Source organism: Micromys minutus (assembly GCF_963924665.1).
Source record: "Micromys minutus genome assembly, chromosome: 3".
Taxonomy (NCBI): domain Eukaryota; kingdom Metazoa; phylum Chordata; class Mammalia; order Rodentia; family Muridae; genus Micromys; species Micromys minutus.
This window is the reverse complement of record NC_137972.1, coordinates 26,077,586-26,221,764: the sequence shown is the minus strand read 5'-3', so window position 1 is coordinate 26,221,764 and position 144,179 is coordinate 26,077,586. Positions and strand designations below refer to the sequence as shown.

General features: G+C 40.9%; 3 protein-coding genes across 6 annotated transcripts in view; 1 reads left to right on the top strand and 2 right to left on the bottom strand.

Annotated features, from left to right (window-relative positions):
* Window positions 1-6,561, bottom strand: part of B4GALNT3 (beta-1,4-N-acetyl-galactosaminyltransferase 3) — an 88,125-nt gene extending 81,564 nt beyond the window's left edge. Inside the window, exon 1 of the mRNA XM_080915042.1 lies at window positions 6,276-6,561. Coding sequence (XP_080771168.1) covers window positions 6,276-6,444 — 169 coding nt within the window. The 5' untranslated portion in view covers window positions 6,445-6,561. The remainder of the gene's footprint in view (window positions 1-6,275) is intronic.
* Window positions 6,562-34,709: 28,148 nt separating this feature from the next.
* Window positions 34,710-60,189, bottom strand: CCDC77 (coiled-coil domain containing 77; the record flags this gene model as incomplete). Of its 3 annotated transcripts, none has more annotated exons than XM_080914879.1 (11): window positions 34,710-34,856; window positions 36,329-36,481; window positions 36,567-36,692; window positions 38,563-38,779; window positions 42,180-42,328; window positions 45,474-45,565; window positions 46,689-46,752; window positions 49,372-49,468; window positions 55,452-55,594; window positions 56,699-56,936; window positions 60,152-60,189. In XM_080914879.1, 11 exons carry the CDS (start codon window positions 60,187-60,189, stop codon window positions 34,710-34,712), a joined length of 1,464 nt encoding a protein of 487 aa, XP_080771005.1. The 3 variants fall into 3 exon arrangements, with proteins under 3 accessions (XP_080771005.1, XP_080771006.1, XP_080771007.1); XM_080914880.1 differs by having other exon boundaries at window positions 56,699-56,882; XM_080914881.1 differs by lacking the exons at window positions 45,474-45,565; window positions 46,689-46,752.
* Window positions 60,190-67,656: 7,467 nt separating this feature from the next.
* On the top strand, window positions 67,657-134,261 carry KDM5A (lysine demethylase 5A). 2 transcript variants are annotated; one of them, XM_080914224.1, is made up of 29 exons: window positions 67,657-68,003; window positions 69,569-69,646; window positions 71,741-71,863; window positions 76,665-76,835; window positions 82,608-82,742; window positions 83,418-83,523; window positions 85,214-85,305; window positions 87,032-87,190; window positions 88,907-89,026; window positions 89,525-89,683; window positions 90,793-90,974; window positions 94,030-94,192; window positions 98,339-98,458; window positions 100,739-100,933; window positions 101,943-102,124; window positions 102,662-102,786; window positions 103,413-103,563; window positions 105,122-105,236; window positions 108,799-109,154; window positions 111,582-111,720; window positions 115,007-115,186; window positions 115,866-116,027; window positions 119,511-120,062; window positions 120,430-120,573; window positions 120,917-121,076; window positions 122,463-122,683; window positions 124,799-125,209; window positions 130,496-130,577; window positions 131,040-131,160. In XM_080914224.1, the coding sequence occupies exons 1-28, from the start codon at window positions 67,839-67,841 to the stop codon at window positions 130,535-130,537; spliced, it is 4,908 nt and encodes a 1,635-aa protein (XP_080770350.1). In that variant the 5' UTR covers window positions 67,657-67,838; the 3' UTR covers window positions 130,538-130,577; window positions 131,040-131,160. The 2 variants fall into 2 exon arrangements, with proteins under 2 accessions (XP_080770350.1, XP_080770349.1); XM_080914223.1 differs by lacking the exon at window positions 130,496-130,577 and having other exon boundaries at window positions 131,040-134,261.
* The last annotated feature ends 9,918 nt before the right edge of the window (window positions 134,262-144,179 follow it).

Below are 144,179 nucleotides of genomic sequence, written 5' to 3'. Positions count from 1 at the left end.
GCTTAAATGTATAGTTGGCCTGGTTTAGATCTCGTCGTCTTGGGATATAGGAAAAAAGTGAGTGGAAAGTTTCCTAAGGGGGGAGGCTTTGAGACTGGTGGGAATGGGTAGACTGTGCAGCAACTCCAAGAACAGCCGCCAGGCCCCCTTCCAAAGCAAACTCCATGGTGGCTGCTCTGCTCTGCTCCATAAAGCTCAGCACAGCACTAGAGGGCCAGGCCAGATTCTGTGGCCTGGAAAATTACTGCAGTGCACCTTCCAGCCTCCAATGAACCAGCGCAGAGGCAGTTACTTCAGAAGACCTTGTGCTGGGAAGTAGGAGATTCACAGCCTGAGCAACGCCGAGGACGGAGTATCCAAGTACCGGCAGCTCCGGTGCCACCACACTTAGATCAAGGATCCCTGGGTGGGGAACAGAGGAATTTCTTGCCAAGATCCCCACTGGCACCTTCGGAACAGGCACAGCAGAGGCCAGGTCGGGGGCAGACACAAATAAGGACCAAACACCAACACTCACAAACAGCACAACTCTTTAACTTTTTTTTTTAACTATGTGTGTATGTCTATGTGTATGTGCATAGCGAATTCAGGTTCCCTCCGAGGCTCTGATCCCCTGAAGTTAACCACTGGGCCTTGTGAGTTACCCAACAAGGGCTAGGTGCTGAACCATCTCTCCAGCTCCAGGCTGCTTAACTGTTATCTTTGACATTCATATTCGAAGACAATGGAAATTATGTAAATGATAGTACACAGAACAAAAATCCCTGGGTTTTATTCTTGAGTTGGTCACTGATAAATTAGTAGTCACTGACAAATTACTGTCTGCTAATAGAAATCACCAGGTGCTTTGAAATCTAGAACTGCCCAATGGCTACCAGAGGTATTTTTAAAAGATAGTGTATTACTCTCTTATGCGAATTGGTGTTTTGACTGCATAGATGTCTGTATGAGAATGTCAATCCCCTGGAACTGGAGTTAGAGTGTGAACTTCCATGTGGTTGCTGGGAATCAAACCTGGGTCCTCTGGAAGAGCAGTCAGTGCTCTTAACCACTGGGCCATCTCTCCAGAATTGGTTACCAAAGGTGTTTAAGCAAGTACCTTGGATGTGTCCAGAACTGAGTACTAATTTGAAGGCGCCCACAGCAGCCAGGTGACAGAACAATGTCAAAGTACAGAGAAACAAGCAGGGCACAAGAAAAAGAGCCCGTGTGTCCGACAGCAGGAGCTGTGCCATGTTGAACTCTCCTCTGCTGTAAGGTTCCTCAAGCCATACTACCTCTGCTCTGCCCACACATCTGCCCCATTTATGTTCCCCTGCCACAAATGCTACGGCTCTGCCCTAGGTTACCAGTGCTAAGGAAGTTGTATCCTTTCAAGTAAAATGGCTGTGGTGATATAATCTGCCTGACATCAGTGGGTATCCCTCCCCTTAGTCCCTCCCCTTAGTGCACTCAAGCCAATCACAAGGACCAGCTAGAAATGTGAGGCAGATCTAAGAGGCAGCAAAAGACAATTAACTTCCTAGATGCGAGAGCACTTTGGTGTTCAGCAAGTAAGCCTGGTACTTGGATAGGAACATGCCAGGCCAAGCTCCAAAAGGAAGTCAGTATATACTGTGGACACTCTCTCTCTGTGCTTGCTTTGTACCAAATGTCATCTTTTGGCTCCAACTTGACCCCAACTGTAAGTTCGTTCTATAGCAAGGACCCTAGGAACCATCTGAGTACAAGCTCTGTCTTCTGGCAAAACCTTACCTGATTAAGCATGAATAAATGGGTATAACATGTTTTTTGTTTGTCGGTTGGTTGGTTTTTGTTTTGTTTGGTTGTTTTCAAGACAGGGTTTCTCCATGTAGCCCTGGCTATCCTGAAATTTGCTCTGTAGACCAGGCTGACCTCAAACTCACCAAGATCCACCTGCCTCCCAAGTGCTGGGGTTAAAGACATGCAACACCACACCACACTATAAATACAGCTTGTTAAATCCTACCTGGATGGAGAACCCTTAGCAGTCTGGGCTTCTGGTCATTCAGTACACAGTGGTTATTAACACACTGAAATACTTCGGCGAATGTCTGAATGCAGCAGTCACCACGGGTCCTCTGAGCACCACTGCCACTATTATGATGACCCTGAGAGCTGGGATGTAGCTCAGTCTTTCACAGTTGAGCTTCATCCTTTAGGACCTACATACCCCCCCCCCCCCGTCTTACCACACTCAGCTGCTCTGCATCCCCAAATTCTAACCTTTCCTGGACTCCTGGTCTTTGCTGCCTGAGTGTAGCCTTTTTTCTGCCCTCCATCAGAGCCTTTTCCCTGTTTCAGTTTGTCTTAAGGCAGGGTCTCATGTAGCACAGGCTGGTCTTGAAAAGGGTTAGAATATTACCGTTACCCTTGAACTTCTGATCCTCTCTCTCCAGCTCAGAGTGCTATGACAGGCATGCACCACATCCAGCTTTATATGGTCCTGAGGATCAAACCCAGAGCTCCGGGCACACTAAGCAAAGCATACTACCAACTGAGCTACATTCCCCAGCCTCAGTTCATCAAGTTTTAACTATGTGTGTCTGCATCAAGGTAAGTGCACCATGTGTGTGCCATGCTGGTAGAGGCCAAAAGAGGGCGCTAGATCCTGTGTACTGGGATAAAAAAATCATTGTGAGTTCCCATGTTGATATCAGGAACCAAACCTAGGTCCTCTGCAAGAGCAGCAAGGCTTGTAACTACTGAGTCATCTCTCCAGCCTCAATTCATCAGAATATTACCAACTCCTCACCATCTCCCCAAATGTCTCCACTTCTATGAAATTACTTGAAAGCTGCATCCCATTTTCAGAAATATCACAGCAACATCTTCTTTCCACTTTTGAAAAATGTTTTGCAATGTGGTTGTTTTCATATAAGCACCTTGTTCTACTCCTAGACAAAAAGCTATAGAAAAAAACACTGTGTGTGTGTGTGTGTGTGTGTGTGTGGAGTGTGGTGTGTATGCTCACTATATGTGTTATGTTAACGACACAGGCTGTAGTCATCAGAGAGGAGGGAGCCTCAACTGAGAAAATGCCTCCATGAGATTAGGCTAAGGGCGTTTTCTTAGTGATTGCTGTGGAAGCATAAGCCAAATAAACCCCTCCCCAATTAACTATGATGTTTCATCACAGCAATGGTGATCCTAACTAAGACACCATATCTTGGACATCATATCTAAATGACTTAGCATAGCCAGGCAATGGTGGCACACACTTTTAATCCCAACACTCAAGAGACCAAGGCAGATGAATCTCAGTGAATTCAAGGCCAGCCTGTTCTACGGAGCTAGTTCCAGGGCTACATGGAGAAACCCCCATCTGGAAAAATAAATAATAAACAAATTGATTAATAAAATGACCTAGTGCAGTGCTTTGCTGGAGCTACGTTATTAAACAGACAACTGAGTGAATGGCTGTAATTCTTTTCAGCCGAGGGACCCTTTTCTGTTTGTTAATGATTATAGTTGTTGTCCTTTAAAGTGATCCCAGTTGTGGTTGTATCTTTTCTTGCATATGGAGTCCAAATTGCACACCATCCATATCTTAAACTGCTAGGTTATTTCATGAAGATGGAGCAGGAAGTATACTCCCCTGTCATTACTTGGCCACCCTAGAGTTTGTGACTGCCATTCTGTAGACACGTTTGCAGTGCTAAACCAATAGACCCTCACATGGGAACAAGCAAATGACAGGTTCTGGGCAATGGAAGCCAGCCCCACAGATGACAGGAAGGCGGGTGGCGGACTGAGTTGGCAGAGATTACTAGAAAGTGGCAGGGTGGCTCACTGGGAAACGGGGCCAGGCTGGGGTTCTGGTTACTGTGGTCAAGTCCTGGGTGCAGTCCTGGGAGGAGCAGCTTTACTGCTCCGGTTGCTGTTGGTATGCAGGGTGTGGAAGAGGGAATGATACAATCCCCTTCCCACCTCTCCAGACCTAGTTCTGCCCTCCCTCCTCTGAGAAATAGCATGGAGACAGCACAGGAGGGAAATTGTGAGGCAAAACATCTGAGCTTCTTAATGACAATAAATAAATAAATAAATAAATAAATAAATAAATAAATAAATAAATAGTGAAGCCAGGTGACCGTGGCACAGGCACTCGGGAGACAGAAGCAGGCAGATATCTCATCTCATGGCCAGCATGGGATCTGCAGAGTCCCAGGACAGCCAGAGATAAACAGGAAAACCTTGTCTTGATAGAAAAGGCAAAACAAACAAACAAAGAAAAAGAAAAAACAGCCACACTCTAAATCTCACCCCATAAGGAAGTCAAGGCAGGATCAGGACACATTTCACAGTGGGTTGACCTCAGGGTCCTAGGAATTTACCAAGAGGAAACTGTGATCTTCAGTGATCTAGGCTCTTGTTAGAAACCACAAGCAAAACTAGGCATGATGGTGTGTCTTTAATCCCAGCACTTGGGAGGCAAAGGCAGGTGGATCTCTTAATTCGAGGACAGCCTGGTCTACAGGGTAAGTTTCAGGACAGGCAGGGGTACAGAGAAACCCTGTCTTGAAAATCCAGAGAGACAGACTGACAGACAGCTATCACAAGGAAGACAGGCTATGTGGTATACCCCGTAATCCGCCTTCATTCAGGAGACTGAGGAAGGACAATTTTGAAATCAAACCCAGCCTGCAAGTTGCTGCAGCCTGGGACAGAGTGAGAGGCTGTCTCAAAAAGAAAGAAACCGCAAGGAACACAAAGTCAATTTTGGAATAAGGCGCCGGGAACACATTTTTGGAGAAGGGTAAGTTTGGAAAAGGAAATAATTTTTTAAATAAAATCTTAAAAGCCTGCAAGTCTGGTATGAAGAAGACAGCAGGATCCAGAGACTGGAAGCCAGAGTGCAGCTTAGTATGACCATCTGGACCTTAGTATGGCCGCCTGGACCTGGTCTCGGGAGAGAAAGCGCACCTGCGGCAGAGGACAGGCAAAGAGGAGCAAAGGCAGCCACTCACTTCAGGATCACAAAGCAACTGCTTTCCTGTCTAATTTACGTAGACTATCCCACTAACCATTCTGGCAAAGGGTGTTCCAAGGAGGAGATGACCACACGCCTCCCACCTTTACACACTCCAAGAAAGTTCAGGCACCTGCAACAAAACCTGAGGAGGGGCTCTCTCTCCTTTGAGATGTTTGAGATGTGGCGGAGGCCATACAGTCTCCATATCCCAACTGAGAGGGACCCTGGAGATCCTCTTGATCTCTAGTTACAGCCAGTAGCTTGATCCCTTGTGACAGCCAGTCTCCTAGCTCACAGCCAGAATTATGTCCACAGCCACACAGAGGTAGGGCTTTTTGTGGCATACATCTCCAAACCGATCCTGCTTAGTTACTGATTAGGACAAAAATTTCTTCTGGGCCACAAAAGACAAACCACCACATGCAACTAAGGGAAAAGCTGTTGACCAAAGTATCTCCCAAGAGCGTAGTCTTTTGAGTTTTCTTAAAATAGGAAAGTGAAACCCAGTAAGAAGATGAAGTAGAACTTCCCCCTCAAGGCTGGAGAAGGGCACCTGACCCTTTGGGAAACTTCTCCACTTCTTTCTGGCTACTAGACAACTTTTAATTTTATTAGGCCTATCAAAGGTATGTTGAAAATCACTGCGGATAATCATATCCATTAAGAAGGGAAAGGCCATTTCCTCCCGTTTTCTTCAACAGATACTTGAGTGGTTTGATAAAATAAAAATACAAGTAGGAATATACTCATGGCAGGGTCGCCATGGGCGGAGTCTGGGGAATTGGTTTTATTCGCGAGTTTTGCAGGGAGTGTGAAAACCGTGGAGAAGGCAGTCTGGAGCAGCAGAGAAACTCGCATTCAGGAGGTGGGACGCTTGGAAAAAGAGGCACGCGCAAGGCGGAAAGGCCAGGCGTCCCTCTCTCGGAGATGCTATTTGAAAAGGAACCCCTGAAAGCTCAGCAGGAGGAGAAACAAGAGAGCCAACCACATCAGCAAGCCCAGGGCAAAGTTGAGGCGGCGCCGACCGCACCGTGCGGCCGAGTGCGCCCAGCCCTGGAGCCCGCGCTCGCAAACGGCGCGTTACTCTGTCCGCGAGGCTGTGGGTTCCGCACGGTGGAAGGCGCCCCAAACCTCCACCAGCGCTCCAGATGTCCCGAGAGCGTCTCGACAAGCCGGGGTCCCCGGGAAAGCGCGGGGCGGCGCCGGCACCTGGAATCTGCTCGGAGAAGCGGGTTCCCTCCCGGAGCTCCCGCCCACCTCCTCGCCCCCCGGAGCTACTTACTGTGGTTCAGGGGGTTCCCGCCGGCCTGGGCCGACGCCACCAGCTCCAGATACAGAGTCCAGAGTCCCACCGATACCACGGCGAGCAGCAGCAGCAGCCGGAAGCGCCTCTTCAACAGCTTGATCGGGCGCAGGAGCAGCATCAGCAACGCGGCGCGGGGACTCCCCATAGCGCTTCGCCCGGCCGGCCGCCCCAGCTAGGGCTACCCACCCGTGGCCCCGGCCGGTCGCTCAGCGCGGCGCACAGCCAGACTCCCGGGGTCGCTCTCCAGCCGGCCGGCCGCTCATGCTCGGCACGCTGGGGTGATTCTCAGCTGCGCGGGTGCCTCGCAGGTCTTTCTCCGGCCGCGGAGCCGGGCTCCTCCTCCCCAAGTGTCCACTCCACGCCTCTCCTCGTCGCAGGCCCGCCACCTCCCTCCCTCTCTTCTTTCTCACTCCTGCACTCTGCCCAGGAGGCTCTCCAAGCTGCCCGCCGGCCCTTGCGCTCGCTGGCTGCCGCTAGGGCGCTTTCTCTCAGCTCGGAGCATTACCTTACACCCTACCTGTCCCGCCCATGCCTTGGCCCCGCCCCAAGGCGCAGGTGGGCCCCGCCCCCTTGAGATGGAGGGGAGGGGAGAGGTGGGGCCAGAGAGCTGGTCCCTGACGCAGTCACCCGCTTGGGGTTATATGGGACGGTGTGTGGGGTGTGTGATGAGGGATGTGGGAATGAAAGAAGATGCGAGTTAAGACGTGGACTCTGTGACCCAAGGAAACCCAGTCACTGTCAAGATATTTGAAAGCGTTCCTCAGAAGCTTGCTGCCGGGCTGAGTCAGATTTTTTGAACTGACCTCCATGACTTTGGCCTCAGGGCCTTTCTCTACCTACAAAGACCCTAGTTACAAAGGACACCTAATTTGCTAACCACACCTGGAAGGCACCAGGGGAGTCTTTACTAGGAGTTTCCCTAATTTTAGGTGGTTTTGGTAAAAGAGTGGTTGGAGAATTAAAAAAAAAAAAGTAGAGGGGCAACTCAGTAGGAGCCCAAATTCTGGTCATGCAGGAGGCCCTGGGTTCCACCCCAGAGCCATAAAAGAAATAAGGAAATGAGAAAGAGCTCTGGTGGAGTTGTAGAGATGACCCGTCTGTTAAGAGTGTGTGGAGCAGGGCTGGAAAGATGGCTCAGAGGTTAAGCCTCTTCCAGAGGTCCTGAGTTCAATTCCCAGCAACCACATGGTGACTCACAAGCGTCTGTAACGGGATCTGATGCCCTCTTATGGTGTGTCTGAAGACAGCTACAGTGTACTCATAAATAAATCTCGGAAAAAGAGTGCATGATGTTCTTCAACAGGACCTGAGTTGGGTTCCCAAACCCATTAACTCCAACATTCTCTTCTAGCTTCTGCTACAGCCCCCACTCCCATGAATATACCCACACAAAGACGCACACACATACACATGAAAAATAATTTTTTTTAAAAAGAAGAAAAACAATGTGGAGAGGCACCTCTTCCTTAAGCCGCCTGTACCACAGTTGGATACACACTACTGCCTTCTGAGTGCCTTCTTTTCTCCGAGTCTCAGGCTTAAGCCTTTATTAAAATATGTTTTAAAGGGGCTGGAGAGATGGCTAAGAGTACCGGCTGCTCTCCCAGAAGATTCAGGTTCATTTCCCAGCACGCTCACTGCAGCTCACAGTTCTCTAACTCCAACTCTAGAGGATCCAAAACTCCCATACAGGCAAAACACCAACACACTAAAAATAACACTTTAAAATTACCTTTAAAACACAAACAGACAGGAGAAAAGTCATTGAGGGTTGAAAGGGTGCTCCAGATATCCTGCATTCCGACTTTAGGCGGAGAAAGCAGTATTATCTGATTTAAATGAGATAGCGAAAACTCCAGAAGGGCAGAGTGAATTGTCAGTGGTCACCCAGCAGGTGGGGGTTCAGTTTTCCCCGCTCTCAGAAGAATGTGAAGAGAGCTGGGCATGGTGGCACACACCTATGTGTGTCCAAGGGGTAAAAAGCAAGGAGGACCTGAATTTCAGTCAGCTACATAATTGAATCTGAGGCCAGCCTAAGACACATAAAAATGTAACCCTTCCTTTTCTCCCACAAAAAAAGAAAGAAAGAAAAATGAAAAAAAGAAAAAAAAACAGAGGAAGAAGAGGAAAAGTGGACAGACCATTGTGTTCCAGGCCATATTAAAATCAAGCACAAGTCACGCACATGCTATAGGAGAACTAAGTCTATTTCCCTCAATAGTTCTTCAGCGGGTGAATGCAGAGGTTAGTTCTCAGAAGTATCTGTGTGGTCTTCTAAAGCCACACACATTAGGGTAATTATGTTTCTTTTCCAAAGTCCCGGGCAGGAGGGCAGCATGTTCAAAGTTGGCCTGAATCTGGAGGGAAGAGACTGGAACCCCTGTTAAGTCTCTCTCCTTTATTAGTAGCAACACTGTGGAGTGTTAGGCGGAGTCGCGTGTAGCATTTCAGTCCTGGAAATGGGCGGAGCCAGTTCTCGACTATACTCCCCCTCCCCCCCCCCCCCCGCACCCCCAAAGCTGTCAATCATTCCAACCCCAAATGCCCGGAGCGCCTGTACGTGGGAACTGGGAGAGATAGGGAACAGAGAGCATGTGGTCTCACTGAGGAGAAAAGATATTTCCTAGAAAAAGAAAGCAGACACTTGGACGGTCACATTTCTAGCCCAAGCAGTACTTTGCCAAGAAATTCAGGAGAATGGAATCAGCTGCATCACTCAGCCTTGCGCCCACCTGGCTCACTTTTGCTCGGTCGGCTTGGCTTTCTTGAGCTCGCATCTTGAGTTTGCTGAACACAAGCGATACCACTGAAACGCACTCCAGCCTCGGATTCCCTTCTTATAACTCCTTGCTAAAGATGGAGGTATAAGTGGAAGAGGCCAGGAAATTCTCGTGGTCCCCTGCTCCTGACTTCTGTCTACTTTCCTCCTGCATATGCCTCCATGATGCCCTGCTTGCCCTTTAAAAAAAAATTTTTTTTTTATTGCAGTGTTAGAGATTGAACCCAAGGCCTTATGCATGCTGGGCAAATGCTCTAATTCATGTACCCTAACCCCTACATTCCTTTTTTGGCTTCCGATGTTTATCACAAATCTTGGCACTCGAATTTCTTTCCTGATCAACTGAACTCCAGAGCTAAGTATATGGATTGGAATATTCGTGTGGACCCATATATGTAGGCTAATATGTTGAATATATTGTTTTGTTGTTGTTTCTGAGATAGAGTTTCTCTGTGAAGCCCTGGCTGTCCTGAAACTCACTCTGTAGACCAGGCTGGCCTTGAACTCACAGAGTTCTCCACTTCCTGAGTGCCGGGAGTAAAGACATGAGTCACCATGGCCTCACTAAATATAATTTCTCGTGTCTTTCTGTTGTTGTGTCAACTTAACTGGATACTCACTAATTCTGATGTCTTTCAGTGACTTTTAACCTTCTGAGCCTACCATAGCAGGAGTCACTATACCGAGGCTGCACATGAAAGAAACAATAATTTAGACCCTATTACCATGACACCAGTTGGAAAAGCTTTCTCTGGGGTTTTAGCTTGGCAAGGATCTTAGCATCAAGACAAGCTATGCCACATAAAAGGCGTTTTCTGATTATAGAACCTTTGAAAGAAAGGTCAAAGCAAGCTTTTTAAAAAGTCAGCCAGGGTCAGCACAGAGACAAAAGGAATCTAGGGGTAGAGGTTGCAGAAGGTAAGAGTGATCTGGGGTCTATTTCAGTGGCAGGGAGTGTGTTTATCATACACAACGCCTTGGTTTTGATTCCCAATGCAAGTGAGTGCACACACAGGTATACAACCCCCAACACTCCTGAAAAAAGCCCTTAAGAGAAGAAGAGGAAAAAGAAGGTGATGGAAAACATATTACATGAAAACAGAAGGAAACCAAGGGAGGGAGGTGGTCAGTACCAGAGGGGTAAGAAGTGATAAAAAGCCTGTGTGGGAGAGGGCTGAACAAGAACAAACATAATGAAGTGTCAGTGTGCACATGTGTGTGTGTGTGCAAGTGCACACATACTCATGTAAAATTTTTTATAACATGTATTTATTTATTATGTAGACAGCAGTTTGCCTGCATGTGTGCCTGCAGGCCAGAAGAGGGCACCAGATCTCATTACAGATGTTTCTGAGCCACCCTGTTGTTGCTGGGAATTAAACCCACGACGTCTGGAAGAGCAGCCAATGTTCTTAACCTCTGGGCCATTTCTCCAGCCCTAAAACAGTTCTTTTAAAAAGGAAGCAATGCTCTATGCAGAACAATTCTTTTAAAATATATACATATATATATATATCTTTTAGATGTATTTTACTTTATGTATATGTGAGTTTTGCCTACATGTATGTATACCATGTGTGTACTTCAGAATTCAGAAGAAGGCAACCTAGAATTACAGACAGTTTGTTAGCCATCGTGTAGATGCTGGGAATTGAACTGAGGTCCCCTGGAAGACAACCAGTACTCGTAACCACAGAGCCATCTCTCCAGCCCCTGAAGAACAATTGCTATTCTACTCCATAGAGAAACACTAAGCACCAGAAGAGGTGGTAGGAGAATCAAAGTTTTAAAGTTGAGCGGGTCATAGTAGCACATGCCTTTAATCCCAGCACTTGGGAGGCAGAGCCTGGCAGATCTCTGTGAGTCCAAGGCTAGCCTGGTCTACTGAGTGAGTTCCAAGACAGCCAGCACTACATAGAAAAACCATGCCTCAAAAAACAAAACAGAAAAAAAAAAACAAAAAACAAAAAAAAAATGGAAATTTAAAGTCATCCTAGGCTACAGAGTGAATTTGAAGCCATCCTGGGCTATGTAACAAGAGCCTGTCTCAGGCACCCATCACCAAAATCAATCAATCAACCAACCAAGTAAGTGAGTGAATGCTTTGCTATTCATTTTGGCAAAGCTTTATTTTTTTTTTCTCTCACCTCATACAAGTCATTTATTTATACAGAAGCAGTAGGTTTCACTGAAACATTTTGTAGATAAAAAGAAATGGGCATGAAGATATTAAATATTAAATGTTGTATAGGCAACCCATGAGTCTTAAGCAAGATGATTTTTTTTTCAGTACTAGAAATGAGGATCAAACCAGGGCGCTGAGCTATATTTTCTCCTCCACATGTATCATACATGATGACTCTACACATGTATCATACATGAGACTCTAACTCAGGAGGTCTAATTTCAGGTCCTGTGCACATGTCTTTTTTATAGTTCTGGGGACAGAACCCAGGGCCTTGCAAATGCTTTACACTAAGCCTGAGCTGTATCTGAGCCCTGAGATCCAGTGTCCTTTCTCCCCTTGGCACACGCTGCTTTCCTGGAAGTTCCCCTGGAGAAACAAATTCACCCTGGAAACTCTGAGCTCTCCTACAGCACATCTGAACTCATTCAGACACATTCTGCTTCTCTGCCTTCCTTTCCCCAGCCTCATCAGTACCACCTGTCAATTCTTTAGTGAGGACATCTTTATTTCTATCCGTATATTCCTGAGTCCTTTATGTACAAATAATTCTACAGTTTGCTTCTCTGGGGTTGTTCCTAGGAGCAGTCAGAAACCCTTACTGAACTGATTGCTCTTGTTGCTGCTTGCAGTAGGGTCTCAGTGTGTCACCCAAGTTGGGCTCACCGCTGAATCCTCCTGCCCGGCCTCCCCTAGCTGGCACTACAGGTGCACATCAGGGCACCAGGACTGAGCCCTCCTTCTTGGCCACTTCTCTTCCTTTCCAGTGTGGTCAGGCTCTTCCATGTGGATGATGAAGTAAACAGCTCAGCTGGAACCCTGTGTCGGTGGCCTTACTTACAGTTTGTCTGTTTGTCCTGCTAGTCAGGAACAGTGATGACTATTTACCATTTCCATGGAAGATTAACAGGTCTAATGGTGTGGAACTGTGTTACCAGATAGGAAGGAGGCTAAAACAGAAGTATCTCGAGTTCAAGGCCTGTCTGGGCTACAGACTGAGTTTAAAGGCAGTCTCGGTAAACTTAGCAATACTCTAACTCTTTTTTTTTTTTTTTAATGAAGAGAAGAACTGAAGATAGAAGACTTGCCTAGCATGTATTGGCCAAAGGACCCACAATTCAATCCCCAATGCTAAAAATAAAGTTCAATATTAAGCCATAAAGAGTAAAAGGACGTTTGAGCATGATGGCAGCTTAGCCTCTTATCCTAGCTCTCTAGAGGCAGAGACAAGCAGATCTCTGTGAGTTCAAAGCCAACCTAGTCTACTTAGTGAGTTCCAAGCCAAGACTCTGTCTCAAAGACAAACAACAAACACAAAAACAATAAGTCCATACTAAAAAAGAACAAAAGAAAGGGAGAAAGGATGATAATATTGTGCTTGGGTTAAAATAAAGTGTATGGATGGGTTAGGGAAACTCCTCAGAAATCCACATACTGAGAGATCATGACTTTATCATAAACCCTGCCCCAGTTTTTGGCACAGTATTCAGGGAATGGTAAGGGGGTCTCCCCCAGAGCAGAAGTATGTGCTTTGAAATTTTCATTGGGCAACCCATTGCTGGAACACACTTCCCCTTTCAGTTCAAAGTGAGGCTGTACCTTACCCATTATTTTTCAGATGAGATTTCATGTAGCCAGGCTGCCCCCAAACTCCCTGTCTACACCAGGATGACCTTGACCATTTGATCCTTCTGTCTTCACCTCTCAAGTACTAAGGTTACAGGCGTGTAAATACACTGTGCCCAGTTTATGCTCTGTGTTTTGAAATGGGGCTCTCTATGTAACAGGTTGGCTCAAGATCTGCCTGCCTCACCCACTGGCCGGCTTGTTTTGTGTATCACGGATCAATAGTCACTGAGTCATATCTTAGCTCCTGCCTCCAAATCATTACAACCTCTCTTTCTGCCTTCTATCAGTGTACAAGATCCCCCAGGGATTCACCAGACATTTATGTGTGTGTGTGTGTGTGTGTGTGAGTTTGTGTGTATGAAAGTCTGTGTATATACGAGTGTGTGTGAGTGTGTTGAATGTGTGTGTGTGTGTGTGTGTGTGTGTGTAAATATAGTTTTATTTGCTCAGGCTTATCAACAGAATAATATCAATTATTTTCCTCCACTAAGGTGTGCTTTGCTGCTAGGAAGCCCATAGGCTACAGGTAAAAAGCACTCTTCTTCCTCCTTCTCTGGTCCTCTCCCTCCTGTTCCTTTTCCTGCTCCCCCTATCACTTTTGAGGGCTAGACAATGAAACCAAGTTTTTAGGTCATGCACAGCAGGCAACTCTACCCCTGAGCTATACTCCCAAGCTTCAAAAAAGTCATTTTGATTTCTCTTTATTTACTTTTTATTACAGTTAAAAGTTTATCTTATCACCTAGTGCAGGAAAAAACAAATAATAACAAACTCCTGGTTTCTCTTTAGTTGTTGCTGAAACAAAAGTCAAATGTGCTTCCTGGGGAGCTCTACTTCCTGTGATGCCTGGTGTGAGCACTTATCCCCGAATGTTTGAAACCTTGGGTTTCATCCTGGTGTATGTGTGCAGGCTGGGGGGGGGGGGAGGTGGGGGGTTTCTAAACCCTATTTGAAAGACATTGTTACCTTCCTCCAAAAAGACATTCTCCTGTTTGCAGTTCTGTGATCTGATACAAGAGATAATAATGAGGAATCCTGAAGCTGAAAACTAAGATGTGGGAAGTTGTTACATTAAACAGAATCTAGCTGGTTCCCAGTTCATGTCTACCAGCTCTGTGGTTCACCATTTCTCTCGGCAGTCACCAGAGTACTTAGCACTTTCTTCTTGTCCTACAAGGATGTATTTCACAGGTGTGGTTCTTATAAATTTGCATGATCGCCCTTGAGCGCTCGCGCACTTGCGCGCGCACACACACACACACACACACACACACACACACACACACACTGCTCCTTTGATGAAGCTGCACAGACCAAGCACCCAGAAGCAGCTCTTCTGCACACTTCAGCTCTCTGGCACCACCTTCTGCATCTCTGAGGATGTTCCCAGCATTTTCAGAATAGGTTGTTGGGTGCTGGGCCTCGGGTGTTCCCTGTTCCTATTCTTTTTGAGTTTTTGTTTCTCTTCTCTTCTTCCTCCCCCACCCCCACCCCCAAGACAGGAGACGAGGAGGTTTTTGTTTGTTTGGTTTTGTTTTTTTTTTTTGTTTTGTTTTTGTTTTTGGGTTTTGTTTTTTTGTTTTTTGTTTTTTTTTTTTTTTTGGGTTTTTTGGGGGTTTTTTTGTTTGTTTGGTTTTTTTTTTTTTTTTTTTTTTTTTTTTTTTTTTTTTTTTTTTTTTTTTGGTAGCTTTAGCTGCCTTGGAACTTGCTCTATAAACCAGGCTGGTCTCACAATCTACAGAGATCTGCCTGTCTCTGCCTCCTGAGTGCTGCTGGGATCAAGGCCTGGGCCACCACTGCCATTTACTCCTTTATCTTGAAGAAGAAAAACCAAAACAAAACGCTTCAAGGGTCTTCACATATACTAGGCAAATATTCTGTCTCTAATCTAAGCTTTTAGACCTGAGCACATCTTTTGTTTATTCTGGTATTGTTTTGAGACAAGATCACTTTCTTAACCCTAGTTGGCCTGGAACTCACTGTATAACTATCTGGATTAATGCCCATTGATCTTCCTGCCTCGACTTCCCAAATGTTGGGGTTATGAGCATGGGCCACCTGCTGGCTTCTGACTGTGTTTTCTTTTCTACTTCCTGTGATCTGCACGACTCTGTAGCATCTAGCTGAGAAACCATTTTATATATACATATATACATATATATAGACACACACACTCACACATATATACCATATATATGATACACACACACACACATATATATATCACTCCATAGATCAGTCTCGAACTCAGAGATCTGCCTGTTTCTGATGTGATTAAAGACCTGTGCCAACTCCACCTGGCATCGATAAACACTGTAATAATGGAAACTACACTACACTTAATCTGTATCACCTAAGTCCCTGTCTCCTCCACTGTCCACCCACCTAAGGGTGTCTTCCCCTGGTAAAGCAGAAATGGTCCAGACTGAAACTGTAGCTTGGTGGCTGAGCACTTGCCTAACTAAGGTTCAAAGCTCTGGACTCAAACTTCAGAATGCACAAAGAGAGAGAGAGAGCACAACTATGCCCCGTTCCTGCTTCTCTTTTCCTGCTTGCACAATTGCGCCCACTCCTCTGCCAGGGTTACTGTAGGCACCTCGAACAAATGGCTCCCTAAGGCTACATTAACCTACCTTCTGCTTTGCGGGGCAAGAACAATGGTCCTAAAACCCAGTACATGCGTCGAGTGCCTCAGAACAGCACGGGCGCTGGAGCCCTGGACAGACTTTCTGAAAACCTTCTTTGTCTAGGTTCACTGGTTCAGGCTGTAAACCCAGTAAGAGAGCCCAGTAGTGCCACTTAACACGCAATCACTGCGGCATCTCAGCGGCGGGTCTCGATTTCCAGACAGCGATGCTGGGCACTGATGCAAGTCGGAGTGGCTGGTATAGGGTTTCTCAGCCATGTTATCTAAGGACCGGCTGCTTGGGATTTGATCAGGGCTGGTTTGGGAGAGAAGCAGACTCCGGCTTCTCCCCAGAACAGACTGCTCTTTGAGTTCTGCAGGCACTGGAACTTGGGATGGAAGAAGGAAAACAAAAATCCCCACTGTATGTGGTTTTCTGGAATTTAGTTTGGCCCTGGAGAGGAAAAATTAGAGGACACCGCTCTCCGCCTCCCTACGCCCTCTGCAGGCAGCGAATCCCACTAAAGTCTTGTCAGGATAGACAAGAAAATGGTGAGACAGAATTTCCCACCCTGTCAGAGGCAGAGGCTGTGACTTCATTCCTAGGGAAACAGCAAGATGCTGAGTGAAAAAGTCAGGTTTGACAAGGTTTGTGGCGTTGTTCTGAAGTACAGGGATGGAATTCATGGCCTCTTACGTACCAGGCAAGAGCTCTATCACTGAGCCACACCCCAGTCCTGAAAGGCCAATGTAAAGTCAGTTTGCAAGTCCCAATGGGAACAGGACATTGTCATCTAGCTAAGGTATGAAGAAAGGAGGTGGCTTTTTCTCCCATTTTATTCGCTGTCTATATACTGCATACATACACAGTGTGTTTATTGGCAAGGCGTGGGCTCAATGGCAGAAGAGGGTATTCAGTACTGTTGACTCCATGTTGAGAAAATGGAGGTCTGACTTCATCCTAACACCTATTACCCCAGAGCAGTGCTTCTCAACCTAGTGCTGCGACCCTTTAATAAAGTTCCTCCTGTTGTGGTGACAACACCCCTCCAACCACAAATTTATTTTTGCTGCTACTTTATAACTGTCTATTTGCTACTGTTATGAATTATAACACAAATAATTTTGGAGATAGAGGTTTGTCTAGGTGGTGACTACGCACAGGCTGAGAACAGGGCAGGGGAATGAGTGATCCGTATTCTGGCCTTTGTATTGTCACCCCTGTCTTTAAAAACGGAAGCAGAATCGTCCTATGCATCCCTAGCTCTTAACACTTACTATATAGTCTATACTGGCTTCAAACTTACAGAAATTCTCCTGCCTTGGTCTCCCCATCACAGGGATTTTAGGTCTGTGCCTCTGTTGCTGGCTACTACTTCAGAGGATGTAAAGTGATCTCAGAAATTACAGGTCAGTTCCTGCATTACCCTTCTCACGTGGGTTGCCTGCCTGTTTGCTCTGCAGTTTCAGGATATTGTCCTAGATGGTTTCAAACCCACTATGTAACTGAGGCTGGACTGGTACTCTGACCCTGCTGCCTCTACCTCCTATGTACTGGGATTACAGGTGTGTGCCACCATGTCCAGCTGACATGAGATGCCACCATAATGTACTTACTACCTTGCCACACATCCCAAACAGTAGGACCAGCAATAGACTGGAATCTCCTAAACAGTGGGCCTGACCAAACTTTTTTCTTTGTAGGTTGATTACTTCAGAAATAGGCTATAATGACAGAAAGATGACTAGCTCATTTGTGTGTGTGTGTGTGTGTGTGTGTGTGTGTGTGTGTTGGTTCAGTGGATAGAAGCACTTGCCTCTAAAACCTGATGAGTTGATTTTAATCTGCAGAACCCACAGTCCATAGAACCAACTCCCGAAATTTGTTCTCTGGGTGCACATATGCACCTGTATATCTATTCTCTCTCGTATATCACACAGAAACGAGGAAGAGAAGAAAAATAAAAACATTTGTTTTTAAATCAAAGTTACGATGGCTCAGCAGCATTTGCTGGTCTTACAGAGGACCCGAGTTCAGTTCCCAGAACCCACGTGGTGGCTCACAATCACCCATAAGTACAGGTCCGGCTCTCTTCCAACCTCTGAAGACATCAGACATACATGGAATATACACACATGCAGGCAAACACACACATAAAGATTACAAATTTTTATAATGTCCATGGTTAAAATGCTCAGGAATATTAACACCAGAAAAGGAATGAGAAGCAAGGAGCTGGGCAGCAGGAGAGATGCTGAGCTGGACCGGGGAGCAGTCCAGGATGCAGGCAGAGCCAGAGTTCACACCCGTATCCAGATGGTGTTGCTCGAAACAGTCTCAAGGAGCCAGGGCTTGGGAGGCAAGAACTGGGGAATAGGTGATTCGAACCTGCATTGGAGAACACCAGGGTGTCTGCCTTTGGCCGAAACACAGAATTTCACAGATGAGAACAAAATGTGCCCCAGGAAACAAGAAGAGTCTGTCTAACAAAAGGAGAGTTTCACTCGGTTGTTTTTCAAGGGAAGGAGTTTATTGCTTTGACATAAACCAAGGAGAGTGTGGTTGTTAGAGCAGAGAATGGAGCTCTTTCCCGCAGAAGCTATCAGGAGCTGGGCTGGGAAGTAACACAACAGATGCTGGGCTAGAGGGGCCAACATGCTAATCTAAGTAAAAGTGCTCCAGACAGATCAGTCTAGACTGATCACGGAGCCTGAAGCCAAATGAAATCTTATAAAAACGCTTATGTGATCATACAGACTCATTCAGATGCTGGGTCCCACATTTAATATTTAATTGTCTCTCTAAATGTCAAGGCGGGGTTGCCAATTAAAAGGCTCTGAGACAATCAGCACAGTCATATTAAAGCTGAGGTAATTTAAGATTCCCACTTCTATTGCTGAATGCTGAGTGATTGGAGGATGTGACCGTGAGGAGCCCAGAGTGATACCGAACCTCACAAAGCCAACACAAGAGTGACACACAGCATTGGGACACGATCAGGGCAGCCAATCACGGCAGAAGGAAGTCACAGACCCAAGGATCCTGGGCAAAATGTATATGGGACCACTGTCTCGTTTACTACAACTAAATGTCAGTGTATAATTACCTAAGACATAAGAGACAAATGAGCTGAATTCTCAAGCATAATAGAATAGATACTGAGCCAAAAAAAAAAAAAGACATATTTAGTCATCAACAGGAAATTCCTGAACTACAATGACCTAGTATCTAGTTTTTTTTTTTTAAATACTTATTTATTTATTATATATAAGTGCACTGTAGCTGTCTTCAGGCACACCAGAAGAGGGCATCAGATCTCATTACAGATGGTTGTGAGCCACCATGTGGTTGCTGGGATTTGAACTCAGGATCTGTGGAAGAGCAGCCAGTGTTCTTAACCGCTGAGCCATCTCTCCAGCCCTAGTATCTAGTTTTAATTTGGTCTATTAATATGTAAATAAAATACAACTGTGTATGTGTGTGTGTGTGTGTGTGTGTGTGTGTGTGCGCATGTATGTGGGCACTCTCGTGCATGAATGTAGGGTGTCTGTTTTGCTGGAGATGAGCTCAGAGCCTCTCAGATGCTAGACAAGTGCCGTACCCCGAGCTAGACCCCAGCCCCAGCAGCACTTTTTTCCAGTGCTGTGGATTGAATTCAATCCTTAGGCAAAGGAGTATCTGGCACACTTTAAGAGCAATCGAGGAAGGGAGGGAGAGAGAGAGAGATCAGAGAGACTGTGCCAGCCAGACAAGATGCCAAGAAGGTGAGCTCATGGAGAGAATCATAATACCACTGGAAGATCAAGGACCCTGAAGGCCACTGAGGCACGGCCTCTGTGATTCTCAGACCAGTCTCCTCCATCTGCTCTTGCTGGTCATCCCAAGGCACAAGCATACCATCTCCAAAGTGAGGAATGGCCTGTCCACAACTGCGTGGCTGTGCCATGATGTCACTCAGATATCAGGTGATTAAGTAATGGCTCCTCAAGTCCAGAGTGCTCTCACAGTTGCTGTGTGTGGGGCTAATTTGAAACTAAGCCACCAGCCCAGTCAAAAAGCTGAAATTCTCAGTTTTTGTCTGTAAAACATTGTTTTCATATGGAGATTTAATACTCTTTTAAAAACATTTTCTTGGGTCTCCTTTCAAATGGCAGCCAACTCCTCCCTCCAGTTCTGCCCTTTTTCCTGCCCCGCCCCAATCTGACCTCCTCTGGACTCATCTTGGCTCTATGCCCTCCTTACTCAGGAAGTCAGTGGGCCAGATAAAGCCAACTTCAAGTTGCTGCGATCACGAGCACAGACAGACTTTACAGGTTACCAGTCCAACTCCATCAGTCCTGTTACTGGTGGGGTGTGTGACTGGCACAAGCATGGCTCTGATTCTTCTTCACAAAATGGGGGGAGGGGAGAGGGGAGGGAGAAAGGGGAAAGGAGGGGAGGGAGAGGGGAGAGAGAAAGGGGAAAGGAGGGGAGTGGGAGGGAGAGGAAGAAAGGGGAAAGGAGGGGAGTGGGAGGGAGAGGAAGAAAGGGGAAAGGAGGGGAGGGGGAGGGAGAGGAAGAAAGGGGAAAGGAGGAGAGGGGGAGGGAGAGGAAGAAAGGAGAAAGGAGGGGAGGGGGAGGGAGAGGAAGAAAGGGGAAAGGAGGGGAGGGGGAGGGAGAGGAAGAAAGGGGAAAGGAGGGGAGGGGGAGGGAGAGGAAGAAAGGGGAAGGAAGGGGAAGGAAAGGGAAGGGGGAGGGGAAGAGAGAGGGAAAGGGGGAAAAGAGAGGAAGAGGAGGGAGGGGGAGAGGGAGGGAAAGGGGGAGAGGGAGGGAAAGGGGGAGAGGGAGAGGAAGGGGAAGGGATGGGGAGAGAGAGAGAGAAAGAGAGGGGAAGGAAGTGGGGAGGAAGAGGAAGAAGGAGGAGAAGGGAGGGGGAAAGGGAGGGGAGGGAGGGGGAGAGGGTTTTATTAGGGTCAGAAGAGATCAGAGAAGGACCTCTCCCTCTTCCTCTATTACCATGTAGCTTAGGCTGGATTCAAAGTCAGTTCCTTTGTTCCTCAAGCTCCTACGTACTGGAATTGAGGCATGATTCATCATACCTAGCCAGACCATATATGGCTCCAAGATAAAGGAGGACAAAATTAGAACATTTATGATCTGCCTAGGGGAGAGAGCAATGGTCCAAGCACCATGGGCAATACTAAAATAGGTCCTACTACTGCCCACTCTGATAATCAAACACCGTTCTTTTCCACCAAAGCATATGTAACTTACCCTACATGGTAGTACATATTTGTAATCTCAGTACTCCTGAGGTGTAAGCAAGAGGAAGGAGATCCGGGCCAGCCTAGGCTACATAAGATCCCATCTTTAAAAAAAAACAGAGGTACAGAGATGTTCCAGTGCTTGAGAGTGCTCACTCCTCTGTTAGAGGACCAGAGTTCAATTCTCAGCACCCATATCAGGTGCCTCACAATTACTTGTAACTTTTTTCTGTGATAACTCCAGCTTGTTTCAAGTTGACACGAAACTAGCCAGTACAATTGACCCCTTGTCAACTTGACTATTAAGCCTCAACCCTTACTCTCTTATTCATCCCCAAGAAATAAATAACCTTAAGAGTCCCACAGTCTTTACAAAATTTTACATATTAAAATTGCAATCCCTTTAAACTATTCAGTCTCTTTTAAAATTCAAAGTCATTTTACAATTCAAAGTCTCAACTATGGGCTCCACTTCTTCCTTCAAGAGGGAAAAATATCAGGGTACAGTCACAATCAAAAGCAAAATCAAACTCTAATTATCCAATGTCTGGGATTCACTTACAAACTTCTGGACTCCTCCAAGGGTTTGGTCCAGCTCTGCTCTTTGTAGCACACAGCTTGTCTTCTAGACTCCAGATGCCTGTACTTCACTGCCACTGCTGTTCTTGGTGGTCATCTCATGGTACTGGCATCTCCAAAACAATGCTGTCCTGGGGCATTAACTGCAACTGATACTGCACCTTCACCAATGGCATTCCATGGCTTCTCACAGTGCTGAACCTCAGCAGCTCTCCATGACCCTTTCATTCCTTCAAAACCAGCACCACCTGGGTGACTCTTAAACATTACCAAGTCCAGCTACAGCACAAGGTACAACCTTGGCTATCTCTAGAACACATCTTCTTTATACTCTCAGAAAACATTTCCCAGGGCTGGAGAGATGGTTCAGTGGTTAAGAGCACCGACTGCTCTTCCAGAGGTTCAGAGTTCAATTCCCAGCAACCATATGGTGGCTCACAACCATCTGTAATGCAATCTGACACCCTCTTCTGGTGTGTCTGAAGAAAGCTACAGTGTACTCATAAAAATTAAACAAATAAATCTTTAAAAAAAAAAGAAAGAAAGAAAACATTTCCCAGAAGATTTCACCTAAATGATGCTGGTCTCTTCTTAATTGCCACTAATTCCTTAGCTCCAGCTGACCAGCATCAATAGTCCCAGTAAGGTTCTGCTTTAGTAGTTTTGGTATCTTGTAAATCACAGCTGATTCTTCAGTCCCAGCTAACCAAAACCACAGAATCTTCACAATCAAAACAGCAACAGCCCTGATAAGAGTCTTTAATCTTCCCTCTGAAATTTTACAAGCCAGACCTCCATCTTCTGTACTTCTCAACATTATCTTCCAAGCTCCTACAGAACATCCCACAAAGCTCTTAATATCCCAATAGCTCTTTTAGCTCAAAGTTCCAAAGTCCTTCCACAGTCCTCCCCAAAACATGATCAGGTTGTCACAGGAATACCCACTCCCGGTACCAATTTGTCTTAGGGTTTCTATTCCTGTACAAACATCATGACCAAGAAGCCAGCTGGGGAGAAAAGGGTTTATTTAGCTTATACTTCCACATGCTGTTCATCACCAGAGGAAGTCAGGACTGGAATCCAAGCAGGTCAGGAAGCAGGAGCTGATGCAGAGGCCATGGAGGGATGTTACTTACTGGCTTGCTTCCCCTGGCTTGCTCATCCTGCTTTCTTATATCCCAGGTCCACCAGCCCAGGGATGGCACCACCCACAATGGGCTGGGTCCTCCTCCCTTGATCACTAGTTGAGAAAATGCCTTAAAGCTGAATCTCATGGAGGCATTTTCTCAACTGAGGCTTCTTTCTCTGTGATAACTCCAGCTTGTGTCAAGTTGACACAAAACCAGTCAGTATAATACTCAACCTTCTCCACCTTTGGAAGGAAGTTTGGGTTCAGTGTCTGTGCTGGTCTAGGTTGCTGATATCATTGTACTAGCAACCTTACGAATCCTGGTTCATCCCATTTATAGAAAATGAGGTTACCCCACCAGTCAGCACTATAATAGCATTTCCAGTTGGCCCCAACATCTGGACACATTATAAAGTCACAATCGATCTGGTTAGACTTTTGGGAATTTTTTTTTCTCATGTTAAAAAAGTTAAGGCAGGACATTACTACATGTTAGCTAAATGTTCTACTACCAATTTGCTGTCCCATATCATCTTTAGGAACTAAGACTAAAGAGTCAAATGTAGAATTCTGATTTCCTACTTGGGAATTACCTGTCTGCATCACCTGCATTTGTATCCCTGGTCCAAACAATTTGACCAGTCACAGGATTCACAGATGTTCGAGAACAAGCTGAAAGTGAATAGAACAACACAGACAAACAACACATAGTCAGTTCACCCCACCAAGGGTACAGAACAAGATTCAGTCAGCTCTTGTCAGTACTTACAATCAACATAGATTAAGACAATCAAACATAGAGACATTGCCCTTGCCACAGGCACAGAAAACAAGTAAACAGGCTGCCCTGCCAGCAAACACTGACACAGAATCAAACAGACAACTCCCCAGTTCCCACTGGCCAGAGTCAAGACTTAAAGATGCTCTCGAGCAAACCAAAACCAAGAACAAGAAAAAGACAGACAATCAGACAAGTTTGGTACCTGATCTTGAGGCCTGTTAAGGCCTCCTGTGTCCTCCGATCACCAGTGTCTCATGTCCCTTCAAGGAGTCTCATTTCTTCCTGGCCGATGCACCAAATGTAAGACCCAAATTGAGTCTTATCTGTTTGAGGCTCCCATGAATGAGACGAGAGATTGGGGATCGATGCAAAAACAAGAGGTTTATTAGTCCAGTGCACTGGGGTGGCCTACATCTAGAGGAGAGGTGACCCCAAAAGGCCATTACAAGCAGTTTTTATACTCTTTAGGGATACAGGTTACATCAGCAAGATTATAATTTAAATTCAATAGCTAAGCATTTGAATCTATTGGCTACCAAGCATGTGACAGGCCATGGGACCAGAGGGTCAAGTGACTAGCAGTCAGTACATTCTGCAGTTTTCTAAGAATGTTTCTGCTCCTCCCAAGAACTGTGAGTGGAGAATGGAACTTGGCCTAGCCTTGACCTGAGGTGGGTGTAAGGCTGGTGGGTCCTTCACTGGTTTGCTCAATCTACTTTTTTATACAACCTAGAACCATCTGCTCAGGAGTGGCAGCACCCAAGTTGGGTTGGGCTCTACCACTGAACCATTAATCAAGAAAATGCCCACAGACTTGCCTTCAGGCCAATATGATGGAGATATTTTTCTCAGTTGAGATTCCTCTTCTTCAAGGTTTGTATCAAGTTGACATAAACCAAACACCCTCTTAACATTGTGCCAACAGTCTTTGGAGTCACCATATATGGGGACTCCTTGTCATAAAAGCTGGATTTCATGGAGGCATTTCTCCAACTGAGACTCCTTTCTCTATGATTAACTCCAGCTTGAGTCAAGTTGACACAAAACCAGCAAGTACAGACACCTTCTTACCTAAAAGTTTTTCTTTTTTGCTCTTTCATGACAGTCTAGGTTGCCAAGGTTAGCCTTGAATTCATGGGTTCAAACAATATGGCCTTGGTCTCACAAGTGTTTAAGGGACTATAAGTGTGCAGTACCATGCCTAGCCTGTATTTATTTCTCTCAGTAAGCAAACGTAAGTAAAATGAAACCTTTCCAGCTGAATTGTCTTTAAACGGGACACTGAGATGTTTAAGTAAAGGAATCTTCTGTGGAGCTTGATGGTCTGAGTTTGAGGCCCGGAACTCACTTAGAGGAGAGAGATACTCAATCTTGGAAATTTATCCTCTGACTTCTATACAGGAACACTGGAGAAATGTAACAAACAATTTAAAAGGCTCACACACACACACACACACACACACACACACATCATAAACCTTTCTTAATTTAATTAAATGGAGTTCATACAATTTCTTGTCTGTCACATTGTCTGCTCTACTTGTACTTCCCCTCCCTCACTCTGGTTTTCCAGGCCTGCACCTGTGCAGTCCCTCTTCTAACATTCAGCCTCTGTCTGACTGTGAATTTGCTTTAAGATTCAACTTACACAGAACACCTTACATCATCTGCAGATTGTGCCAGGCTCACCCACAGTATTTTTCTCCTTATTTGAATTTTTCCTATGTTTACATTCCCACCAAACTTTGGAGTATAACCACTATGACTGTGTGCGTGTGTGTCTATGTATCTGTATGTGTATCTGTATGTATGTCTGTATCTGTGTGTGTGCATGTGTGTGTGTTTTGGTGTGTGTGTCTGTGTCTGTGTGTTCCTGAATGCATGCCTGAGGCTGTTAGGCTTCTTCTTTTGATGATTTCCACATTATTTTGAAACAAACTCACTGCATACATCCGGTTTTTCTGAAAGACCAGGATAAATCCTGACCCCCTAACAGGTAAAATAGAAGACCCCTAGCAGGTAGAGTACAGCCAAATATGTTCAGTGACTTTGTTCCAGGAACTAACTGACCACAAAAGTTATAGCCGGTTCAGCAATTCTATTCTAGGAACTGGCTGACCATAACGAGTTAGATTAAAATCTTGTGAACAATCTTAAGAAACAGTGAGTTTCCCCTTGTGATTTTCCTTGGGACTTTCCACTGGTATTTTTGGTATTTTCCAATAACGTCTTTCCTGCCCCCTTACCTCTTTGAATTGTGGTTTCTTCCTTTAAATACCCTTTTTCCTAGCTACTCAGGGTCGGACTCCTCTACCCCTGCATGGGATATGAGTCTCGACCCCAGCGCGCTGGTTCCTATCAATAAACTTTGTGTGATTGCAGTAAGGATGGTCTCTCATGAGTACTTGGAGGGTCGTGTTATCCTGAGACTTGAGTGATGATCTCCCTGCTCTGGGGGGTCTTTCAGTTCTGGACCTCACAGTGTAGACCAAGATGGCCTTGAATTCACAGAGATCTACCTGCCATCTTCCTCCCAAATGTTGATGTAACAGGCTTTGTAGAAATGAAGGTATTCTAAATAGACACATGTCTCTTGATCTATCAAACTATTAAAAGAATAGGACCCAAATAAATGGAAATGTCCCTAGGAATCTCAGGTTGAAAGAAGGAAAGGACATTATCTCAAGAAGGGGCTTGTCTCTCAGAGAGAGAGCTCTCACAACTTCTAACAACTTGTCGGCTCACCTTATAGGAGGAGACTGAAGCCCAGACTATAATAGGTCAGCAGTGGGTGGGACCACAGTTTGGATGGGTCTGCCTTAATGTAAATGTCCTTGGCCATCTATTTATAAACTGTGACCTCACTTCAGGATCCCTAAGATGGACTTGGGAAGCTCGATGGATCTTTATCCTTCTCCTTAGGATGGTCACATGCTGGAATAAACCTCCTGTTACATGGGGATTGGTTGGGGTGTCATGGAAAGACAAAGAAGCATGACATCCGCAGACACAGATTGTCCCCTCATCAGAACAAAGAAGAGCAGTGGTCTGTCCAAGGGAGTAAGGACTCTGTGCCCAGGTGCAGCAAGCTTGGGGTTTTAGAGGATAGAAAAGGGAACTTTTGAGGTGGAAGATTCCACACGCATCTAAACATTGTACTTTCCTGTGGGAGGTTGATATGCTGACCTTTCCCCATCCTAACATCCTGAAGAAGCCGCTATCTGCATCTTAACTTTCTTGTCGGGAAGTTTTCGGGTCATTAGCCCTTCATCTCCTTCCTGCTTTTCACTTTTACTTTGGCCTTTTAAGTTGGCTTATTGAGCTTGGGGTCCAGATTATGATCTCCAAGTTCAGTAACTTCAGGATGAAAGGTGTGTATCATCACAACCAACAAGATTGCTCAATGACTCTGGAGGTGCCATCGTAGGGAGACTGGCTTGCCAGATAACCCCTGGGGACTCGCTTCTCTCTGCTCTGTCTGGATCTAGGATTACAGATTGTTGCTACCATGCTTGGCTTTCACATGTTGCTAGGAATCTCAACATGGGTCTTCATGCTTAGACTGTGGAATCTTTACCCAGTGAGCTATCTTTCCCAGGTCCACGGAGCATAAACACAATCTAGTTTCAGTACCCCCTTTCCACAATAACTTAAATAGAAAATGCTGGTATGCTTCTAAGACTTCTAAAAATGTTTTATTGGCACATTCTAACTACACATAAAACACATTCACATTACGTAGTTTGATCATATTCATTCTTCATTACCCTTGTGATGAGGTTTCCCATGCCTTCCTCTTCCTAATTCGATTCCCCATCTACTTTCACTGTGAGTGTGTGTGCATGTGTGTGTGTGTGTGTGTGTGTGTGCGTGTGTAAAGTTCATTTGAGTTGTTTACTGAAGCGCAGATGAGTTTGTTTATAGGATGTCTGTGTGTGCACATGTGCTCCCTTACCAGTGGAAACTGGAAGAAAAGAACTCAATTCAAAACAAAAGATCTTTTATTTCTTTGCTCTGGTTTATTCGACTTTGTTTTGTTTTTATGGTGACTAGTGTATTTTGTGCACATATGCTTAGAATTGTAATGGCCTCTTGATAGATTGCTCTTTTAATCTGCATGAAGTGACTTTTATCTCCCCAAAGTAGTTTTGCTTTCAAGTTTTTTGGGTTTTGTTTTGTCAGCTATTAGATTAGGGATGCTGCTTGTTTCCTAGGTTGATTTGCTTGAGATACCCTTGTCAGCCTTTTATCATGAGACAGTATCTGCCTTTGATGGTGAGATGTACTTATGTCTCTTAGAAACAGTAAATAGACAGATCCTGCTTTACGTCCAGTTTGCTAGTTTGTGTCTTATGGTTGGAGACCATTGTGTTCAGCAGTATTACGGAAAGGTGTGTATTAATTATTGTAATTTTGTAGTGACTGGTGTTTTCCAAATCTGTATTTGTTTAGCTATCATTGTATTTTCTAAAGACTCTTAGATAGGTCAATCATTCACTTCCTTTCAAAGAACCCTGCAGTATCCACACAGGTCTGCTTTAGTGGCCATCGATCCCTTACTCTGCTTTTATTATAGGATGTTCTTCTTTTTCCATCAGTCAGGCCCCTAAGTTGGCAGTACTGGTGACAGCGTTCCAAACAGAAGGACTCTGACCCGGTAAACAGAAGCCTAAACTCAACATTCCTCAGGAATCTTACAAGGAAGGTTTCTGTTTACCAGGAAAACCACTACCTCCCTTATCCAGCCCGAACTACCTAATTAACCCTAACAGCTGGCGTCAGCTCGAGGCCCCCCCACCCTGCTATCATATAAACTCTGCTTGCTTTCCTGTCAAAGTGCTGTCCTCTATTCTTGGAGACAGATTGCAGTTTACTCTCCCAGTAAAGTTTTCTATCTATCCATTGAGCGGCCCAGTGTAGGGGTTTCACTGAACCCTCCCTTACAATACTAATATGGGTGGGCAATTATTGTCTTAACAAACCTGAATGTAGCCAGGCCATGGAGAGGTATACTTTTAATCCCAGTACTCAGGAGGCAGAGACAAGTGAATCTCTATGAGTTCAAGGCCAACCTGGTCTACAAAGTGAGTTCCAGGACAGCCAGGGATACACAAAGAAACCCTGTCTTGAAAAACAAAAATATAAAAAATAATATATATATAATATATATATATTTCCATGTTCTGGCTTTTATTTAAAGTTTCTGCCAATAAATGAGCTTTTATTCTTTTATTCATGTAGGGTTGTCTTTACATGTGGCTTGGTATTTCTTTCTTTGTTCTGTATACTTAGTGTTTTAATTATAATTTTAATTATGATACAATGGGGGAGAGTCTAATTTCATTTTTATTTCTTTCTCTTCTTCTTCTTCTTTTCTCCTCCTCCCCCTGCTTCTTCTTCTGTTTTTTTTAAGACATTTTCTCTGTGTAGCTGTGGCTATCCTAGAACTTACACTGTAGATCAGACTGGCCTTGAACTCACAGAGATCTGCCTGCCTCTCCTGAGATCTGAGACTAAAGGAATGCACAACCACTGCTTGACTAGAGAGTTTCTTTTTTTGTCCTGTCTATTTGGTATTATATATGCTCTTTTTACTTCAAAGGGCCTCTTTCCCCCTGTATTTTTAAATGTCTTTGCTATAATTATATTGAAAACATCCTCTATGCCTTTGACATGGAGTTCTTCTATGCACATAATTCATTAATTTTTCTCTTTTCATTGTGTCCAAAGACCTTGCATGTTTATGTTTTTAGACAATTATCATTCTTGACTAAATGTACCAGTTCATTGTGGAAACTTTGACCTTAGGATCTGATATTCTTTCCTGCCAGTGTTAATTGGTGAGACTTTCAGGGAGGTTTTTTTGTTTGTTTTGTTTTGTTTTTGGTTGTTGAATTTTTACTTGTTGGGAGTCAGGCCCTGATAGAAGGACAAAGAGAATGCTTTTGTGTCTTTGCCCCAGCGGTGGTCTGGGGCTGGAGCCAGGGCCTCAAAGAAGTTAAGGTTTAAAGTCCTAGCAAGCTGGCTTTTCCCCTGAAGAGACTGGAGTTATCAGGTCCAAGGCTGCTGCATTCTCCAATGCAGCATTGCTCAGATTAGCCTCCTGGACGTTGCTCAGTCCTCCTTTTCCATGAAAAGCATATGTAAAATGCTATGATTCCTAATAAATGTGCTTAGCAAGCTGGTGCCTGACCCTAAACTTTCCTATCTTTGTTTTCTAGTCTCCTGGTTGGTTCTTCCTCGAAGGAACCTGTCACTGAAGAACAGCTTGCTGGTTCACATTATTTATTTTAAAAATACTTGTTTATTTTTTGATATATGTATTTGCATGTGTCCACACTCACATGGTGAGGGGTCCTAGAGAGATGACTCTGGTTAGGAACACACACTGTTTTTGCACATGGTCCACATTTAATTCCTAGCATCTACACCATGCAGCTGGCAACTGCCTGTAACTCCAGCTTCAGGGGATCCGACACTCCTCTGACCTCCTCCTACACAGACAGACAGACAGACTGATACACATAATTAAAATGAAAAGATAATGATTTATAAGAAAGAAAATACATGGACTAGAGAGATGGCTCAGTGGTTAAGAGCACTGACTGCTCTTCCAGAGGTTCTGAGTTTACTTCCCAGCAACCACATGGTGGCTCACAACCATCTGTAATGAGATCTGATGCCCTCTCCTGGTGTGTCTGAAGACAGTAACAGTGTACTCATATAATAAATAAATACATCTTCAGCACACGTGTGAAAGTTGTAGGATAACTTGCAGGTGCCGGTTCTCTCCTTTATTTACCATGTAGGTCCCAAGATAAATTCAGGCCATCGTGTTTGGCAGCAGACACCCACCGCTCACTTGCCCTACGTATTACAGTGGTGTGAGTATGACGGGGAGGGGGGGTGGGCATGTGCCACAAAACACACATGGACTCAGAGGACAAGGTTCAGGAATGGGCTCTAGAGACTGAGCCCGGGTTGTCAGGCTTTCACGAACAGTACTGCTACCTGCTGAGCCCTCTTGACACCAGCTTACTCAGTGTTTCCAGCATTGGTTCAGTTGGGTTTTCAGTATTTCTACATCTTTATATAACCACATTTGTACATCCTACATTGACTCATGTTGTTTAGGGGTTTGTATTTCCTAATGTATTTTGAAATTCATTCAAGTTTATTTATACTGTAATTTTTTAGAATATATGTGTGTGTGTGTGTGTGTGTGTATGTGTAGGTGTACATACATATATACACAAACACACATACACTTGACAGGATGTCTCTGGCCCAGATTTCTGTGGCTCAGGTTGGCCTTGAATCCACAATTATATAGCCTGCCTCTGTCTCCCAAGTGCTGGGACTAAAGGTGTGCGCTACCACTGCTGTTTCTTTGAATATATTTATAATCATTCTTTTTTTTTATAGTACAGAATAGAGTTTATTCAGGTCATGGGGGAGTTAAGAGGGTAGTAGAGGCAGAGAGAGAGGAGAGTAGAGAGGTAGAGCGGGCCATATAATCATTCTTTTGAATTCTTTGTCTGGATTTTCCTATCATTCATTCTCATTGGGGTCCATTACTCTGGGGTTGGTAGATTTCAGAGAGGGAACATCCTGGGTTTCATGTTACTTGTGCTTCTGTGTAAGGACTTACACACCAAGAGTTACTTTTCTGGTTGATTTCTGAGATCATCTTTCAGTGTTAGCGTCTGTAATGTTGAGGAATGGACACGTTAAAGCAGGGTTGAAGTGCTCTTGTCCCGATAGATCCATTTCAGGGCAACAGGCTTGCTCTACAGACCCTCAGCCCTCCCCTGCCAATAGAATGATATCGCCATCCAGGGCTGAGCTACTACAGAAATAGAGAACAGTGCAGCTATCTCCTTTCTGCTCCAATGCTCACAGGGAGCACTGAATGCACTACTCAGTTCTCATGGGGATTCCTGTTTCTTTTCTTCTGCTGCTGTGATAAAACACTAATAAAAGCAACCTGGTAGACGAAAAATGTATTTTACCATAAACTCCAGGTAACAGTTCTTCATTGAGGGAAGTTAACACAGAAACTTGAAGGCAGGCCTACTTGCTATCCATATGGCATTCTTCCCAACCAAGGAACTCATTCAACAGTCCGAGAAGTGTGGCGGGAACCATGGAAGGGACCGCTTTCAGGCTCCTAGGCAGCTATGAGCTTTTTCTGTAGTTCAGGACCAACTTAACTAGGGATGAAACCACCCACAGTGGGCTGGGCCTGCCTAGATCAGCTAACAATCCAGACAACCGCACCCCACCCCACCAGTCACACCCAAGGTCAATAGGACCTAGTCAGTTCATAACTTGTGGCGCTCGAGACAATCTAGGCCAGTGGTTTCTTTCTATACCTGTGGATTGTAATTCCTACAGGGACCACATATCAGATATCCTGCAGATCAGATATTCACATTACAATTCATAACAGTATCACACTTACAGTTATGAAGTAGCAATGAACTCATTTTATGGTGGGGGGGTCACTACAACACAAGGAACTGTACTAAAAGGATGCAGCATTGGGAAGGTCGAGAACCACTGCTCTAGACTGTCAGGTCAACAATTAAAGGCACCAAGACAGCGACTGTGGGGATGACTCAGCTGTTAAGAACACTTGCTGCTCAGCCAGGAGGGTCAGAGTTCAGATCCCAGCACCCATGTCACAGCTCACAAATGCCTGTAACTCCAGCTCCAAGGAATCCGACATCCTCCTCTGGCCTCTACAGATTCATGCACACACACATGCACATACACTCACATAAGCACAGACACACAAATAAAGAAAGAGAATCTTGGGCTGGAGAGATGGCTCAGTGGTTAAGAGCACTGACTGCTCTTCTAGAGGCCCTGAGTTCAAATCCCATCAACCACATGATGGCTCACAACCATCTGTAATGGAATCTGATGTCCTCTTCTGGTGTGTCTGAAGACAGCAACAGTGTACTTATAATAAATAAATCTTTAAAAAAAAAAAGAAGTGGGTAACTTCAGGGACACCAAAAATGTTGGGGGAGTATGAGGGAATTTTGCTTCAGGTAGACTGAAGAGGCAGGTAAAGAGTCTTATCACACAGGTGGATCTCTGTAAGGTTCAGGCCAGCCTGGTCTACAGAGTTCCAGGACAGCCAGGGCTACAAAGAAAAACCTTGCCTCAAAAACAACAACAAAACAAAGCAAAAGGCCAAACCAGCCTGCTAAAATGGTGTTGGGTAGTGACCAAAAGAGGGAGAGAGCTGGGTGGAAATACAGGCTGTGAAAAATGACTGGCCTCTCACTCCTTCCTGCTGCTGGGAGGCGCTGAGTCTTCCTCTGGTTACATTGCCGGCGCCGTCTACTCTGTGGACCACAGATCTGTTCAAGCCCCTGTTAATCCCTCAGGGCTCTGTCCCATGTCCCTCTGCAAATGTCCTGCATGCTCTTGGAGTCTGGGTCAGAGTTCTGCAGTTTGGCAGCTTCCTGAATGCTGTGTGGACTGGATCCGAGGTTTTGGAGTATGCTATTTGTCAGCGTGAAGCATTTTACTGACGTGTGGTTCACAGAGGGTCTCAGGCTGCTCAACCGTTACAGCAGACACGTGTGAGAAGGGTGTCTTGTGGCTGCAGTTATCATGGAAAGGGTCCAACGTTCCCTTTCCAACTGTTTAGTGTCTGTTGCCCTTCTGATGGTTTTCATCTCTCCTCAGAGTATTCCTTAGAAGCTCTGGCCCACCATCACAGATTATGACATTTTGGTGGCTTGTTTTTATTTATTTTTGTTGTTCATTTAAACTTATTTTAACATGTGTGTATTTGGGGACCTGGAGGAGGGTGATGCCACACTATGTGTCGTCACTTGTGGAGTCACTTCTCTCTTTCCGTGTGGGTTCTGGAGCTATCTCGCCACCTGGAACCTGCTACACAGACTAGACAGGCCTCTAAGCTGTGATCATGTGACCATCCTGTTTCTGCTTCTTGAGCACTGGGATCAGGGATGTGAGCCACCACGCTCTGCTTAATTATACGTTTGAAGGAGTGAATGGTATTAAGCTATGGGAATCCAGCTGAAACCAAACCATATATCATAGGCTAATGGTAACAGAACATCCACTATATATACTCCAGGCAGCACACTAGATATTGAAAATGATGTAAGCCCACAGCCAAACAGTGGATGGGGCTCAGGGATTCTTAAGGAAGGATTGCCGGTCCCCAAGGGGGACAGGGACTCCACAGGAAGACCAACAGAGTCAACTAACCTGGACCCTTAGGGCTCTCAGAGTCTTGAGCCACCAACCAAGCTTGACAGACAGCCTGAGATCCCCAAGCCTACACAGGACTAAGTCCCTCAAGTTCTCCTCCGGCCTCCACACGCACTCACCACCTCCACTCTAGTTTATAAACTCATGTAAGAAACACTTTTCAAAAATAAAGTGAACGGAGATAAATGTTATACAAGGCATAAGCATGAGACCTTGTAAAACAGAGATGTTTTAAACTACATATTTTATTGAAAATACTTAATTTGAATACTTAAAAAATATTGATAAAATGTTAAACTTTTTCACATAAGTTATCATTTTGGTTTTGCCCACTGTACATAAAGTAGTACTTTTTTTTGATGGCCAAGTTTACTTAAGAGCAAGGGCCATGCTGCCCCCTGGTGGTCAGTCACTTGGAACATAGCTAAATCTGTATATTTATAATCTGAGTAGGAATGCACTTCAGTGAATGACTTTGGTCCTCCAGGAAACACGTTCCCCCACTGACGCTTAGCCAAGCTCAGAAAAACAGCTTTTCCTAAGTTTTTATATTCTTTTCTGTTTGTTTGTTTCTTGTTTTCATTTTTAGACATGGTCTTACGTAGCTCAGGCTAGCCTGGAACTCACCATATAGCCAAGGGTGAACGTGAACTTCTTTCTCCAGTGGTGACGACAGGGAGCCACCAAACCTGGCTTTAGGTGGGGCTAGCGATAGAACCAGGGCTTTCTGTATGCTGGACAAGCACATCACCAGACTGAGTTACAAAAGCCCTTCCATATATAAAAGACAAGTGGGAAGTCTCCAAGTAACTCAGGCTACAGTTCCAATGCCCGGCAAGGCTGACAGGACAGTGGATGACAGCTGCAGGGCAGCTTTCCCAGGGCCGGATCTTCCACTGTTTTCTGTTTCTGTTTTTTTCCCTTTCCTCTCTGGTTTTGATGTTTTATTTTTTGGTTTTCTGGAGACAGGGTCTTAAGTAGCCGTGGATGGTCTAGAAGTCACTATTATAGACCAGGCTGGCCATGAATCAGAGCTCTACCTGCTTCTACCATGAATTTGCAGCAATCCTCCTGCCTCAGTTTCCTAAGTGCTGGGATTATTAAAGCTGATGTCACTACACTGGACAACTCCATGTCCACTTTCTGGGAACAAGTGACCTGGCCTCAGGTTTCCAGAAACCAGCCCTGAAAGGAGACATCAGCACAGTCTGAGCTCATTTTCCAGACCGAACACTTTGGACTTGAGGTTCTTCAGTTCTCCTTGTATCTTATGAGCTCTTCTGTTGCTATCACGGACTTCGCGAAGAATGGCCAGGTCCTGATTTCCACAGGTGTTCATGGTTGCCTAGAGATTGAGAAAGGAGAAAGAATTATGGTATTAGCTTATGAGAGAAATAAGTCACAAAGAGCAGCTGTGCTGGCTGGCTCCTTTTTACATAAACACAGTACTGGAATTCTTCAGTGACTCATTTTTAAATGAGGACATTTAACTGGTCAAAGCATTTGGTAGAAGTAGACAAGATCAAGAGTTCCAGGTTATCCTTGGCTACCTATGCAGACTGAAACAGCCTGGGTGACAAGAAACCATCTCAATAAACAAACAAATATTTAAAAATATATAAAACAAAACAGACAGAGATGCTTTAGGATTGAGGCTATTAATTAGCTAACAATGGGTGAAAAGGCCATGACAGCATTAGTGAGGTCATTCAGCAAATTAAAGGCACTTGCCACCAAGCTTGGAAATGTAAATTGGGTCCCCAGGAGCCACATGGTGAACCAGTGAACTGAAAAGAGTGTATTGACCTCCACACAACTGTGTCATACAGACCTACACACAGAAATACATGAATGTTAACAAAACATTTTTTAAAATCAAGACCAATAATAGCACTTTTGGTAAATTTGCCAAAAGTGACAGAAAGGGTCATCTTTTCCCATTTGTTCAGAACACAGTGTTAAGTCAGACTTACGGTGACTGTTAATCTCTACCAAAGCTCTCAAGGCAGCCTATATACTAAAAGGTGTCTAGGAAAACTTCATTACTCAGTCATTTTTCCACTTTACAAGTAGACAATTCTTGGGGCCAGAGAGATGATTCGATGGTTAAGAGCACAGACTGCTCTTCTAGAGGACATGGGTTCAATTCCCAGCACCCACATGGCAGCTCACAGTTGTCTGTAACTCCAGTTCCAGGGGATCTCACATCCTCACACAGACATATATGCAAACAAATAAGATAAAAATGAATAAAGTCATTACAACACCCCACCCCCCCACACACACACAGAGAGAGAGAGAGAGAGAGAGAGAGAGAGAGAGAGAGAGAGAGAGAGAGAGAGTGTGAAGGGCTATGCCAGCTCATCCCTGGGGTCTCCTGTCTTCTTTTCAGCCCTAGGCTACTGTAGATAGATCTGTGCTCTGCTTTCAAGTGGATGCCAGAACCTGAACTCAGGTCACAATGTTCGCACAACCAGCAACTTTTACTCACTGAGCCACCTGCCTAGTCCCCATTTCCTGGACACAACTAATTCTTTTAATCTAGTTGACTTAGAAAAGGTGATAATTTGTAAGTTTATGTCTGTTTTTGTTTTTCCAACAAAGTATTATCATTGTTCAGAGAGGATTCAAGACACTAATCTGTTGTTTTTCAAGTAAGGAGAAAGCACAGCTTGTTGGCTTTTATAATGCTGGAGATCAAGCTGGTACCTTGTCTTTTTTATACATTACACCCACTCTACTGGAATCTACATCACAGCCTTGGCCATCCTTCTAAGGAACCACCCTGACCATCGCCTAACTCAGGAGCAAAGGTACCTTATAGAGCATTTGCTCCAGGTCTCTCAGCTTCTGTCGGAGAACCTTAATGTCTGTCTTGAAGCCTTCTACTTCCAGGATTCGTCGATTCTCTAAGGCCTGATAGCGTTTTGTCATTATCTGTAAGCGCTTGCCCATCTTGTTGGAACGATCCTAAAAATGGATGACGAAGAGTTTAAGAAGAGGAGACTCTGCAGTCTGCGTGTTCTTCTCAGCCCAAGCATGGAACCCCACACACCTTGAAGATCTCTCTCCTAGCTCCTTCTTCCTCCCGAATTCGAGCAAGTTCCTCTTCTAGGGAAATGCACTGTTCTTGGTACATGTTGGACAGCTTTTTCTCTTGTATTAGCTTATCCTTAAGAGACTGTAGGCCAAAGGGATGAAAAGTTTGAATGTTCAGCCCTATAATTAAATTTGTAATTCAAAATAGCACTGTGGTAAGGAAGGGAGCTAGAGATTTTCAGAGCAAATCTGTAGAGACCCAGAGTCCTGCTATATCTACACTCAACTGTCTATCCTTCCTCTCATGTGTATATAAGTAGATATTCTTTAAGATAAAACAGTCAAGGTGTCCTAGTAGGATTACTATTACTGTGATGAAACACCATGCCCAAAGTAACTTGGGAAGGAAAGGGTTTACTTGGCTTATATGTCCACATCCTAGTCTATCTATGAAGGAAGTCAGAATAGGACATTATGTGTTTTAGCTCTTTAAAAAGAAGAAACATCAAAATGTATTACAAATGTTCTATGAAACAGCCAAAAAAAAAAAGCAATCCTTCAAAACCTTAAACCAGGAGGGAGGGCAGCAAGATAGCTCAGCAAGTAAGGTACTGGCCCCAAAGCCTGGCACCCTGCTCACATGGTGGAAGGACAGAACTGACCCCTGTACGTTGTGACCTCTGCATCTCTATATTGTGGCACTGTATGTTCATGCACCACTCCCCCTGCTCTGTACCCTCCCCACATAAATGCAATTAAAAAAAAAAAATCCATATACACAAGTGTACCTCCTGCAGTCCAGCTACTCTGGAGGATTACTGGAGCCCAGGAGCTTAAGCCCTGCCTAGGAAACATCGAGCCTTCAAAATAATAAGCTGGTGTGGTATCAAATGCTCAGAATACCAGTGCTCAGGAGGTAGGGGCAAGAAGATCAGAAGTTCAAAGCCATCCTCAGCTACACAGTGAGCTGGAAACTGGCCTGGGCTTCCTGTAACCCAGTTTTAATTTTACATCAGATTATGCTACTTCCTTATACAACCAAGACATAATCCTCAGAGCTTTGTTTATAATCCTCACAGGGCCTGCAGGGCCATCTACAACTGGCTTCTGCCGGCTCCCCAGGGGCTCGAATGTCAGTTCCTTCTTGTGTTCTACTCTGTGGCACCAGGATTAAACACAAGGATCAAGGCCTTGTGTTCCTTGATCTCTACCAATGAGCTACACTGCCAGCCCCCAATCCCTCCTTGTTATTTTATAGCAATGAGAGCATATTTCCTGTCCCTCAGACATGCTCAAGGGACTTCTTTCTCCCTCTACCAGAAACGCCCTCCCTGCCCCTAATCTATATTATGGGCCTTAGCAAAAGCACCACACTTAAGAAGAGGTTCCTAGGTCTCTTTCTGAAGCAGAGTTCCAACAAGTAATACAATCCTTACATAAGTCTCTTATTAACATAAAATTAGATAATTTTCCTTGTTCACTAAAATATAAACACAATGAAAAAAAAAAGACTGTCTAATTTGCACAGTGCGATACCCAGAGTCTAGTCTGTAAGTTGAATCAGGAAATGAATGAATGAATGACGTATATTTTTGTCTTCTTTCTGAGAGAGAGTTTTACTCCAGAGTGTGGTCTTGAATTCTGTCTCGCTTAGTATTTCAAATTCCCAATTACCATCACGATCATAACCATTCTTGGTATGTATTTTATGATATTATCGCTATTTAGCTTCATGAACTGAATGAATCTAATATGACAGTTTATAGGCTCTTTGAAATTCTCCGAGTCTCTGACGGACTCTCAAACTCAACATGTGGCCAGGAGGAACTTGGACTTCCAGTCACCTGTCTCCAATCTCACAAACGCTGGGATCATAGGCATGAGTCGTCACTCCTGCAGTGCTGAGGATCCAGGCCAGGGCCTCAGTATGCAAGCACTCTATCCACTGAGCCTCACCTTAACCCCAAGGAATTCCAAGGTTCTCAACTGTTCCAGGAAAGGAATGACATTACCTTAATATATTCATTTTGAGATTGATGATTCTCATGAAAAACGGGGACGTTTCCAGCTTTATCTTCTTTCTTCTTACACTGCACTCTATATTGCTTAATCTTTGATATCAGGTGATCTTTTTCAAGCATCCATAACTTCTCCTTATTTTGGTTTTCAAATTTTAGTTGTAGGAAGTCTTTGGTGCTTTCATAGAGCAGTTCTTGGGTATGATGGAGACTGAAAGAAAGAACAGCTGTAAGCATGTGTATGCTGAGTCTCTATGTTCACACTGCACAGCTGAATCTATGTTCACACTGCACAGCTGAGTCTCTATGTTCACACTGCACAGCTGAGTCTCTATGCTCACACTGCACAGCTGAGTCTCTATGCTCACACTGCACAGCTGAGTCTCTATGCTCACACTGCACAGCTGAGTCTCTATGCTCACACTGCACAGCTGAGTCTCTATGTTCACACTGCACAGCTGAGTCTATGCTCACACTGCACAGCTGAGTCTCTATGTTCACACTGCACAGCTGAGTCTATGTTCACACTGTACAGCTGAGTCTATGCTCACACTGCACAGGTGAGTCTCCATGTTCACACTGCACAGCTGAGTCTATGTTCACACTGCACAGCTGAGTCTCTATGCTCACACTGCACAGCTGAGTCTCTATGCTCACACTGCACAGCTGAGTCTCTATGCTCACACTGCACAGCTGAGTCTCTATGCTCACACTGCACAACTGAGTCTCTATGTTCACACTGCACAGCTGAGTCTCTATGCTCACACTGCACAGCTGAGTCTCTATGCTCACACTGCACAGCTGAGTCACAGGCTCTTCCAGAAGAGAGCTACAATTTTTTAAAAAATTGTACTTTTTTTTTTGAGATAGGGTTTCTCTGTGTAGCCCTGGATATCCTTGAACCAGCTTTTAGATCAGGCTGAGCTTGAACTCAGACATCTGCCTGCCTCTGCCTCCCAAGTTCTGGATTAAAGGCATGCACCACTACCACCTGGTAAAAGCTGTACAACATGAACTCTGAAATACCAGCAGTTTTAAAAACACACAGTAGATCACTGGCAGTCTTTCATGCTTCGTTAAGTGAAGTGTCTTGTATCTATCATGGTCCCCGGTTTACATTCATCTTTACAGACACTTTCCTGAGTGTTAATTTGAGAATTCAGGTTAATAAGATGGTTATTTACATACTGGAAAACTAATATAATATAGAAAATTTAAAAAATTTGGGATGGAGAGATGGCTCAGCCATTATTTCAGTACTACTGAAAGTAATACTGCTCTGACCTCTTGTGGGCACTATGGGCAATTGCACTCATAAATACAGACTCAGATATACATATAGTTAAAAACTGAAATAAATAAAACCATGCTATGAGCTGAGAATACAGCCTTGTGGTATAGTGCTTGCTTTGTATGTGTGAAGCCCCTCATTTAATACCCAATACTCTCCCAAATATAAACAGCCAGGCCTGGTGGTGTGGGCCTTTAATCCCAGCACTTGGATGGCATCTCTAGGAGTTCAAGGCCATTCAAAGCTAAATAGTAAGACCCTGTCTCAAAAATACCCCCAAACCAAAAATGAATAAATGGGTAAAATTAGGGCCGGGAATGAAATACAATTGGTGCAGTGTTGCTCAACATATACAAGGTCCTGAGTTCAATCATCAGCACGTCATAAATGGGCTGTAGAGGAGTCTTCCTCAAGCCTGGCACTTGGAAGGCCGAGACAGCAGTCTAAGATGTTCAAGGTTACATAGGGATTTTGAGATCAGTCTGGCTAGAGACCCTGTCTCAAAAATAAATAAATTTGGGGCTGGAGAGATGGTCAATGGTTAAAGCCATTTGCTGTTCTTCTAGAGGACTCAGGTTCAATTCTCAGCATCCAAATGGAAGCTCACAACCATCTGTAACTCCAGTCCCATGGAATCTGACATTCTCTTATGGCCTCCTTAGACACCAGGCATGCAAAGTGGTGTACAGACAAACATGCAGCCGAAAAGTGCATACACACACAAAAAAAATATTTTTTAAAAAAGCTCAGATGGTAAAGTGCTTGTTGTGTAACAATGAAGACCTGAATTTTCCTTCAGAACCCAAATAAAAAACCCATTAACTTCAGCGCAGGAGAGATGAAGACAAGGAAACCCCAGGTTCCTGGCCAGTAGCTGAGCTTAACCACCGTTCCATGTCACTGAGACACCTAGTCTCAAAAGACAAGAAACGGCACCCAAGCGTGATGTTTGGCTTCCATACAACATACACATGTATCCCTACACAGTTACACACACACACACACACACACACACACACACACACACACACACACACACACACACACACACACACACACACCAGGAGATCAGCATGGTGACAGGTGCCCACAATCCCAGTACTTGGGAAGGCAGAAGCAGGAGGATCCTTGTGTTTTCAAGGCCAACCTCCACTAAAGAGAGAGTCTCTAGGCCAGGCAGAGCTACACAGTGAGAACCTGTCTGAAAAGTAAAAATAAAATAAAAATGAATTAAGCATGTGTAACAGGGAAAAGAGATGGTTAGGAACTACTTAACAAGAATCATCAAGCCAGGTGAGGCAGAGGCAGAGGCAGAGGGGCAGAGGGGCAGAGGGGCAGAGGGGCAGAGGCGCAGAGGCAGAGGCAGAGGCAGAGGCAGAGGCAGAGGCAGAGGCAGAGGCAGAGGCAGAGGCAGAGGCAGAGGCAGAGGCAGAGGCAGAGCCAGGCGGATCTCTGAGTTCCAGACTATGGTCTACAGAGCAAATTCTAGGACAGTCAAGGCTACAGAGGGAAACTATCTCAAAAAACCAAAAAAGGAACAAAGAAACAAACCAACCCCAAACCATGTCTGTGGCTGCTCTACACACAGGGAAGGACGGAGGTCGAATGGAGAAACACTAGGGAACAAGAACATAGGAATGCTGCATGGTGGGAGGGCCATTACAAAGATACACAGAAACTATGGAAACCTGGATTTGGTCTGAGTCTTCAGCTCAAGGCTTGCAGTGCCTAGTGACGTCCTTGCTAAAAACAACTGTTCCTTAAATCATTAGTCTGACCAAGACACAAACTAAAGCAACACAGGAGAGGCTGAGGCTGTAGGTGCCAAGATTTGAAGTGGGTTCTTGCACAAAAGCAGTGAGTGCTCTTAACCCCTGAGCCATCTCTCCATCCCCATAACCATTAATTTTTATTATTTATTCCTGATGAACCCAGGGCTCAGTACACACTAGGATAGGCCACCACTACTCAACTCACTCTGAAAACCAGGTTGGCATTGAACTCACAGAGACCCACCAGCCTCTGCCTCCCCAGTGCTAGGATTAAAAGCATGTGCCACCATCAACTGGCTAAGATTTTTCTTTTTTAACATGTAACTGTGTGAGTTTATCTGCATAATGTACTTGCTAAACACCTCTGGAGGTCAGAGGTGCCAGGTCCCCCAGGAACTGGAGTTACAGACGGTGTGAGCCACCTGACATGCATGCTGGGGACGGAACCCAGGTCCTCTATATGAGTGGTGCTTACAACAGCCGAGCCATCTCTTAAGTCATTCAGAAAAACGGGATCCCTGTTAGAACGGTATTTCTTGAGTCCTCACCTCTTGGTTAGCTCTTTGATTTTCTCTTGATTTCTCTGGTGCTGAACTTGGATCTCCTCGATTCGGATCCGTCTGTCCTCCATCAGCCCTTCGACTTGTTCTCTAGAAAGCTTTGTCTGCTCTCCCAGCTGTGCCTGAAGTGCTTCTACCTACACAGGCCGAGAGGAGTGAGTTATCTACCCATCCCTGTGTCTATGACTTCGAATCTCTGAAAGTGAGCCCTTTCTAGACACAAAGGAAAACTGGGATGGGGTTGGGGGACCAAAAAAGACAAATCTCAATTCTGATCTACTTGTGTATGTATGCTGTATTCTGTTCATACCTGCATGTACACATGTGAATGAAAGTAAAGTGTCTCCTCCAATCACTCTCTACCATATTTCTTAAAACATGGTTTCTTACTGAACCTAGAGCTCACCAATTGCCCAAGCTGAATGGCTCAGTAAGCTGCAGGGATCTGACTGAACTCCCCAAGTACTGGGGTTATAGACATGTGTTGCCAGCCCAGATCTCTTTTCCTTTCTTTCTTTCTTCCTTCCTTTCTTTCTACTATGTCTATTTATATAATTTGTATGTGTGTGAATGTTTTGCCTACATATACATTTGCCTCATGTATGCTTGATGCCTGCATTGAGGTCAGAAGAGGGCATCAGAGTTACAGGAGGTTGTCAGTTGCCATGTGGGTGCTGGGAATTGAACCTGGGTCTTGTGCAAGAGCAGCCAGTGTTCCTAACTGCCGAGCCATTACTCCAGTCCCCACCTCAGACTTACTGTGGATGCTAGGGATCTGAGCTCAGGCCCTCATGCTTCCTGACATGCTCTTCGGCAGCTGAGCCATCTCACTAACTCCTAATTCTCTTTCTTTACTGCCTTATGAATGGCATTAGGCTATAGAAGCACAGTCACTCGCTCATCTATCACACATACAGTAAAAGCTGAGGCCTACTCCTCCCCACTGCATTATTCTTACTGTTCAATGTCTCCTTCTGGACTTAGAGGAATCTCTTCCTTTAAGATTCCCTAGTTAGCTGGGCAGTAGTGGCACAGACCTCTAATCCCAGCACTTGGGAGGCAGAGGCAGGTGGATCTCTGTAAGTTTGAGGTCATCCTGGTCTACAGAATGAGTTCCAGAACAGCCAGGGTCACAGAGAGAAGCCCCGTCTCAAAACAAGACAAGATGTCCTAGTCACACAGACACACAGTGACAAAATGGGTGTGATGTAATTTCCTTCATGGGGTCTGGCTGTCATGACTTGAGAATTGGCCAAAGGCAGAAATAATCTTTAAATTAACAGACCGCTTCCCCAGTAGGGACAGGAACTGTCCAAATGACATACAATGACTGTACTGGCTGGTTCTGTGTTAACTTGACACAAGCTGGAGTTATCACAGAGAAAGGAGCCTTAGTTGAGGAAGTGTCTCCATGAGATCCAGTTGTAAGGCATTTTCTCAACAAGTGATCAAGGGAGGAGAGCCCAGCCCATTGTGGGTGGTGCCATCCCTAGGCTGGTAGACCTGGGTTCTATAAGAAAGCAGGCTGAGCAAGCCAGGGGAAGCAAGCTAGTAAGTAACATCCCTCCATGGCCTCTGTATCAGCTCCTGCTTCCTGACCTACTTGAGTTTCAGTCCTGACTTCCTTTGGTGATGAACAGCAATGTGGACGTGTAAGCTGAATAAATCTTTTCTTCTCCAACTTGTTTCTTGGTCATGATGTTTGTGCAGGAATAGAAACCCTGACTAAGACAATGACCTAGTAGTGATAATGGTTTATTATTTTCCTAAGTTTTAGAACACATGTACTACATAAATGAACATAACCCCAATGCTGATTTGTCAAACAGATAAATGTCCCTGTTATACAAAGTCCTCTATAGTCCTCAGGCCAGTCACAAAGTAAGTTCCAGCCAGGCCCGGTAGCCTTAGCACTCAGGAGGATCTCTGAGTTTCAGAGAAGCCTGGTCTACATAGCAAGTTCCTGACCAGCTAGAGCTACATTATGAGATCTTGTTGCAAAACAAAACACAAAACAAATGGAAATTCTTACTTTAGAATGGTTTTGTTAGATAGGACTTAGCACATGAACTAAAAAGTTAGTCAAAAGCATTCTAGAATGTTCAAATAGAAAATAATGATTTTTAAAGTGTAAGTGCTAAGAGGTTATTCTCTCCTGAGAAATCCACATCTACTCCAGGGCATGCATTAAACTCTTGCCTCCTTCCAAATATACAACCATATTTGATATGCCCAGATAATCATGCATGCACGCATGTGCACTCACACCCCCCCACACACACAGGTAACAACAACAAAAAAATCCCTGCACTGAACAAAATTCCATTCCCTGTATAGTTCTAGATCTGTACAGTAATGGGCTGCCTGCAGCATTGCAGTGGGCAGCTGAACTATAGTTATGCTGTCTTGTGAAGAATACTTTAAGCAATAAAACCATCTCGGGAACACTGGTCTCTGCTCACTCAGAACAATCATAAAATCATAAATTCCTAGTGTAAACAGCTATACACCCTATGAATGTGCCTAAGACCTAAAGGTTACGAGAGCCGCATGACCACTCACTGCTCTCTCTGCTTCTGTAAAGAACACTTTCATGCTGCAGATGTGCACACTTTCTGTATACATACACAACTGCTTTAAAAACTCCAACAAATTGGAGGCAGTGAATAAAGCTTCCATATGACTTAGTCAGGCATCTCATGAGTCGTACTCCATAACAGCAGAAACCCTTACTCTCATCTCATATCTCTTAGAGGGGTAAAGATATGTAGAGATAGGGTTTTGCTAGGTAGCCACACTTGGTCTGCTGTCCTTACAAAGAGCCCAGCAGGCCTCAGATTTATGTCAATCTTCCTCTCAGACTCCTCAGTGCTGGGATTACAGTAGTGTGCTGCTATGAGGGGCTTTCTCTCCTACAGTAATGTTCATATTTAAATCTGTATTAAAACAGTTTCTAAACCACGTGTGGTGGCATATGTCTTTAATCCCCAAGGCAGGTGGATCTCAGAGTTTGAGGCCAGCCTAGTTTACACAGTGAGCTCCAGGTCTGTCTCAAAACAAAACAACAACAACAACAAAAAAAAACACCCCAAAAACATCTCTAACTTTGCTAGGGAAAAAAAGTGCTTAAATATTAAAAAATAATCTTAATTTCCTTGGCCCTATGACACCTGAATGCAATGCAGGTGCAAAGAGATAGCTTCATATAACAGCAAAGGTACATTACACACTGCTCAACGTGTGGAGAGAAACTGCCTTGGTCTGTCGAGATTAATGTGTCACCTGCAGGAGGAGTGTCTGTATGTTCCTCTGGTAATGCTCAGAAATGTCTTCCTTGTCCTTTATTCTTACTCGTCTTTTGCTTACTGCAGGATCTAAAATAGAAAACACAAGTTCATCAAAAACTCTGCTCAGCTCTTTCTGCTTCTGCTACTCCAGCACCAGCACTGACCCTGCAGGACTTTAGTTTCCTTTACCTGCAAGAGAAGGAAAAAGAACACACTAGTGACCTACAGCACTTGATTCCCAGACAGAAGTCTCTGATGGGAATCTGCAACACATCACCTGGGTAATCATATCCATCTTTTGGCAGAATGTTCCTCTGGAGTTGCGAATATTTTCTCAGAAAAAAACTCAAATTTAAACACTCTTTAAAAATTAAAACTCAAATTTAAAAAGGAAAGGTAACAAATAATAAAAATGGAATGAGTCTAGGAAGGGAGGGCATGAAGGAGGAGCAGTGGGGAGGATGGCTGATGGTGCAGGGGTGCAACCAGAGTCTGGGAAGGGCATGGAGGAGGAGCAGTGGGGAGGATGGCTGATGGTGCAGGGGTGCAGCTAGAGCCTGGGAAGGGCATGGAGGAGGAGCAGTGGGGAGGATGCTGATGGTGCAGGGTGCAGCTAGAGCCTGGGAAGGGCATGGAGGAGGAGCAGTGGGGAGGATGCTGATGGTGCAGGGGTGCAGCTAGAGCCTAGGAAGGGCATGGAGGAGGAGCAGTGGGGAGGATGCTGATGGTGCAGGGTGCAGCCAGAGTCTGGGAAGGGCATGGAGGAGGAGCAGTGGGGAGGATGCTGGTGGTGCAGGGGTGCAGCTAACTAACTGGAATAATGTCTAATGGTTTCTAGCACACTAGTGTAACTATGGCTGACAACAACTGAATATGTGAAAGTAGCTAGCAGCGGACAAGGCTACATAGTGCTTATAAAAGGTGATGGCTATCCACCAGTTACACTGATCACTAACACAATGCTCAACAAGGTGAAAATACCAAAGACCTCTGGCACTGACACAAATGTACACCGGGACACACATGCTTCCAAACACACACACACAAAACAACAAACCCCCTTGCATTAAACAATAGTTCAGAAGTGTATGTAGTAGACTGCTGGTGACATAGTTCTGAATGTAGACACTCTCTGTCTTGTAGGGAAATTTTCTAATTGCTTGCAGTGGGGTTTTCAATTCTATCTCAGAGAAAACTTCTTGGTGGTTACCTGCTTTGGGAGCTGAAGGCTCACACACATCTCCAGCCTGGATAGTCTTCTGGGGAATGCTGACCTAAAGGACAAGAGGTATAAAAATGGTTTCAACGGTGTGAAACTGCACTTTTTAAGCCTTAGTTTTACAGACCTAACATTTCTAAGTTAAACAGGTCAAAACTGATATATAATCGTGTGAACACATTACAGGTATATGAGAGGCGGCATGGGCAAGAAAACAATTTTTTTTTTTTTTTTTGCTAAAACCCAACGTTAACACAAACTAGTTAACAATAAATAAATTCACATTGCAGCTTAACAAAATATATTTTTTAAAGTGCTCTTTGAGCAGGGCGTGGGTAGCATATAGCTTTAATCCCAGTATCTGGGCAGCAGACACAGGCAAACCCCTATGAGTTTGAGGCTAGCCTGGTCTTTATATCAACTTCCAGGCCAGCCAAGGGGTATGAAGGGAGTCCTTGTCTCAAAATATACCCCTCCTTAAACAAGTAAGGAACCCTTTAACAAGGATATTAATAGTAAAACTATGCACATTATGTATATTTGAAACTGCTGCAGAGAAATACTTTACAAAAGCAAGGTAATGTGCCCCTCAGATCACAAGTGTGAGGCCAGACTGGGTTACCTGCTGGTCAGATTTGCTGGGGCTACACATTTAGACCTCGGGTTTTTGTTTGTTTAACACACAAAGTAAAAATTTGACCCAAATCTTTATTTATTTTATGTGTGTTTTGCCTTCATATATGTATGTGTACCATGTTCATGCCTGGCATCCTCAGATCCTCTGGAATTGGAGTTACAGATGGTTGTGAGTCACCATGTGGGTGCTGGGAACTTAACCCAGGTCCTCTGCAAGAATAATTACTTTGAACCATTGGGCCATTTCTCCAGCTCCAAAGGTCCACATCTTTATCCCAGTACTTAGGAGGCTGAGGCAGGTGGATCACTGTGAGTCTGAGGCCAGCCTGGTTTATAAAGAGAGTTTCAGGACAGCCAGGGCTATACAGTGAAACTGTCTCAAAAACTAAACCCACAAAACTTAAAAAAGCCCACAAAACCCACAAAACCCCCACAAACCTGAAATAGGGAGATGGAGAGATGCCCCAGTGGTTAAAAGCATTGATTACTCTTCCAGAGGCCCTGGGTTCAATTCCCAGCACCCATATGCAGCTCAAAACTGTCTATAACTCCAAGATCGGACACTCTCATTCAGACACACGTATAGGCAAATACCAATGCACATAAAATAAATTATTTTAAAGATTTGTAATATGCCTGGAGTGCATGCCTGTAATCCCAGCACTGAGGAGCAGAGACAGGCAGATTTTCTTGAGTTCAAGGTCAGCCTGGTCTACAAAGCAAGTTTGAGGACAACCAGGTCTAAACAGAGAAACCCTGTCTCAAAAAAAAACAAAAACAAAAAAAAAATTAAAATAGTTATGTATATGCTCTTAAATATTTCTATGATTAGAAAAAACCAGATACATATTTATGCTGTTATGTAATATATAGGTTATATAAATATTGCATTATTTATGATTATTTATCCTCTCTGGTGATAGATTAGTTTTATATGATGAACTTCAGTCTGTATGGGGTTTTGGTTCTTTTGAAACCAGATCTCATAGAATGCAGGCTGGCCGTAAACTCCTGATACTCCTGTCTCCTCAAGTGTATCTCACCATCTGTGTGCTTTATCTTTTGATAAAGACCATTATTAATTTATAGTAAGTATAAAAAGATCTGAAAAGAAATTAAGTATTGAAATGTCTTCTCACAAAGACTAGCTTTGCTTTCTTCTCTAATCTCAGCAAAGACATCTGCCCATTTAAGCTTTAGTTTGCCGTTTTCTCTGGTATGGTGCTGGTGATGAACAAGAGCCTCTCGCTTGCTAGGCAAGGACTCTGCCGGGAGCCATGGCTTTAGGTTTCTTATTCTCCTTACCAAAAAAACCAAAGTACACTTATTCACCAACAATGATATAATTTGGAATTAAAACATACAATGAAAACAAATCAACACTTTTTTCAAATTCCTGGCAAGTTACTCTTGAGAATCAGAGACTAATTAGTATCTATAGGGATTCTGAGTTTTCAGAATTATGACACTTTAAATATACTTCTGGGGGCTGGAGAGATGGCTCAGTGGATAAGAGCACTGACTGCTCTTCCAGAGGCCCTGAGTTCACTTTCCAGCAACCACATGGTGGCTCACAACCATCTGTAATAACATCTGATGCCCTCTTCTGGTGTGTCTGAAGATAGCTACAGTGTACTCATGTACATTAAATAACTAAATCTTTAATAAATACATAAATATGTTTCTAATAATCTTTACAATCTGTATTTTCAATAGCAAAAATTCTTGGTTAAATTAGAAAATGTGGACCTGGAGTTAGAGATGATTTGTGAGCTGCCATGTGGGCGCTCAGAATCAAAATCAGGTCCTCTGGAAGAGCACTGCTAAGCCAGCTCTCTAGTCCTTTGCCAGTTTCTTAAGACTGAAAGAAAAATCTTCAAAAGGTTTTTGAAGAGAAGAGCTTTAAGCCTCCAGCATATACTGGCTGGCTCACTGCTCTGCAGGAGACATCTCTGGCAAGTAGAGGTATTCTGACTATGGACCCTCGCCTGGGCCTTGCAAAAGTCACACTCCTCATACCTTAGCAGGAATTACTTACCTTGTGGGGAGGCTCCTTATGAAAATAGGTCACTTCGCCGGTGTCCGTTCCCACAAGAGCTAACAGATTCTGAATCTTTTTCTTGTCTTCCAGTTCCCTGCAATTCTCATAAAAAAATAAAATTATACACCCCGAGTTAGTAACCATTTCTATTTAAAAGATTTCCCTTCTGGCCAGTTGTGGTAAAGCACACCTTTAGTGTCAGATCTCTGGGAGTTCAATGCCAGCCTGGTTTATACAGTGAGTTCTAAACCACCCACGACTACACCGTAGTCTAAAACAAAACAAAAACAACAAAACAGAATTCAAAAGATTTCTTGATTTGAAAAAACTTTTTTGAAATAGTCTCACATATCCCAGGTCACACTTGAGCTTGTCACAGGGCTAAGGATAGCTGTGATCTTTGATCCTTTTGTCTGCCTTTAAGATAACAGGCCTATACCACCGCACCCAGTTTATGCAGTGCTAGGGACAAACTAAAAGCTTTATGCACTCAATGTAAATATTCTACGATTGAGCTACATCCCCAGCTTCTGATGTTTTAAAAAGGACTATACCTGGGGGTGGGGTGGGAGAGGGATGGGACTGGGGGAAAGGGGATAACATCTGAAATGTAAATACAGAGAATATCCAATTAAAAAAATGGAGGATATAATATTGGAAGGAATGGGAAATTCAAGGCATATCTGTAAGAGTGGGAGAAATCGAGTATAAAAATGGGTCATTAATATAAAATTCTCAAGAAATAATAAAATATTTTATTGAGCACTTAAAAAAGTGACAAAGACCTATACCTCAGTTCCAGCTATTGGAAGACTGAATTTCAATTCAGGAATTCAAAGCAGGGGTCAGGAAATAATTTCTTAACTGTTTCTAGGAGAGCACAGTAGTTGGTCTTCCTCCTCCTTCAGCACTGATGAGGAATACAGCCTGCACATGGCTCACAGTCCACTGTCCCTTCAGAAAGGACACTTGCTTCCCTGCTTATGTCTCCCATTCCTCAGGGACAGCCTGCCTTCAGTGACATCTCAGTGGGTCTGGGAGGGGTAATAAGACTCCATTCTCTGCCTCCCTTCAGATGGCTCTCCCTCTTGTGCCTCTCTTGCTAGGGCACTTCCAGCATACATCCTGAAGAAATTCCCTAGTGCAATCTGTTTCCCAGGGCACCTGACCTAACACAGCTAATGTCACGTATAGTCCAAGGAAGCAAACTCTGAGCAGGGATTCTTCAGGCTAATGACACAGATGGTATCCTGTTCCTAAGAGCAGGCAGAGGAGGAATTAACAGGTTTTAGTTAAACAATTAGAATAATCAAAAAGGAAAAGAAGCCACAACCCTCCTCCAAAACAAACAAAAACCATAAAGATAGGCCCACAATCTGTGTCCAGCAAGAGGACTCTGTGAATTAATGTGCTCACTGTACAAACTTGGCATGGGTCCATTCCCTGAAACCCATGAAAGAAGAAAAGAACTGATTCCTAAAAGTTGTCTTCTGACCTTCACACATGTTCCTGCTTGCATGCTTGTGCTCTCTCTCTCTCTCTCTCTCTCTCTCTCTCTCTCTCTCTCTCTCTCTCTCTCTCTCTCTCCCCTCCCTCCCTCTCCCCTTTCCCTCCCTCCCTCCCTCCTTCCCCCTCTCTCCTCCCTCCCTCCCTCTCTCTCCCCTTTCCCTTCCTCCTCCCTCCCTCTCCCTCCCTCCCTCCCTCCCTCCCTCCCTCCCTCTCTCTCTCTCTCTCTCTCTCTCTCTCTCTCTCTCTCTCTCTCTCTCTCTCTCTCTCTCTCCCCTTCCCTACCACCCCCCCCCAACACACACTGGACATGGCATGGTGGCACATGGCTTTAATCCCAGTACATGGGAGGCAGACAGCTCTCTATGAGTTGGAGGCCAGCCTCATCTACTTGGCAAGTTTTAGGCTAGTCGGGATTACATTTAAAAAACAAAAACAAAAAAAAAAAAAAAACCCAAAAAACCAAGAAACTATACCCTCTATCCAATTTTTCATACAATAAACTGAAGAAGAGCCATATCTCCTAGGACAAGATCTTGTTTTCCACAAGCATTTCAAGACCTACTGGGTCCAGGGCCTCAGGAGATGCTGTTACCTAGTAACCTGAAACACCACCACGGCACCAGGCATATGGGGACCATCCTAGTAATCAAATTTTGGCCCAGATCTAGTTCACAGTGAGTCTACTAGCTTTTCGGACTCTTTCCCTTAGTTTCCAATGTCTAATTAGGAGGTACATACTTGGTAGTTGGCACAACTTCCAAATTAGGGAATTGGGGTTTTTTGGTTGTTTGGCTTTGTTTTTTGTTTTGTCTTGTTCTTTGGAGGTAAGCCAATGGGAAACTTCTCAGACTAGCCTTCCCTGCTTGGCCAAGAAGACACACAGAGGATAAAAGATCCTGGGGGAAGTGCACACAATTTCTTGCCTTTATTTATTACTATGACCTATACAAAGCAAATGGATTCCAGACAACTCCAAAGATGAGTCTTTGCCAGAGCACATTAATTGGGTCTAAGTACATGGACTAATGAGGCAAATGCCTTAGTTTCCACCCCCACCCCCAAGAAAGCAGTTCATATGCACAAGAGGTAGACACACACATGCTTCAAAAGTCCTTCCCTAGGTGGTGGTGACTCTTTAACTTTTGAGCAGTACTACTACCCACGACTGTGGAGCTTTTGGGGCTGCTTGGCAAGAATTTGACACTGGGCCAGGACAAGGGTGTATGGCTACTCCAGGCAAGAATTTGACACTGGGCTAAGTCAGGGAAGTAAGCTCAGGCAGTAATCGGATTTTAGGCTAGAACAAAGAAGTAGGCTTCGGGCAAGAGTATGACTTTGGCCCAGGACAGGGAATTAGGCTCAGATAATCCTGGTCATCCTCACAAGCCCTTAGAAACAGTGATCGTAGGACTTTGTTTATAGCCTGGCTTGTTCCCTGACTATTTGTGTTCACTGTCTTGTTCCCTTAACCTAGGACTGACCTTATTATTACGTGCATGTAATTAAAATGGTATAAAAGCAGACTAGGAAAAATTAAACCCGCCTTTCAGCCTCAGAACTGGTTGGGGGTCATGCTACAGTATTGTCTACTAGTCTCTTCCTTTTCAATCCTCTGACTGACTGAGCAGGCTTGGTCACATGATATACTTGATTTCACATGGACAGAACACAGCAAAGAGTTTAGGGCATGTCAGGACATTCTCTCCAAAGCACAAGACAACCAGACATATTGGCACATTTGTAATCCCAGCACTTGGAAACTGAGAAAAGAGGATAAAGAATTGTAGAGCAGCCTTGCCTAATCCCTGCCTCCAAAAGAAAAGGTGACTTTGGCAGTGCTGAGGAGGCAGAAGCAGGAGTCTGGAGAAATGGCTCGGTGGTTAAGAACACTGACGGTTCCTGCAGACACCCCAGGTTTCATGCTCAGCACCCACTCAGCAGCTCACAACAATCTGTTAGTCTAGATCCAGCCAATCCAATGCCCTCTTCTGAATTCTGCTGGCTTCTGCACAAGGGGGTGGTGGTGGTAGTGGTGGTGTGTGTGTGTGTGTGTACACACGTACATGAAGGCAAGCAGGCAAAACATTTATTCACGTAAAATAAATATTTTGCTGGGTGTGATTCTTGTTCTGTTCTGAGACATGATTTCACTGTGTGGCCCTAGAAGTCTGGGAACTCACTTTGTTGGGATTAAAGGAGTGTGCCATCTTCCCTGAGCTAAATTATTTATTTTGGTTTTATAATAAATGTATAGGTTTAAGTATGATAAAAGATGCATATATTTTTACATATGAAGAAGACACCTGAGGTCAGTCACTGACATGCACACTCATACATTCACCCCATACATGTATGCTTGCACACTTGCACATACACATGCTAAACACAGTGGAACATGGCTTTAGTCTCAGTACTTGGGAGACAGTATCTGGCAGAACAGCCAGAGGTACATGATTTAAGGGGGTAAAAGCACTGCTACCTGAGTGCTGGGATTAAAAGTGTGTAAAGCACTGCTACCTGAGTGCTGGGATTAAAAGTGTGTAAAGCACTGCTACCTGAGTGCAGGGATTAAAAGTGTGTAAAGCACTGCTACCTGAGTGCTGGGATTAAAAGTGTGTAAAGCACTGCTACCTGAGTGCTGGGATTAAAAGTGTGTAAAGCACTGCTACCTGAGTGCTGGGATTAAAAGTGTGTAAAGCACTGCTACCTGAGTGCTGGGATTAAAAGTGTGTACAGCCATCGCCTGGCAATAAATTGCAAAGCACTTATAATAAAATAAAAAAAATCTCAAACAACAAAAGGGCTGGGTATGGTGGCTCAAGACTATAATCCTAGCATTCAGAGGCTGAGGCATGAGGAGCACAAATTAGAGGATAGCCTAGGCAACACAGTCCGCTCCAGGCTAGCCTGGGTTATACAATGAGACCTTGCTTCAACAAGCAAACAAAATTACCAAAACTACAACAAAAGAAAAAACTAGCAATAACTTGAATTTATGCTTTTCCAATGTCACATACATGGGTAAAAAAAAATAGATGAAAGGTGCTCAAGGCAGGTGGGGCTCTGAGTTCCAGGACAGCCTGGTCTACAAAGTGAGTTCCAGGTCACAGGGCACAGGACAGAAAACCCAGTCTCAAAACAAAAACAAACACAAACAAACAAAAAAAGCAAAGCCAAGATCTGGAAGAAAACACAGAGGTATTGCTTAATGGTCAATATTTCAGTGTAGGAATAGGAGAACGTTTCGGAGGTTGTACCACAATGTGAATGTATTTATTTCTACCAAACACTTATAAGTAGGTCAAATGGGCTAGGGTGACTGAGGTAAGCCTAGACATTCTGGCTATTCTGAAGGATGAGGCAGGAGGCTTCCAAGTTCAAAGACATTCTGTACAACTTGGACCTTGGACGAAAATCTTAAAAAAGGGATCTATGGACACAGCTCCGTAGTAGAGACCTCGTCCATTATCAGCTCCGTAGTAGAGACCTCGTCCATTATCAGCTCCGTAGTAGAGACCTCGTCCATTATCAGCTCTGTAGTAGAGACCCCGTCCATTATCAGCTCCGTAGTAGAGACCTCGTCCATTATGCATGAGGCCCCAGGTTCAATTCCAAATATTAAACCAAGACACACAACCACCACCAAATAAACCAAAAGGCTGAAATAGTGCCGTCTCCCACACTCAGGACTGTGCCTCGCTCAGAAATCCATTTGCTCAGGACACTCATCTCCCACTTGCCAATTCTTTCATCAAGAACCACTGGGGGCTGGTGAAGTGCCATTTGGAAAAAAACAAATGCAGAGCCGTCCTCTGACCTCCATGTTATGCTCTGCTGTAAGCATGCATCCTCACACCTCATACACACATAATAATTATATTAATAATAAAGAAAATAAGGTCTTAAAAAATTCTCCCAATTTTATGACTTCAGGAGAACAACCTACTCCAACAATTGATCAATATCAAGACACAAAAGTCAGAGTCCTTTGCCCATGAAAGACTGATGTAAGCTGGGTATAGGTGACTCACCTTTAGCCTCAGCACTTGGGAGGCAGAGGCAGAAGCAGGTTGAGGTCGTCCTGCCCTACAGAGCTAGTTCTAGGATAGCCAAGGCACAAAAAGGACAGGCTACTCTAATCCTAGAACTTGCTCTGGGGCTGGCCTCTAACCACCGTATCATAGTTATAACATTCTCAGTGGTAGTATTTGCTGAAAACATCTGATCAGAGGTGTTTTTTCCTAAAAACTGCTGCTATACAGGTAAATCTCTATCAGCATTTGTTTCCTGGGGATACAACCAAAGAGAATGACTATACAGAAATCTCATTATTAAAGTGTAACTCAGTTTTCATTCTAGTATTTCCCTTCTATTCAGTACCCGACTTTTAAAAAATATTTTTATTAATTCTTTGTATACATGTGTGACTCTGTGTGCGTATTTACAATGTCCTCAGAGGCTAAACATGACATTGGATTCCCTGGAGCCAGAGTTGGTAATGAGGTGGGAAATAAGCTGCCCAATGTGGGTGCTGAAACTGAAGTCACTCTTAACCACTGAGCCAGTACCTGATTCGTAGTCGGTCATTTTCCGAGTAGAGTCGTAAAACATGTTCCCTTTCCTGGAAGAGGCAGACCTGCATATCACTTAGGGCTTTCTGCAATTCAGCAATCTCTTCCTCCCTCTGCTGCAAGTTCCACTCAAGTTTATGCTGGAAAAAAAAAAGAGAGTAGTTGAAAACATACTAGGTCTCAAAAGAATGTAAACCCCAAGACTGTGTTATTTACTGAAAGCAAAAACAAAAATAAAACTATTTTTAGTTGTGGTGTGGCTCAGCCCTTAGCACACACCTTTAATCCCAAACAATGAAGGTAAAGTTAGTTTGTAGAAGGGAGCAGCCGAGTTTGAAAGAGATGTCTGATTGAATGACAAAGTGGCAGATCAGAGATGAATCAGAGAAATCTGTGACAGAACAGGGTGTGCCCAACTCTCAGGAGGAGATCAGGAAATGGGACCGCATTTAAGGAGCGGAGAAGAAGAGGAAGCAATTCACTGGGAGAATTTTACAGAGAAAGGTTGTAGAGATAACAAGCAAGACACAGAAGAAGACAGAATGATCTAAGAGAATGAGAAGGAGCCAGAAGATTAGAACAGATTGCCAGAGTTAGTTTGAGGCCAAGCAGAGCAATTAAGGACAGGCAGAGAGAGAAAAGATAGATTCAATCAGTCAGCTTGGAGAGGAGTTTGAGCCAGAACAGCTAAGTTGAACCAGCCAGCCAGAGATCAGAAAGAACTAGAAAAGGTGAGCTTGGGGCTGGAGAAATGGCTCAGCAGTTAAGAACACTGACTGCTCTTTCAGAGGTCCCGAATTCAAATCTCAGCAACCACATGGTGGCTCACAACCATCTGTAATGGGATCTGATGACCTCTTCTGGTGTGTCTGAAAACAGCTACAGTGTACTCGTATAAATAAAATAAATCTTAAAACAAAGGGGGGGGGGGTAAGCTTATTCAGCAGCAAGTCTCAGAGACTGAAAACATTCTAGGCCTAGATTAGATTGTACAGAGGCTAGAAGCTTCCAGGACTAGGCCTAGGTTAGCAGAAGGAAGCAGCGTGACCCAGAAGTTAATGCTGGGTGTCCTCCTTCATTGCTTCTCCAACTTATTGTTTGAGACGGGGTCTCATTAGCAGTCCATCAAGGCTTGGGAATGTGCTCTCTCTCTCGCTCTCTCTCTCGCTCTCTCTCTCGCTCTCTCTCTCTCTCTCTCTCTCTCCTTTCCTTCCTCTCTTTCTCCCCCTCCCTCCATCCCTCACCTGTTCTTTGCAAGCTTCTCTGTAGAGCTCTAACTTATTTAGTAGGTCTTCATTCTCTGACTCACAGTCAGCCATCTTCTTCTGATAATAATCCAGAAGCTCCTGAGAAGGGCAAAGGACAGCCATACGATCTTCGATTGAAGGCAGGGGAGTTGACTCCATTGAGTCTGCCATTTTCTTCCACCTGTTGGTATCTCCAAAGCCAGAGCCAGCACCACGTTTGGAGGCAATTGTTATTCTATTTGAAATTAGACAGCATATATTAAATCCTCTGAACACTGGTAAAACATAATTTATTTTAAATAAAAGGGGTTTTATGGGTGTTTTGTTTTGATTCAGGATCTTTTTACGAAGCCCTGGCTGGTCAAGACCTGGATGTGTGGACCAGGCTGGCTCTGAACTCACAAAGATGGACGCGTATTTATCTTCTGAGTGCTGGGATAACAGTGATCAGTCACCATATCCAGTGGTGTTAAGTGTTCATATGCATTGAAAGTTTGAGTCAACTGGTTAGTGAACATTGTTATGAATTGTTTTCTAAGTATCAATGACTTAAAACTATATCTAAAATAAGCATCAGAGACTAAAAAGAACATTTAAAGAACAATATAAAAGGATACTACATAGTACTGTTGCAGGATCTTTGTCCACACTGTGAATCCTGAGACTGTGCTATTTACTGGAAAAACCTGTTTTTAGTTGTGGTGTGTCTCAGCCTTAGCATACCTTTAATCCAAGCTCTCTTTACTTAAATACTGTAAACAGGATGAAATAAAGTCAACCATAGGTCAAGAGGCAGAGCAAGCAACAAGTAGACAGGAAGTAAACTTAGGATTATTTAAAAAAAAAAAATCCAGGGGCTAGAGAGATGGCTCAGTGGTTAAGAGCACTGCTTGCTCTTCCAGAGGTCCCGAGTTCAATTTCCCAGCAACCACATGGTGGCTCACAACCATCTGTAATGGGGTCTGATGCCCTCTTCTTGTATATCTGAAGACAGCTACAGTATACTCATAGACATAAAATAAATATATAGATCTTAAAAAAAAAAAGGAAGAAAGAAAAGATAAATCCAGAGACTAAGAGGGAGTCAGGAGGATGGATAAAGAGACACAGGAAGTAGAAGGGAGGGACATTCAGTTTGAAGGAGCTTTTTTGAAATGTAGTAAGATAGGGGATGTCTGCTTTTGGGATGTCAGCTGGGTGCTTTCGCTGCCACTCTGAGCTAGTGAGCTTTTACCCTTCATTTGGTTCTTGGGTCTTCATTGGCAAAACTTAATTATTGAGATTTTGTCAAAAAAAAAAAAAAAAACCCAAACCAACCAACCAACCAACCACCCAAAACCTCATAGTACCCATTAGAAAATCTAGGCTAGGATAAATACATAGCAATGGGAACAACATCTCTCCAGAAGCTAGCTAAACTCTAGCTTCTGAAATTGAACTGCAAATATCAGGACAAGACGGCATAAACGGTAAAAGTATCCCAGTACCCAGGAGGTGAAGGAAGGAGGGTAAAAAATCCAAGGTCATCCTTGGCTATACTGAGTTCTAGGCTAACCTAGAACACAAAGAGAAAAAAAGAATGACTGAAAAGGAAAGTTTAGTTTCTTTGTTCTTAATAATCAAGAGACTTGGGGGCTTAGCAGTAAGACCTCTGCTCTTCTAGAGGTCCTGAGTTCAATTCCTAGCAACCACATGGTGGTTCACAACCATCTACAGTGGGGTCTGATGCCCTCTTCTGGCATGCAGGTATACTGCAATAGTACACCATTAAAATAATAATAAAATAATAATCAAAAGACACAGTAAGAGCTAGAAAACAAATAGTGAGGCATGTATATCTGAGTTCAAGGCTAACCTGGTCTATGTTGTAAGTTCTAGGCAAGCCAGGGCTATACATAATGTGACTCTGCCTTAAAGAAAAACCAGACACCAAGTACCACTCCCCCCTTAAAAAGAACCAATAAAAAAAAAGTTTTTAAAAAGAAACAGTGCAGAAGTCCTCCTATAAAAAGCAATCCAGTTTGGCATTCTAAAATTTACAATATATGGGGCTAGAGAAATGGCTCAGCAGTAAGAGCGCTGGCTGTTCTTCCAGAGGACCCAGGTTTAATTCCCAGCATCCATATGGCAGCTCATGACCATTATCTGTAACTCCAGTTCCAAGGGGACCCAATCAATATGAGAGGTGCACAAACACGTATGCAGGCAAAATATCTATGCATATAAAAGTTATATCATAACAAAATAGACATTATAGTGCAGAAACTTTACACAAGATCGTCTGAGTTACAGCTGATGAATGTGGATGATACACATGTTCATTTCTAAGTAGCAAGTGTGTGAGATAAACTACCAGCTGGGGTATAGCTCAGCAGTAGAGCAGAAACCTAACACTTCCTCAGTTACTGACAGCTTTTAGGGACTGGGCTTGTAGCTCAAGAGCAGAGGGCATGCTTGGCAGGCATGCATAAGGCCAACACCAGCACAACATCCTATACAAAGGCCCATGACAAAAATAAAATTTTATTTTCAAAGAGTGAAAAAGAGGCCAATACACATGAGAGCAACTTGAACTTGAAAGCTGGCTCAGCGGTTGGGAGCACTGGCTACTACTCTTCCAGAGGACCAAGGTTCTATTCCCAGCACCCACATGGCAGCTCACAATTGCCTATAATCCAGTTTTAAAGGATCCAATACTTTCACACAGACATACATGCAAGCAAAACATCAATGCACACAAAATAAGTAAATTATTAAAAAATAAGAGTAACTTACATTCTACAGGAGGGAGCTGTGGCTGTGAGGATGTTATGCAGCAAATCCATCTCATATTTACATACTGGCCACTCCCTATGACCCAAGATAGACTATCACTGGGACTCCTCCATTCACACTGAATGAGTTCTAGTAGTTCCACAGAGAGGCCATTTTTGTTTTGTTTTATTTGAGACGACATCTCTCTATGTAGCTATTACTGTCCTAGAATTCAATATGCTGACCAGACTGGCCTCAAACATAGAGATCTGCCTGAATCCACCTCCTAGGATTAGAGATGCTTGCCACCACCATTGGTAAGCTACTTGAAAATCTAGATTCTGAGCCAGGTGGTGGTGGCACACACTTTTAATCCCAGCACTAAGGCAGCAGAAGCAGGCGGGATCTCTTGAGGCCAGCTTGGTCTACAGAGTCTACACAGTAAGTTTCAAAACTGTCAGGGCTACACAGAGAAAATGTCTGGAAAAAAACCAAAACCAAAACACACACACACACACACACACACACACACACACACACACACACACACCTCCCCCCACCCCAAAAAAATCTAGATTCTGAATAAGAACAGAGGATTGAGATTTAGAATGTTGTCCCTTTATCTCCTATACCGAATGGATAAAACCTACAAAGTTATTGATTAATTAACAACTCACAAATAAGCAAATATCTTACTTTCTGCAGATGGGTGTATGTGTCGGAGTAAAGTTCATTCTGTCTTATTCACACCTATCAAATACACAAAATGATGATGAGGACCAGGAAAGAGTTAAGGTAGGTAAATAAATATAGGTTATCCAGCACACTTCCCTCCTGTTACCATATTTGGCTCTTGAAGAGAGTTCATTTAGACTAACACTTGGTGTTTTCTTAACTTAAGCTTATCTAACTTGTAGTACAGAAAAAAAAAAACTTTTGGAGGGGTAATTTATCTTATTTTTGTGTGTATGAGACAAACCTTTACTTCTGAGCTACAGCCCTAAACATATTTCTTGGTTTTGTGTTTTCCGAGACAGGGTTTCTTTGTGCAGCCTTGGCGGTCCTGGAACTAACTCTGTAGACCAGGCTGGCCTTGAACTACTATATCCCAGCTGGTTTTGTTTTATTTGTTCATTTATTTTTGACAAATTTTTGTGTAACTTATGGCCTTAAACTCCCTATGTATCTGAGAATGACTTTGAACCTGTGATCCTTCTGCCTCTAAGTCTAGATTGCATGTGCCATCAAACACAATTAGTGTAGTTCTTGGAATCAACTTCAGTGTTTTTTGTATGTATACTGAGTAAACAATTACACTGTATTCCCACCTATACCCTAAGAGGATCTTTTGTAGTCCAGACTGGTTTCAAATTTGCTATGTTGCTTAAACTGGCACTGAACTTCTGATCGTCCTGGCTCCAACTTCAAAGTACCATGCACAGAGGTATGTGACAGCACCATGCCTATACACTTAAGCTCACTCAAACTGTGACAGGACCTTGCGATGTAGTATCTGCTTGCTTGGAACTGGCCAGTCTCACTCAGCTTGCCTGAACCTACACTACAGGCTTATGCCACTGTATTCAGCCAGTTTCAAATCAGTAGAGATAGCAAGTCTGGAAACCTGAGTACAATTCCTGGAACCCACACAAAGTTGTCCTCTGACCTCTACATACACACATATAAACACAATAATAAATTTAAAAAAATTTTATAAGCAACATAATCCATAGAGATTAAGGTAGACAGACTATCATGCCAAATTTAGAATGAACATAGAGCCAAAATTACTTTGACTTGCTTTTTCTACTCTTTTTACCTTTGCCAATGACTACCCAGGATACATGAGGCTCTGGGTTCTAATCCCCTAGTGCCAGGAAAACAAAACAAAAATTAAAAATATATACTTTACTTAAATAGCAAAAGAAAAAAATTCTGTATGATTATAATTTCTATCTCAACTGACAACATCTAACTGGAGAGGAAAGATAATCTTGATTTTTGATTAAAAATGTGTAGGGGCTGGAGAGATGGCTCAGTGGTTAAGAGCACACTGACTGCTCTGCCAGAGGTCCTGAGTTCAAATCCCAGCAACCACATGGTGGTTCACAACCATCTGTGATGAGATCTGATGCCCTCTTCTGGTGTGTCTGAGGACAGTGACAGTGTACATAAAATAAATAATTCTAAAAATAAACAAACAAACAAAAAAGCTTATACACCATACCAGACCCATGTTCTTGATTCTCTGCTTTCCTTCATGAGCGCGTCCTGGCAGCTTAATTATGACTCCTTACACAACTCTGGCAAATCACTTAATCAAGTCTATTCTGCATGCAAAATTCATCTTAAATACTATTTCCTTCATCACTTTCTTTTCAGTTTTTCCATTCAAGACGATCTAGAATGCCAATTGTGGCAGCTTCTGCCAGTAAAAGCTAGCACTGGGAAGATCACCCAAAATTGAGGGCAGCCTAGGGTACAGAGTTAAGTTCTAGGCAAGCCTGGAACTGGGTGAGGTCTTGTCTCAAATAAACAACAAAGACCACAAAATGATTTGCACCTGCACTCCCAGCACTTGGAAGACTGAGGCGGAGTATACTGCCAAGAGTTCGAGACCAGTCTGGTACATATAGTGACTCGTAAGCCCACCTGGGCTGCAGAGTAAGATTCCAGTTTCAAAAAGCAAAACCTAATAATTAAAACAAAAATTTCACTGGAAAATAACTGTATTCGCAGTTTCACTAAGATAACCTATCTTCCAGGCAGACAAAAGCCCTCTTAATACTACCTTCCAGGGCAGACATGCCTCTGTTTAGATAATGGTAATGGGTTTCTGTTTTGTAACTTTAAGAGATCGAATTCAAGGCTAAGGGCATGCTAAGCAAACACTATATAGACCACAACCCCATCCCTAAAAAGTTGTGTTTATCCGCATAACCACTTTCTTAAGTATTTTTATTATCTCTTGTTTTACAAACGAGGAAACCGAAGCTTAGGCAAGCAGGAGGAAGCGGGAGCCGGAACTCGATCCATCCCCAGGACGTCTGGATCCTACTCTCTTGTAAGTTCACACAGTTCTTGAACAGATCTGAGCTCAGTCATTCTTACAGCTCCCCGCGTCCCGGAGACTTCTCTTTTTGCAGACAACCTTTCCCTGATTGGTCCCAAATCTATTAAGGACCCCAGGTTTAGTCTCCTGCAGCTCCTTTTCTGCACAGATTACGAAGGCTTTTACCTCACCAGATTTACTTCTCAACCTCTATCCTAAAACCCTTTTACTCCGAAATACACACTCACCAAGCGCTAACCCCTGGAATCCGACAACGCAACCGAAAAACAACTCAAATCAGCGAGCGTCTACAAAATCCTACCAATCGCTCACGAGCTCAGGCGGCCTTTAGGTTGCACACCAATAGGACCGTTTTTCACCCAGCAGCTCTTCCCATCTTGCCTTGCGCCTCACCGGCAGAGGTTGCTGGGAACTGTAGTTTCTCATCTGCACACAGCAATCCACAAAGACAGAAGGGAGGAGGGAATATGAGGGGTTGGGAGCGGAGTTAAGTATCCCTTGGCTGTTAGAACTCATCCGTTTTGACAACTCAGTCTAAACTCACTTAACAATTTTTCGTTAATGAAATCTGGGCATAAATGACATACATAATCAGGAGCGGATAACAGGAATACCTCAGAGTGTCTTGTCTTGTACTTTGTCATTTGTTTCAAGTGAGCCTAAGAAAAGTTTCACAAATCCTACAGAGCTATATATGCCTGTGATCCCAATACGTGGGAAGACAAGTAAAAAAGATCGGAGTTTAAGGTCCTCAGCCAAATAGTGATTTAGAAGCCTAAGGCCCTGTCTCAGAAAAACAAACCGGAGGAAGGGAGAGAAAGGAAACTTCTATGACTTGGCTTAGATGTAGGGTTCAATGTCTTCAGTCCAGGGATTACATATTCAAATGTTATGCCTAGCCAGTCTCATTTAAACATCAGGAGGATATATGAATAGCTGAGAGTGGTAGCTCATGCCTTTAAACCCAGCACTAGTCGGGAAACCCTGTCTCAGTAACAAAAGTGGATATTTAAAAGGAAGTTACACAGAAAGGAATAATTCTGCACTGCAGAGTAGCATTGCCTTAACATTTGGAAAACTTGAAAATTGAAGCTTTCGTGGCTATGTTAAGTTCAATGGCTCATTGATAAGTGTACACATTTTTCAGTGTCATATTTCAAATAACATTGATTTTCCTATTCATGTTGTAGGAAAGAATAAGGAGAAAGTTTATAGTTTTTCCTTTTTTGTTATTCTATTTTGATTAGCTCCTGGGAAATTCTTGTCATCAGGCTTGGGAGTGGGGGCAGTATAGTTCAGTGGAAGAATACTTATTTACCATTAAGAAACCATGGTTCCTGAAGCCTGAATTCAGTCCCAGGTTGTATCCAAACAAGCAAATAGACATTAAAATGGGTTTTGGGTCAGGGTGATGGGTTATATCTTTTTGTTTGTTTGTTGTTTGTTTAAGGGTTTCTCAGTGTAGTCCTGCCCTAGAACTTGCTGTGTAGACCAGGCTGGCCTTAACTTCACAAATATCTGCCTGCCCCTGCCTCAAATATGCTGGGCTTATGCCTTGAGTCCCAAGATTTGAGAGGCAGATGCAGGAGGATCTCTGTGAGTTCCAGACTAGCCTGCTCTACATAACAAGATTCAAGCTAACCTGGATATATAGTGAGACTCTCCCCCTCTCCCCGCCCAAAACAGAAATAGACAAAACAAAAGCACCACACACACACACACACACACACACACACACACACACACGTATATATGTATGATTGGTGGAAAGATGTTTCATTTGTTGCTCTTGGAGATTTGGTTCCTGGTACCCATATGGTGGCTCACAACCATTTCTAATTCCAGATCCAAGAAATCCAATGCCCTCTTCTGGCCTCCTTGGGCACTAGGCATACATCTGATATACATACATACATACATGTATACAAAACACTCATAAATTTAAAATTTTAGTATTATGGTATAAATTATAGCATAAATACTTATTTTAAAAGTATGATTCACTCATTTCTCTACATTTCCAATTTTTAAAAAAAGAAGAGAGGGAGGAAAAGGAGGAGGAACCTTAAACTCACTATGTATTCCAGGCTGGTCTTGAACCCTTGATTCTCATGTCTTAGGTGTTGCTCTGCTGGAATTATAGGATATTCTGCCATGCTAAGTTTGTTAGCTTTAATTGCTACTATGTGCAAAATATAAATATCCATACACGAAATCTATGTAGGTAAAAAATTTGGGGTCTTTCAATACTTTTAAAATGCATATGTGTTATTTTGACTTGAGATAAGATCTCATGTAGCCCAGGTTGATCTTGAACTTAGTATGTAGCAGAGGATCACCTTGAATGCCAGATTACTAGGCATGGCTGTCCTACAGTGAGACCTTTAATAATGTATACATGTGTGCATATGCTGCATGTGTCCTCATAAGTTTAAGAGAGCATTGGATCTCCTGGAGCTGTGGTTACAGACAAGTGGTGAGCCACTCAACGTGGGTGATGTGATCTGAACTCAGATCTTCTGAAAGAGCAGCAAGTGGTTCTGGCTGATGAGGGGATAGAGCCATTTCTATCCCCTATTAAACAGTGTTTCTCTATGTGACCTGCAGTCTTGGAACTCACTCTGTAGACAAGGCTGCCAATGAACTCAGATCTGTCTGCCTCTGCTCCCTAAGTGCTCCACCACCCAGCTATAATGGGCTGTTAATAACATGTTTAAGGACCAACCAGGTGTAGAAACTAAGGAAGGAGAATTCAGTTAAAAGATAGCAAACAGGGCAACTTAGTGAGACCCTGTATCAAAAATAAAGTTTAAGACAAAGGCTGTGGAGATGGCTTAGCCAATGAAGGCACTAGCTGCTGAGCCTGATGAGCCAATTCCTGGAAGCAACATGGTAATTACCCTCACTAACTACCAAACTTAGAGGTATCGATTTCATTCTACTGGTAAGTTACAGATAAATACGTGATACTTGGAATGTAACTTTCCTCTACTTACTTGAAATGAATTTATTTTTCCTACAAAAGCTGCTTCTTTTGTTGTCATTTTTTTTTTTTTTTTTTTTTTTTTTTTATCCCAGGGTAGCCTTGACACAGGTAGCTGAGGGTGATCTTGGAATTGTGATCCTTCTGTCCCAATTCGGGATTGCAGATCTCTACAAGTGGTTTTTGTAGTGTTGGGGGATCAAACCTAGGGCTTCAATCCCCAGCCAAATAACAATATATATTGATTGCATATGTAATGAACAAATTATTTTTATGTTTTAAAATTTTAAGTATGTCAGGCAGTACACTTTTGATCCCATCACTTGGGAGGCAGAGGCAGGTGGATTTCTGCGTGTCTGAGGCCAGCCTGGTTTACAGAGTAAGTTTTAGGACAGCCAAGGCTACATAGAAAATCCCTGTTTTGAAAACAAACACAAAAATAAAAAAAAAAAACTTTTGAATTTTACTATTTTTCTTTTTATGTGCATAGTTTGGTTTTTTCAGATTAAATACTCAATGACCTGAGTCTTGTTATAAATTATTTTAGTAATTGTGTATAATTCATCATACCTTCTTGTGTCCAGCTTTCTTTTTATATCACATGAGACTAGACTGGAGTTAACAGCTCAGGGCACATTTGCCTAATATGTTCAAGGAATCGGGTTCAATTTCTAGTACAGAAAGTAATTGAACAAAGTAGCCTGAGTCCATTTCCTTGCATTCCTGATCTTGGGCCATTATTTTTTTTGACTAGCAGAATATAACTCCCTCCCCTCCTTTTTGACAGGGTTTCACCTCCCCTGCCCCCCCCCAACACACACCTTTTATTTACTTAATGTGTGAATATGTATATGTATGGACCTGTGTGAAAATCTGAGGATGTCTTTCAGGAGTTCTCTCCTTTAACCACGTGGGTTCCAGGAATCAAACTTAGGTTTTCAGGTTTGGTGGCGAGAGCCCTTCGTTCTGGCCCTTACCATGATCTGGAACTCGATCTATGTATACCAAGTGGGCCTTACGATGCTCTTTCTACATCTCCTTCCCCAGAATTGAGTTTAGAGTCCTGTGCCACCATACAGGGGAATTTTTGTTATTTTAGATAAGGTCTCCTGTAGCCTAATCAGGCCCTTATATTCGTATACAGCTCGGACTGCCCCTAAACCATCTATCTTTACTGTGGATGTGTGGATGTGGAGGGCACAAGGTAACTTCTGGAGCCGGTTCTTGCCTTCCACCTTAGTCAGGCTTACACGCATAAAGGGATTGTTCCTCGTACATCAGAAAAGTGTTTTTTTTTTTTTTTTTATCAACAGCCTTAGCTGATTGGAACTCTGCCTGCGGAACCAAGCCCGGCCTTACACGTAGAGGTTTCTGACAAGGTGACCAGTTTCATAGCAAACTGAAAAAGGGTTAGCAAAGCAGGTGTTTTCAAGTCTTGCTTACTTCTCAAATAAGGTTTCAGGATAACTGCCAACAACTAGAATAGCAAGGCCAGGAGCTTTTAGGTTCCCAGTGTGGTGAGAAAAAGCAATTCACAGCTGGGGCTTAAGGCCGGCCCCTAAGATGACGGAATTGGACTGAAACCAATTGGTCACGGAGAAGCGAGAGACCCGTATGAAAGCGACCGAGTGAAATGATTCGCACAAGACTATCATTTGAAAGAAGAAAACTGACACAGGAGATTCGGCCAAGGGTTATTTACTTGTCCAAACATAGACAACTGTGTTAAAACGAGAGCAAACAAGGTAGACCAGCTAAAGAGGTGCCCACCTAGATTTCGCGTCCCAACCACACAAAGAGGAACAGGAACCACCTCACCGGAAGCAGTACCTCTGCTCTCTGAGGCATTACACATTCCTCCGCGCGCCGGAAGAGCGCGTTCCACCTTGCAGGATAGCTTCTTCCTCTCCTCGAGAGGAGAGGTCGCGGAGCCTTCAGGGGCCACGCACCCAGAGTGGACGGAGGGCGCAGAACTTTGACGGGGAAGCTGAGAAGAAAAAAAAAAAAGGCACGCCGCTGTCATGGAAGGGAGGAAGGAGAGAAGACCCGACTAGACGTGGCGGCGGTGGGATTTTGTTTCCTGCGGTGGCGGACTGATTTAGCGGTACGTTAACTTCCGGAAGCGTCCTGTCCCTGAGAGGAAAAGCCCTGAAGGAAACAATAACAAACGACCGGAGGAAGAGCTTCTGATCTTCTGTGAGGAATAGTTCTCTCCAAAGAAGATGCGCTGCGGCCCCTGTGAGGGGACGTGAGAGGGCTTGGTGGCCGTCACCCAGCCTTTCCCCGCGTGTGTACCTCAGGGCTCCCCCCCCCCCTTGGCTTTTACCATGGCGGGCGTGGGCCCGGGGGGCTACGCGGCGGAGTTCGTGCCGCCGCCGGAGTGTCCGGTCTTTGAGCCCAGTTGGGAGGAGTTCACAGACCCGCTAAGTTTCATCGGTCGCATCCGGCCTCTGGCTGAGAAAACCGGCATCTGCAAAATCCGTCCACCCAAGGTAGCGGAGCCCGGCGGGGTGGGGGGCGTGTTGGGGCGGCCCGGAGGGTCGTTACTCTTGCCGTAGCTTTCCCTTTTCGGTTCTCCGGTGCTTTCATGGGGCCCCTTCCTCATCTCATGGTATCCCGAGGCTACTTTTGAGGATGTTCTGCCCTGGTTTCTGAACGCAGTTTCACGTCCACTTTTACATTTTTATTTTATTGTGTATGTGTATGCGCTCTCGGAGAGGCGAGAGGACATTTTGGAGGAGTCTGTTCTCTTCCTGCGTTGTGGGGTCTCACGGCTCGAACTCAGATTGTCAGGCATCTCACCCGCTCTCAGGTCCACCTTCAAAAGAAAGAAATAGGTATCTCTGGGACTTTTTCCTTCCCGAATTTATTTAGGCATAGATATTGTAGTGTGGATTGGAGTTAAGGCTAAAAGGCTTCGGGCCCTTCTTAGGGAAAGACGTTTGAGGTGTCTTGTCATTCGCTCATGCACAGTCTTTCTGTTTGCGTATTAAAAACCTCACGTCTGCCGAATGTCTCTGTGTTCAAGCCTGCTAATGCTCAGTTTATCAAACCTTTGCAGGCTCAGGTTTCTTAAAATGTAATCCGAACTCAGGTTGTCTACAGGGTGATGTCACTGGACTAGAACCCCCACGCTAATTATTACTGCAACAAGAAAGGGATCCTCGAGCAAGATAGAGAGCATTAGTTAGTTTTTAAAATGTGATGTTCAGAAAGAATTGGTCAATGAAGGGGGATGGAAGAAAACGTTGAAATCTCTAGATGTAAGAAAGTGAGGGACAAAGATTCCTGAACTGTAATATAAATAAATAATCAGATTTGCCTATAAATTTGTTCATTACCCTCACTTTTTAAGGTTAAGAAATGAGATGAGATCCCATAAGGAGTGGAATTAATTCCCTAGGATGTTAAGTAATATGCTCAAGGTCAAAAGGGTTTTTTAAAATTCACTAGGTGCTTTCCAAATAATGTCCCTGGTGTGGGGGGAGTGCTGCAAGGCCTATGCTTCCGTCCTCGGTAACACGGGAGAAAAACCTGTTCAAACGTTGCAGAACAATCAGCACCAGGGTCAACTGGATGCTTTTAAAATGAGATTCCTGTGTCCTGTTAAAGAACCATTTGTGGCTGCATACGTTCTGCAGTATGGTTTTCTTTCCTAGCAAGTACTCAGATGATTTTCTTTGTTCTTAAGATGGTCAAGCTGTGCAGTCTAGGCTGATTTGGAACTCTTAAGCCTCCTGTCTCTACTTCAGAGTACTAGGACTACGGGCATGTGCCATACTCTGTTTTTTTTTTTTTTAAGTTTTAATTGGTAAACTTGCATGTTTATTGGATACCGTTTTCCATTTGACAAGCTCATTGTGTTCCTGGATAACCTTGGGGAGTATAACTCTATATTTTGGTATGGTAAGATTTGAGAATTCTTTTTTCAAGTAATAATATTAAAATGTAAACTATAATTACATTGCTTTTTTCCCCCCTCTATAGTGAAGGCTTACATATTCTGTGGTTTGTGGCAGTTTCATACTAAATTACCAGAATAATTCTTTCTATTTAGGATTGGCAACCTCCATTTGCCTGTGAAGTAAAAACCTTCCGTTTTACTCCCAGAGTCCAGCGCCTGAATGAACTTGAGGTGAGTATTAGACCAATATTTCTGCTTTCTGTTTTTTTCCCCCTTAGGGGTGGTGGTGTTTGGGACTCAGGGCTTTACACAGATTAAGCAAATGCTCTACCATGGCTTTATATAGCTCCAGCCTCCTGAGGGCACACCTTAGAATTTTATTTTATTTTTTTTTGCCAAAACTTAATTTACTTTTATTAATTACCTTAGGATTTTAGACAGAACTTTCAAAAGCTCATACTAGGACCCAGAGTTTGTGTTAACTGGGATTTAATGAATAATAGTTACTTGATATTTGAGAAAAGTGTCTTTTAAGACTGTTTCAAGTAGTTATTATCTATTTCCCCCCTTTGCTTCTTCACTCAATGGGATAGCAGAAAACTATTTAACATTTCCTTAGTGGAAATTCTAGTACTTTAGAAAAGTGGAAATTCCTTCCTCCTTCTCTCTCTCCCTACCTTCTTTCCTTCCTTTCTTTTTTTAAAAGCAGAGTCTCATGTGGTTCAAGATGTCAGTTGGCTTGATATATAGTCCATGACTACCTGGCTCTCCTGACTGTCTTGCTTCTACCTCCTGTGTGCTGGAATCATAGGTGTGCACTGTCATGTCCAGTTTACATGATGTTAGGGATAGAATTCTGGGCTTCAAGAAATTAGGCAAGTGCTCTACCAGTTGAGCTACTTCCCCAGCCATCTTTTCCACCTCCCTCCTTCTTGAGCCAATCTTTCTTTGCAGCTAATATGTGGTCTGGTCTAGAGTTTACTATATAGCCCAGGCTAGCTTTGAACTCAAGGCAGTCCTTCTGTCTCAGCCTCCTGGTTGTGCTTGGGTTACAAAAGGCTCTTGTTATAATGCCCAGTTTCAAACTTGGAATCATACAAATAATGGAGTTCATTATGATAATTTCCTATTGTTAGATAAAAAAATGGAGTCAGTAGTGGTTGGCTCAGTAACAAAGCTGACAAATAGTTACTCTTTGGAAATGAAGTTTATTAGGTGAAGGGCTTATAGATCATGATTAGGCCTTCTGGTAGGAGAGCATTAGAAATAAATAGAATTACATTTAAAATAGCATAACAGTGGCTGGAAAGATGACTCAACAGTTCTTTCAGAGGCCCTGGGTTGGAATCCCAGCATCCACATGGTGTTTGACCACCCTCTGAAATTTCAGTTCCAGGGTGTTCAGATGTCTTCTTCCTCTATCTGTATGCATACTATACTCAGATAGATTCAAAACCCCAAAACAACCAAGAGCATAACAGACCTTAATGGAAGGAGAAACTTTTTTCCTTGTTTCTCTTTCTCTCTCTCTCTTATTTTTTGAGACAGTTTCTCTGTGTAGCCATGGCTATCCTGGAACTCAGTCTGTAGACCAGGTAGGACTTGAACCCAGAAATCTACCTTCCTCTGCCTCTAGAGTGCTGGGACTAAAGGTGTGTGCCATCACTGCCCAGCTGAGGCTTTCTTTTAACATCTAGCAAAGAACTTTATTTAAAAGGATAGCTTTTTTAAAATTAAATATTGTTTTTAAATATTTATTGTATGTATACGAGTACACTGTTGCCATCTTCAAACACACCAGAAGAGTGCATTAGATCCCTTTACAGGTGATTGTGAGCCACCATGTATGTGGTTGCTGGGAATTCAACTCAGGACCTCTGGAAGAGCAGTCAGTGCTCTTAATTGCTAAGGCATCTCTCCAGCTTGTAAAAAGGATAACTTAAAGTGAGAATAAAGAGACAGCCGTCACAGACAGGATGGTGGCAAATAAGGTGGAACTGAGGTAGTGGTAATTTAGGCACAGATACTTTTCTCTGAATTGGGAGCAAAGATAGCAAAATGCTTTCAGACTTTTGTTGGTCAGTAAGGTGTTGAAGTGTTCCGACTAGGTATTCTCTACCATTATTCACAGTTAAGATTGTGCTTACATAGTTAGAAACTCTTTCTTTTGGTGTTTTTTATGTCCAAGCCTGAAGACTCAGTTTATTAAATCTTTTCAGATAGCCAAACAGTTCAGCCAGTCGAGTTCAACACCCAGAACCATCCATCACCACACCCCTGCTTTATCCCCAGCCCTTTTTGATTTCTGTGTTTTAATCATTTTAGGCAATGACTAGAGTAAGATTGGACTTCTTGGATCAACTGGCAAAATTTTGGGAGCTTCAAGGATCTACATTGAAGATCCCTGTGGTGGAGAGAAAAATCCTGGATTTGTATGCTTTAAGCAAGGTAAGGCCAATACTTGTCTTAGAAGTTGAGCAGAACAGTTGAGATATAGCTCAGTGGTAGTTAGTAGTGCTTAGTTTGTACCAGGTCCTCCCATGATTCATGAAATTAAGAATTTTAAATAATCTTTTCTGTGTAATAGCCCTGACTGTCCTGGTACTTGCTTTGTAGACCAGGCCAGTCTCTGCCTCTCAGTGCTTGCATCAAAGGCATGATCTAACATGCCCAGCAGATTTTTCAGTATAGTCTAAAAAATATTTTAATATTTTGCAATGCTAGATGAGCACTTTGCTGTTGAGCCATAGCTTTGGTTCATATTTAATTTTTTTATTTACCTGATTTTTAAAAATTTATCTTTATTGTATGTGCATTGGTGTTTTATCTGCATGTGTGTACAGTTACAACATAACTAGAGTTATACCATGTGGGTGCTGGGCATTTGAAACTAATAAAACTGAAAATTCAAAAGTAATAATAGTGTCTTAACTCAAAAGTCACTGTGTCAGAAAACATGTAGCTCAGTATGCTGTCCATGCTTTAGTCCCAGCACTGGAAAGGCAGGAGCAGATGGTTCCATTTTGGGCCAACCTAGGACTACATGGTGAGAGACTCTGTCCACAGACAAACAAACAAACAATCAGATCCCCTGGAAGAACAACCAGTGCGTTTAACTACCAAGCCATCTCTTCAGCCTCTTTTTTATTTTTATTATTTTTTTTAAACAATCTTGGTATGTCTCTTGGTACTTTATTTTTATTTGTGTGTATGGAGGCCAAGGCCAGTTCACTGGTCACTTGTCTCCATGGATCTTCTGTCATCCACCAACCTGGGATTATAAGAACAGGCCACTGCATCCAGCTTTTAAGTGGGTACTCAGGTTGGAACTCAGGTCCTTATTTATTTATTTATTTTTTTTAAGATTTATTTATTTGTTCCATGTATGTGAGAACACTGTCATTGTCCTCAGAAACAACAGAAGAGGGCACTGGATCCCATTACAGATGGTTGTGAGCCACTATGTGGTTGCTGGGAATTGAACTCAGGACCTCTAGAAGAGCAGTCAGTGCTTTTAACCTCTTAACCTCCATCCTGCTTGTGTGTTTTCTTAGTGCCTTTCTTTTTTACTGAGATTAAATACTTTGGCAAAGCAACTTCAAGGAAAAAGGACTTCTTTTGGACCATAGTTCTAGGTTAGAATAGGGAAGTCACAATTAAGGAACATGAGGGAGGCTTAATCAGACTGTATCAACAATTAAGAACAGTGCAACAAATGCTTGTCCCAGTTCCTTTTTTGCATTTTATTTAGTGCAGGTTCCTACCCAGGGAATGTTTCTTCCATATCAGTTAACTTTAACGGGTACAGCTAGACACCCATCTTCCAGGTGATTCTAGATCATGTTGACAATTGTCACATGTGGCAAAGCTATTTACCCACTTAACTATGTCCTTGTCCTTAGTGGCATCAGACTTAGGCATACAAAAGCATGCCTGACCTCTAAAATTTCTAGTGTGTGCATGTGTGTATCTGTGTACATTTAGAATCCTGAAGAGGGCACTGAGTATCTCTGTCTATCACTTTCTGCCTTACTCCAGTCATTCTCAACTTTGTGGGTCTTATCTCCACTGGGGGTTGCATTTCACATATACTACATATTATATTTACATTACAGTTTATGTAACGGGAAAATCACAGTTATTAAGTAGCAATGAAATAATCTTATGGTTAGGAGTCACACAACAGGAGGAACTGTATTAAACATTATTAGGAAGGTTGAGAACCACTTCTTTGAGGCGGTATCTTGAAAACTTAAGTTTTGATCTTGAACTTAGTATTTTCAACTAGAAGCCAGCAAGTCTTAGGAATCCTCCTGTTTCTGCTCTTTACAGTATCAGAATTACAGGTACACATGAAAGCATGCCTAGCTTGTTACATGGATGCTAGTAGCAAACTTAGGTCTTCACAATTGCATGGCAGTTGATCATAATCATTGAGATATTTCTAGCCCCCTAAAAGTTTCTCTGAAGAATTCTGTTTTGGCTTAGTGGTGGTGATGCTCTCCTTTAATCCCAGCACTTGGGATGCTGAGGCAGATGGATCTCTGTGAGTTTGAGGACAGCCAGGGATACACAGAGGTCAAATCCTCTATCAAAGAAAGGAATAAAATTTAAAAAGAACTCTCTTTTGAGTGGGTGTAATGGTCCATACCATTAATCCTGTCCCTTGGGAGGTAGAGACAGAGCTACCTCAATATGGGGCCAGCAGCATAGTGAGACCCTGTCTTTATCACAATCACACTCACTCGTGCACTCTTTTAACCAGGTAGAGTATCATACATTTGTAAGCCCACACTCAGGAGGCTTAGGTAAGAGTATTGTTATAAATTCAAGGCCAGCCTGAATTACATTGGGTTCTTTACCAACTTGAGCTATAAAATAGTTAAGACTGTTTCTGAAACAACAGGCTGCAGAAATGGCTCAAAGGTTAGGAGTGCTCATTTCTCTTGGAGAAGACCTTAGTTTGGTTCCCAGCATCCACAGCTGTAGCTTCAAGGGATCTGATACCCTCTTCTGGACTCTGTAGGCACCTGCATTTGCATATATATCACCACACAGACACATATACATGTGACAAAAAAGCACTAAAATAAAGCCTTGTAAGAACAACAACAACAACAACAACAAAACAACCCTAAACTCCCAAACACTACCATCAAAAATTTAATTTAAACTTCCTGTGATTTTCTTTCCCCCCAATTTGAAAGCCATTATTGGTTTTAATTTGAGGTTACATTGCATTTTTGTTTAGAGGTAACAAATCAGAATGCCAGTGTCACATTTGTCATCCATATTATTTAGTTACATCTTGAGAAATCTAATTCTTTTTTTTTTTTTTTTTGAACTATTTGGGCACAGGCCTGAGTAATAGGCTTTTACAAAATAAGTAAGACTTAATATGAAAATGATTCTTTGTCCACTTCTTTTTTGGTTTCCTCATGCTAGTCACTTGGAGTGCTTTTGGCTATTACTGATTTTGAATGTTTATGTTTCTAAACAAAGGGTTTATGGTGTTTTCCCCTTTTTGGTTTTGTGTATTATATGTGAATGTTTTATTAAGTTGTAGGTCTAAAAGACCTTATGTCTAATGAAATGGCTCATTAAATAATGTGTTTCCTGTGCTACTCAATGACCTGACTTTGATTCCTGGAACCCAAGTGAAGGAAGGGAGAAAGGAAGAATAAACTCCACAAAGTTGTCTTCTGACCTTTATGTGAGTGCTGTGGTACACATGCACCCCCTTATAATAAACAACCAATAAATAAGAAAATCTTTTTATTTGTTTGTTTAGTTTATGGTTTTTCCAGACAGGGTTTTTCTGTGTAGCCCTGGCTATCCTGGAACACTCTGTAGACCAAGCTGGCCTTAAACTAAGAGATTCAACTGCTTCTGCCTCCTGAGTGCTGCTGGGATTAAGAGCCATGCACAACATTAAAAGATCTTAAATTTAGAATATTTATGTCCCTTATATTAAGTTTTTTTTTTCTTTCTCTCTGAGGGACAGGCTCTCAGTAGCCAAGGTTGACCTTGAAATTCTAATCATTCTATCTCCACTGATATATTTACTATATAGCAGAGGTTGGCTTTGAACTCTGATTCTCTTACCTGAGTGGTGGGATACACATAATTGGTATCCTCAAGGTTTTAGCATATTCTACTCTGCACCACACTCCCTGTGTGTGTCTGTATATAAATTTACATATGACTACACATATGCATATGTGTGTGTGTTTGCGTTCTGTGTATATATTTGCTAAGTGCATACTAGTGCCTGTGGAATCCTAAAGAAGAGAGCACTGGATCCCTGGAATACCTGGAATTGACAGGTGTTTGTGTCTTTCCCAGTATTGGTGTTAGGAACCAGACTCGGGTCTTTTGCTAAAGGAATGAGCCTCTTGACCACAGAAATGTGTCCAGCCTTGCAGCTTGATTCAAAAATTCTTGGTTTTGGTTGGAGGTTGTTTTGTTTTGGTTTTTTGTTTTGCTTTTTTTGTGGTGAAAATTTGTTTTTTAGTTTAGTGTATATTTTTTTCATACTGTATAACGTACAATATATAAGTTTCTTAAATAATTTTTAATATCTTGAAAGTGGACCCAGTAACATTTAATTTTAAGGTTTGATATTTGTAAAAGTCATTGTCTGGATTCCTTTGTATGTCAACAGTATCAGTTTAATTAAAGGAGATTTACATTTTAAGTCCAAAACAATGTTTATATTTACCGACAACATACAGAGTTAGGATGCAGAAATATTACTTACCACATGAAACTTATTTTAAAACATTTTGTGTGCATGCACATGCAATAATCTCGGACATGAAGTGTTTGTGGAGGTCAGAGGACAACTTACAGGAACTGGTTTTCCTATCATGTTGGTTCTACAGCTGGAACTCAGATCATCAGACTTGGGAGCAACAGCCTATGTGAGGAACCATTTTTCTGGCCTACTGTTTTTATTTTTAAAGTCAGATCTCATGTATCCCAGTCTGGCCTCCAGCTTACTATGTAGCAGAAAATGACCTTGAATGTTGTCTTCCTGTCTTCACTCCCTGAGAGCTTGAGTTACAGGTGTGCACTACCATACCTGGGTTTTATGGTACTAGGGGTCAAAAATCAGCGTTTTTGTGCATACTAGGCAAGCATTCTACCAGCTGCTCTGGGGAAAAAGCTATTATCTTTTGAGATTATGCAAGTTAGGATGCTTGAAACTAATTTCTTTTCCTAAAGAATTCCTACTTTTTTTCCCCAGATTGTTGCCAGCAAAGGAGGTTTTGAAATCGTCACCAAAGAGAAGAAATGGTCTAAAGTGGGTAGCCGCTTGGGATATCTTCCAGGAAAAGGAACTGGGTCTCTTTTGAAGTCACACTATGAAAGAATTCTCTACCCATATGAACTTTTCCAATCTGGTGTCAGCCTCATGGTGAGATGCATCATAGTTCTTAGAGTGGGAAATTTAATTTGCCAAGTATAAACTTGAATTGATATTCACTCTAAGTGATATGTCTATGCATTGCAAAGTGGGATAGCTGTTTCTAGGCACCAAAATTTGGGAAGAAAAAGTATGTTAAAGTTTAAAAATTAAAACTGTATTTCTAATGATTTTTCAGGGTAAAGGATAATGGGAATGAAGGGTTTCTTCATATTTAATATAAATCTTCATGATTTCTGGGAAAAAGTTTTGGTTTTGTTTTGGTTTATTTTGGATTTTTGAGACAGGGTCTCACTGTGCCTGGAATTCACTATGTAGATTAGGTGGACCTACCTGCTTCTGCCTCCTGGGTGCTATAATTAAAAATATGAGCTGCCACATCCAGCTCCAACCCTACTTCTTAATGTTGGCTAAACCTTAAAAGTGGGCATTTTAGGGGTTTCTGTTTTGAGTCTGAGCCTTAAATAGCCTCTTCCTTCACAGCTTTAACCTGTTAAAAGTCTTTGTATTAACCGCCACACTCTGCAAAAAGCAGCTTTTCTGATCAAAGCGGATGGCATATGATCATAAATATTTGAAATCCAATTTTATAGGCATATCTTGACTATTTAGCAAAATAGCAGTAAATTTCTCACTAGGTACTATCACTTTTCCAGCCATAGGCTCTTTGATTATGTGTATAGTATCAAAGGTGACTTCCCTTCTGTGAAACAGGCTTCAAATCCAAGAATTGACTAGTAAGGTACCACTGTCGCTGTCATGCCACTGTTATACTAGTAGGCCCATTGTGTCTGGCATGTTGGTAATGCATCATTAAGGATTACTTAAACATTTTTTGTGAGGAATGTAATTGTTCAATCTTGAATGTTCTTTTTTTTTTTCACTTGCTATCTTAGTTAGGATTTACTGTTGCAAACACACACCATGATCAAGGTACCTCCTATAAAGAAAATATTTAATTGGGGCTGGCTTACAAGATTCAGAGGTTCAGTCCATTATTATCAAGGCAGGAACATGGTAGCATCCAGGCAGATATGGTACAGGAGGAGCTGAGTTTTACATCTTCATCTGAAGGCTGCTAGCAGAATACTGACTTTCAGGCAGCTAGGAGGGTCTTAAAGCCCACGCCCAAGGTGACACACTTCCTCTAACAAGGCAACATCACCTAATAGTGTCACTCCCTAGCCCAAGCATATACAAACCATCATATTCCACTCTCCGGCCCCATAGGCTTGTTCAAATACATGAGTCTATGGGGGTCATATCTAATAATAGCAATAAAAAAAGGACATTCTGTTCAACTTCAGAAATTTCCATAGTCTTTAGCAGTCTCCAATATTGTTAAAAGTTCAAAGTTGGGGCTGGAGAGATGGTTCAGCAGTTAAGAGCACTGACTTCCAGAGGCCCTGAGTTCAATTCCCCAGCAACCTCACAGCTATCTGTAATAGGATCTGATGGCCACTTCTGGTGTGTCCGAAGATAGCTACAGTGTACTCATATAAAGAAAAATAAATCTTTAAAAACTAAAAAGAATTTAAAGTCTCTTCTGAGATCCATCTAATCACTTGACGATAATCCCCAAATCAAGACAGGAAACCAGCTGGGTTACTCCAAACTCAGTATCTCCACGTCTAATGTCAAAGTGGTCTTCAGATCTCCAACACCTTTTTTATCTTCGTTGGCTTCAACAAACATATTTTCCTGGGCTGGTTCCAGTCCGTTAGCAGCATTCCTCAGCAGATATCCTGTGACTCTGGCATCTCAAAAATCTTAGAAACACAGCTTCTTTGTGCTCTCAGAAAACACTTCCCAGAAGATTTCACCTTGGTGAAGTTGATCTCTTCTTAATCCCCACTAGTTTCTTAGCTCTAATTAACCAGCATCAATTGTCCCAGTAGTCCCTTTTAGTTTTCACTCTAAAGCCACATAGCTGAAGCTGCTGAGTTCTGCTATTTACAGGAACTGGAATATGACCACCTGTTCCATTACATTATCACTAGCTTTCTGTTTTCCAACTCCTTCACTGCCTTAGCTTGGTGTTCTGGATCTGGCTTTGTAGATTGACCTTGAATTTAGAGATCTGTATGCCTGTCTCCTGGGATTAATGGTGTAACTCACCTGCCTGAATCTAAATTTAGCTGGGTAGGATCTTGCCCCAAAGTCCCACTCCCTTAATTTGCTGTCTCCTAGAACACAGGATTTAGCTCCATTTCATTTCCCTGGTGCCCTTTAATACTCAAACCATATATTTTATATTTTTTCTTTCTAAGCTTGCTATACTTCTTCAAAATGCTCTTTATGAGATTTAACCAAAAGAACAAAGTCTCTGCTGGGCTTTTTTGAAACTTCCTTTGTCAATGCAATTAATATAAATCTCTTTACCTTAGCCTCATTCTACATGAGATAAGGCTCATTCTACATGAGACGAGGGCATAAAGCAGCCACATTCTTCACCAAAATACTGCAAAAATAGTCTCTACACCACATACTGAAATTCTTGTCTACTGAAACCTCTTGGACCAGGTCTGTACTGTTCACATCACTCTCAGCAACAAAGTCTTCCATATTCCCACTAGGATAACCCATAAAGCTCCACTTAAAACATTCCATTGCTGTCCAAATCCACATTCTTCCAGACAAAAGCATGGTCAGGCCTATCACAGAAATACCCCAGCCCCTGGTACCAACTTCTCTCTTAGGGTTTTACTGCTGTGAACAGACACCATGACCAAGGCAACTCTTACAAGGACAACATTGAATTGGGCTGACTTACAGGTTCAGAGGTTCAGTCCATTATCATCAAGGTTAGAACATGGCAGCATCTAGGCAGGCATGGTGCAGGAGGAGCTGAGAGTTCTACATCTTCATTTGAAGGCTGCTAGCAGAATACTCACTTTCAGGCAGCTAGGAGGAAGGTCTTAAAGCCCACACCCACATTGACACACCTACTCCAACAAGGCCACACCTCCTAATATTGCCTCTCCCTGGGCTAAACATATACAGACCATCACACATAACTTCTGGAACTGGAGTTACAGAGTTGTGAGCTGCCATGTAGGTGCTGGGATCTGAACACACATCCTCTGCAAAGAGTAGGATGTTCTCTCAACCACTGAGAATCTCTAGCTTTCCTGCATTATTTGTGATCTTCATGAAGTGTCTTGTTATATCTTCTTTTTTTTTTTAATATTTATTTAATGTTTGTGGGTACACTGTAGCTGTCCTCAGACACACCAGAAGAGGACATTTGCATTGTATCCCATTACAGATGATTATGAGCCACCATGTGGTTGCTGGGAATTGAACTCAGGACCTCTGGAAGAGTAGTCAGTACTCTTAACCACTGAGCCATCTCTCCAGCCCTTGTTATATCTTTTTTTTTTTTTTCCATTAAAATTGAGCTGTTTGCCCTTGTACTTGAAAGGATTTGGTATTTATTCCTGATATGCCTTTTTTAAGGTATATATTTTTTTGTAAATATTTTGTGATAAATGTTTGGCATTTTTATAGTGATGTCTGTTTGAAGATTTACGTTCCCATTGACTTCTTTTATTCACTGTTTTTGATGTAGCTTTATATTTTTGAGACCATGTCTTGCTTTGGAGCTCAAAGAAATAAAGAGGTATTGCAATTTTTAAGTTTAATTTTTTTTTTTTTTTTTTTTTTTTTTTTTTTTTTTGAGAAACAGGTCTTTAGTACTATTTAGCCCTGGCTGGCTTCTATGGCTTCTAAACACTAACTTGGATATCTATGAGCTGCCCTGTTCTCCCAAAGTCGGCAGAGCTATTTTTCTTCCATCTGTCTGTCTCTCTTTTCTTCCTTCCTTCCTTCCTTCCTTCCTTCCTTCCTTCCTTCCTTCCTTCCTTCCTTCCTCTTACTAAGTTCATTTTCTATTGAGACTGAGTGTTGCTATGTAGTTCCAGCAGGCCAGGACTCTATATGTAGACCAAGCTAGCTTTGTGTGTGCCATTGTACCTGGTTCTTCCCCTTTCAAAAGACAGCTTTTCCCATTGATAATTTGTCACCTTTGGTGACCAGTAGTTGACCCTAAAACTGTATGCTTATTTCTGTATTGTTATATTGATCCACAATAGTTTCTTCCTTATATTCTCTTTCATTTCAGTTTGCCTAGTGGTCCAGATTAAGTCCAGAAATTCATAATCTATGTTTCACTTTATATTACATTTTTAATAGTGTGGTTAAATCTTGTTCCTTCTTACCCTAGTAATGGATCATCTATTTATCTCTGCCTTCTGGGTAGTTAGGAGACATTTTATGTATTAACATTTTCTGTTGGAATTATGGTACTTGTGTGTAAGCCATTTTTATTTTAATTGATAATGGCCCAAAAGTGCGAAGTTGGCAGTTTACACCAAAAAAACTCCACAAATTTACAGATAATTTTAGGTTTAAAGATGAAAGTACAGTAATAAACATTCAGTGCTAGAGGCCACATTAATATAATTTCATTATATTACTATAGTTTTGTTTTTATAGTCAGTATAGTTGTTTGATTGGTTTTTCTGATATGGTATCTCTGTGTAGCCCTGGCTGTCCTGGAAGTTCCTCTGTAGACAGACTAGCCTTGAACTCAGAGAGATGCCTACCTCTGCCACCACCAGCCAGTTTTATAGTCAGCGTCTTACTGTGCCAAATTTACAAGTTAAAGTTTTGGGGTCACAGAGATGGTTTAGTAGCAGAAAGACTTGATGCTTTTGCAAAGAACATAGCTTCAGTTCTTAGCCACCTACATGGCAGTTTACAACCATCTCAAACTCCAGTTTCTGGGTATCTGATGCCTTTCTGACTTTCAAGGATACCAGACACTAGTTATGTATGCAGAACATTCAATACAGAACTTTAAAAGAATCCTTGCAAGTTAAAGTTTATTCTGACTATAATTATACAGAAAAGGTGTATAGGATTCAGCACTATGCACAATTTCAGACATCTAATGGGGAGCTTAGAACAAATGGCCCACTGATAGGAGGAACTGGAGGAACTACTCTGTATTTTCACCCTATCACCAGTACCACACTGTCTCCGTTTTTAAAGGTCTTTTATGTTTATGCATGTCTAGTTTGGGTTGTGAACCTACCCTTTAATGGCCAAGCCATCTCTCCAGCCTCTCCAGTTTGTGTGGGTCTGTATGTGGGTATGTGCAAATGAGTGCAGGTGCCCATAGAGCTCTGAGGCATTTTCTCCTCTAGGAGCTGGAGTTAGGCAGTTGAGAGCTGTGTGATGTGGGTGCTGGGAGCTATGCTTCGGCGCTCTGTGAGAGCAGTAAGCGTCTTTAACTGCTTAGCCATCTCCAGCCCTACTACACGATCTTTTGTGTTACTGTTTTATAGTACATTTGAAACCTCATCAGTTCTCTAATTTGGTTTCTTTTCAGTATTTTCAAACAGTTTGCATTTTCACATAAATTTGTGTTTGCTTTCAATTTCCATGAAAAGGAATCTTTCTAGGCATGTTGAAAAATACAAACAGATCCCATTCTAGAGGATCAGAACTTTAAATCTTTCTGTTTTATGAAGAGTTCCAGGCCAGTTCCAATGTCTTACAGACTGCATAAAATACTGTGAAGAACAAAGCAATTTGCTTTTTCAGGGATTTCTTTGAGCTTATAGATAACTGAAGTCAGGATTACTATTTGGATTCATGTGGTGTTAGGGACTTACCAGAAATTTGCTAATTTTTCTCTCATTTTTAAACTTGTTTTTATTAGTGAATTTCCTCTCTTTTTGTGTTCTTCTCTTTTAGGGTGTACAAATGCCTGATTTAGATATTAAAGAAAAAGTTGAGGCTGAGGTTCTCAGCACTGACATCCAGCCTTCCCCAGAGCGGGGAACAAGAATGAATGTTCCACCAAAGAGAACAAGACGAGTTAAATCTCAGGTACTTATCAGTGTCCATGGTCCATTTAAAACTGTAGTGTGTGTGTATTTGTGTACATATCATAGTATGTATGTGAAAGTCAGGGTTCAATTTTTTGGAAGTCAATTCTCTCTTCCTACCATGGGGTCCCAGGACACAACTTTGACTGTCATGCTTGGTGGGAAGTGCCTTTACTTGGTGAGTCATCTTCATTGACCCTGTGGGCCTTCCCCACCCTCCTGTCCCCAATCCCCAGTTCCCTGAGATAGGGTTTCTGTGGCTGTACTGGGACTCACTCTGCAGACTAACTAGGCTGGCCTTGAATTTAGAAATACACCTGCCTCTGCCCCAAGTGCTGGGATTAAAGATGTTTGCCACCACTGCCTAGCTCCCATGGGCTATTTTTAATAAAATTTATCTGGGGTTCAATTTTTTTAGAGATGGCATCTCATGAAATTAATGGCTTGGGAAAGTAGTTTTTGCTTTTGTTTGTTTGTTTGTGTAACCCTGACTGTCTTGGAACTAGCTCTATAGACCAGTTTAGGCCTCAAACTAAGAGATCTGCCTGCCTGTGCCTCTCAAGTACTGGGATAAAAGACCCAAGCCACCACTGCCCAGCTAAGACCCTAGCTCTTTAAACTAATTGTACGATTCTGAGTAATAATGCTAATATTAATCTTATTTATTTATTTATAGTCAGACTCTGGAGAAGTAAATAGAAACACAGAACTGAAGAAACTTCAGATTTTTGGGGCTGGACCTAAAGTTGTGGGCCTGGCAGTAGGAGCAAAAGATAAGGAAGGTAAAATCTGTTACTTGTAAAAAATGAAGTGCAATGGTATGGTTGTTAAAAGGCTCAAGTATATTTGAATTTTACTCTACACTGGGAATTCTTACCATTTGGAAACTTGCTACCTGGTTCACAGGTAGACCGGTTTTTTTAATGGTAGAGATATTAAATGTAATGTATAAGAAATAAATATTACACTGTATTTTTTGACTTTTAGAAGAATTGTGTGTTCTCCATGTCTAATACACAACATGGAAAATTCATTTACTGTCTAAAGGCTAGTTTAGTTTCACTAATGATTAAGTTATTGGTTGCTACATCGTTTTCTAAAAGTTACTACTTTTAAGTTAAAGAGATTCTCAGACTTATAGGGAAATACACTGAGGAGCAGTTAGAACTTTAAACTCTGACCATCATTTTAATTTTTTAAATAATTTGTCCTCTTAATGTTGTATCACTGAAATAAATTTTTTTTAAGTACCTAGTTTAGCATCATGTTAGAAACTTCTGTGAGTAGAGTTCCTGATGCAAAAATCATGTTGCACTATTTTTATTTAGAGTGTTAATTTAAAATGTATTTTAACCAAGAGTCAGTTGGACCATTTGAGTGTAATAATTCAATGAACTATTTCAAGTCACACATTGCTCTGCATTTATGAGTTGAATAATATAATGTGGATTGCATTTATGAGATGAATAATATAATGTGGACTATGGGCTGAACTGTAAGGGATCAGAATATTGTTCCATTCAAGACTTTGGGATTATCCAGGCCTGGTAATACAGATTATTATAATTCCAGCTACTCAGTAGGCTAAAACAGAATATAGGTTTGAGACTTGCCTGGACTACACAGTGAGTTTCTGACCAATCTGGGCATTGTGGAGAGACAAAATAGCACTAAAGATAGATTAAAGATAAAAGGCAAGAGATGTAGCTTAGTGGGAAAATATTTACCTACATAAACAAAATCAATCTAGTAACACACAATGAAAAAGAACAGCAAACAGTCAGTATAATAAAAATTACCAGTACTTCAGACATTGTAAGACCTAGTTTTAAAAAAAAACTTTATTGTTTTGTTTTTGTGGGTTTCTTTTATTATTTTTGACAATGCTCCTGTTTAGCCTCACAAGCCTAGGATTACAGATGTGAGCCATCATGCCTGGCTGTGTTCTTTTGTTTTTTGTTTCTTATTATTTGTGACAGGGTCTCACTGTGCATCTGTGGCTGTCCTAGAACTTGATGTGTAGACTAGTCTGGCCTTAAACTTACATAAATCTGCCTGCTTCTGCTTCCTGATTACTGGAATTAAAGCTGTGCACAACCATTCCTGACATTATGCCATTCTTATAATTAAATTTTGTTGCTTGACCATAATCCTCAAGAAAAAGCTATGACTGAGACCCCACTCTAAAGCATAGTATGTAATAAGTATGGCATGCAGGCAGTATTTGAAGGTTTTAACTCTGGATTTGTCTAGATTAGGATCCCAAATCTGCAAATATACTGGCTATGTGATCTTAAAGAAGTTATTTAGTTTTGCTATACCTTAGGTTCTTTATCTTAAGCTGCCAACAGTCACTAAGTTTATCTCATAGTGTTATGAGACTTTATCTAGTTTAAATAATTTTAAATAATGTGTAATTTATAATAATCATTCAACATCAGTTTACTTTTATTATATAACTCTTTTTTCAAGATGAGGTTACCCGAAGACGAAAAGTTACCAACAGGTCAGATGCATTTAACATGCAAATGAGACAACGGAAAGGAACTCTCTCTGTTAACTTTGTAAGTGCTTTGGGGTTGTTTGTCAGGAGGGAAAGGATTTATTTTTGTCTTGCTGTGTGCTGATATATGGTGTTTAATTAGCTTATTTGATTAAAAGACATTATGGAAAATCTCAAGTTGCAGCTTTGGTTTATGTAATGTTAACTTTTCTTTGTCTTATGTACATTCCCCTAAATCATGAGCCTGTGGGTAACTAGTTAGAGAAGCGAATATAAATCTGTGTATAGTTAACCCTTTGTGTCTTCAGCTTCTCTTTCCATTGGTTTAACCAAATGTAGATCAAAGACTTCTTAAAAACTGTTTTTGAAACTGGAGAGGTGTTCAGCGGTTAAATACACTCTATACTGCCAGAAGACCTGAGTTGGATACCAAGCACATTCCTAACAGCTCATAACTGTCTGTAATTCCAGTTGCAGGAGATCTGATACCCTCTTCTGGCCTCTGGCTTCTCAGAACACTAGGCATGTACATGGTACACAGAAAAAAAAAAAAAAAAAAGCCAGCAACAACAGAAAAACCCATACATATTTTTAAAATTACAATAAGTTGCTTCTATACTGAGCAATTCAGAGTTCTTTTCTTCTTTAGTCTTTTTTAAGAAAAGATGAGACAGGTTCTGGCTACATAGGCCAGGCTGGCCAAGAACTTAGGGTGGAGCCTAAGTGGCCTTAGATAGGAGATGATTCTGGCTTAGCCTCTTGTGCTAGAAATACAGGTGGGCATCAGCAAGCCCATAAGATAACCCCCTTTCTTTGGCATTATTTATTAAACAGTATAGTGTGGCAATTTCTAAAGCATTTACATAATGTTAGTGTAACTAATCTAGAGATGGCTTACTCAGAAGGATAATATGTATAGAAGATAGACAAATATTAAGCCATTTTATTTTATATAATGGACTTAGTCACCTGTAGGTTTTGGTATCTACTGGGATGGGTATGCATGGTTGGATCCTGGCCTAAAACCTGGCAAATTCCAAGGATTGAAAATTTAAATTTATTTATTTTTATTTCATGTACATTGGTGTTTTACCTGAATGCAGTCTGTATGAGGTGTCAGCTCCCCCTGGAAGTAGAGTTAGAGACAGTTGTGAATGGTCATGTGGTTGCTGGAAATTGAAGCAGTCCTGTGGAAGAGAAGCTAGTCCTCTTAACCACTTGGCCATCTCTCTAGTCCTCTCCAAGGATTCTTAAAAATCATTGAGGTGCCGTGGAGTATTCAATAGCAGTTTTTCAGAATTCATTCTGTAGTATTTGTTTGTGGAATGAGTGATGTCTTTGAAGTGTTAAGTTTACTTTTCCATTTCCTAAATTACACTGCTTCTTTATTCTGACACCCTCTTGTGTTTTTGTTAATTTGCCTATAGATGTTCAGGGGAGAAGGGTTTGAAATAGATTTCCATTTATTTATTTATTTACTTGCTTACCTATTTATTTATTTAATGTTTGTGAGTGCACTGTAGCTGTCTTCAGACACACCAGAAGAGGGCATCAGATCTCATTACAGATGGTTGTGAGCCACCATGTGGTTGCTGGGATTTGAATTCTGGACCTCTGGAAGAGCAGTCAGTGCTTTTAACCGCTGAATCATCTCTCTAGCCCCTGAAATAGATTTCTTTAGAATTAAGCTATGTTTAATTTTTAGTGTACATTGTTTTGTTTTTATGGAGTAGTTCATGGGAAAATACAATATACTATAGAAAATATAACTTTATTTTTCTTCATAGGTTGATCTCTATGTTTGCATGTTTTGTGGCCGAGGAAACAATGAGGATAAACTGCTTTTGTGTGATGGGTGTGATGACAGCTATCATACATTTTGTCTGCTTCCACCACTACCTGATGTGCCCAAAGGAGACTGGAGGTGTCCTAAATGTGTTGCTGAGGTACAAACTTAACCTCATGGATCCCATTTATGGATCATAAAACTTAAGAGAGTGATCCATTTATGTAATATAAACACATTTTCAAAAGCTTGTCACAGTCTCTTGTTTATAGTTGTTGAAAAATCTCCAGGACTTTAAAGGGAGATGATTTTTTTTTTTTTTTTTTGAACAACTTTATTTTAAATAAAGTTGGAATCTCAGGGTTGTTTTGATTTGCATTTCCCTGATGGCTAAGGATGTTGAGCACTTCCTTAGATGTTTCTCAGCCATTTGATATACCTTGAAAATTAGGCCTCTATCTGATATGGGGTTGGTAAAGATCTTTTCCCATTCTGTTGGCTGCCATTTTGTTTTCTTGATGGTGTCCTTGGCCTTACAGAAACTTTGCAATCTCATTCAGTCCCATTTGTTAATCTTTGACCTTAGAGCACTAGCCATTGGTGTTCTGTTCAGGAAATTTTCTCCTGTGCCTCTGTGTTCTAAGGTTTTCCCTACTTTCTCATCTAATAGTTTCAGTGTACCTGGTTTAATGTGGAGATCTTTGATCCACTTGCACTTGCACTTTGTACAAGGAGATAAGAAAGGGTCTATTTTCATTCTTCTGCATGCTGAGTGCCAGTTGGACCAACACCATTTGTTGAATAGGCTGTCCTTTTCCACTGAATGTTTACAGCTCCTTTGTCAAAAATCAGGTGACCATACATATGAGGGCTCATTTCTGGATCTTCTATTCTATTCCATTGATCCACATGCCTATTTCTGTACCAGTACCATGCAGTTTTTAGCACAATTGCCTTGTAATATAGCTTGAGGTCAGGAATAATGATTCCCACAGATGTTTTCTTGTTGTTGAGGATGGATTTCGCTATTGTAGGTCTTTTGTTATTCCAGATGAAATTGCACATTGCTCTTTCCAACTCAATGAAGAATTGGGTTGGTATTTTGATGGGGATTGCATTGAATCTCTAGATGGCTTTTGGTAAGATGGCCATTTTTAAAATGTTGATCCTTCCAATCCATGAGCATGGGAGATTTTTCCATTTTCTGAGATCTTCCTCGATTTCCTTCTTTAGAGGTTTGAAGTTCTTGTCATACAGGTCCTTCACTTGCTTAGTTAGAGTCACACCAAGGTATTTCATATTTTTTGTGATCTTTGAAGAAAAGGAATGTTTGGGATATCTAGAAGCAATCGGGATTTTATGGCCTTTTAATTACTACTTGTTAAAAGACTTAGAGGTATTTGAGTTTCTGGTGACTGGTAGTATGAAGAAACCATTCTCCCATCCTAACAGTCTAGTAGATGTCCTATAACACAAGCTTTTCTTTTCTCTGTGAGTATTTATTTACTTGTGGATGCTAAGAATGTTAGCATCCTTGTGTTTGATTCCTAGTTAGTCTTCCTTTCGAGGCTTGTTTTGGTAGCAGGACATTACCCTAGAAGAGTAAATATTCAGTTGAGATTCTAGTTTCAAGTAACTAATCTGTTATAAATAACTAATACTTGTTTTGCTGTGTAAGGGTGATTAGGTTTGTTTCAGCCAGAGGAATGATCAAGAAAAGCTATATTTGAGACATTTACTTGCTGTGTGTCTGGATATCAAACTTAGGGCCTGAGAGCTTATTGTACTGAGTTACCATCCATATCTTTATTTGCAGGTTTGATGCTTTCTTTTTCACTTTCAGTAAGTTTACCTCAGGCATCTTTTTCCCCCTCAGGAGTGTAACAAACCTCGAGAAGCCTTTGGATTTGAGCAAGCTATAAGAGAATATACACTTCAAAGCTTTGGAGAGATGGCAGATAATTTTAAGTCTGATTATTTCAATATGCCAGTCCATGTGAGTAGCTATCATTTAGGTTGGCTTAAAGAGAAACAAAGGTATTTTTCCTGTCACATTTTGTAGAAATTGGGAATAATATGAAAAAGGTTAGAGACTACCAAATCTTAAAATTAATAATCTGTTTTGTTAATTTCACTTTTTTGTTTTGTTTGTGTTTTTTGTTGTTTATGAGATAAGGTCTCACTGTGTAGCATTGGCTAGCCTGGAACTTAATCTGTAGACCAGGCTGGCCTGAAACTCATAGAGATTCTCTGCCTCCTTGTGCTGGGATCAACGGTATGCACCACCACAACTCATATAAAAAGCATTTTGATACTTAAATTTTAGTTATCTTTAGCTTTTCACTATTCTCAGTGGAGAGATAATAGGAGTTAATTCTGTTCTGGGAAATGGGGTAATTTGTTTTTACTATGTTTCTGTTCACTTGTTCTGTATATTATGTTTTAGGGAATTATAGTTACAATGTGTTAATTATCATCTTTTGTTTTATTATAGATGGTTCCTACAGAGCTAGTAGAGAAGGAATTCTGGCGACTAGTAAGTAGTATTGAAGAAGATGTCATTGTAGAGTATGGAGCGGATATCTCTTCAAAAGATTTTGGAAGTGGATTTCCTATAAAGGATGGTCAAAGAAAGATGTTGCCAGAAGAAGAGGTGTGAATACTATTATGTAAACTTGTTACTCTGAAGCTGATGTTATTTTTTCATAGAAAACGTTCTTTCTCTAATCCTAAGCAACCTTGCCAGTGTCAAGTAGGAAATTGTAGAATTTAGACAGTATAAGTAAACCAGTGATTTTTGAACTGAGCATGGGTGTGCATGAGTATAATCCCAATGCTTTGGAAACTAAGGTATGAGATTTAAGTAGTACAGCTTGAGCTGCATACTGGAACTGTCATAAAAAAAGCATATTCAAAATATCTTTAAGAATTATTTTATCTCAGGGCTGGAGGGATGGCTCAGTGGTTAAGAGCACTGACTGCTCTTCCAGAGGTCCTGAGTTCAATTCCCAGCAACCACATGGTGACTCACAACCATCTTCAATGAGATCTGATGCCCTCTTCTGGTATGTCTGAAGACAGCCTCAGTGTACTTACATATAATAAATAGATAAATATTTTTTAAAAAATTGAAGACAGCTTGGACACAGTCTTCAGTCTTTAAAGTAAATTTAGTTAAAATTTTAATCCAGCTTGAAATTTTTTTTTTTTTTAAATAATTATTATAGTTGGGAGCTAGAGGCAGGCAGATCTTTCAGAGGTGAACCTGATCTACACATTAAGTTCCAGGAACAGCAACCCTATTTTTGTTTTGTTTTATCTGTGTGTGTGTCACATGCTGGAGGATTGTTTGGCATAGTCAAAGGACAATTTATTAGAGTCAGTTTTCTCTATACAGTGTCTCAAGGATCTGACTGAAATTGTCAGGGTTAGCAACAGGCACCTTTACTCAGCCAGCCATCTCAGTGGCCCTGGTTTATAGGTTTTTCTAGCTCTTTCTGTTCCACAGTTTAAACATGGGCTGGAGAGATGGCTCAGTGCGTAAGAGCCAAAGATCCTCTGAAGATAGGTATATCTGAAATAAAGGGAATTGTCAGCAGAACCTAGAAGTTTTGATACTTAGATACCAAATATTTATTTAGATTAGTTGTAGGTATATAGATTAGTAGGTTAGTTATAGATTAGCTGTGGCTTAGGAAATTTTCTTTAAGGTTTTTGTTTATTATTTAACTCTTTTTTTTAAACTTTTTTTTTCTTTTATAGGAATATGCACTTTCTGGTTGGAATTTGAATAACATGCCTGTTCTGGAGCAGTCTGTTCTTGCACATATTAATGTGGACATTTCTGGTATGAAGGTGCCATGGCTCTATGTGGGGATGTGCTTTTCTTCTTTTTGCTGGCATATTGAAGATCACTGGAGTTATTCCATTAACTACTTGCATTGGTATGTCCAATCTTGTTACAGCATATATATTTAGTGACCTTGGCTTTTTTTGGCAGGGACTGGATGGGAGCACAGGAAGTGAGTGGTATTAGAAATTAAAACTAGGGCTCGTGTTGAAGTTAGGCCTGGTTCTACCTCCTACTCCTATGCTCCCAGAAATAAGACTCAGACTCAAAACATATTTACACATACCTTGGTCATATAGCTAGGCTCTTCTATGACTAGATTATGACTTAGATAACTCAACCATTTTATTTTTTAAAGATTTATTTATTATATATAAGTACACTGTAGCTGTCTTCAGACACACTGGAAGAGGGCATCAGATATCATTACAGATGGTTGTGAGCCACCATGTGGTTGCTGGGATTTGAACTCAGGACCGCTGAAAGAGCAATCAGTGCTTTTAACCACTGAGCCATCTATTTCTCCAGCTCAACTCAACCATTTTAACCCACATTCTGCCATATATCTGAGTGTCCCATTTCCTCACATTTGCAGGGTGGATTTCCCTGCACCTGGCTTTATCCCAGAATTCTTTTCTTCTTCTGGATATCCTACCTTTCATTTCCAGCCTAAGCCATAGGCCATATGCTTTTTAATTAACAAAATATTCTCTCTACACTTATGTATGCTAAGTGTTTGAACTACCAATGAGCTATACCCTCAGCCCTGACTTTTTCTTTTTGGTCATTGTTTAATTTTTATTTATTTTTTGAGACAAGCTAGCCTCAAACTTGTATGTAGCTCACCTTGAGATGCTAGATCTTCTGACTCTATTTCCAGAGTGCTAGAATTATAGGCATGTATCACCATATTAGGCCTGGTCTTTATTTTTAAGATGTAATAATATTAGCTGATGTTTTAGGGAGAACTGACTTCAAAAGTATTTTTTATGTAAAAGCAAAATAGTATATATACTATTTTGGGGAGTTGTCTCTGACTACGTACTCTTTGGAAGTACGTGTAATTTCCAGACCCTAGAGCAGGATTTGTTTGTTTGTTTGTTTGTTTGGGGTTTTTTTTGTATTTTTTTATTTTATGCATGTGGGTGTTCTGCCTACATGTATGTGTGTGGACCATATGTGTGCTGTGCCACAAGGGCCAGAAGAGAATACTGGATCTTCTTGAACTAGAGTTTCAGTTTTGAGGTGCCTCATAGGTTCAGGGAATTAAATTCAAATACTGTGAAAGAGCAGCCAGTTTTCTTAACCACTGAATTATCTTTCCAGCCCCCAAGTTTTAAATTAAATGTTTCTTGTGTAGTAGATGAGAAATAATTAATGATGACTTACTTTGTTTATTAGGGATTAAAAGACCTTATTTTATTGTGTGTGTGTGTGTGTGTGTGTGTGTGTGTGTGTACACACATGTGTATGTGTACATGTGTGTATGAGCCTTTGGAGGTCAAAAGAGAGCATCAGATATCAGGAACTGGAGGTTTGGGTGTTTGTGAGTTGCCATGGTGATGGTAAAAACTGAACTTGGATCTTCCTCTGAAAGAGGAGCAAGTGATTATAGCCACCAAGTCAGCTCCATTACCCCACTTTTGAAATATCTTGACAGGTAAAATGGATATTTTAACTTCATAGCTGGAAGATTTGATTTGGTATTTGAAACTTAAAGCAGTTTTTCATTTTTGTAGCATTTCCTCTAAAATGCCTAAGACACATATCTAGTAAATTCATTTACTGATTTTTTTTGTCTTTCACTTAAAAGATTTTTATTTACTTAGTAATTTTCTTACCTCATATTAATAACTGGCTGCCTTTTTTATCTTCATTTTAAATATTAGTTAGGAGTAAATTGAAAATTTACTACCTCGGAGTAGCCAAATTTCAAGTGCTTTATGATTATATATGATTAGGAGGAGCTATTTGATTTACTAGTACAAACAAAATAATACTTTAAAAATGTTACTTCTTAAATATTATGTGTAATTATGTATGTATGTGAGTGTGTGTGTATGTATTTGTGTGTGTGTACACCACATGAATACAGATGTTTTTAACGACCAGAAGATGGCATTAGATTCCCTGAAACTAAAGTTATGTATGATGTCTTATATAGGTGATGGGAACTGATCCTGGGTATTCTTGCAGGAGCAGCAAATTCTTTTAACTGCAGAGCCATCCATCTATCTAGCCCTAGATAATACTATAGGGAATATAGGGATTCCATTCCTATAGGGAATGGAATAGCTTGATTAAGTAAATTCATTTCTATGTTAGGGATTTTATTACTGAACCATAATCAAAAGCAGCTTAGGGAGGAAAGGATTTATTTTATCATACAGCATGGAATCAGTCATCAAGGGAAGTCAGGGCAGAAGTCTCGAGGTAGGAACTGAATCAGAGGTATTAGAGGAGTATTCCTCACTGGATTATTCCTCATGGCTTGTTCAGCCTGTTTTCTTATAGCACTTCAGACCTCCAGTCTAGGGTTAGTACCACCCAGGGTGTATTGGGCCCTCCTACATTAATCATAAATCAAGAAAGTAAACCACGAGCTTGTCCACTGATCAGTCTGGTGAGAGCATTCTCCCATTTCAAAAGTGACTGCTTGTGTCAGGTTTACATACAACCTAGTTCTTGGTCCTTTTTGTAGGCAACAATATTTAAAGTTTGAGTAATTTGTAGTGTTAAGTTATTTCCATGGAGAGGAAAATTGAACTGAATAAAGTTATTTATATAGACTCTGGAAATCATTGACTCTTTGCTTTAACCATTTGATCATAATAGGAAAGATTGTTCTGTTCTGAGAATCAGGAGAGTTGTGTCCATATCCTTTTGAACAGTGATTTCCATGTAATCTGGTTTCTTTTCATAAGGTACTTTTGCTCATCCCCTATTTAAGTAGTTTGGATTATTTTCCCAGTGGCAATGAGTGTGTATCTTACCTGTCCATATATCCTTGCCTTATTTACCATAATAATAGTAGCACTGATTGATGGGATGGTTAGGTTTCTGGGCATATTACCTATGGCCAGGAATATGGCATGGTTAATTATATTTTACCATGTTCTACCTAGCTAAACAGTTCTTTCTTTTGCTAGGGGAGAGCCAAAGACATGGTACGGTGTACCATCTCATGCTGCAGAACAACTGGAGGAGGTGATGAGGGAGCTGGCCCCTGAGTTATTTGAATCACAGCCTGATCTCCTACATCAGTTAGTAACCATCATGAACCCAAATGTGCTCATGGAGCATGGTGTGCCTGTGAGTCTTCTTGTGTCTTCCTTCAGCATTTTTTAAGATTTTCTAGCTTTTAATTAGGCTCTTGGGTTTGGTCAGGGGAATTGTAACTTATATATTAAAGGTCCTGTAGGATAGCCGAATTAGAATTTATACTTTAAATAGAACTTTAATATGATTAAGAAGGAATGCTTAAAGTACGAGTCATATGTCTTACAGCTGTTAATTTTATTTTCTTTTTAAACTTTGTTTGTTTGCTTGCTTTTAGGTAGAGTATTACTTGGTAACTCTTCTGTGGACCACACACCAAGTGTGGATTAAGCTTGACTGGATTCAAATATATAGAGATTTACCTCCTGCTTTCCAAGTGCTGGCATTAAAAGTGTATATCACTATGCCGAACTCTTTAACTTTAAGATTATTTTTTCAAAAAATCTTGTGTGGTCATTTTCACAATTTAAAATACACTTTTGAATATGTACTCCGGTTTTATTAAGACATTCAGTTTCACCAGGCAGTAGTGGCATAAGCCCTTATTCTCAGCACTTCAAAGGCAGAGGCCGGTGGATCTCTGCCCTCAAACTCTGTCTCAACAAAAAATAAATATTTGATTTCCCACATTACTTAAATTTTCCAAATGTTTTGGGTTTTTAATTTTTTTTAAGATTTATTTAATACATCTGAATGTTTTGTTTGCAAGTATGTTTGTACACCATGACCTGATACCTGAGGAAATCAGAAGAGGGCTTTTGATTCCTTAGAACTAGAGATGATGATGGTTGTGAACCAACATGTGGGTGCTAGGAATCAAACCTGGGTCCTGTGTAGGTAGTAAGTGCTCTTAATGGACAAGCCATTTCTCTAGTTTATTTTATGTGTATGAGTGTTTTACATGCATCTATGTGTGTGTGCTGTATGCATTCCTGGTGCCTTCAGAGGCAAAAAGGAGACACTGGTTCTCCCATAATAGGCATTATAACTTGTTGTTAGCTGCCATGTACGTGGTGGGAACTGACCTAGGTTCTCTCTTAACTGTTAAGCCCCTTTTTTAAAACTTTTTTTTGTAATTCCGTTTTCTTATTTTGTGTTGTGAGCCCAGCCTTTTCTCTCTTGTGCCAGGGTGCATGTGTTGTAGTTTGGAGAACAACTTGTAGGATTCAGTTTTCTAATTATGTCATGTGGCTCCTGGAGATTAAATTCAGGTCATCAGGCATGGTAGTGTTAAAATCTGACTCACCCCAGAATAGTGGTAGCCATTTTATTCCATGACTGCCATAGTGTTGCTGTAGCATGCCTGCCAGTCACTGACACAGAGAAATGACTTGGCTCAAGGACATGCTCATCACATGCCCTGTTTTGTTCTGTATTTTCCGAATGAGGCTTGCTAATATTAAATTTCACAAAGCTTTATGTAGGACCCATCAAATCAAAGGTCAATATGAACTGTTATGTCTAAAATGGCTTGAGTCAGAACTGACCTCTAGGCAGTCCTTCCTGCACCTACCTATGAGCTCACTGTGGTTTTTGTGGCTGACATTGAAGAGTGCAACTAATAAGCCAAAATGTTATAATTATAATACTCATGCTCTGTTATTTCAATGTTCTGAAATTTCCCTCTTCACCCATCCATCCATCCCACTCCACTTACCTTACTCAGCACCAATCAGCTTAAAGCTTAGCTGATGATACTTTGCCTAGTAAGCCAACTGCTCCCCTCCTTGCCCTTTAAACTTCTGAATCTGTTTTTTCCTATATAAAAAGCCTACCCTGAGAGCAGACTAGTACTGCCATTAGATTTCCCAGTCCTCTTTGCAGTCCTGGACATTCAGTTAAGGTGTGCATTCAATAAACTATTCTTGCTTAGCTGGGATAAGCGTTAGTGTGTTTTGAGTGGCGATTCCTGAACCCCAGCAGTATTAAGAGCCTGTACCGACTGAACTATCTCAGTGACTCCCCAATCTAATCTTCTCTATTCTCCCTACTCAACTAGAATGATCAAGTTCTTAAAATGTTAGTTGTTCTGGTTTTATTCTGTTGCTGTAATAAAACAACTTAAGGAATATTTATTTTAGCTTAAAATTCCAGATCATGCATAGTCCATTATTGAGGGAAATGAAGGCAGGAAGTTGAAGAGAGCCCTGCATGACTGTTGGAACACAGCATTGCCTCTGGCCAAAGAACTCAAAGCTAAAAGACACTGCAGAAACCATGAAAGATGAATGCTGCTGGCTAAGACAGGCTGATACTTAGCTACTTTTTTAATACAGTGTATGACCATCTTCCCAGGGAATGGTACCACTACATGGAGGAGATGGGTTGGCAGTTCACTGACCAGCCTACATTACTCAAGATAGTCCTCTTTCACAGACCAGTCTAAACTAGGAAAGTTTTCAGTTGATTGACTCCTGTCAGATGAGTTTAGATTGTGCCAAGTTAACAGTTAAAGCTAATGAGGAAAAGATATTTTTCCCATAATTAAAGACATTTTTAAGCTGGATGTGGTAGTGAATGTCTGCCAGGGAGATCATTTCCAGGAGGTTTCACTTTTTTTAAAAAAATCTTTTGTGTTCATTTTTATTGGAGATAGTTGTCTTAACTGTGTGACTTTCTCTGGCTGTTCTGGAACTCACTATATTGACAAGATGCTTTCAAACTCACAAATACCTACCTGTTCCTTCTTGAGTGCTGGAATCAGATACATATCCCACCACATTTCCATTTTTAATATAAAAGATAATGACATAAAAATGTACTATGGAGTCACCACTTAGCTCAGATATTAGTGGTTTTTTTTTTCTTTGTCTCAGGTAGCAGCTGGCCTTGAACTTGCTGTATATGTTTGCTAATTACAGTTTGGCATTTATTAAAACTTTTCATTTTGTTTGTTGTTTTGAGCTGCTGAGGCTGGAGCTCAAGGCCTTGTACACTTTGTACAATTACTTTACCACTAAGCTACATTCCCTCAGGGCTCATTTGTTTTATTCAGGTTTGGCACTGAATTTGTGATGCTCCTGTTTCTGCTGCCTGGGTTCTGGGTTTACAAGTATGTGCTACTGCATCCACTTCATATAATGGTAATACAAAGGTAGATTAAATAATTTAAGTTAGGTTTGTCTTCAAAGGGTGGATTTATGCTAGGACCCAGAGGATTAGGCTAAACCTACTTGAAATAGTTGTTGCTACTCTCTTGAAATATCTTTCATGTTTACATGCTAATTCTGTTTGAATTAAAAAACTGACATCTGACATGTATCAAGATACACTTGCAGAATATAGTTTTGAAAGTCGTAATTAAAACACCTAAGGCATTAGTGCAAACCTTTAATCCCAGCACCAGGAGGCAGAGGCAGAGGCAGAGGCAGGTGGATCTTTGAATTTGAGGCCAGCCTGGTCTACAGAGTGAGTTCCAGGACAGTTGGGCTCTTACATACACAGAGAAACTTAAAAAATAAACTGATTTTAAAATTAATTTAGAAAGCATTTATAATATCACAAAAAAAAGTTACATTTGGGAAAATGGATTGGGTGATATCTCATGACATTAACTGATTGATTTACTTCTAAATATTATCCAATGATTGTAGGAGATTTAATCTTTAATTTGTATTTACAACACAGGAACAAAACTCAATTTTCTTAGTTTTTAAGGAAAAAAACAAAAAAAACAAAAAACAGGGTTTTTATTTAGCTCAAGCTTGTAGCAGTGGATGATCTTGAGCTCCTGACTCTTCTGTTTCTGCTTTCCAAGTGCTAGGATTACAAACATTTATCATTACTAGTAAGTCTTAACTTAGGAAGCAAGTACAGTTTTCTGTTTGAGAGTTTCTTTTGGCTGCTCATTCTTGTCATATAACATTTTTAATAAAGCATAGTTTGCCAGGCGGTGATGGCAGAAGCCTTTAATCCCAGCACTCGGAAGCACAGACAAGTGAAACTGGTCTATAGCCTGGTCTACAAAAAGCACAAGGACAGCCAGGGGCTACACAGAGAAACCCTGTCTTGGGCAGGGGGTGGGGGAGCAGAGTTGTAGCTGTTTCTTAAATCCTAATATTATTTCTGATATTTATAAGGTAATACTGTTATTTTCAATTTTAGGAAATATTTTTGAAATGATCTAAGTCAGCATGTCTTTTTCCCTCATTTTAATCTCTGTTCCTAATTTGCATTTAGGTGTACAGAACTAATCAGTGTGCTGGAGAGTTTGTGGTGACGTTTCCTCGTGCCTATCACTCTGGATTTAACCAGGGATACAACTTTGCCGAAGCAGTGAACTTCTGTACTGCTGACTGGGTCTGTTCTATAGCACGTGGCTGTTGTACGTCTACTAACACCCCTATAAAATACAGTATTTTACTTAGCTGGGTTTTGGGTAGAGCCCATGAATATTTCCGGGTATATTGGAGTAGATACTGTAATTTGGAATTTTCATTGCATTTTTTATTCATTATTTTCCCTTCTAAGTTTGCAATTAAATGGGCAGTTACTTGTTTGTCTTTTCTGAGGTAATGGATATGTTTCTTCTAGTCTTCATTTTCTCTGAGCTCTTTTAGATCTTAAAATGTATAAATGATGGGACTAGAGAGATGGCTCAGTGGTTGAGAGCAGTAACTGCTTTTCCAAAGGACACAGGTTCAATTCCTAGAACCCACACGGCAGCTCACAACTCCAGTTCCACGGGACCTGTCACCCTCACATAGACATATATGCCTTTACCTGCTGAACCATCAGCCTAATGGCCTAATTTTTTTTTTTTTACCTTGTGTGTCAAGAGACTAATAACTTGACTTACCCAACCTTAAACAACTTAAATGTTATAGTTGAGAGTTGTTGGTTCTTTTAAGGTGAAGGTTGTGATAGGAATGAAAAACTTGACAGCTTCTAGAAGTTGCAGTGACTATCAGTTCTGGCTTCCTCCATGTTACAATAATTAAGGACTGCAAAAATTAAAACAAAAAACAAAACTCCAATATTTTGGTGGTTCTACTTTTTATTGTAGCTATGTAAGAAGTGCTTAAAGAGTTAATGTTTAAGAATAAAATGTGAGACCTTGTGGCTCATCCTAGCACTTGGTAGGTTGAGGCAGAAGGATTTTGTGAGTTTAAGGTCAGGCTGGACTACCATGTAAGACCCTGGGTCAGAAACCCTGAAGGGGTGGGGTATAGGTAGGATACAAAGAGTTGTGTGCCACTAGTGAACAGTTACAATACTTTTTCTTGGATTTCTTTAATGAATACAACAACAATGCTTGGTTCATTCAGATAACTCTCTCACACACTCTGTGAGTCTGATTCCTCTCTCATTTCTTTTTTTGTCCCTTTGTGTTGAAGGTTTTAAGTTTAAATACGAGCTCTAATCATCATATTTTTTCTGCTGAGCATAGGAAAGATGAAATGAGAGAATGTGTAATTTGTGTCATAATTTGGTTTACAAACTGGCTATAGAAATTTCCAGAGACCGTCTTAAGGAGACTTTGTATTTGGGCTTTTATTTTTTGGTTATGTGGTTCTAACCCAGAGTCTTGTGTTTGCTATGACATGCTGTACCAGTGGATTACATCTCTAACTAAAGAGTATATCTGTAGATTTTTGAAAAGTGGTCATTTATAGTTTGTATAGATTTTACTGTTAGAGAAAACACAGTGTTAATTTAGTGATTTAATAGTTTTGAAATCTTTCTGCAAGGCTGGTTGTTGCTAAAATAATTTCTAGAGGCTAGAATCTAAATCATCCATTGCTTTGGTTCTTACTTTTAAAAAATGACAAGTCAGATTATGTAAATTGCTTAAATAATATTCTCTCTCTTTTTTTCCTTTTTAATTTTTGCCCCCTCTAGTAATAATTTTTCTTTTAGTTCTATGGAATCTTAAGTTTTGAATATTTCTACTCAATACTTTAGCCTGAACTTTAAAATTTTTTTGCAATATGTTTTCTTTGTCATTTAAGGCCCCCCTCCCCCATGTTAGAATGGTTTTAGAGTTTGCTGCCTCATAGAACTTTAAGACACATCACTTTTTCTTTTTTCTTTCTCTCTCTCTCTTTTTTTTTTTTTTTTTTTGTGGAGTATTGTGTGCCCCAGGCTGAGCTCAAATGAACAAAGGATGTTCTTGAACTCCTGATCTTCGTACTTCCACTTTCCAAATGATGGAATCATAACTTTGTGCCATCCTGTTTTGCTCTTCAGTTTCTTTTTGGTTTGGTTTGGTTGGTTAGTTTGCTTGTTTTCTTTCTCCAAAACAGAAGGATCTCTGTGTAGAAGAGATCTTCCTGCTTCTACCTCCTGAGTGCTGGGATTAAAGACCTACATTACTAGGCCAGAGTCTCTTTAGTTTCTTCTTGTTCACAGAGCATTAAAAAAATTGGCAGCTTAGGGCAGAAACTTAGCACCTCAGTTAATGGACATTACCTGTGAAATTTTGGCTGGCTTATAAAGAATTACAATTAATGTTATGTTTTTTGTTCAGATGGGATTTATTTTAGCTTCTTTATAAGAAAAATGAGTACCTGAAAGTAAATCAAGATCTGTGTTAGGACATATCATAAATAATTTAATTCTTAAATCCGTTGTTTTCAGTTGCCCATTGGACGTCAGTGTGTAAATCACTATCGACGGCTGAGGCGCCATTGTGTTTTTTCACATGAGGAACTCATATTTAAGATGGCAGCAGACCCTGAATGCTTGGATGTGGGGCTGGCTGCCATGGTGTGCAAAGAGTTGACCCTCATGACTGAAGAAGAGACACGACTAAGGGAGTCAGTTGTTCAGATGGTGAGCATCCTAAGTAATTTCCTTCTTGCCTTCTTTTCTCTCTTCAATAGTGTCTGTGCTTTGTTTAGTTTAGTTTAGTTTTTCCTTAGGAATTTTATATGTAGGAACTGTGTTTCCTTTATTACCTGTTCCTTCTTTCAACTCTCATATCCCCACTACCACCTGCCTCAAATCTATGCCCTCTATTTCTTTAATTATTATTGTTATATATGTATAAATACAACCTGCTGAGTCCATTTAGAGTTGATTGTATTTATGGTTTTTGGGCTGACTACTTAGTATTAGATAACCAATTACAGGCATTAATGCTAGGAAGACCTATTCTCCCTGTCTGAACAGTCATTTGGAATCATCCAGGAGTATGGCTTTGTGAGATTTCCCCTTCCGTGTTGGCATGTCATCTGGTGGTGTCTTCGTTCAGGTCTTGTTTAGGTTATCATGGTGCAGCTTCCCTGTCATATTTAGAAGGCACAAAAGACACTCTGGTCATCTACCTTTCCTTGCCCTTCTTCCCTGTTCTTTTATGACTCCTTAGGAGTAGGGTTTATGTTGTAGATGGGTCAGTTAGGTCTGGGCAACCCTCAGTCAGCTATTGTCTTCATTTTGTCTTATTAGTGGGATTTTATAATGGTCTCTGCCAAAAAGAAACATCTTTGATGAGGAGTAGAAGCTAGACCTTTTAAGATCTTTTGAGTAGTTTTGATTGATTTAATTGTATATCTTGCTTTGTTTGTGTGTTTGTTTGTTTTTTAAGACATGGACTCAGTATGTAGTCTCGGCTGTTCTGAAATTCAGATAGCTCCACCTGCTTCTCTCTTCTGAATGCTGAGGTTAAAAGAGTGCACCCCCATGCCTAATTTTTAATTTTGTATTGGATATTCTCTGTATTTGCATTTCAAATTTTTTCCCCTTTCCCCCTACTGTCATCCCTCTTCCCCTTTTAAGTTATTTTAAGCTACTGCTTTATTTTCAGTTGAAACCTAATCTGATAATATAAATTATATTCTAGGGTGTCATGATGTCAGAAGAAGAAGTCTTTGAACTTGTTCCTGATGATGAGCGGCAGTGTTCAGCATGCAGAACCACATGTTTTCTCTCAGCTCTCACATGCTCCTGTAATCCAGAGCGACTTGTCTGTTTGTATCATCCAACTGATTTGTGCTCCTGCCCCATGCAGAACAAATGTCTTAGGTATTTAAAAGTTACTGCACTTGGTTTTTTGTTTTGTTTTCTTTTGTTTTGTTTTTGAGGTAAGGGTCTCATTGTGTAATCCTGGCTCACCTAGAGCTCTCTATGTAGATCAGGCTGTCTTTGAACTAAGAGATCTTCCTGTGTGTTTTGAGAGTCTTACATTATATGTTAAGAAAAACACTTTAATGTTGTTCTTTGCTTTCTTTCATGTTCCTAAACAAATAACTTTTCGTTGACTATCTACTTTCCAAATTACAACTCATCCTCTAAAATTAGCCCTAAACAGCCTAACTATAATTAGTTTAATAGCCAATTAATGTCACGAGTTTCTTCTCTCTCTCTCTCTTTCTCTCTCTCTCTCTCTCTCTCTCTCTCTCCCTCTCTCAGTTTCTGTCTGTCTGTCTCTGTCTCTGTCTCTCTCTCTCTCTCTCTCTCTTCATTGAATTAGGGAGTTTCTTTGATTTTCTTCCCCCTTATTTTCAGGTTATATTTTAAAGCTTCTATTTTTTTTTTTTTTTTTTAACTTTGTTTTTTTAGGTACCGCTACCCACTAGAAGACCTCCCATCTCTGCTTTATGGTGTCAAAGTGAGAGCACAGTCCTATGACACTTGGGTTAATCGTGTTACAGAAGCATTGTCAGCTAGCTTCAACCATAAGAAAGGTTAAGTTTCCTTCTTTATTATGAAAAACAGTCACCGTGTTTTGTTCTCCATTAACAAATGGAAGTCCTAGCTTATAATGACAGAGTTGAAAATACATGTAGTTTTTTCTTACCCATGTACTTAGCAGACCTGATATAACTTAGCTTCTGAGATCAGATAGCAGGTATGGCCATTCGCAATGACTGTAGGCTGTAGGATTGTTTGCTGTGACTCAGAATGTATTTTGTTGCTTTGACTGGCCTCAGTCTCATGACCTTTCTTCCTTTGGTGTCAGTGCTGAGATTATACAATGGTGCCACTACACCTAGTGAGAATGCGTTTTAAATGAAAAGACTGGCTTAAAATGAAACAGATATGTTGTAAATTTAGTTTAATGATACTGAAAGACTTTTGATTGTTTTCAAGAGAGACAAATTGGGAAAAGGGAATAGGGATAAAGGAGACAGATCAAACATATCGTATTTGAATAAAGTCACTCATTGAGGAATAAGCATCTGATCGAAATGTTTTACACTGGAGACTTTCAAAGACCCATTGTTTCTACTAGTATGCTAGTGACTCTCTTGAGTGAGCTTTCTGACCATTGTAGAATGGCTTTTTGTGTCTCTTATATTTATATTTACAGATTTGATTGAGTTGAGAGTCATGCTGGAAGATGCTGAAGATAGGAAATACCCAGAGAATGATCTCTTTCGAAAGCTCAAGGAAGCAGTGAAGGAAGCTGAGACCTGTGGTTCTGTGGCTCAGCTGCTTCTGAGCAAAAAGCAAAAACACAGGTAAACCAGGAAGAGTGGAATTCTCTGGATTCCTATTCTTTGCATTGTAACTGGACTATGAAGCCTGTGTTATTTTTTTTTTGCTCCAGTGGTCATGTTTCTCCCATCCCTAGTAACTTCCATTCTTCCTCTCCATCCTCTCCCTTTCTCTATATTCATAAGTTGTCAGTAGTTTTTTTTTTTTTTAATTTAAGCTAGTTACAAACTATACTAAGAAAGCAGCAAAGAACCTGATAGTTTCAATGCTGGGAATAATACTGAAGTTTATGTAGTATCTTTGGGACAAAGACCTAGCTGTATACTCAACTTTATCTGAAGCAACCAAAAACTTAGACACATAGGCTTAAATTCACAGAGATCCACCTGCCTTGCCTCCCAAGTAGATTAAAGGCATGCACCACAGCATCCAGAAAATAAGGTCTCTTAACATCACGGATCAAGATACTTAGTAACAAAAGATTTGAATATAAATAAAATATTTGAGTTCAGGTAATTAGCTTTATTTTCTACCTTCTGTTAGAACTGATTTATGTTTTAAAAAGTTGTATTTCTAATTTCACATTTTTCTTTTCTTCAATAAACTCTTGTTCCATTCTGCACCACTCTGACTTGCTGTTATTCCTACACACCAGGTGTGCTCTTGCTTAGGATTCCCGTTTACTTTTCATTGAGCTTGGTGTTTTCTTCCCGCCACATCTTAGATGGCTTGCTCACTTTTTTCTCCTTCTGTCTTTTCTTCCCACTTTATAAACATTTTCTGTGGTATTATTTTATAGTTATTCAATACATTTCTTCTGTCTGTGTGGCTTTTTCTTTAGTACTTTACATTGGATTTTAAGTTTTTCTTTTGTAAATCTAATCGGAGAACCTTGCTAGAAACATATTCCAGTGGACATTAACTTGCTTTTAGAACACTGACCTCTTTAGAGAGTCTGATAAAAGCTTGACTATATTTTTCTATGTCTCAATATTATTTCATATCAGGCAGAGCTCAGACCTGTTTCAGAATAAGTGTCTATGTAAAAGATTTTGGGGGAGTGAAGAGATGGCTTCTGTGGTTAAGAGCACCAACTGTTCTTCCAGAGGACCCAGGTTCAGTTCGTAGCACCTACATGGCTTCAGATCCAAGAGATCTGATGCCTGCTATCCTCCTTGAGCACTGTCCTCATGTGATACACAGACACACATGCAAGCAAAACATCCATACACAGAAAATAAAAGTAGCAATAGTAAAACAAAACAGAATTTGGGATGTATTTAGGGGCTCATTATCTAAGGCAACTCAGAACCCTGTGTTCCCAATGTGAGCCTCTTAAAACACAAGAATTTTATTTTCTCAGTGGGCTTCATGTTCTACTGTGGGAATTTATTTAATGTTTCAAATGTATAGTAGTTACAGACCAGAAGGACTGTTACTATTTCTTGATGATTAGGGGTGGTGGGATTATTCAGCACTAGAATTCTAGGATTGCTAAGGTTTAATCCATAGGAGAGTAGGAACCCCATTTGATGCCAGATTGACTGTATTTTTCTATGTCTCAATATTATCTCATATCAGGCAGAGCTCAGATAGTGGGAAGACTCGGACCAAACTGACAGTAGAAGAATTGAAGGCCTTTGTCCAACAACTTGTTAGTCTTCCGTGTGTCATCAGCCAAACTCGACAAGTAAAGGTGAAATACTCTTTTTTGTTTTATTCATGAGCTTCTATTCCAAATTAAAATTGTATGTATAGACTAGTGGTAGGTTCTGTGTGTTCCTTAATATATGTATGCTATCTAAGGTACCTAAGATTCCTTAGAAAGCATATATAAGATTTGAGATTTAGATAGACTACCTTTAGAAAGACAAGGCAGTCTCTTGGCTTTTTCTTTTTTTTAAGTTGTTTTACCTGCTTGTATGCCTGTGCACCATGTGCGTACAGTACTTCTAGAGACCAGGAGAGAACATGAGATCCCCTGGAACTGCAGTTACAGGTTGTTTTATCTACCATGTAGGTACTGGGAATCACACTTGGGTCCTTTGGAAGAGCAGCTAGTGCCAGTGCTCTTAACCACTAAACCATCATTTCTCCAGCCCCTTGGCCTTCTGTTCCATTTGAAAATCCTGAACTATGAGTTCTTGAGAATTATTCTTCTCTGTGCTAATTTTGAGTCAAAGTTCCATCTAACACAAATGTATTTTAAGTTCATATACATAAAAAGAACCAAGAATATAGTGATAAGTTAATAATAATGCATGAGCTTTTAAAGTCAGAGCTCTGACATTTCTAGGACTATTATCATTTAATGATCATATAAAAATCATAAAGATGGCCAGACAGTGCTGGCACATGCCTTTAAGGCAAAACAAAACAAAACAAAAAACTGGCAAAGGTGTATGTTAAGTAGTTATTTTGCTTCGTTAGTAATTTTGATAGTTTTTTAAAATTGTCATTAGCTTATAATATCTTAGTATCAGTTACATTCTTGTATTGCGTTTTGTTAGCTGCCTATGTTACGAACAGTTTTCTTCTAAGGTTGCTTATGACACAACTTGAGTCTGTTTTCTGCTTTTTCTCCCCTTTTAAAAAAAGTTAAGAAAAAAAAAGTTATGTATGTGTGTATTATTGTTCTTAGCTTGACTAGTAGGTGTTGGAATATATCAGCAAATATACCCTTTTTTTTAAAGGTGTGCCCTCTCCTGATACCTTCTTATTTGTCTGGTTTCAATAAGTATCACCTATATTATGTTGATTTCAAATCCCTAGCTCTGAGATTTTTCCTTTCCTTTTTTTCTTTCCTACACACCGTATGTTCTGATGCATACTCTATATTTCTGTAGGCAAACTAAATGCATTGTAAAAGCATTCAGATAAATCAAAATACTTGTTTCCTTTGTTTCCAGCGTATCTTACATTATTGGCTTCAAACTATATCCCACAGTAAACCTCTTATTTCTGTTACTTAAAGTTTACTTTGTGCCACGTTTGTGGGATGGGGAGAGGGTGTACTTTATATTTTGGCTTTTTATCTGTTTATGTATCTGTGGACTATTTGCATGCAAGGGGTCTAAAAGAGGACATCTGATTCCCGAACTGAAGTTAGAGATGATTGTGACTTTTCTTATGTATGCTGGAATCCAAACCTGGGTCCTCTGGAAGCACAGCTAGTAGCCAGTGCTCTAAGCAACTAAACATCTTTCTGGTCCCTCTGCAATGCCTCTTACTCAACTGCTTTTCTCTTTTTCTTTTTAGTGTTAATGGCATCTTAAATATAAATTAAATTAGACTCCTTTCCTATGATTAAAATTTTCTTGTGGATCTCCAGAGTTATCAAATAAAATCATTGTTTTGTTTTATGTTTGAGACAGGTTTTTCCGTACAGTCCTAGCTGCTCTGTAGATCAGGCTGGCCTCTAACTCAGATCTCTCTGCCTCTGCCTCATGAGTCCTGGGTTTAAAGGCATGTGCCACCACCACTACCTGGCTTCAAATGAAATTTTAACTTGCTATAATCTGTAACACATTATCTCATCTGTCTTCTGCTTATTTAGGTTTTCCACCATTCACTCACTCATAGCAGCATATCTTTAAATCATGTGTTTAGTGGCTCTGGGGCTACAGGTAGTTAGTTCAGTTAGCAGAACACATATATAGCATGCCAGAAGCCCTGATCTCTAATATCAGATTAATAAAAAACAAAAACCAGTATGGCAGTAAACATCTATAATCCCATTGCTCAATAGATAAATATAGGAGGATCAGGAAAGTTTCAAGTTCATATTTAGCTGCCTAGTTGGTTCAAGGTCAGCCTAGAATATATGAAAACCTGCCTCAAAACAAAGAATGGGGAGGTGATTAATGTTTGCCAAGCTTGAACATTTTCACTACATTCTCATCCCACCTTTTCATTTAATCTTTACTTTCCCTCTTCTTTCCTCCCTCCCTCCCTCCACATGTGTGTTCACATGTGAACACATTTATACAGGTGAGTGTGTATGTGAAGGCCAGTGGTGTCTTTTTCAACCGTTCTCTATCTAATGAGGTGAGGTCTCTTTCAACTTTACTTACTAAGGCAGGGTTTCCTGCTCACCTAATCAGCTAGTTCCGCCAGCCAGCTTGCCCCGGAGCTTTTCTTTCTGTGGTTCCAAGTCCTGAGATGACAAGCAGGCCACCATTCCTGCCCCATCTTTGTGTGGATCCTCACATTTATATGCCAAGTACTTTATCTGTTGAGCTTATATGGATACCACTGCTAACTACTACACCTTTTTTCACTTTGGTCATTCTCTGTTAGGTTGTCCTGTTTTACATTTAGGATGTGTAACACTAAGTGAAACAGTTTTATTTAGATACTTACTACTATCTACCTGTCTTAGAATATATGGGGTCTATCAAGATGGCTCAGTGAGTAGAGGTGCTTTCCACCAGACTGAATGAGTTCCTTTCCCGATTCCTACATAATCTCTGGTGAGAACCACCTCCCACAAGTTATCTTCTGACTTTGGCACATTCCCCTCCTCCCATCTCCAAGAAAGAAAGAAAAAAGAAAAGGGAAGAACAAAGAACATAAGCTGGTTCTTTGATTGCAAAAGACTTTAAAGAAACGATCTTGCTCTATACTGTATGCTATAGAAATGCCCGTGTCCAAAGTAGTCAGCTTTTGATATCTATTGCATGAATCAATTGTATTTTCCTTGCCATAGGAAGATGTGCTTTATAGATTTAGCCATATTTTAGTTAAAGAGGTAGAAGCTGGAGAGGTGGCTCAACAGTAAGAGTACTACTTGCTCTTCCTGAGGACCCAGTTTTGGGTCCCAGCCCTACATGGTTGCTTATGATCATTCTTAACTCCATTTCTGGGAGATCTGAAACCGTCTTCTGCCCTCTCTGGGCACCAGGCACCCACACATATATGTGGTACATGTACACACATGTAGGTGGAACAGTCATGTATGTAAATAGTAAATGTTTTTAAAAGGGAGTGTAGAAAGAAATTAGTTACCAGGTAACATACTAAGATTTTCAGATGTCTGAATATTTTTTGCTATTCTGGTAAGACTAGGAGGACCTAGAATTGACACTGTTCATGAACTATTTCTAGCACTTGCTCTTTTATTTTTATAGTAGTAATGTTGAGGATTAGGGATCAAACCGAAGGCCTTGTACATACTACACAAATACTCTATAACTAGCTGTATTGTCAAATAAAATCTGTTGTTTATTTTTGTTTTATTTTATTTTATTGCCTTTCAGAATCTGCTGGATGATGTAGAAGAATTTCATGAACGTGCCCAGGAGGCCATGATGGATGAAACCCCAGATTCTTCCAAACTCCAAATGTTAATAGACATGGGCTCTAGTCTCTATGTGGAACTGCCTGAATTGCCCCGACTAAAGCAAGAGCTACAGCAGGCTCGGTGGCTGGATGAAGTAAGACTAACTCTATCAGATCCACAACAAGTTACTTTGGATGTCATGAAGAAGTTGATTGACTCTGGAGTAGGCTTGGCACCTCACCATGCTGTGGAAAAGGCAATGGCTGAACTACAGGAACTTCTTACAGTCTCTGAACGATGGGAAGAGAAGGCTAAGGTCTGCCTGCAGGCAAGGTGAATGCATTTTGGTGACAGTTGTCTCTTTGATAACTTTGAGTTAAGGGGTAGAGAGTTAGCTCAGTGCTTAGAGCACTGCTTGCTCTTCCAGGGTACTCGGGTTCAAGTATCAGCACAAGGCAGCACATGACTGTAACTTCAATCCTAAAGGATCCTGATACCCTCTTTTGGCCTCTGGGCACACACATGGTACATGGACATGTGAGCAAGAGAGAATGTCCATACTAAGTAAAAGAGTAGAGTGAGGTGGAGGAGTATAATCCTGTTTCATTAACTTACATTATCTGTCTTGTGCCTTTTGACCACTCACTAGTTATCAAATGTGGCTACATGGAGAGAGTTTCAGATATGTCCAACTATTGTGTGGTGGATGTTGTTAAGTAACTGAAATGATAGGAAATAGTATTGTTTCAAGTCCATGCTATTAATACAATTACGAAACCAGAGTTACAAAATCCTCATGGAAAGGGAAGACAGCTAAAAACACTGGCTCCTCTTCTTAGCACCCACATGATGGCTGATGTCTGTAACTTCAGTTCCAGAGGATCAAAATACAGATGTGCACATAGGCAAAACACCCCTGGAAGCATTTGATAGGAAAAACATCAGGTGACTTCATATAGTTTTGCTTAGTTAAAAGGAGCCTCTGTATAACATTGATATTTTGCTTTGTAAATACTGTGTAGAATATATACCAATATTTATTTATAACGTCTGATATCCCAAATATTTAAATAACTATTACCTATGATAGTTCATGGAGATGGGACCATTTTAAATGGGAAAAGAGAAATGAGTTTGGAATAAGAAACTAGTAATTTTTTAAGCTTTCTTCTCAAATTTTGACTAAATTCTGATGATTTTTGCCTCAATATATTTATATCTGTCTTTTACTCTATTGCCACTAGCTTAACTGTGAAATACTCATATGTTTTCCCTTGAGTTTTAAGTATTTAATATCTTGAAGAAAATAAAAAGTGGGTGATGCTGTTTGGCCAGGTGGTGGTAGCATATGCATTTATCCCAGCAATCAAGAGGCAGAGGCAGGCAGATCTCTGTGAATTCTAGGCTAGCCTGCATACAAGTTCCAGGATAGCCAGAGCTACAAAAAGTCAAAAAAAAAAAAAAAAAAAAAAAAAGGTAGTGGTGTAGTTTTCTAATTCTGACTGAATGAGCTTTTTTCTTAGTACATTTGACCTCTTAGTATTGATTACTATATTTTTTTATTTGCCTTTCCTTTGCCACTTAAGTAATGACCTTTTCTTTTTACTCTTTATGAGTTTCCTTGGAAATTTCATGGCTTTATTTATCATCTTTGTATATGTTTGTATATATTTATATAGCAATTTTTTTTTAAAGACAGGGTGGGGGTGGTCTTACCATGTAGCTCTAACTGTCCTGGAACTTTCTATGTAGACTAGGCTGGCCTTGAACTCACAGAAATTCATCAAGTTCTGGCATTAAAGGCATATATCACCACAGTATCCTAACTCATAAAATTTTAATTGATAACAAGTTACTTTGGTTAAATGTCTTCTGGTTTTTTTTTTTTTTTTTTTTTTTTTTTTTTTTTTTTGGTTTTTTAAGCTAATCCCATTGAATTTTCCCCACATACCTTCTGACATGGAATGGAATTCACGATAAGACAGTGGCACTCTTAAAGCTTCCCAACTGCTTTAGATAGTGGATGTGTGAGGCTCAGAATTCTTTATGTTACTGCCCAGACTCTTCTATTCCATGCTCACTCACGCTCCATCTGTTCCCTGTACCTACCATACTGTCTCCAGTCTCAAGCTGAAACTGCCAACCTAACAGATTGTGTCCATACTTTTTTTCACTTTCTTTCATTAAATAATGTATTTGTTTAGAGCCTGGGTTAAAGCACTTTCAAGTCTCTAGGCAGAATTATTGCATGTGGCTATGAGCCTAAAATAATTTGTTCCTAGTTTTCAGAACCAGTGTAATTCTTGGATTTATGAATGAGAATAAGGTCTTTGTTTTGTTCATCAGTGAATAAGTGGATGTTAATGAGTGTAGTTAAAAAAGTATATGGTCAACATAAAGGGGTTTCTGTTCTCTTGCTCCCTGTGTTGCTAGCCATGCCCATCTCTGACCATCCCATGCATTATAGAGAGGTGGAGTAGAAGTAGACTAGGACTAAGTAGTCAAAGAGCCTGGTTCCAAACTCAACCTTAATCACGTTCAGGTGTGTCATGTACTGCATTCAGTTATTTTATGAGAAATAGTATTTCTTGTCTGTAAAATAGAAATAAAGATGGCAGCTGCTTTGTTTGCCTTGTGGAAGTGTGATAAGAATTAAATGAGTTCATGAATATGAGTTTCTACACATTGGAAAATGCTATTTTTAATTCTTGTAGTAATTGGACATTTACTTAGTATCTTACTGTTTTATTGTTCATTTAGGCCACGGCACAGTATGGCAAATTTAGAAAATATTGTGAATGAAGCCAAGAATATTCCAGCCTTTCTACCCAATGTGTTGTCCTTAAAAGAAGCCTTACAGAAGGCTCGTGAATGGACAGCTAAAGTGGAAGCTATTCAGGTAAAGAAACGTTCAGATTTGCCTACCTGTCAGGTTATACCTTCTCATAAATAAATTATGTAAACCTTACTTCATTAGAATATGCATAATAAAGTAATAGTTCGTCTATTCTTTTCTCTGATTTTAAATCTCAGAATAAATAACTAAATATTTAAAGGTTTGATTAGGAAAGTTGATAGAATTAGATAATCAGATTTTCAGAGAAAGGGGCAGTTATATTTTATGACTAAATTATTTCGCAGTTTTACTCTATTTAAGGGTGCTGCTTTTTTTTTTTTTTAAACGACTTTATTTTGCAAAACAAAGATAAATGTAAAGATTTTAAACATTTTTTGCTTAAAATTATACATTTTTGTCAGTACTGTTTTTTCAGACATTAAAATAAATTTTACATAAAACCATGTGAATATGTATTTTAGTCAGTACTTGATTTTTTTCAAGGGCTTGACAGTATGCATTGAAAACGTACTAGTTGCAATAAACTTAAAGTACATGCAAAACAAAACGCAACATGGAAATAGTCAAAGTCTTCTTGTTTTGTGAATATATGTATATTTTTTGTTTTCTTTATTTCTTGGACTTCATACAGTCTGTGAGTTGTTTCTGGGGGAGTGCAAGCCTCTGGGGTTAGCATCCCACTATCAGTGACTGCATATTATGTCTGTTCTTTTGTGACTGGGTTATCTCACTCAGGATGATCTTCTCTAGATGCAGCCATTTTCTTAAGAATTTGGTTAAGTCATTGTTTCTGGTGGCTGAGTAGTATTCCATTGTGTATATGTACCACAATTTTTGTATCCATTCGTCTTCTGAAGGACATCTGGGTTCCTTCCAGCTTCTGGCTATTATAAATAGAGCCGCTATGAACGTTGTGGTGCATATATCTTTGTTGTGAAGGGTGCTGTTTTTTGAGACAGGGTCTCACTGTGTAGCTCTGGTTGGTCTGAAACTCAGAATAGAGTTGTACTACATTCAATTATTTTATAAGAAATAAAATAGTATTTCTTGTCTGTAAGAAATAAAGATGGCAGCTGCTTTGTTTGCCTTGTGGGACTGTGATAAGAATGAAATGAGTTCATGAATATGAGTTTCTGAACTTACTGCATAAACCAGCCTGGCCTCCAATTCACAGAAACCTAACTGCCTCTGCTACCTTAGTACTGGGTTTAAAGTCATGTACCACCACTTCGGACTTACCTCCTTGATGATTTTTAAGAACTGTCAGTCCTTCCCTTTGGTAGAGTACTTACTTAGACGCTCTGAGTGAATAGGTTCTTTTACTAGAACAACTCTTGAGGTTACATGACTTCTAGGTTCACCCAGAAGATACTCTGTAGTCAAGGGATAGTAGTTGGGCTCCAGAAGGAATAAGAGTGAATATATTGTTTGTTGACTCTTGATATCTGTGTGAGTAAGCTAACTCTTCTTATCCTGCCACCTTTAGTGTTTCATAACAACACAATATATTATTATTTAAGATCATTGTTTTATTGTATGTATTTCTACCTGAATGTATGTTTATGTATCACATACATGTACAAGCACAGAAAAACTAGAAGAACGTTTTGGATTTCCTGGAATTGGAATTATATGTTGTAATAAGATGTCATGTGGGTGTTGGGAACTAATCCTGGGTTTTAGACATGAACAAAAAGTTCTTAACTGCTAAGCTTTAGTCCCCAGTCTCTGTATTGTTATTGTAAAGAATTGACAGGATGCTGTGGTTGTTTTTTGCAACTGTTTCATATAGCCCAGACTGGCTTCAAGCTGTGCAGCTAAAGCAGGCCTTGAACTCTGAATCTGCCTCCTATCTTCTGAGTGCTGCGATTATATGAGTACACCAGTAAAAATTCATAGATTTTTTTTTGTCTTTATTTTCCCAGACGTGTCAGTGTATCTTTCAAAATAAAATTTCAAGCACCCATATCAGTTACTACATGAGCAAAATAACCTTTTCCTAGAATGTAGTATAATGGTTCTAAAAACAGAAGTGATATCACAACATGGAAACACCAAAATGCCATGCATTTAGGAGGAATGTAATCATTCATAGCTTTCACTGTATAACAGCAGGAGTTGTTATCCAGTCTAAGATACTACTTTTAATCTTATGTCCATAGAAAATAAATTTGGGTTTTAATGGTAAAATAGATTTCTACACTACAAAAAAGATTCTTATGTTGTCCTCTGGGATATTCTTATAGGGCCTGAAGCAATTGCTCAGAGGTTGGGAGAACCTGGATTTAGTTCCCAGAACTAACATGGCAACTTACAACATCTGTAACTTGAGGTCCAGGGGATCCAACACCTCTGACTTCCACAGCTGCCATACACGCTGCACATACATACTGGCAAGACAGTCTCATAAAATCTTTAAAAAATATTTACTTTCTTCTAGTAGCAAACTCATTCTTCATTTCTAATTTCATTTATATATTTCTGTTCTTCAGCTTGTTGTTTGAAGTATTTTTTATCTTACTGGTTCCCTTATTGTTAAAATTTTTGGTGATTTGTTCATTAAAAAATGAATTTCTTGCTAGGTGGTAGTGGCACACATCTTTAGCTCCAGCATTTGGGAGGCAAGATCTCTGAAAGTTCAAGGCCAGTGTGGTCTACAGGCTGTGCAAAAACCTGTCTTTAAAAAAAGGGTGGGTGGGTGAACAGATGGCTCAATGGTTAAGAGCACTGCATGCTTTTCCAGAGGACCTAAGTTCAGTTCCCAGCAAACACAGTGTGGCTCACAACCATCTGTAATGGGAGCCAATGTAATGAGATCTTCTGGTGTGTCTGAAGACATTGACAGTGTACTCACACATGTTTAAAAACAAACAAACAAATAAACAAAACAAAAAAGGTGGATTCCTTGGAAGGCAAGGGCAAATGGATATCTGTGAGTATGAGGCCAGCTTGGCCTAAAAGGAAAATCCAGTCCATCCAGAACTACATAATTGAGACACTGTCTCAAAATAAATAAACTATATTAAATTAATTTTTATTAACTTTTTCTGTAGAAAATTTGAAGTTTAAATTTGTTAAAGAGACTCAATACTTTATTTAAAACGGAAATTAACACAAATACTGAAGATGTCCCTAAGTGAGACTACTACCAGCCTACAGGCCTAGGTTCCATTTGCTTTTTTGAACTTAAAAAAAAAAAAAAAGGAAGGAAGGAAAAAAAAAGAAAGTTAGCATGAACTAATTTCCTCCAAATCTTTTGCCAGACTCCATGAAAGAATTAAAATTATATACATCTTTTTTTTTTTTTTTTTTTTTTTTTTTTTCCCAGAGCGGCAACAACTATGCTTACTTGGAACAGCTTGAGAGCTTGTCTGCTAAAGGACGTCCTATCCCTGTGCGTCTTGATGCCTTGCCTCAGGTGGAGTCACAGGTAGCCGCAGCACGGGCCTGGAGAGAGCGGACTGGGCGGACCTTCCTTAAGAAGAATTCCAGCCATACGTTGTTACAGGTGAAGAGTAATTCATGTGTGCAATAGCTCTCTCACAGCAGTTGATAAACCACTCCCTCTGGAGGTGTTGCTGGAAGCTTCTTTTTTGTTAATTTAGTCTTCATTGTAATTAATTTCTATTAGCTAGTCTCAGGTATGGAATTGAAACTTGCAATCTTAGACAAACTCTTTTTTCATTAATTTCTGTGCTGTATCCAGAAAAAGCAACCAACATATATTTAAACCTCTGTCAATAGACTTTGCTGAAGAATCTTATCTCTCAGAGACAAATTTAATTCTTTATCATGAACAATAGTTAAAGAGAATACACTTTGGATTTTAGCCTTTGTCCTTTGACTAGTTGTCTCCTGTCTGAGTCCATTTTTCTTACCAGTAAAATCTGGGAAGTAGTAACTGCTCTGTACAGTTGTGAACTTTTAATTAGAGTGGTGTAGTGGCTGAGGGAGGAGGGAGAAGAATCACCACAAATTATAGGACAGCCTGGGCTACAGAATAAGTTAAATGACTAGGTACCATGGACGCGCAGCATGGTAATTATAGGACAGCCTGGGCTACAGAATAAGTTAAATGACTAGGTACCATGGACGCGCAGCATGGTCCATTGATGGTTATTTTTACTCTCATGGCTTTTAAGTTTTAAACTGGAGTTTATTTTTTAAATATTTTTAAAATTTCACAGGTGCTAAGTCCACGAACTGACATTGGTGTATATGGGAGTGGTAAAAACAGGAGGAAAAAAGTAAAAGAAATAATAGAGAAAGAAAAGGAGAAGGACCTAGACCTTGAGCCTTTGAGTGACTTAGAAGAAGGACTGGAGGAGGCAAGAGATACAGCCATGGTGGTAAGGACCTTGAATTTGCTCTCTGAATGCAAATTTTACATGTTAGCAGATTCTTTACTGTTTATCTATCTTATTTGTTTGTGTGGGTGTGTTCCGGTGTGTGAGTGTGCATATGAATACTTATGTCATAGTGTAAAAAATAATTTACTCTATTTTTCCCCAAAAATGTTTTCTCCCTACTTTTTCCTTCCTTGTCTTAGCTTCTTCTTTTCTTTTTTCTTTTTCTTTCTTTTGGGGGGGGGCTGCAAAGAATCTAGGACCTCATGTATGGTCGAATGCTGTCACATTCCCAAGGTCCACATTTATTCTTTATTGTTCTTATAATACTTATAAAATATTCCACCAAGGTAGCCCATATTTTACTGCATACCTTTATTTGTTTTTGTGTTTCAGATTAAATGTTGGTCTCTTTACCACTAGACTCCTCTATTGCTGAGCTATACCCTTCATTCGGTTTTAAATATTATGCTTGTTCTTTAGCCTTTTCTTTTCTTTTTAAAGACACAGTCCTTTTTTTTTTTTTTAAATATCATTTATTTTACATATATAAGTACACTATAGCTGTCTTCAGACACACAAGAAGATGGCATCAGATCTCATTACAGATGGTTGTGAGCCACCATGTGATTGCTGGGATTTGAACTCAAGACCTCTGGAAGAGGAGTCAATGCTCTTAACCACTGAGCCATCTTTCCAGCCCCAAGCCCTTTCTAAGTAAAAAAGTAAATTTCTTTTTAGGATCTCAAATATTTATCTTTTTTTTTTTTTTTTTTTTTTTTTTTGCAGTAATACACTATTACTACATGGATAAAAGCTACTTTAATTAAATGTAATTAAAAAAAAAAGATTTATTTATATGGGTACACTGTAGCTGTCTTAAGGCACACCAGAAGAGGGCATCAGATCTCATTACAAGTGATTGTGAGCCACCATATGGTTCCTGGGAATTGAACTCAGGACCTCTGGAAGAACAGTCAGTGCTTTTAACCACTGAACCATCTCTCCAGTCCTCCAAATGTACTTTTTAAGATTAGGACCCCCCCCCCTTTTTTTTCCTAAGGAACAACTTTAATGTTTAGAAAAACGGAAAGAAAGCACCATTTCTCTCCCCCCCCCTTTTTTTGTTGGATATTCTCTGCATTTACATTTTAAATGTTATTAACCCCCTCACTTCCCTCCCCCCTCTACCTCCCTTACCTTCATGAAGGTGCTCCCTCTCCCAACCACCCTCTCCCACCTCAGCCCCTTGGCATTCCCTTACACTGGGAAAGTGCACCTTCACTGGACCAAAGGTCTGTCCTCCCATTGATGCTAGACAATGCTATCATCTCCTACATATGCAACTGGAGCCATGGATCTCTCCATGGGTGCTCATTAGTTGGTATTTTAGTCCCTGGGAGCTATGGAGGATTTGGTTGGTTAATAATGTTCTTCCCATGGGGTTGCAGACCCTTTCATCTCCTTTAGTCCTTTCTTTAGCTCCTTCATTGGGGTCCCTATGTTTAGTCCAATGGTTAGCTGCAAGCATCCTCCTCTGTATCTGTATGACTCTGGCAGAGCCTCTGAGGAGGCATCCATACCAGGCTCCTGCCAGTAAGCACTTCTTGGCATCAGCAATAGTGACTGGATTTAGTGGCTGCATATGGGATGGATGGATGGATCCCCAGGTGAGGCAGTCTCTGGATGATCTTTTTCTTCAATCCCTGCTCCTCTATTTGTCCCTTTATTTCCTCCCATGAGTGTTTTTGTTTTCCCTTCTAAGAAGGACTGAGGCATCCACATTCTGGCCTTCCGTCTTTTTGAGCCTCATAAGGTCTGTAAATTTTTTCATGGGTATTCCTAGCTTTTTTGCCTAGTAACCGCTTATCAGTGAGTGCATACCATGAGTGTTCTTTTGTGACTGGGTTATCTCACTCGGGATGATAGCTTCTAGTTTCATCCATTTGCATAGGAATTTCATGAAATCATTGTTTTTAATAGCTGAATAGTACTCCATTTTGTATATATACCACAATTTCTATATCCATTCCTCTATTGAAGGACATCCGGGTTCTTTCCAGCTTCTGGCTATTATAAATAAGGCTGCTTTGAACATAGTGGAGCATGTGTCCTTTTTATATGGTGGAGCGCCTTTTGGGTATATGCCCAGGGTTGTATAGCTGGGTCCTTAGGTAGTACTATGTCCAGTTTTCTGAGGAACCGCCAGACAGATTTCCAGAGTGGTTTTACCAGCTTGCAATCCATTTTTTTTTTCTTTTTCTTTAACCATTTTTCTAGTCTTGTAGAAATAGAATTGCTGAGTGAGAATTAATAGCATTTTAGGTTCTTAATACATTATTATTGTTTTCAAAGAAACCACCAGCTTATTGATAACAGTTATTTTAAAAACTGTTGCACATACCTTTAATCCCAGCACTCAGGAGGCAGAGGCAGGTGAATCTTTGAATTTAAGGCCAGCCTGGTCTTAAGAATAAGTTCCAGAATGACCAGGGCTACATGGAGAAACTCTTGTCTCAAAAAACAAAACAAAACAGAAAAATCCTTCTAGTATCCAGCAGGAGTGTGTGCTCAGTAAAGCACAGGCCATGACAAGAATTGTTCTTTCTCAGGACTTAGAGGTTAAGAAGAGTGGAATAATTACTAGGAGGCTGAGGCGTAGAGAGAAAATAAAGATTAGTTTACAAAATACATAATTGAAGGGGTTTGCATACACTAAATTACTTGATAAGATTATTTCTGTTTATAAATAATTTGAGGCCAAAGAAAATGATCTCCTGTTAGAGAGAGCCTGCCTAGTAAGTCAGTCTTGCCAGCAAATAGAACTGGAAGTTATTTCAAAATTGTTTCCAACCTACCAGTAATTTAAAAAGAAATTTAAATAATTATTTTAAAAGGCATTTAGAATAATTTAAATGATAAGTAATTTACAAGATAATATTATAATTGATCATCAGACTTCTTTCTGATCCTGAATGAAATGGAGAGGTCTTCCAGAGGAAAATAAGAATCTTTATCTGAATAAAACTTGCCCTTGAGGAATGGAAAACCATTAGTTACTGTTTATGTTGTGCTTGGTATTCGATTAGGCACTTTGGTGTATAATTGTATTTAATCCTTAAAACAGTAAAATGTGGCATGCCTGTACTTTTCAGAAAACTGAAAATTTGTGCCACAGATCAATGGTCTGTAAGTCCAACAGCCAGGCTTGGTACCTAGGGTGCTTGATCTCAAGAAATACCCTCTTTATACTGTACCCAACACAAAGTACTATGATATAATATCCATTTCACAGGTGAGAAATGTTTGTGTTGAAATGTTTGTGTGATAAAGCCCACGTCTCAGGGAGTCACCAGTGTACTTTAAAGTATGGGCAGTTTCTTTGTTATTATGATGCTAGAACTTGAAACATCCCTCAGTTTGAGCATTTGGTATTTTGTGGGTATTTTAGAATGACTCCTTTTATTAAATGCTTGTTGTGTACAGGTGGCAGTTTTCAAAGAAAGAGAGCAAAAGGAGATTGAAGCCATGCATTCCCTCAGAGCAGCCAACCTAGCCAAGATGTCAATTGTGGACCGAATAGAAGAAGTGAAATTTTGTGTTTGCCGCAAGACAGCCAGTGGGTTTATGCTACAGTGCGAGCTCTGCAAAGACTGGTTCCATAACGGCTGTGTTCCCCTTCCTAAGTCAAGTTCCCAGAAAAGAGGGTCCAGCTGGCAGGCTAAAGACGTAAAATTCCTTTGCCCTCTTTGCATGAGATCTCGGAGGCCACGGCTAGAGACTATTCTGTCACTCCTGGTGTCCCTTCAGAAGTTGCCTGTACGATTGCCTGAGGGAGAGGCACTGCAGTGTCTGACAGAGCGTGCCATGAGTTGGCAAGATAGAGCACGACAAGCGTTAGCCACAGATGAACTGTCTTCTGCCCTGGCCAAACTCTCAGTGTTAAGCCAGCGTATGGTGGAACAAGCAGCTCGAGAAAAAACTGAAAAGATTATCAGTGCAGAACTTCAAAAAGCAGCTGCCAATCCAGATTTGCAGGTCAGCTTCTAATTGACCTTATATTTTGTGTGGTAGTATCTGTCAGTATGTGACTAATAAATTCAATGTATTAAGCCAATTGGCTTGGGTAGAAAAACAACTATAATTTGCCGGAGGTTCTGTGAGCCATAGCATCTTCTTCCTTCTGCATACACAGCTTCGCTTTTTTAACTCTCAGTAAAAATTCAAGTCATTTTAGTGAAATTATCTGAAAATATCCACTTAGATTGTAGCATATTTATTTTCTACTAACTGTTGAAGAAGTCTGTTAGCTACTTTTTAAGTAAAATGGTTACATTTTGTTGGTGTTAAGCATACATTAATTATCTATGTTTGTTTAGTCTGTCTGTTTATCTTTGTTGTTTAGGGACACTTACCTAGTTTCCAGCAGTCTGCTTTTAACCGGGCGGTGAGCAGTGTATCATCATCCCCCCACCAAACAGTGGACTATGATGATGAAGAAACAGATTCTGACGAAGATATTCGGGAGACATATGGCTATGACATGAAGGTAATTATAGGGACAGGCTAAGGATACGTGTCTGGTAAGTTCTGTTTGTAAAACTGCTGCCATTGGAATTTAAGGACTGAGGGTAGAAGAGAAATCTAGTCATATATTTGAGTATATGGTAAGGGCAGTTTTTCAAAACTTAAGGAAAAAGAAAAGTGAAACTTTAAAAAATCTTTTACATTTATGGTAAGGTATGCCTGCCATGGTGATTGTATATTATTTAATATTATAATTAATTTTAATGTCATGTTTTTAGTGTCTTATGTCAGTTTTTAACCTGAAACTCTATAGCATTTTTTAAGTTAAATAGTTATACTTCTGATACCTTCTCTTTGTTCTTTAGGATACAGCCAGTGTTAAATCCTCCAGCAGTCTGGAACCCAATCTCTTCTGTGATGAAGAGATTCCCATCAAGTCTGAGGAAGTGGTGACACACATGTGGACAGCACCTTCATTCTGTGCAGAGCATGCATATTCTTCCGCTTCTAAGAGTTGTTCTCAAGGTATTAATTCCTTGGAAAAGATACAGTCTTGGCAAGGTGGTACATGCTTGTCATCCAAGCACTTGGAGGTATAGGCAGGAGAGCCCATGAGTTCAAGTTCAGTCCTGACTATCCAGTAGCAAGTTTGAGGCCAGCCTAATCCACCTGAGATCCTGTCTTCATAAAAAACAGAAGTGGGCCTGGGAGATTGTTTAATACCATCCATGTAGGCTGATTTCCAGAACCCTCATGAAAGTGTGAGATGCAGTGACGTATGTATGTAGTCTTGGCCCTGGTGCTGGTACAAGAGAGAGGGAGTGGGAATTCTTAGGTCAGCTAGTCTGCAGTAGGTAGCACAACAGGAAAAACAGTAGGTCCCTCAACAAAAACTAGAAACATGGTTGTCTGTTGTCCACATGTACCTGCACCTGGACTCACATGCATATAACATACACATAAAATTAATAAGAAGCAAACAAAAGAGAAAACTTAAGGGTTGGGGATTGAGTTCAGTGGTAGTGTTTGCCTAGCAAGTGAAAGTCCTAGGTTTGGTCCTAAACCCTGAGAAAAACAAAAGACATCATGTTAATCCAGATTGTCAATCCCTCTTGAATTCATAACCTGGTTGTCATCTAGTGAAATGGAACACTTTTATGGTCGGGAAAAGCCAAAATTTGTTTTCATTTTCTATCATTAGATGATGACCTGAAAAGATAATAGCAGCATAGAGTCCCAACTAGGGATATTTTTAAAGTCACATGATTGTATGTCATATTTGTATAGAATCTCTACTTGATCAATACCAGCTGTCAAGGAACTCCTAGTAGCTTTAGCAGGCCTGATTCTCTTTGTGTAGCCTCTGTTGGCTTCAGACTTAGGGCAATTTTCTTGCATGAGCTTTGTCAGTGCCAGGATTTCAAGTGTGTGCCACTATACCTGGTTAGACTTCAGTATTGAGTTGTTTGTTGTTTTGCTTTGTTTTCCAGTATTGAGTTTTTTGTTGTTGTTTTTATCTTATGTTTTTTGGTTTTTTGGTTTTTTTGTTTTTTGTTTTTAATGTGTTTGAGTGTTTGGTATTCTTAATTATTAGGAACTTCATTTTTTAGTGAATTCTTTTTCACTGATGTTCACTTTTCTTCTACCCATAGAAAATAAGTAATACTTTATTTCACTGCTCTGGAATATGGATATTATTTTCTCTATGATAAACTTTTAGACATTTTATGGGTAATTAATATTATCTATTAGTAACAGATTTTAAAAGCTTATTTTGTATTAAAATGATGAATCCAGCTCTCTAAATTTATTATAGGGGGAGAGGTAAATTTTTTTCTAAACATTTACTTTCATTATCTGGGTATACCATTTTCATTTCTTTGCTTTGTTTCTTGATGTCTTGGGGAAAAGGTTCTAGCACTCCAAGAAAGCAGCCTCGGAAGAGCCCTTTGGTTCCCAGAAGTTTGGAGCCTCCAGTATTGGAATTGTCTCCTGGAGCAAAAGCCCAGTTGGAAGAACTCATGATGGTTGGAGACCTCCTAGAAGTGTCTCTAGATGAGACACAACACATATGGAGGATATTGCAGGCCACACATCCACCCTCAGAGGACAGATTCTTACATATCATGGAGGTATGGACTTCATATGTTATTAGTGATTTTAACATGTCCATGTTCCTTAGTAGTGCCACAGTACTGGCAATAGGATGGCTGAGTAGGTGTTTGGTGGTATAGTTTTCTCATTTAAGCAAAAATACTTGTTTCCTTGTTTTCTTCATTGAAGTTTTATGTAATAATTCCTTTATTTCTGCTAGCGAGAAGGAAGGATTAAAAAACAGTTTAGCCAAATATCATGGTACAGGCCTATAATCCTAAAACAGGGCAAATAGAAGGAAGAAGATCAGGCATTCAAAACCTTCCTTGGCTACATTGAGGCTAGCCAGAAGCCTTAGAAAAGGAAGCTCTTTTCTCAGAAACACATAAACAAAACAATAAAGCAGTTTAGGGGCTGGAGAGATGTTAAGATTATCCATATGCTCTAGGTCAGATCCCAGCACACACATTGGGTGGCTCACAACCACCTGTAACTTCAGCTCTAGGGGATCTGAAGCCCTCCTCTACTTCAAAAGCCGTTCCACTCACATGCATATATACCTACACAGAAACACACACACACACACACACACATAATTTAAAATACATCTTTTTAAAAAATCAAAGAGTTTTATAACAGTTGTCTTAGATAAACTAACTGGATAAGTGTTGAAATTTTTAAAAGGTCAAGGTGGGAAATTGCCTGCTGTGTAAATATGAGGACCAAAGTTTGGCACCAATATTTAAAAAAAAAAAGGGTAGAGTCTCTTATCTGCTTGCCTGTAATCCCAGTGGGTGGAAGGTAGAGGCAGGGAATCTCTGGAGCAAACTGGCTAGTCACACTAGCCAAAATGGTGAGCTCCATGTTCAACAGGAGACTGAACCTCAATTTATAAAGTAGAGAGTGATTGAGGAAGACACCTGACACCAAAATCAGGCTCCATGCATATTGGAACTTATACATGTCTGTGCACACACACGCTACATATGTACATACCACATGCATTTCCAAACATGCTCGCAGAAAAAAAAGGCAAGGAAGTGGTTAAGCAGAACTGAATGAGTTGGGAGTCTTTATAGTCATATATAGACACACACACACACACACACACATATGCATTAGCAGTATACATTTCATATTGCGGTTTTACATCCATGATCCCCCTTTGATCATGCTAGAATTGTAGGCATGAGCAATTCATTTCTGAATTTTAGGGTGGTTATTATTTTGTACTCTTTGACCTTAAAGAGAACCACCTGCTTCTGCCTTCAGAGTCTTGGGAGAGTAAAGGCGTATACAACTACACCTGGCTTAACTAGTTTCTTACTTATTTTTCTTTGAGACAGGGACTTTGAAAGCCACGTTTAGCTTCAAACTTTCTGAGTAGAAAAGTATGACCTTAACCTAATTCTCCTGTCTCTACCTCCCAAGTGCTGGGATTACAAGCAAGCACCCCCAACATCTGGTATTATCTCGAGCAAGGGATCAAACTCAGGACTTTTTGAATACTCTACCAGCTGAGCTAGTAGAGACACAGCAAGTCTGTCTTTAAACAACTTTAGAATAATACATTTTGTCATGTAAGGAATATTGGGGGCTAGAGAGACAACTCACCAGTTAGGAACACTGGCTGCTCTTCCAGAGGACTGAGATTCAATTCCCAACTCACACAGACAGACATGCAGGCATAACACTAATGTACATAAATAAAAATACATAAATCATTAAAGTAAAATCTCAAAAAAATTAAAAATGTTGGTACAGTAGCTACAACACAAGTGCTATCATCTTACTGTTTTTGAGTTCAGTTCTATTATGTACATTTATATTGTATGCAATACATTCATACATTCAATACAATACATTACTAGAACTCACTCGCTCTCACTATGTAGACCAGGCTGCCCTTGAACTTGAAGCCACCCCATTGTAGCTGCCTCCCAAGTGCTGGGATCACAGATGTGTACCACCAATGCCTAGCTTCATAATCATCCCAAACAGGAAATCTGAACGATTAAAAATAATTGTTTCCCCTCCTTCACCTCCTATTCTGTTTCTTGTGTCTGCTAATTTTCTTGTTCTAAGTACCTCATAGAAGAGAATGACAATATTTTAAAGTTTTGCATTGATTTGGTTAATTTCATATTTTGAAGGATGATAGCATAGAAGAAAAACCATTAAAAATGAAAGGAAAGGATTCTTCAGAGAAGAAACGGAAACGGAAGCTAGAAAAAGTTGAACAGTTTTTTGGAGAAGGAAAGCAGAAGACCAAGGAGCTAAAGAAAATAGATAAACCTAAAAAGAAGAAATTAAAATTAAATGTGGACAAATCAAAAGAGCTGAATAAATTGGCCAAGAAGTTAGCAAAAGAAGAAGAGCGAAAGAAAAAGAAAGAAAAGGCTGCTGCAGCCAAAGTGGAGCTTGTGAAAGAGAGCACAGAGAAGAAGAGAGAGAGAAAGGTGCTGGACATCCCCTCCAAGTACGACTGGTCGGGCGCAGAGGAGTCTGATGATGAGAATGCTGTGTGTGCAGCACAGAACTGCCAGAGGCCGTGTAAGGACAAGGTGAGGTGCAAGGGTCATTAACTCTGGAGGGCCAGAGTAGTGGTTGTGGAAATGTGTGTGTGATGTGATAATAGTAAAGTTGTGATTCCAGATTTTCGACTTTTAACTTTTTTCCTACAGTTTCTATACTATTTTAATTATGTTTCTTAAGTGTGCATTAATTGAAGAAATACAGTTTTTAAGTCACTTACTAAAAATATACAGAAGCATAGAAAACTTCCTTGACATGCTGGCAAGCACTGTACTTCTCATATGCAATGTGCAGGTCAATCTTCAAAATACTCTTCTGACCTGAAAAGTTTATTCTTATCTTATTCATACTTTAAATGAAAGATACTCTCTTAATTTATACTTAGTTAGATACTCTCTTAAATAGAAAATGGTTTTTTAAGCAAATAATTCAGACTCAAAATGTTTTGTTAAAATTTTTCAGCCTAGGCTAGTAGATGGCTCAGTTTGTTTTTGTCACTAAGGTCGACAACCTGAGTTCAATCCCAGGACCACAAGATATAAGTAGAGCTAGCTTTTTCAAGTTGTCCTCTGATCCTCACATACGGACTGTTACGCGTATTGCAGATACGTGTAGTAACTTGTTTGTTTGGTTAGTTGGTTGGGCTTTTTTTTTTCATGACAGGGTTTCTCTGTGTAGTGCTGGCTGTCCCAGAACTCATTGGCCTCAAACTTAGAACTCTGCCTGCCTCTGCCTCCTGAGTGCTGAGATTAAAGGTGCATACCACCACCACCGGCTCATGTAGTAACTTTTTACCCTACATTTTAAGTACAGTAATTCGGTGTTGGATATATGTTAGGTGACGCTTTCCTTAGTTTTTGGAAGAAATGGACAGACTTTATTGGAGAAAAAAAAGTTTTAAATGGTTGAAAACATCTTTTATTCTTCCTGTCAAGAATACTAGAAAGGAGCCATTGTGGTGATACAAAACAATTCAGCACCTGGGAGACAGAAAATGAGGATTTCTTTCAAGTTAGAGAACATTTTGAGCTACCTAAGTTTTAAAACCACTATGGATAATTTTAAAGGGCTAGGGAGACAGCTCAGTTGTTGAAGCTTGCATGTAAGGTCCCAAGTACTAGAACCTATGGAACAGCTGGGTGTAGCTGCTTGTGTCTGTAACAGAAGCATTGAGGTAAAGAAGAGGGAGGCCAGATGTGGAGACCAGAGCTGTCCCCAAACTTGCTGGCCACAGTCCAGCCACTTGCTGAGCTCAAGGTTCAGTGAGAGATCCTGTCTCAAAAACTATGGTGTAGAGCATTAGAGGAAGACACCTCATGTCAGTTGTAATTTTAAATGTGTTCTCACACTATCTACTATTTAGAATCTTACTAGCTCTTCAGAAAATAAAGGATAAATAGAACTGCACCAACATTTCTTAAAAGTTGTACCCTACTTATTTTTTGAATTATAAGCTTAACATATTTTTATAGCCTGAAAGGGACCAAGAAATCTCTGTTCCAGCTTCTCATGTTTACAGATGATGGTGATGTGAGCAAAGTCACACAACTAAACAGTAGCAGGACCAGTAAAGCCAAGTCCCCAACTCATGGGTTGTTCTTCATTCATTAACTAAACAGGCTGATGGGAAGTTAGCTTTTCCTCTTTGGCTGTGAACACAGCAGCTCAGTGCTCTTAGATCCTTCTTCTATCTTCTTTCCTCTGTAGCTGATGTTCAGTAATACCAGTACTAGAAATGTGTCCCCCTCTTCCTTCAGCATGTAAACACTGCAGGCACCACCATGTCACTCACTAAACAGTTAAATAAAAATTAACTCATGAAAAAAAGAGGACACAGTTTGTGAGAGCACTTGGTAACAGAAAAAAACTATGCAAGTGTAAAGAGGTGAGATTTGTTTCTACCATAATTGATATTTGTGTGGGAACTTTTTGATAGAACATTGATTTAGCTACATATTTAGGAAAAATGTTTAAAGGTAAACATTATGTTTTTCCCTGTCATTAACGTATGTAAAATAAAATTAATATATTTAATTCTATGCAGGTTATTTCGGATTATAAATATTTCATCTCCATTGCTATTTTGCAATTCTTTTCTGGCACTAGTTTACTAAATTAAAATTTTTCATTGGGCTGTGGTGGCACACACCTTTCCAGCATTCGTGAAACAGGCAGGCGAATCTCTGATTTAGAGGTCAGCCTGGTCTACAGAGGAGTTCTAAGACAGTCAGGGCTACACAGAGAAGCTGTCTTTTTTTTAAATAGCTTTTTCAACTTTCTTAATTTATAGTTAAGTATGTAACAAATGTCTGATATACAGCTTCAGAATAAGAAAAACACCTTTTCAGGAAAATGTTATGTTCTTTAAAAATCATGCTGAATGGCCCTTCATCATTTATCTTATCAATAATGGATGTTATTTTTTCTAAAATTAGAAAGATTGAGAAACAATTTTTAAGATTGTTTACTTGAATATACCTAGCTTCAGTTTCAGAATTAGAAAGAGTAAAGAAAGATAACATCAGAGTATGGTGAAGGTTTCTGAAAGTCTGTTTCTCCCATCAGTTATGAAATTAACTTCTAAAACAAGGTAGAGGTATGTTTGGAAATGTTTAAATCTAGAAGCTTTTTGTCCCTGAGGTCTGCTTCTGTATCCTAGTTTTCTCCTAGGCAACCTAGAATGATTAGTCACAATGCTTAGAGTACATAAACTGATTAAAACTATTGCTAAATATTAGTTTTCTTTTCTTCTTCCAATAGTATTACACTGTAAGGTATACAACAAATACAAATTGCCAAGAACTTAAGTCTGAGTATGAAATAATACAACAAAAGAAAGTCAAGCTTTCCTCCATTTCCCTCCCATTTCCATTTCCATTCCGTTTCTTTTCTGTCTTGATTGTGCTGGGGATAAACCCAGATTCTTAAAGATGCTAGCTAGGCAAACATTCTTAGCACTGAGATTATAGACACCCAACCTCAATATACTAATGTGTGTGTTTGTGGAGGAGGAGTCTTCATGTACTTGTTAGAAGGCAACAGTCAGTACTCTGCTACTGTGTGGAGTCTGACCAAGGAGTCGACTCACACTGTCTCTCTGGCCCTGTGTCTCTTCTGAACAGACATTTCTCTTAACACCCAAACACAGTAATCTATTTGTTCTAGTTTAGTAACTTTTTACCAATTAAATCAATCACCTCATAGTTGTTGACACCTGACATCTTGCTTTCATTTTGGGGAAATTTATTATTATTTTTGTAATTTCCTAACCTAAACAATAACGTCCCTTTCCCTAAACAATGGGGGAGGGGTAAGGGTGTGCAGGGCAGAGGTGACTATGAAAATATAGTATTCAGTTAGCCAGATTCCATACTTTCAAGTTACCATATATGTCATTGCCTCTCAGAATTGTCTGAGGATTCAGTTGACATTCTGACCTTTAATTTGTGCTCCTGTGGGGCTTTTTATACAGAGGTAGAATTCAGGTTGTTTGTTAATAAAGAAATTGGTGGATGAAGGATTCAGTTTCCTTTCTTGAATTAATCAGAATAAGTAAGTTGTTGTATAGCCAGAAAGCTGAAGTAGAATCTGTGCACAAATGAATACTCGCCTCAAGAAAAATCTTATTTTTTAAACGGAAGAAGAACTAGGATTAGGAAGGTACTTCTAGTCAAGATCACAATAAAAAAATACTGCCTTTCTTATTTGAAATAAAATAATAGATTTAGTTTTTAGAAACTTGAAACCAGTGGATACAGTGAAAAAAAATAGATTTAAAAACCATAGAATGCTTTTTTTATTAAGGTAGCAGATACTTCTGGCTTGGTAACTTTTTTTCTTTTTTTTACTGTGGACTAGCATAATGAAGACTTAATTAGCTTAATAGGGTTAGAGGCTAGGATGTCATTGTTAAGCAGCATAGGATCTCAAATCCCATGGAATGCTGGTCACCCATTTTCAGTTCACTTGTAATAGTGAGTACTTTGTATACTTTGTAATAGTGTAGCACCAACTACAGCTCTTCTATATTACCTTATTCTACAGCCTGTCACATCCTAGTTTTTTTCTGGTTATATCAGGATCTTTTCTTTATTTCTTTGAGGGGGGATGTTCTATTTTGTTTTGTTTGAAACAGAGTTTTTCTGTGTATCCCTTGCTGTTCCGGAACTCACTTTGTAGACCAGGCTGGCCTCACACTCAGATCTGCCTGTCTCTGCCTCCTGAGTGCTGGGATAAAGGTGAGCACCGCCACTGTCTAGCTGTTACCAGCTTCATAATTATATTTTTGCTTTCTTCTGAGGCAAAACAGCCAGTTATAAACAAATGAAATTTAGTTTAGGTGGGAATCCTTAAGTTGTTCTGAATTTATAGGAAGCAGTATCACAGATAGCAGTGGTCTGAAATATGTAGGAATCCTCTAGGATGTCTTAAAGTCCACACTTAGTTCTTGGAGTATATACTTTCCTTTGCTTAGTAAACTTACAGCTTTGCACAGTGATCCCAACACTCTGGAGGCTGAGATGGGAGCATCTCAAGTCTGAGCTTGGCAGAGTGCTAGACTGAAGATGAATTTGAGGCTAGCCTAGGCTACACAGTAAGACTATATGCTTAGGGGGAAACACCTAAAGAATTAAATTACGGGGGTGAGGGGGAAGGACAGATACTTAAGAACAATACAAAGATTTAAGAATGCTTAGAATAGAAATGATAAAAGATAATAAAAGCCAAATGTCAATTTTTTATAATTTTTCCATACTCTATCAGCCCAAAGCTTACTGACATGATTGTTGTTTTACAAGCTGTAGAAGCATTTTAAAACCACTCACTTTCCCTAAATAGAACTTATCTACCTAGCCAAGGCTTTCTTTGTCCTTCTGGCTGTGTTAAGGGACTTCTTTGATTCCTTCACCACGGTCTGATAAAGCTTATGATTTTAAGTGGCTTCCTGTATTGCTACCACAGTGATCAGCCCTCATTTTGTGAAGGGGGTGCCCATATCTCGTTATCTTAATGATAGTTCTTAGCTAATATGACATCATGTATAAGGTCACCTTCAAACAGAAAGGCCTGAAGTTGCATTTCCTACTTCACTGTTATTGTCAAGGTTTTAAATCACCAAACTAAAGCCCTTTTGTGCCTCTTCTAGTCACTGTAGGGTCTAAAGGATCAGTGTTTGCCTGGCATCTGCCACTGACACCTGTCACTTTCTCAGACTAATTTTAAACCCCAGAGTTAATCTGTTGACCTGTGTCTTTGACTGTTGTAATTGGTTAACTTGTAAGATTTGACCTCTGATATTTGCTAACTTTTTATAGGGAGTTGTATTTGTAACGGAAGAAGAGAAGAATAAAAAATAGTAGTTTTAAAAGTGGCCTATGTGACTGCTTTTCTAAAAAGGTATTTAATGCTCTTAGTACTTTGGCTTATCTCTTTGAAATAAAGCTAATCTACAGGACTGCCTCACATTGTTGTCCTCTTCCTTTCTTGATTGTTAATTGCATTATTTTAGAGCCTAGAAATTGTTAATATTAGCTAAAACTACTTGGCTGCTCTATTAGAAGTTTCTTTTTTGTTAAGTATTCCCCAATCATGTTTCTGCCTCACAAGGAACCCCAGGTATTCATGAGGTAATGGAGTACCTAAGAGGCCTAATTTTGTGGACACACTATGGTAAAATATAATTTGGGGGTATTAACTTCTCAGCTTCTTTCTTTGAAAAATAACCCCATAAGAAGTCATATCTATCTCTGGATATCCCAGTTGTTTGCTCTTCTTAATTCCAAGAAAGTTCTCTGGTTTGCTCTGAGTCTTGCCTTACTGTTATAATACTAAACATTTCCCAATCTTTATCTCCTACAGGTAGACTGGGTACAATGTGATGGTGGCTGTGATGAGTGGTTTCATCAAGTTTGTGTTGGTGTATCCCCAGAAATGGCTGAAAATGAAGATTACATCTGTATAAACTGTGCAAAGAAGCAGGGGCCAGATAGCCCAGGCCAAGCACCACCTCCTCCCTTCATAATGAGCTACAAACTACCAGTGGAGGATCTTAAAGAGACCAGTTAGCAGATGTTTGGTTAGCTTGCAACATGGGGGGAAGTGGACCACATTGAGACCTTACTCATGAAGCAGAGTGGTTCGACCACTCAGAATGTTGTTTCCAAAGATGAATGGACTTCAGAAAAAGTCCTCTTAGTGCTGGCTTCCTCTCTGCATGGATTGTGCGGGCTCCATTCTCTTATCATCTGTGCAGAGGATGTCTTCTTTGGTGCAGCAGCCATGTATTTCAACTCTTGACTCCTTTGAGTATGGTTGGCTGAATTAAGGTCAGGTTCTAATGGAACTCTCAGGAGGCTGTTTGGCATTAGCACATTGATGTGCTTAGTGGGGCATATAAGAAGTGGCTTTCAACCAACCGATATTAGTTGTAGAAGGTTACAACCATCAGAAGGTGGTGCCATCAGAAGGCCCTGATTATTTGAATCTCCTTAGTTAGGATAATTGGACAGGCGTCAGAATAGAACTCTATTCGTAATTACTGACATTTATGCCCTACTGATCCAGTTAGGAGAAGCAGGCCAAAGTTATCCCTTCTAGAAGTCTTGGGGTGGCAGTGCAGTATATGGACCTCAGCTGCTTGTGCTTATTTATACCAATAAGAAAATCCTCCAGACGAGCTCCTCACTTTCCTCAGGAAAGTGTCAGCAGGTTAGAACATCTGACTAGACTGGATTCTGGGAAGAAGGGGGTTTTGTTTTGTTTTATTTTGTTTGTTTGTTTTTTTCTTACTTCAAGGCAAGTAGCCCGTTTGTTTGAGAAGTCCATCTGGGTCTGTGTTTTAGAGAAGAAGGTAGGTACACGGATCTAGGTTTCTGGAGGGAGTAGGGATGACTAACGAGAGCGTTTTACTGAGCCTCGGTGATGCATGTTTATCTGGGAAGCCCTCATTCACAAGTATTCCAGACTCCACCATGCTTCACGCATGGCCATGAGCAAGACTGGCAAATAACAGCTTTTGCCTTGCAGCCCTAACCCCAATGCCTGTAGTTTCCAATATGGCCCCAGCAGATGTTGATGAATAACACCATGGCTTCATCAGAGGATGTGGGGCTGTAGGTCCTCTGGGTGTGAAGCTGTTCTAGTAAATCCGTTTTTAAAAAAGAAAGACTTGTTTTTACTTTTTTCTAAATGTCTCTGACTACTGACTGTTCTATAGATTATTTTTCCTTTTTTGATATACATATATGACTATAGATATATATAGAGATATATATATTTACTGTTACCAGCAGCGTATGATAGAGTTTGAGCATCAGAAATCCATTTGGGAACTTGCATTTTCTTTCTGCTTTTTGATAAAGAAATCCCATTCCTTCCTTGTAGTACAAGGAGTTAGCACTTCCTTCTTCATTCTTGCCTAAACATATCTTCCACTTCTATTCAAATAGATAATATATTTCCTCCATGTTGGGACTTGTCCCTGTCTGTTGGGCAGCTTGGTCTTATTCTAGTCCGTGCTGAATGTTTTGTATGTTTGAAACTATGGTGCTGTGCCCCTCTCCCACTCCTCCCACGCCCCGCTGGGTTCTGTGTTCTTATGAAGGTCTTAGTTGTACTCTGTAAACTCTATTAGAAGGGGGCTAATATATTTTAAAGGACAAAAAGGTTTTCTAAAAAATAGCATTTATCTTCACTATCCTTTGTTCTTTATTTTGGTTTAAGAATCTGCAATTTGACTTAAACTCATCAGCTGTCCTGTTAAAGGGGGAAGTGAGCAAACCTAGAAAGTTTGTAGCCTCTGTTCCCCTTTGCCCCAGTCTCTTAAAGAAATGTCTTCTAGTTAACTAGAAGTAAGATGTACTGTCCAGTTACAGACTGTGTGGGTATGAGGGTTACCTCAAAAGGCATCTTATGAAAAGAAAAGGTTTTCTTACAAAACCCCTTATCCCAAGTGCTAACCAGGCTTGACCCTGCTTAGCTTCCAAGGTCAGATAAGACATACACATGCAGGTGGTACGGCTGTCGGTACAACGTCAATACTTTCTCTGGTTTATACTACCTACTTTTTGGTCTCTTCGCTTAATGTTAAGTAACATAGCTTGACCAGTTCTGTTGTTTGAATGTGTTGTGCTTGTGTCTTAAATTTCCATCTCAGTGTAAGTATGAGTTAAGATTTCAGTAATGGTTACAAGGTTAATTAAGTAAACAGTTAATTTCACACATTTTCATTTTGCCAAACATGAAGGTTATCACTTAAGAGTTTTATTTGGTTACTGTTATAATGAAAAAAGCACAATATTTCTTACCTTTTAGTCTTTGTAAAAGACTTGAGATACTTGTGGTTTAATAATTGATTGTACACCAACCCTTCAGAAATTTACAGTGTAAGTGATAGATACATAGATCCCAGAATACATTTTACAATTTTGATTTTTCTTCCAATTAACTACTTTCCATTAACTGTGTGTTATCAGTAGTAAAGAGTCATGAGGATACTGAAAGGTGACTGAGTAATAATTTGTGTTCTTTGTACAGTGTTGTTTGTTAGAGACCTCAGAAATAGGCAGTCTGTACCTGTGAATAGCTGCCTGTCATCTTCTCATGTTTTGAAACTTTTAAATATATAATTTAATTGATTCATTTGACTCTTCTGTACTTATTTGAAGAATTTGACTTGTCTTAACCGTAGATTTAGACAGAAACTCAAAAGACCATAAGAGAGGGACTGGTTAAGAATTCTGGCTGCTCTTTCAAAGGACCCAGGTTCAGTTCACAACACTACATGGTGGCTCACAGCCATCTGTAACGTCCACTTCTGGACTCCACGTGTGGGACACAGACATACGTTCTGGAAAATACTCAAAAATACAAGTAATTTTTAAAAATTTCTTTTAAGGATATAAGAGAAACTAGCACTCTACCCACACATGAAAACCCTATAGTTTGTGAGGTAATGAAATAAGAGTCCTCTATTTAAGGAAAACTAGATGTTCTAATGTAAAGCTTTGTTTCACAAGAATTACAAGTAACTCCATTCTTCTGTATTGTTTGTTTACATTTTGTATTAAAACTTGATTTATGTTTCTCTTTCTGCCTCCTCAAAGTTGTAGTTCTTCATTATTGATATTTTAACTTAAGTAATTTTTTAAATCTATTTCTCACTGTCTTCATTTCAAATATTTTGACAAAGGTAACGGTGTTTTGGCACACACACTAAATCCTAGCACTTGGGTGTCAGAGGCAGGAGTTTTAAGACCAGTCTAGTCTACATAGTGAGTTCTGCACCAGCCAGGGCTACATAATAAGAACATGTCTCAAAGAAAAAGTAGAAGTTAAGTCACTGATAATTGTTGACAGGGAAGGTCATTAGCACTGTACGGTCCCCACACTCAGAAGTACAAGGTGGCAGTAGTCACTGGTCCCTGGCTGGGGGAGAAGAGGCATCATCATCCTCTCCCAGATGTTTGTTTCACTCCTGCTGTTCCTGCAAAGGCCATGCGCAGTGGCTGCTGTGAGCCGGCTCTGTCTGTCTGACTCTGACTTGAGCCGCAGGGAGGTTATGAATTGCTGTGTGTCATCCATGGAAGAGCTGGGAGGCAGACATTCCGTCTGTGATTGCCCGTAACCCGAGGAACGTGGCAGACACTGCCGGCTCTTTAAGATCAGCCTGATGTCACAAGTGCTTTCCTTCCCTTCCAGCTCTGCTTTGTGTCCTCAACAGGGCCTGAGAAATGTCCATTTGTTCTTAGTTTGCTGGATACAGTTCAGTGCACATAAAGAAACTGCTTGTCAGCTGAACCTTTTAATCCTGACACTTGGGAGACAGAGGCAGATTGGTTTATATAGTGTATTCTACAACAGCCAGAGCTGCATAATAGCACTTGTCACCAAAACTGGGGGGAGGGGGGGCAGAAGCTGCTTGTCAGTGTGTCAGCCAGTAAAGAAGAAATGATGGGAAAATAAAGCCTGCTTTTCCAAGCAGTTATGGCACACACCTTTATTTCCGGCACTCGAGAGGCAAAGACAGGAGGATCTTTTTCAGTTTGAGGCCAACTGGTATACAGAACAAGTTCAAGGACAGTCAAGGCTGCAGAGACCCTGCCTCAAAAAAAAACAAAACAAAAAAAAAAACAAAGCCTTCCTTTGAAAAGGTTAAAGTAGTATATACCTTGGGGAGAAAGCAACAATTTGGAGTGGATGTTGAAAATTGCAAAGTGTGAAGATTTTAAGCTGTTGCAGTGCCAAATAACCCAAAACCCAAGTCCAATAAAATTTCACGTGTGAATTAGCTTTATGTGTGTAGAATGTTGCTTTTATAATAGGTCCTTAAGCACACTACTTTTCAGATCTGCCGTCTCTTTAAGTCAAACCACACCATTACTTTGAGTGTGGATTTGGTATATGGTATTTGTAGCACAAGGGGAAAGAACGGGCATTGACGTCTTTGAGTTTGGAGTTTTTTTCTCTTGGCCTGGATCCACTCACCGCTGTGCGGCATAGGATATACACTGGGAAAGCATACAGCATTGTTCTTCTACAATAATATATCTGTCTAAACAGGGTTGTATTTTAAGAACTTCAGCCTCCCCCAATTGATGATTCACTTACATTTTCATTAAATTTTATCAGGGTTGTTGGTTGTGTATAAGAGTTAACTTATCTGCCTGATTTAATTGTTCTGAGGCTTGCTGCCTCACTCTGCTAACCTAGGCCTAGAGTGTTTTCAGCCTCAGAGACATACTGCTGGAAAAGCTCACCCTTTCTAGCTCTTTGTAAACTCTGGCTTTTCTCTCTGCTCTGCCTGAATTGCTCTGCTTAGCCTCAGTCTAACTCTAGCAATCTGTCCAAATCTTCTGGCTCCTTCTCATTCTCTGGCTCATTCTCTCTTCACCTGTGTGTAGCTTGTTCTCTCTTCAATCTGTCTCTGTAAAACTCTCCCATAAAACTGCCTCTGAATTCCAGGAACTCTGCTCCACTGCCTGCCTTTCACCTGACTGACTCAACCAAACTGACTGATCAGAACTGACACGCACTCAGAAATCTGCATGCCTCCCTCTCCTGAGTGCAGGGGTTAAAGGTGTTTACCCCCAAGTGTGGACTTGAGTATCTTGTTACCTGAAATTTGCTCAATACAGGCTGGCCTTGAATTCAGAAATCTGTTTTTCTGTATCTCCTGGGATTAAAGGCATGTCTATTACAGCCAGATCACATAGACCTAGAAGGTCTTTGGATGTGATCTCTTGACAGAGCAGCCATGTTCTGAATTAAAATTCCTCTACAGTTGTGCCTTAAAGAAATTATAACTTTATTTCATGATGCGTGAGCATGTTTGTTTTTGTCTGAACTGTGGTTAATTTTACTACATTGTTTTCCATTATGTCTGTGCTCAGGAGTCCCTATCCCAGCTCTCAGCCGATCCCATCATTTGTACTGGTAGAGATTTCAAATGGTTACCAAGTAAATGTAAATTCTGAGAATGCATACTGAAAATCCTGAGGAAAATTAGCCAATAAACAAGAGCCACTTTTAACTGGGGCCAAAGCTGTCTATTTTACTTGCTGTCTATAAAATAAAGAGCTAAGCTGAAAGAATGATTTGATTGTTGGTGTGATTAGCCTGTTATCACTGCTGAGAAGGAAGTAGGGGTGTGTGTGTGTGTGTGTGTGTGTGTGTGTGTGTGTGTGTGTGTGTGTGTGTTGGAAATAGAGTGTAGAAAGAAGAAACTCTTGAGGACTTCACATGGCCATGTTTTCTTTTTAAGATGGCCTGTTTAGTTTGCCTGTTCTCTTAGTTTAGAGTCCTCATGCCTGGATTACAGACTTGTAATACCCATGTCTGTCCTGTTTTCATCAAAAAGAAAAAGAAAAGCCAAAAGTCGTCTTTCCTAGCCCTTTCCCCACTAGTGAAGATTGTACATCTACCACTAAGCTGCATTTTCAACCATCTTTTTATGTTTTGCCACCAGGTTGCCCAAACTAGCCTTGAACTTACTCTTTTGACAAGGTGGGCTTAGTACTTACATTGTACCTACTCCTGGCTCCCAGGCCTACACCACTTTGGTTCTTAGGATATATTTCTTTTGCTGAGAACCAGCAGTGGAGAAAACATTTTTTTTTTCTTTTGGCCTTCAAATACTTAGAAGTAATTTAAACCTAAGTTACTTTAGGCAAGTATTAAGCTTTTTTTCTGTTGCCAGGGCTACCAGATTATGCAAGTACAATTGGCAGATCATTGTTGAAAATACTAATGCCTGCAGAAGTTATCTCCAGGAGCTTCAAGTATGTGGTTCCATGTATGTGTTTTGAGGAGGGCTAATGAGAAGAGGGTACAGAGAAATCTGACTTTCTTAACTTGCAAAAATATTTTGATGGATATTTGAAGTTAAGATAGCAAATCTTTTTGTATGGGATCTTTTGGTTTACATCAAGTGTATCTTGAGGATTTCACTCTAGTTAACAGAAGAAAAAAATCCAGATTTTATTTTTATCACTAAATAGGTCACGTGATAGAAGTAGAGAATGCAGAAGAGCATAACCAAGTTTTATGTGAAAAACTGAGTGACTGGAACTATTGTTAATTCTCATCTGATTGCTCCAGAAGGTGTGTTTCTGCTGTAATTTGGTAGGAAGGAAATATTTTAAAATTCTATACAGTGAAGTTAGATGTGAGGTTTGAAGCTAGACTCTGTATTTTCTCAGTAAACAAAAAGGCATTGAGCTACTTTAGAAATGCTGTGTTAAACTTTAATTTAGGAACCTTTTGAGTTACCTAGACTTATAGATGAAGAATTTAAAATGATTTAGAGATGAGGTGATTTGGGCTTTAGCTCTGTGTGACCTTATGTTAGATGTATAAGGATGATGTGAATCCAGAGAAACTTGAATTCTAGCCTTTCTCCTAGACAAAGACAACTTTTAAGAATATGACTCCCTTAAAAGGTTAAAGGGTGTAAAGACAATACTAGAGCTTACATAGTACAAATCCCTACTTAATGATGCAAAAATTATTTGTAACCTTTTGGAGGAAAGGCATTTGCAAATGATGATGTCAATGAAATGTGAAAAGATGGCATACTCCTTCAACCCATGTTGACTCTCTCCGTTTTACTTTTAGAAAGACGTGTAACTGTTGGTCAAAGACATCCTTCTTAGAGCTTGCCTCTGCTTACCTCTGAATTTTGTAGAAGCACTTCCATGTGGGCTCCAAGACTGCAATTCTTAGTCAGTTAAGAGCAGGCTCATTCTCCCAAAATGTGCATAATACCCTTGTAGCCTCAATAGCTCAGCTGGGTACATGCAGCTTGTCTTTATGATCTTATTCTGCCAGAGTGTAATTGGGGCTAAGCCATGTTGGCACACTAACCAGCTTATCACTAGCCTCTTTGGAACCCACTGCACCCGGCATTTACTGGTCTTTGGGGTCCAAACTGAAGTCCACATGCTTGCATGGCAAGCACGTTACTCACTGAGTCAGGTCCTCTCTCCAGGTTCATCTTTTATTTTGGGTCGCTCCTTCTTTTGGCATACAAATGTGCTCATGTTTCTCCTATTCTCACTTGGACCCTTCGTACTCTTCCCTGCCCTCTCTTTCCATTGTAGCCAAACTATCACTTTCCAGCCACTCATTCATTGCTATTATTCCCATTAATGCATCAGTTAATGCTGAGCTGCTAAATCAATGGGCGTTTCAATTCCTTGCTTCTCCAACCTTGACAGTTATCCACCCCGCTTTGGGAACTTCTTGTTGGCTTATTCACTAATTTTGGGGGTGTTCTTTGTTTTGTTTTGTTTTTCTCTTTACCTGCATAAAATTAGAGTCTTCTTTATCTCCTCTGTCATCATTGTGATGGCAGTGGCTCAAGCCTTGTCACTTCTCCCCTGGGTCTGTCCCTGGACCATCATTTAGTTTGGTAACTGGAGAGCTGAGTTTGGTAACATGATCTGGTTAGTCATGTGCCCTCTGCCTGGTCTCCCTCTCTGAGCTTGCCTTTCCACAGAAGTCTCTAGTCACTGTGCATCAGACATACTGGCTGTCACTAAACATTCCAGCATTGCCTCCTTACTTCTGAGAAGCCAGTGCCAGTGTTACCTTGAAGTGGTACTTTGCGCTCTCTCACACATGCACACACACGCACACCGATTCCCTATACATTGCTGACCCTGTCTACTCTTCACATGTAGCTCTTGTAGCTCACCACACTCTTACCTCCCTTGTCTCCTTAATGTCCTCTCCTTCAAACTTGAGCTCATTTAGATGTGTTTTCCTCTTGTTTTTTACTTTCATTTTATTCCTCATGTCAGTTGGTATTTTGTCTTTGTGTGTGTCTGTGTGAGAATATCAGATCCCCTGGAACCGGAGTTACAGACAGTTCTGAGCTGTGGGCGCTCTTAACTGCTGAGCCAGCTTCCAGCCCCTCTTTCCCTTAGCTTCTGTTGGCTAACAGTGGATTTTGGATCAATAGTGAATGAAAACGAGGACATGACTGCTCCTAGGTATGGTTGAAGAGGATGTTTTTATTGCAGATAGGAGGGAGAAAACAGCCAAAGCCTCTGAAAGAGTCCAGACTGAACGTGACCAGCACTGTGGACTGACCTGGAGAGGGAGAACCAAGGGAATGAGGACCAAGAGAGCACATGACCCAAATGGCTGTGTCTACGTAGGAAAGAAGCTGGGGGGAGGGAAATAAGTTTAGTGGCTGGAGAAGTTTGGGGTGGGAGATGAAGATGAGGTGCTGAGAGATCCCTGCCGGTGTGCACTTAGATGTGTTAAATAGGCACCACTTCGGTTGTCAGCCTTTTGTCCTAAGATAGCTTCAGCATCACCTGGGGAGTTGACAGAAATGCAAGTTTGAGAGCCATCCATCCCTCTACTGCGTTCAGGCTCCATTTCCTGCCCTGAGGGGGGTAGGACAGGAAGAGGAGGCCCCTCAAACAGCAGTGAGCCCCTTGGAGAACAGACTCTTGAGAGACCGTTTCAGTGAGATAGCTCATTAAATGGGAGAGCAAAGGCTACTTAAACCTTTGGGGGACAGGTAGAAGCTTTCAGGATGAGTGTACATCACTGGCTGGGGCCAGGGTGCTGAGGATGCCTCATTTTTCAGATATTCCCGGACTTGACCTTATAAAGGGAGAGGAAGTTTAACTGGGCTACATGACCACCTCCAGTGGGCAGAGGTGGGGTGCAGGGCTATGTGCACAGAGACTGCAGGCCTGGGGCAGGGGGAAGTGATGCATGAAATGTCCCAGGTTCCCAAAGGGGTCGTGACCCACAGATTGAGAGCCATTGATCTAGCTGAAGCCAGGCCTGTCAGTTTATGCCTGTGATCCCGATACTCAAGAAGCCAAGGCAGGGCTGTGTGAAGGGCTTCCTGCACAAGTCTTTCTACTTGAGTGTGATTTCTGAGATCCACATAAAAGACTCTCTAATCTCCACACATGCGTTATGATGTATGTGTGCACACTAATACATTTTTTATATAAAAAGAAGCTAAGAATCATGGTGGTGCATGTGTTTAATCCTAGCACGCAGAGGTATGAGGACCTCAGACTTTGAGGCCAGCCAAAGAGGGCTACATAGCAAGACCCTGTTTCAAAAAATAAAAAAAGAGAGGGAAAAAGATCACTGGGAAGTTCAGCTAAACCATGTTGCAGGGGAATTGGTCTCACTTAATCTTGTGGAAGGAGAGAGACCCCAGATGGATGAGGATGCAGGAGGCCTTTGTGAGACTTTATGGTAATCTTGTTCTAGGCACTGTGTTAAGTAGCTGGAACTATAAAATGCAGTGGCTACACTAAAATTCACTGGGCATTAGCATCACCTGGAGGGCTTGTTAAAATAGAGGTTGCAGAGTGTGTGGCTAGGGAGCAGAGGGACTAGGGGTAGCCGACCTGGAGCAAGAGAAGGGTGGAGGCATGTCCCTTTCACAGGGTTACCTAAGACCATCAGTTATGAAGTAACAATGAAAATAGTTTTATGTCTGGGGGTCACCACAACATGAGGAACTGTATTCATAGGTCACAGCATTAGGAAGGTTGAGAACCACTGGTCTAGATTCTTCTGAAGATAGGAGAAATTAGTCCTCCTCAGGCAGCCTGTCACTATTGGAGAACAGCCATTAGCCCTGTCTTCCTCTCCTTTGAGTCATACATTAAGATAAACTCCTCTTCATGTGCTGTGACTTTGTATCTCTTCACCTTACTTTCTAGACTCATCCAAACAAATTCTAACTCCATATCCAGCATAAATACCTGTTCAAAGCATCGGGCTACAATTTCTGGCTACAATTCTGGGTAGTGTCTGTTTAATCACTCCAAAAAGATAGAGTTCATTTAAAAAAAAAAATAATAACAAAAACAAAACATGGCTAACATTCCAGTTGTACCATCAGAGTTGTATAGAGTCAAAGAGACACCAAAGTAAGTCCTGTGTAAAATGGCTTCAGATGACTGAATTGGTAATCCTCAGTGCAGGCAGCATAGCAGAGTCACCCGAGAGCTCTAGAAGCACATTATTACTAGGCAAGTGTATGAGTGTGGGCCTGCGCATTCCATGCTGTGCATACAGGAGCGGAGACAACTTTGAGATGCCAGAGCTCTTCTGCCATGTGGGTTCAAACTCAGGTTTTCAGGCTTGGTAGCAAGCCACTGAACCATCCTGTCAACCAAGAGACAGACCATAAACCATAAACCTTGCCTGCCATTACCATTCTAGATAACCAAGTCTTAAAGAATCTCAAAGTGGAGCTCAGCTGTCAGTGTACCTCTTTCGGAATACAGGATTCAGTGATTTTTTTTTTTCTTTAGAGGCTTGCAGAATTGTGCAGCCATCACCCCACACGAACTATAGAGTGTTTACGTAAACCCCTTTTGCAGTTGCTCCCTCTGTCTACTTCCAGTCCCAGGCAGCCAGTAAGCAATGTACAGATTTGCCTTTTCTAGGATGGCGCATCGGGATTTCTTTTGAAGCTCTCAGCTTATTTAAATAGGCAGCGGCGGTGCAGGACCACGGCGTGAAATTCATTGAGCAGTCCTAGTGGATACTAAGAACTGTATGTAATAAGGATACTGCACACGGTTTTATGTTTGTGACCACACCCATCCTGATGCAAGGATCCCTCACTGATATAACTGAGATCATTAATTTGATAGTGGAGTTTAATTGGCAGTTCTAGTTCACCATATACATTTTAGTGTCGTATTCAAAATTGCCTCCCAATCTCTCTGGTTCTTTTAAAAACCTCTCTAGCAGAGTGATGGTGTATGTCTCTAATTCCAGCACTCAGGAGGCAAGACAGGCAGATCTCTATGAGTTTCACACCAACCTGATGTACTGAGTGAGTTAGTTCTAGGACAGCCAGAGCTGCAAAATGACTTTGTCTTAAAGAGGGGAAGATGGGGAGGTGGCTCAGAGGTTAAGAGTGCTGGCCGCTCTTCCATAGATCTTAAATTCAATCCGCAGCAACCAGCCACATGATGGCTCATGACCATCTGTGATGAAATTTGGTGCCCTCTTCTGGTCCGCAGGCATAAATGCAGGCAGAACACTGTATACACAATAAATACTAATAACAAATTTTTAATCAAAGCCTCTCTAGGCAGCTTTTCTCTCCCTAGGCTGACAGTGCTTGAAGGTATACGAGAAACATCTGCCTAATGTGATCTCCAGAAATGTGTCCTTGCCATTCTTAAAGTTATCTGGGGGTTGTTACAGTGGCACAGCAGGTAAAGGCTTGTTTGACCCGAGTTTGATTCCCAGAACCACGTGGTGGAAGGAAAGAGCTGACTCCTGCAGGTGGTCCTCTGACCTCCTACACACACACTAAGTAACTAACAAAATGTAGGTATTAAAATGATTTCCCTTAGGCTCTTGCACAAGGGTGCCCCTTTCCAAGGCATTTCCTTTATAGATGCACCAATGGTTCCCAAATGTCCTTTTAAAGGATATTGTTTTGATGCCTGAACATCTGCTTTGAAGCTTATTGGCTTAAAGATGCCATTTAACTCCTCGTGGGTCATGTACTTTTAAGCTACAATAATTAAAAATAATTTTCCACACAAAAGGACCACTAGCAAGAGTTAGTGTTTTTGTTGTGGTTATTTTTTTTTTTTACATTATAAATCATGATTTATTATATTATTTATATACATATAATTTTGTTTTGTTTTGTTTTCTTTTTTTCTTGAACTTCACACAGTCTGTGAGTTCTTGCTGGGGCAGTCTGGGCCTCTGGGGTTAGCATCCCACTATCAGTGACTGCATATTATGTCTGTTCTTTTGTGACTGGGTTATCTCACTCAGGATGATATTCTCTACATGCATTCATTTTCTTAAGAATTTGGTTAAGTCATTGTTTCTGGTGGCTGAGTAGTACTCCATTGTATAAATGCACCACAATTTTTGTATCCATTCATCTACTGAAGGACATCTGGGTTCTTTCCAGCTTCTGGCTGTTATAAATAGAGCTGCTATGAACTTTGTGGTTGTTGTGGTTATCTTGTTGGGGCTTTTCTCTCTCTCTTTCTCTCTCTCTCTCCTTTTTTTTTTTTTTTTTTTTTTTGGGTTGGTTGGTTGTTGATTAGTTTTGGTTTTTCAAGATAGTGTTTCTCAGTGTAACTATGGCTGTCCTGGAACTGGCAGTCTGGCCTCAAACTCCTGAGTGCTGGTGTTAAAAGCTTGTGCCACCACACCCTGGCTTTGCTATTTATTTTGAGGAAGCTTTCTTCATATTTATCTAAACAAATGTGTTTAGAGATTTCACACTCAAGGTACCTTTGTACCTTGCCTTTTAGTTTGTTGAGAATATTGGTATGTAACCATAAATACAGATTTTATCAGTTTTTAAAGGCTATTCATTTGCATTATGTAGATTCTTGATTTTTTTTAATGTATGTATGTGAGTACACCTGTAGCTGTCTTCAGACACACCAGAAGAGGGCATCAGATCCCATTACAGATGGTTGTGAGCCACCATGTAGTTGCTGGGATTTGAACTCAGGACCT

Bases quoted from the DNA above. Each gene is read 5' to 3' on its own strand.
- KDM5A (XM_080914223.1), top strand. From the start codon at position 67,839: ATGGCGGGCGTGGGCCCGGGGGGCTACGCGGCGGAGTTCGTGCCGCCG. The intron at 82,743-83,417 runs GTACTTATCAGT...ATTTATTTATAG, and splicing joins CAAGACGAGTTAAATCTCAG to TCAGACTCTGGAGAAGTAAA. The intron at 90,975-94,029 runs GTATGTCCAATC...TTCTTTTGCTAG, and splicing joins TCCATTAACTACTTGCATTG to GGGAGAGCCAAAGACATGGT.